Source organism: Scomber japonicus, chromosome 23 (genome assembly GCF_027409825.1).
Source record: "Scomber japonicus isolate fScoJap1 chromosome 23, fScoJap1.pri, whole genome shotgun sequence".
In the NCBI taxonomy this organism is placed as follows: Eukaryota; Metazoa; Chordata; class Actinopteri; order Scombriformes; family Scombridae; genus Scomber; species Scomber japonicus.
Genome location: NC_070600.1, coordinates 17517900 through 17662078, shown reverse-complemented (window position 1 = coordinate 17662078; position 144179 = coordinate 17517900). Strand labels below are relative to the sequence as shown.

The window sequence follows — 144179 nt, the reverse complement described above, 5'->3', positions numbered from 1 at the left end:
TCGAAAAAGTCAAAAATGGGAAGGGTGGGGGATTGTCCCAAAACTTGCTACAAGGGGCCAGAGGGGCGGGCTGAATGAAAAATGTGTAAAATCAAGCACCGTGAAGGCATTGTGTGAAAATTGTGAAGGATTTTCCAAAGCGGGCAAAAATTGAAAAAATGACAGTGCCGGTAGTGTCGAAAAAGTCAAAAATGGGAAGGGTGGGGGATTGTCCCAAAACTTGCTACAAGGGGCCAGAGGGGCGGGCTGAATGAAAAATGTGTAAAATCAAGCACCGTGAAGGCATTGTGTGAAAATTGTGAAGGATTTTCCAAAGCGGGCAAAAATTGAAAAAATGACAGTGCCGGTAGTGTCGAAAAAGTCAAAAATGGGAAGGGTGGGGGATTGTCCCAAAACTTGCTACAAGGGGCCAGAGGGGCGGGCTGAATGAAAAATGTGTAAAATCAAGCACCGTGAAGGCATTGTGTGAAAATTGTGAAGGATTTTCCAAAGCGGGCAAAAACTGAAAAAATGACAGGGCCGGTAGTGTCGAAAAAGTCAAAAATGGGAAGGGTGGGGGATTGTCCCCAAACTTGCTACAAGGGGCCAGAGGGGCGGGCTGAATGAAAAATGTGTAAAATCAAGCACCGTGAAGGCATTGTGTGAAAATTGTGAAGGATTTTCCAAAGCGGGCAAAAATTGAAAAAATGACAGTGCCGGTAGTGTCGAAAAAGTCAAAAATGGGAAGGGTGGGGGATTGTCCCAAAACTTGCTACAAGGGGCCAGAGGGGCGGGCTGAATGAAAAATGTGTAAAATCAAGTACCGTGAAGGCATTGTGTGAAAATTGTGAAGGATTTTCCAAAGCGGGCAAAAATTGAAAAAATGACAGGGCCGGCCGGTAGTGTCGAAAAAGTCAAAAATGGGAAGGGTGGGGGATTGTCCCCAAACTTGCTACAAGGGGCCAGAGGGGCGGCCTGAATGAAAAATGTGTAAAATCAAGCACCGTGAAGGCATTGTGTGAAAATTGTGAAGGATTTTCCAAAGCGGGCAAAAATTGAAAAAATGACAGTGCCGGTAGTGTCGAAAAAGTCAAAAATGGGAAGGGTGGGGGATTGTCCCAAAACTTGCTACAAGGGGCCAGAGGGGCGGGCTGAATGAAAAATGTGTAAAATCAAGCACCGTGAAGGCATTGTGTGAAAATTGTGAAGGATTTTCCAAAGCGGGCAAAAATTGAAAAAATGACAGTGCCGGTAGTGTCGAAAAAGTCAAAAATGGGAAGGGTGGGGGATTGTCCCAAAACTTGCTACAAGGGGCCAGAGGGGCGGGCTGAATGAAAAATGTGTAAAATCAAGCACCGTGAAGGCATTGTGTGAAAATTGTGAAGGATTTTCCAAAGCGGGCAAAAATTGAAAAAATGACAGTGCCGGTAGTGTCGAAAAAGTCAAAAATGGGAAGGGTGGGGGATTGTCCCAAAACTTGCTACAAGGGGCCAGAGGGGCGGGCTGAATGAAAAATGTGTAAAATCAAGCACCGTGAAGGCATTGTGTGAAAATTGTGAAGGATTTTCCAAAGCGGGCAAAAATTGAAAAAATGACAGTGCCGGTAGTGTCGAAAAAGTCAAAAATGGGAAGGGTGGGGGATTGTCCCAAAACTTGCTACAAGGGGCCAGAGGGGCGGGCTGAATGAAAAATGTGTAAAATCAAGCACCGTGAAGGCATTGTGTGAAAATTGTGAAGGATTTTCCAAAGCGGGCAAAAATTGAAAAAATGACAGTGCCGGTAGTGTCGAAAAAGTCAAAAATGGGAAGGGTGGGGGATTGTCCCAAAACTTGCTACAAGGGGCCAGAGGGGCGGGCTGAATGAAAAATGTGTAAAATCAAGCACCGTGAAGGCATTGTGTGAAAATTGTGAAGGATTTTCCAAAGCGGGCAAAAACTGAAAAAATGACAGGGCCGGTAGTGTCGAAAAAGTCAAAAATGGGAAGGGTGGGGGATTGTCCCCAAACTTGCTACAAGGGGCCAGAGGGGCGGGCTGAATGAAAAATGTGTAAAATCAAGCACCGTGAAGGCATTGTGTGAAAATTGTGAAGGATTTTCCAAAGCGGGCAAAAATTGAAAAAATGACAGTGCCGGTAGTGTCGAAAAAGTCAAAAATGGGAAGGGTGGGGGATTGTCCCAAAACTTGCTACAAGGGGCCAGAGGGGCGGGCTGAATGAAAAATGTGTAAAATCAAGTACCGTGAAGGCATTGTGTGAAAATTGTGAAGGATTTTCCAAAGCGGGCAAAAATTGAAAAAATGACAGCGCCGGTAGTGTCGAAAAAGTCAAAAATGGGAAGGGTGGGGGATTGTCCCCAAACTTGCTACAAGGGGCCAGAGGGGCGGCCTGAATGAAAAATGTGTAAAATCAAGCACCGTGAAGGCATTGTGTGAAAATTGTGAAGGATTTTCCAAAGCGGGCAAAAATTGAAAAAATGACAGTGCCGGTAGTGTCGAAAAAGTCAAAAATGGGAAGGGTGGGGGATTGTCCCAAAACTTGCTACAAGGGGCCAGAGGGGCGGGCTGAATGAAAAATGTGTAAAATCAAGCACCGTGAAGGCATTGTGTGAAAATTGTGAAGGATTTTCCAAAGCGGGCAAAAATTGAAAAAATGACAGTGCCGGTAGTGTCGAAAAAGTCAAAAATGGGAAGGGTGGGGGATTGTCCCAAAACTTGCTACAAGGGGCCAGAGGGGCGGGCTGAATGAAAAATGTGTAAAATCAAGCACCGTGAAGGCATTGTGTGAAAATTGTGAAGGATTTTCCAAAGCGGGCAAAAATTGAAAAAATGACAGTGCCGGTAGTGTCGAAAAAGTCAAAAATGGGAAGGGTGGGGGATTGTCCCAAAACTTGCTACAAGGGGCCAGAGGGGCGGGCTGAATGAAAAATGTGTAAAATCAAGCACCATGAAGGCATTGTGTGAAAATTGTGAAGGATTTTCCAAAGCGGGCAAAAACTGAAAAAATGACAGGGCCGGTAGTGTCGAAAAAGTCAAAAATGGGAAGGGTGGGGGATTGTCCCAAAACTTGCTACAAGGGGCCAGAGGGGCGGGCTGAATGAAAAATGTGTAAAATCAAGCACCGTGAAGGCATTGTGTGAAAATTGTGAAGGATTTTCCAAAGCGGGCAAAAATTGAAAAAATGACAGTGCCGGTAGTGTCGAAAAAGTCAAAAATGGGAAGGGTGGGGGATTGTCCCAAAACTTGCTACAAGGGGCCAGAGGGGCGGGCTGAATGAAAAATGTGTAAAATCAAGCACCGTGAAGGCATTGTGTGAAAATTGTGAAGGATTTTCCAAAGCGGGCAAAAATTGAAAAAATGACAGTGCCGGTAGTGTCGAAAAAGTCAAATATGGGAAGGGTGGGGGATTGTCCCAAAACTTGCTACAAGGGGCCAGAGGGGCGGCCTGAATGAAAAATGTGTAAAATCAAGCACCGTGAAGGCATTGTGTGAAAATTGTGAAGGATTTTCCAAAGCGGGCAAAAATTGAAAAAAATGACAGGGCCGGTAGTGTCGAAAAAGTCAAAAATGGGAAGGGTGGGGGATTGTCCCAAAACTTGCTACAAGGGGCCAGAGGGGCGGCCTGAATGAAAAATGTGTAAAATCAAGCACCGTGAAGGCATTGTGTGAAAATTGTGAAGGATTTTCCAAAGCGGGCAAAAATTGAAAAAAATGACAGGGCCGGTAGTGTCGAAAAAGTCAAAAATGGGAAGGGTGGGGGATTGTCCCCAAACTTGCTACAAGGGGCCAGAGGGGCGGCCTGAATGAAAAATGTGTAAAATCAAGCACCGTGAAGGCATTGTGTGAAAATTGTGAAGGATTTTCCAAAGCGGGCAAAAATTGAAAAAATGACAGTGCCGGTAGTGTCGAAAAAGTCAAAAATGGGAAGGGTGGGGGATTGTCCCAAAACTTGCTACAAGGGGCCAGAGGGGCGGGCTGAATGAAAAATGTGTAAAATCAAGCACCGTGAAGGCATTGTGTGAAAATTGTGAAGGATTTTCCAAAGCGGGCAAAAATTGAAAAAATGACAGTGCCGGTAGTGTCGAAAAAGTCAAAAATGGGAAGGGTGGGGGATTGTCCCAAAACTTGCTACAAGGGGCCAGAGGGGCGGGCTGAATGAAAAATGTGTAAAATCAAGTACCGTGAAGGCATTGTGTGAAAATTGTGAAGGATTTTCCAAAGCGGGCAAAAATTGAAAAAATGACAGCGCCGGTAGTGTCGAAAAAGTCAAAAATGGGAAGGGTGGGGGATTGTCCCAAAACTTGCTACAAGGGGCCAGAGGGGCGGGCTGAATGAAAAATGTGTAAAATCAAGCACCGTGAAGGCATTGTGTGAAAATTGTGAAGGATTTTCCAAAGCGGGCAAAAATTGAAAAAAATGACAGGGCCCGTAGTGTCGAAAAAGTCAAAAATGGGAAGGGTGGGGGATTGTCCCAAAACTTGCTACAAGGGGCCAGAGGGGCGGGCTGAATGAAAAATGTGTAAAATCAAGCACCGTGAAGGCATTGTGTGAAAATTGTGAAGGATTTTCCAAAGCGGGCAAAAATTGAAAAAATGACAGGGCCGGTAGTGTCGAAAAAGTCAAAAATGGGAAGGGTGGGGGATTGTCCCAAAACTTGCTACAAGGGGCCAGAGGGGCGGGCTGAATGAAAAATGTGTAAAATCAAGCACCGTGAAGGCATTGTGTGAAAATTGTGAAGGATTTTCCAAAGCGGGCAAAAATTGAAAAAATGACAGGGCCGGTAGTGTCGAAAAAGTCAAAAATGGGAAGGGTGGGGGATTGTCCCAAAACTTGCTACAAGGGGCCAGAGGGGCGGGCTGAATGAAAAATGTGTAAAATCAAGCACCGTGAAGGCATTGTGTGAAAATTGTGAAGGATTTTCCAAAGCGGGCAAAAATTGAAAAAATGACAGCGCCGGTAGTGTCGAAAAAGTCAAAAATGGGAAGGGTGGGGGATTGTCCCAAAACTTGCTACAAGGGGCCAGAGGGGCGGGTTAAATGAAAAATGTGTAAAATCAAGCACCGTGAAGGCATTGTGTGAAAATTGTGAAGGATTTTCCAAAGCGGGCAAAAATTGAAAAAAATGACAGTGCCGGTAGTGTCGAAAAAGTCAAAAATGGGAAGGGTGGGGGATTGTCCCAAAACTTGCTACAAGGGGCCAGAGGGGCGGGCTGAATGAAAAATGTGTAAAATCAAGCACCGTGAAGGCATTGTGTGAAAATTGTGAAGGATTTTCCAAAGCGGGCAAAAATTGAAAAAATGACAGTGCCGGTAGTGTCGAAAAAGTCAAAAATGGGAAGGGTGGGGGATTGTCCCAAAACTTGCTACAAGGGGCCAGAGGGGCGGGCTGAATGAAAAATGTGTAAAATCAAGCACCGTGAAGGCATTGTGTGAAAATTGTGAAGGATTTTCCAAAGCGGGCAAAAATTGAAAAAATGACAGCGCCGGTAGTGTCGAAAAAGTCAAAAATGGGAAGGGTGGGGGATTGTCCCAAAACTTGCTACAAGGGGCCAGAGGGGCGGGCTGAATGAAAAATGTGTAAAATCAAGCACCGTGAAGGCATTGTGTGAAAATTGTGAAGGATTTTCCAAAGCGGGCAAAAATTGAAAAAATGACAGTGCCGGTAGTGTCGAAAAAGTCAAAAATGGGAAGGGTGGGGGATTGTCCCAAAACTTGCTACAAGGGGCCAGAGGGGCGGGCTGAATGAAAAATGTGTAAAATCAAGCACCGTGAAGGCATTGTGTGAAAATTGTGAAGGATTTTCCAAAGCGGGCAAAAATTGAAAAAAATGACAGGGCCGGTAGTGTCGAAAAAGTCAAAAATGGGAAGGGTGGGGGATTGTCCCAAAACTTGCTACAAGGGGCCAGAGGGGCAGGCTGAATGAAAAATGTGTAAAATCAAGCACCGTGAAGGCATTGTGTGAAAATTGTGAAGGATTTTCCAAAGCGGGCAAAAATTGAAAAAAATGACAGGGCCGGTAGTGTCGAAAAAGCAAAAAATGGGAAGGGTGGGAGATTGTCCCAAAACTTGCTACAAGGGGCCAGAGGGGCGAGCTGAATGAACAATGTGTAAAATCAAGCACCGTGAAGGCATTGTGTGAAAATTGTGAAGGATTTTCCAAAGCGGGCAAAAATTGAAAAAAATGACAGGGCCGGTAGTGTCGAAAAAGTCAAAAATAGGGAAGGGTGGGGGATTATCCCCGAACTTGCTACAAGGGGCCAGAGGGGCGGGCTGAATGAAAAATGTGTAAAATCAAGCACCGTGAAGGCATTGTGTGAAAATTGTGAAGGATTTTCCAAAGCGGGCAAAAATTGAAAAAATGACAGGGCCGGTAGTGTCGAAAAAGTCAAAAATGGGAAGGGTGGGAGATTGTCCCAAAACTTGCTACAAGGGGCCAGAGGGGCGGGCTGAATGAAAAATGTGTAAAATCAAGCACCGTGAAGGCATTGTGTGAAAATTGTGAAGGATTTTCCAAAGCGGGCAAAAATTGAAAAAAATGACAGGGCCGGTAGTGTCGAAAAAGTCAAAAATGGGAAGGGTGGGGGATTGTCCCAAAACTTGCTACAAGGGGCCAGAGGGGCGGGCTGAATGAAAAATGTGTAAAATCAAGCACCGTGAAGGCATTGTGTGAAAATTGTGAAGGATTTTCCAAAGCGGGCAAAAATTGAAAAAATGACAGCGCCGGTAGTGTCGAAAAAGTCAAAAATGGGAAGGGTGGGGGATTGTCCCAAAACTTGCTACAAGGGGCCAGAGGGGCGGGCTGAATGAAAAATGTGTAAAATCAAGCACCGTGAAGGCATTGTGTGAAAATTGTGAAGGATTTTCCAAAGCGGGCAAAAATTGAAAAAATGACAGTGCCGGTAGTGTCGAAAAAGTCAAAAATGGGAAGGGTGGGGGATTGTCCCAAAACTTGCTACAAGGGGCCAGAGGGGCGGGCTGAATGAAAAATGTGTAAAATCAAGCACCGTGAAGGCATTGTGTGAAAATTGTGAAGGATTTTCCAAAGCGGGCAAAAATTGAAAAAAATGACAGGGCCGGTAGTGTCGAAAAAGTCAAAAATGGGAAGGGTGGGGGATTGTCCCAAAACTTGCTACAAGGGGCCAGAGGGGCAGGCTGAATGAAAAATGTGTAAAATCAAGCACCGTGAAGGCATTGTGTGAAAATTGTGAAGGATTTTCCAAAGCGGGCAAAAATTGAAAAAAATGACAGGGCCGGGTAGTGTCGAAAAAGCAAAAAATGGGAAGGGTGGGAGATTGTCCCAAAACTTGCTACAAGGGGCCAGAGGGGCGAGCTGAATGAACAATGTGTAAAATCAAGCACCGTGAAGGCATTGTGTGAAAATTGTGAAGGATTTTCCAAAGCGGGCAAAAATTGAAAAAATGACAGCGCCGGTAGTGTCGAAAAAGTCAAAAATGGGAAGGGTGGGGGATTGTCCCAAAACTTGCTACAAGGGGCCAGAGGGGCGGGCTGAATGAAAAATGTGTAAAATCAAGCACCGTGAAGGCATTGTGTGAAAATTGTGAAGGATTTTCCAAAGCGGGCAAAAATTGAAAAAATGACAGTGCCGGTAGTGTCGAAAAAGTCAAAAATGGGAAGGGTGGGGGATTGTCCCAAAACTTGCTACAAGGGGCCAGAGGGGCGGGCTGAATGAAAAATGTGTAAAATCAAGCACCGTGAAGGCATTGTGTGAAAATTGTGAAGGATTTTCCAAAGCGGGCAAAAATTGAAAAAAATGACAGGGCCGGTAGTGTCGAAAAAGTCAAAAATGGGAAGGGTGGGGGATTGTCCCAAAACTTGCTACAAGGGGCCAGAGGGGCAGGCTGAATGAAAAATGTGTAAAATCAAGCACCGTGAAGGCATTGTGTGAAAATTGTGAAGGATTTTCCAAAGCGGGCAAAAATTGAAAAAAATGACAGGGCCGGTAGTGTCGAAAAAGCAAAAAATGGGAAGGGTGGGAGATTGTCCCAAAACTTGCTACAAGGGGCCAGAGGGGCGAGCTGAATGAACAATGTGTAAAATCAAGCACCGTGAAGGCATTGTGTGAAAATTGTGAAGGATTTTCCAAAGCGGGCAAAAATTGAAAAAAATGACAGGGCCGGTAGTGTCGAAAAAGTCAAAAATAGGGAAGGGTGGGGGATTATCCCCGAACTTGCTACAAGGGGCCAGAGGGGCGGGCTGAATGAAAAATGTGTAAAATCAAGCACCGTGAAGGCATTGTGTGAAAATTGTGAAGGATTTTCCAAAGCGGGCAAAAATTGAAAAAATGACAGGGCCGGTAGTGTCGAAAAAGTCAAAAATGGGAAGGGTGGGAGATTGTCCCAAAACTTGCTACAAGGGGCCAGAGGGGCGGGCTGAATGAAAAATGTGTAAAATCAAGCACCGTGAAGGCATTGTGTGAAAATTGTGAAGGATTTTCCAAAGCGGGCAAAAATTGAAAAAAATGACAGGGCCGGTAGTGTCGAAAAAGTCAAAAATGGGAAGGGTGGGGGATTGTCCCAAAACTTGCTACAAGGGGCCAGAGGGGCGGGCTGAATGAAAAATGTGTAAAATCAAGCACCGTGAAGGCATTGTGTGAAAATTGTGAAGGATTTTCCAAAGCGGGCAAAAATTGAAAAAAATGACAGGGCCGGTAGTGTCGAAAAAGTCAAAAATGGGAAGGGTGGGAGATTGTCCCAAAACTTGCTACAAGGGGCCAGAGGGGCAGGCTGAATGAAAAATGTGTAAAATCAAGCACCGTGAAGGCATTGTGTGAAAATTGTGAAGGATTTTCCAAAGCGGGCAAAAATTGAAAAAAATGACAGGGCCGGTAGTGTCGAAAAAGTCAAAAATGGGAAGGGTGGGGGATTGTCCCCAAACTTGCTACAAGGGGCCAGAGGGGCGAGCTGAATGAAAAATGTGTAAAATCAAGCACCGTGAAGGCATTGTGTGAAAATTGTGAAGGACTTTCCAAAGCGGGCAAAAATTGAAAAAAATGACAGGGCCGGTAGTGTCGAAAAAGTCAAAAAAGGGAAGGGTGGGGGATTGTCCCAAAACTTGCTACAAGGAGCCAGAGGGGCGGGCTGAATGAAAAATGTGTAAAATCAAGCACCGTGAAGGCATTGTGTGAAAATTGTGAAGGATTTTTCAAAGCGGGCAAAAATTGAAAAAAATGACAGGGCCGGTAGTGTCGAAAAAGTAAAAAATGGGAAGGGTGGGAGATTGTCCCAAAACTTGCTACAAGGGGCCAGAGGGGCGAGCTGAATGAACAATGTGTAAAATCAAGCACCGTGAAGGCATTGTGTGAAAATTGTGAAGGATTTTCCAAAGCGGGCAAAAATTGAAAAAAATGACAGGGTCGGTAGTGTCGAAAAAGTCAAAAATGGGAAGGGTGGGGGATTGTCCCAAAACTTGCTACAAGGAGCCAGAGGGGCGGGCTGAATGAAAAATGTGTAAAATCAAGCACCGTGAAGGCATTGTGTGAAAATTGTGAAGGATTTTCCAAAGCGGGCAAAAATTGAAAAAAATGACAGGGCCGGTAGAGTCGAAAAAGTCAAAAATGGGAAGGGTGGGGGATTGTCCCCGAACTTGCTACGAGGGGCCAGAGGGGCGGGCTGAATGAAAAATGTGTAAAATCAAGCACCGTGAAGGCATTGTGTCAAAATTGTGAAGGATTTTCCAAAGCGGGCAAAAATTGAAAAAAATGACAGGGCCGGTAGTGTCGAAAAAGTCAAAAATGGGAAGGGTGGGGGATTGTCCCTAAACTTGCTACAAGGAGCCAGAGGGGCGGGCTGAATGAAAAATGTGTAAAATCAAGCACCGTGAAGGCATTGTGTGAAAATTGTGAAGGATTTTCCAAAGCGGGCAAAAATTGAAAAAAATGACAGGGCCGGTAGTGTCGAAAAAGTCAAAAATGGGAAGGGTGGGGGATTGTCCCAAAACTTGCTACAAAGGGCCAGAGGGGCGGGCTGAATGAAAAATGTGTAAAATCAAGCACCGTGAAGGCATTGTGTGAAAATTGTTAAGGATTTTCCAAAGCGGGCAAAAATTGAAAAAAATGACAGGGCCGGTAGTGTCGAAAAAGTCAAAAATGGGAGGGGTGAGGGATTGTCCCAAAACTTGCTACAAGGGGCCAGAGGGGCGGGCTGAATGAAAAATGTGTAAAATCAAGCACCGTGAAGGCATTGTGTGAAAATTGTGAAGGATTTTCCAAAGCGGGCAAAAATTGAAAAAAATGACAGGGCCGATAGTGTCGAAAAAGTCAAAAATGGGAAGGGTGGGGGATTGTCCCAAAACTTGCTACAAGGGGCCAGAGGGGCGGGCTGAATGAAAAATGTGTAAAATCAAGCACCGTGAAGGCATTGTGTCAAAATTGTGAAGGATTTTCCAAAGCGGGCAAAAATTGAAAAAAATGACAGGGCCGGTAGAGTCGAAAAAGTCAAAAATGGGAAGGGTGGGGGATTGTCCCCAAACTTGCTACAAGGGGCCAGAGGGGCGGGCTGAATGAAAAATGTGTAAAATCAAGCACCGTGAAGGCATTGTGTGAAAATTGTGAAGGATTTTCCAAAGCGGGCAAAAATTGAAAAAAATGACAGGGCCGGTAGTGTCGAAAAAGTCAAAAATAGGGAAGGGTGGGGGATTATCCCCGAACTTGCTACAAGGGGCCAGAGGGGCGGGCTGAATGAAAAATGTGTAAAATCAAGCACCGTGAAGGCATTGTGTCAAAATTGTGAAGGATTTTCCAAAGCGGGCAAAAATTGAAAAAAATGACAGGGCCGGTAGTGTCGAAAAAGTAAAAAATGGGAAGGGTGGGGGATTGTCCCAAAACTTGCTACAAGGGGCCAGAGGGGCGAGCTGAATGAACAATGTGTAAAATCAAGCACCGTGAAGGCATTGTGTGAAAATTGTGAAGGATTTTCCAAAGCGGGCAAAAATTGAAAAAAATGACAGGGCCGGTAGTGTCGAAAAAGTCAAAAATGGGAAGGGTGGGAGATTGTCCCAAAACTTGCTACAAGGGGCCAGAGGGGCGGGCTGAATGAAAAATGTGTAAAATCAAGCACCGTGAAGGCATTGTGTGAAAATTGTGAAGGATTTTCCAAAGCGGGCAAAAATTGAAAAAAATGACAGGGCCGGTAGTGTCGAAAAAGTCAAAAATGGGAAGGGTGGGGGATTGTCCCCAAACATGCTACAAGGGGCCAGAGGGGCGAGCTGAATGAAAAATGTGTAAAATCAAGCACCGTGAAGGCATTGTGTGAAAATTGTGAAGGATTTTCCAAAGCGGGCAAAAATTGAAAAAAATGACAGGGCCGGTAGTGTCGAAAAAGTCAAAAAAGGGAAGGGTGGGGGATTGTCCCCGAACTTGCTACAAGGGGCCAGAGGGGCGGGCTGAATGAAAAATGTGTAAAATCAAGCACCGTGAAGGCATTGTGTGAAAATTGTGAAGGATTTTCCAAAGCGGGCAAAAATTGAAAAAAATGACAGGGCCGGTAGTGTCGAAAAAGTCAAAAATGGGAAGGGTGGGGGATTGTCCCAAATCTTGCTACAAGGGGCCAGAGGGGCGAGCTGAATGAACAATGTGTAAAATCAAGCACCGTGAAGGCATTGTGTGAAAATTGTGAAGGATTTTCCAAAGCGGGCAAAAATTGAAAAAAGTGACAGGGCCGGTAGAGTCGAAAAAGTCAAAAATGGGAAGGGTGGGGGATTGTCCCCGAACTTGCTACAAGGGGCCAGAGGGGCGGGCTGAATGAAAAATGTGTAAAATCAAGCACCGTGAAGGCATTGTGTGAAAATTGTGAAGGATTTTCCAAAGCGGGCAAAAATTGAAAAAAATGACAGGGCCGATAGTGTCGAAAAAGTAAAAAATGGGAAGGGTGGGGGATTGTCCCAAAACTTGCTACAAGGGGCCAGAGGGGCGGGCTGAATGAAAAATGTGTAAAATCAAGCACCGTGAAGGCATTGTGTGAAAATTGTGAAGGATTTTCCAAAGCGGGCAAAAATTGAAAAAAATGACAGGGCCGGTAGTGTCGAAAAAGTCAAAAATGGGAAGGGTGGGGGATTGTCCCAAAACTTGCTACAAAGGGCCAGAGGGGCGGGCTGAATGAAAAATGTGTAAAATCAAGCACCGTGAAGGCATTGTGTGAAAATTGTTAAGGATTTTCCAAAGCGGGCAAAAATTGAAAAAAATGACAGGGCCGGTAGTGTCGAAAAAGTCAAAAATGGGAAGGGTGAGGGATTGTCCCAAAACTTGCTACAAGGGGCCAGAGGGGCGGGCTGAATGAAAAATGTGTAAAATCAAGCACCGTGAAGGCATTGTGTGAAAATTGTGAAGGATTTTCCAAAGCGGGCAAAAATTGAAAAAAATGACAGGGCCGGTAGTGTCGAAAAAGTCAAAAATGGGAAGGGTGGGAGATTGTCCCAAAACTTGCTACAAGGGGCCAGAGGGGCGGGCTGAATGAAAAATGTGTAAAATCAAGCACCGTGAAGGCATTGTGTGAAAATTGTGAAGGATTTTCCAAAGCGGGCAAAAATTGAAAAAAATGACAGGGCCGGTAGTGTCGAAAAAGTCAAAAATGGGAAGGGTGGGGGATTGTCCCAAAACTTGCTACAAAGGGCCAGAGGGGCGGGCTGAATGAAAAATGTGTAAAATCAAGCACCGTGAAGGCATTGTGTGAAAATTGTTAAGGATTTTCCAAAGCGGGCAAAAATTGAAAAAATGACAGGGCCGGTAGTGTCGAAAAAGTCAAAAATGGGAAGGGTGAGGGATTGTCCCAAAACTTGCTACAAGGGGCCAGAGGGGCGGGCTGAATGAAAAATGTGTAAAATCAAGCACCGTGAAGGCATTGTGTGAAAATTGTGAAGGATTTTCCAAAGCGGGCAAAAATTGAAAAAAATGACAGGGCCGGTAGTGTCGAAAAAGTCAAAAATGGGAAGGGTGGGAGATTGTCCCAAAACTTGCTACAAGGGGCCAGAGGGGCGGGCTGAATGAAAAATGTGTAAAATCAAGCACCGTGAAGGCATTGTGTGAAAATTGTGAAGGATTTTCCAAAGCGGGCAAAAATTGAAAAAAATGACAGGGCCGGTAGTGTCGAAAAAGTCAAAAATGGGAAGGGTGGGGGATTGTCCCCAAACTTGCTACAAGGGGCCAGAGGGGCGAGCTGAATGAAAAATGTGTAAAATCAAGCACCGTGAAGGCATTGTGTGAAAATTGTGAAGGATTTTCCAAAGCGGGCAAAAATTGAAAAAAATGACAGGGCCGGTAGTGTCGAAAAAGTCAAAAAAGGGAAGGGTGGGGGATTGTCCCAAAACTTGCTACAAGGAGCCAGAGGGGCGGGCTGAATGAAAAATGTGTAAAATCAAGCACCGTGAAGGCATTGTGTGAAAATTGTGAAGGATTTTCCAAAGCGGGCAAAAATTGAAAAAAATGACAGGGCCGGTAGTGTCGAAAAAGTCAAAAATGGGAAGGGTGGGAGATTGTCCCAAAACTTGCTACAAGGGGCCAGAGGGGCGGGCTGAATGAAAAATGTGTAAAATCAAGCACCGTGAAGGCATTGTGTGAAAATTGTGAAGGATTTTCCAAAGCGGGCAAAAATTGAAAAAAATGACAGGGCCGGTAGTGTCGAAAAAGTAAAAAATGGGAAGGGTGGGAGATTGTCCCAAAACTTGCTACAAGGGGCCAGAGGGGCGAGCTGAATGAACAATGTGTAAAATCAAGCACCGTGAAGGCATTGTGTGAAAATTGTGAAGGATTTTCCAAAGCGGGCAAAAATTGAAAAAAATGACAGGGTCGGTAGTGTCGAAAAAGTCAAAAATGGGAAGGGTGGGGGATTGTCCCAAAACTTGCTACAAGGAGCCAGAGGGGCGGGCTGAATGAAAAATGTGTAAAATCAAGCACCGTGAAGGCATTGTGTGAAAATTGTGAAGGATTTTCCAAAGCGGGCAAAAATTGAAAAAAATGACAGGGCCGGTAGTGTCGAAAAAGTCAAAAATGGGAAGGGTGGGGGATTGTCCCTAAACTTGCTACAAGGAGCCAGAGGGGCGGGCTGAATGAAAAATGTGTAAAATCAAGCACCGTGAAGGCATTGTGTGAAAATTGTGAAGGATTTTCCAAAGCGGGCAAAAATTGAAAAAAATGACAGGGCCGGTAGTGTCGAAAAAGTCAAAAATGGGAAGGGTGGGGGATTGTCCCTAAACTTGCTACAAGGAGCCAGAGGGGCGGGCTGAATGAAAAATGTGTAAAATCAAGCACCGTGAAGGCATTGTGTGAAAATTGTTAAGGATTTTCCAAAGCGGGCAAAAATTGAAAAAAATGACAGGGCCGGTAGTGTCGAAAAAGTCAAAAATGGGAGGGGTGAGGGATTGTCCCAAAACTTGCTACAAGGGGCCAGAGGGGCGGGCTGAATGAAAAATGTGTAAAATCAAGCACCGTGAAGGCATTGTGTGAAAATTGTGAAGGATTTTCCAAAGCGGGCAAAAATTGAAAAAAATGACAGGGCCGATAGTGTCGAAAAAGTAAAAAATGGGAAGGGTGGGGGATTGTCCCCAAACTTGCTACAAGGGGCCAGAGGGGCGGGCTGAATGAAAAATGTGTAAAATCAAGCACCGTGAAGGCATTGTGTGAAAATTGTGAAGGATTTTCCAAAGCGGGCAAAAATTGAAAAAAATGACAGGGCCGGTAGTGTCGAAAAAGTCAAAAAAGGGAAGGGTGGGGGATTGTCCCAAAACTTGCTACAAGGAGCCAGAGGGGCGGGCTGAATGAAAAATGTGTAAAATCAAGCACCGTGAAGGCATTGTGTGAAAATTGTGAAGGATTTTCCAAAGCGGGCAAAAATTGAAAAAAATGACAGGGCCGGTAGTGTCGAAAAAGTCAAAAATGGGAAGGGTGGGAGATTGTCCCAAAACTTGCTACAAGGGGCCAGAGGGGCGAGCTGAATGAACAATGTGTAAAATCAAGCACCGTGAAGGCATTGTGTGAAAATTGTGAAGGATTTTCCAAAGCGGGCAAAAATTGAAAAAAATGACAGGGCCGGTAGAGTCGAAAAAGTCAAAAATGGGAAGGGTGGGGGATTGTCCCCGAACTTGCTACAAGGGGCCAGAGGGGCGAGCTGAATGAAAAATGTGTAAAATCAAGCACCGTGAAGGCATTGTGTCAAAATTGTGAAGGATTTTCCAAAGCGGGCAAAAATTGAAAAAAATGACAGGGCCGGTAGTGTCGAAAAAGTCAAAAATGGGAAGGGTGGGGGATTGTCCCTAAACTTGCTACAAGGAGCCAGAGGGGCGGGCTGAATGAAAAATGTGTAAAATCAAGCACCGTGAAGGCATTGTGTGAAAATTGTGAAGGATTTTCCAAAGCGGGCAAAAATTGAAAAAAATGACAGGGCCGGTAGTGTCGAAAAAGTCAAAAATGGGAAGGGTGGGGGATTGTCCCAAAACTTGCTACAAAGGGCCAGAGGGGCGGGCTGAATGAAAAATGTGTAAAATCAAGCACCGTGAAGGCATTGTGTGAAAATTGTTAAGGATTTTCCAAAGCGGGCAAAAATTGAAAAAAATGACAGGGCCGGTAGTGTCGAAAAAGTCAAAAATGGGAGGGGTGAGGGATTGTCCCAAAACTTGCTACAAGGGGCCAGAGGGGCGGGCTGAATGAAAAATGTGTAAAATCAAGCACCGTGAAGGCATTGTGTGAAAATTGTGAAGGATTTTCCAAAGCGGGCAAAAATTGAAAAAAATGACAGGGCCGATAGTGTCGAAAAAGTCAAAAATGGGAAGGGTGGGGGATTGTCCCAAAACTTGCTACAAGGGGCCAGAGGGGCGGGCTGAATGAAAAATGTGTAAAATCAAGCACCGTGAAGGCATTGTGTGAAAATTGTGACGGATTTTCCAAAGCGGGCAAAAATTGAAAAAAATGACAGGGCCGGTAGTGTCGAAAAAGTCAAAAATGGGAAGGGTGGGAGATTGTCCCAAAACTTGCTACAAGGGGCCAGAGGGGCGGGCTGAATGAAAAATGTGTAAAATCAAGCACCGTGAAGGCATTGTGTGAAAATTGTGAAGGATTTTCCAAAGCGGGCAAAAATTGAAAAAAATGACAGGGCCGGTAGTGTCGAAAAAGTCAAAAATGGGAAGGGTGGGGGATTGTCCCAAAACTTGCTACAAGGAGCCAGAGGGGCGGGCTGAATGAAAAATGTGTAAAATCAAGCACCGTGAAGGCATTGTGTGAAAATTGTGAAGGATTTTCCAAAGCGGGCAAAAATTGAAAAAAATGACAGGGCCGGTAGTGTCGAAAAAGTCAAAAATGGGAAGGGTGGGAGATTGTCCCAAAACTTGCTACAAGGGGCCAGAGGGGCGAGCTGAATGAACAATGTGTAAAATCAAGCACCGTGAAGGCATTGTGTGAAAATTGTGAAGGATTTTCCAAAGCGGGCAAAAATTGAAAAAAATGACAGGGCCGGTAGTGTCGAAAAAGTCAAAAATGGGAAGGGTGGGGGATTGTCCCAAAACTTGCTACAAGGAGCCAGAGGGGCGGGCTGAATGAAAAATGTGTAAAATCAAGCACCGTGAAGGCATTGTGTGAAAATTGTGAAGGATTTTCCAAAGCGGGCAAAAATTGAAAAAAATGACAGGGCCGGTAGAGTCGAAAAAGTCAAAAATGGGAAGGGTGGGGGATTGTCCCAAAACTTGCTACAAGGAGCCAGAGGGGCGGGCTGAATGAAAAATGTGTAACAGTGTTTCCCACAGATCTGAAGGCAATGTGTGGTGGTAGGCCGGCGGCCGACGGGGGTGGGGGGGGGGGGGGGGGGGGGGTGTAAAAATAATAATAATAATTCCTTCGTCAATAACACACCCAACTTTATTGTATTAATATTCACACCTTCACAACACCTATTATGCTACATTTTGTAAACCGCCCACTGATTCCTTCATTAATAATTGGTCATACACAACTTTATCATATTAATCACAAATTATTCACACCCCATTCAAATGTCTTTACCTCTACAAAATACTATACTATGCTGTCCTCCTCTCCGACTCTTTCTTCAATGCCTAACGAATCTATCTCTTTCTCTCCCTGACCCTGTCTTTCTGCTTGAGCAGCACTGGTTGAAGCCTGAAAATATTGTAAACAAATTAATAACATAGCTAATTACACTGGTCCGACTGTTCAGCTCTGTTTCAGGCTGGTCCTCATTCTCAACACGTCTCTTTTTCAATCGCGGAAAATATTTTTCAATACTCATCTGGATTGAAGCAGCAAACATTCAGTGTAAGGGTAAAACAACTCCATAACAGTACTTATAACAACTTTATTTGATTCACAGCTGCTAGTGTTTTGACCTCGACAACCCAACTACATTTTACCGCAAACTTGCGACTAATTAACTTTATAAAGAAGGTGTAAGGGTCGGGTCGGGACGGGACAATATTGTATTCAAAATATAAAATATTTTATAGGACTTTTTAATGTGTGATTTTATAAAGGTGCACGTGATACCAATCTTTCTTGAATTTCACCAGCCGTCTTCTCTACACTAAGGCACAGCTTCCACGCTTCTAGGGATGATCTCGCTGATGGAGACACACGGTGTGCACGGAGGGGAGGGGCTGTGTGTGTGTGTGTGTGTGTGTAGGCTATGTGAGAGAGACGCGTGAGTGACAGAGAGACGCAAGGAGAGCAGGGAAAGGAAATGCAGCTTAACGAATACGATGCGTATTTTTTAAATAGCGTTAAAGAAATAATTAATACCGAAACGCAATATGTGGCGGCCGGTGTTTAATCTGTGGCGCACCGCCACGAATTAGTCTATGTGTGGGAAACACTGTGTAAAATCAAGCACCGTGAAGGCATTGTGTGAAAATTGTGAAGGATTTTCCAAAGCGGGCAAAAATTGAAAAAAATGACAGGGCCGGTAGAGTCGAAAAAGTCAAAAATGGGAAGGGTGGGGGATTGTCCCAAAACTTGCTACAAGGGGCCAGAGGGGCGGGCTGAATGAAAAAATGTGTAAAATCAAGCACCGTGAAGGCATTGTGTGAAAATTGTGAAGGATTTTCCAAAGTGGGCAAAAATTGAAAAAGAAAAAGATTACAAAATGTATTGATTTATGACAACCTCTTGAAACAGACATTTTGTGTCACTAATGAGCCATGTGTAACACTTTTTAAAACGTTTTTTCATGAAGAGATTAAAAATAAAAAATTATGATTAATATGAAAAAAAATGGGCAAATAGGAAATGTTGTGCTAAAATATTTTCATTATTTTAATTCGAAAGATTACCATGATTATCATTACCAAATTACCATGATAGCCACATTACCTTTCAAGATGTAATTACTCAAAGAACAAGTAATCTTCCACTTCTCAGCTTTTCCCAAACTGACTGAAAACTTTTTACTGACTGAAAAAGAGCGAAAAGTGGCGCATGCGCGACTCATATCAACTCATATCAACAACTCGGGCAGACATAAAGCGCATGCGCTGTAGACTCACATCGGGTAACAGCCGGTAACAGCACGGATAGATACAAAGCGCATGCGCTACAGACTCACATCGGGTAAGACAAAGCGCATGCTTTAGGGTCAGACTCAAATCGGGTAGGGACTCAGATCGGGTAGTGACACGTCTCCAAAGCCAATGAGGACCGACAACAATGACAACATGGCTTTGATTGACTGCTGTTCTAGCCTATGGAAATATTCGGTGAAATGAAGTTGATAACCTTTTAGCCAATAGTCTGAGGTTTCCAACGGTGTATGACACTAAGCTATCAGGTTTGACTGTCCATAAATAAACTCCAAGCGTAACCGGCGTGTGCCTTGTACGTAAAAGAGTTGAACCATGTATCATTACGCACACGGCATTTTGGTACACGGTTGGTTCTTCTTCGACTTGACATATGACTTATAGCAAAATAAACAGATAGATAGATAGATATGGCCAAACAAAAAAAATATGGTTATATGTAATATTAATAATAATAATAATAATAATAATAAGAAGAAGAATAATATGGTGTCAGCTTTCATTAGAGACCAAGATTTTGATTGAAGGCAAAGGGGTTGTGAAGTTATAGGTGTTTGACTGCGGTTATACAGCTTTGGTAACCAAGTGTCCATTTGGAGTCTCCAAAAAGGACCTGAGGAAAAGGACATACATGGACATACCTGTTGAAAAATAACTCTGAAAAATTCATCTTTTGGTCTTTTGACTCCAAATTTGGACTGCATGAAGCCAAGACCTGTGGCTGTGGCCTCATTGTGTCTATATCTCGCTGAGAGGTCCCTGAATGTCTGTACACATGTCATTGTAAAGGCAAACCTATGGGCGAGTAAACAACCCCATCATTGTAACCTCTGCCACTCTTTGTCAGTAAGTCACAGAATCACACAGACACTTTTACAAGAATCCTGAGTGTTTCCTTTCCAATGATACCAGACACATATCTGAGTCTCCAACTATGTGGGATCTGTGCTGCTCACAACTTGGGCATGTCGTTTAGGCTAACAACATAAAAAATAGGGGCATATGTTAAGTGGTTAAACAACTAATTTAAAACATTTTGATACTTGTAAATAAATTGTCTTTATAGATGTTGCCTTGGACTCTGGGAAACTGAAGTGGACATTTTTCACTCCTTTCTGAAATTTTACAGAAAACAAAATGAATTGATTAATCAAGAAAAACGACAAGAAGATTGATTGATAATGAAAATAGCTGTTATGGCATACATTACATCGTATTTTAGTCTACACTGTACTTTCCATGACTTTTTCATCTTTTGGTAAAATATTTTCCTCTTAAATATAGAATCGTACCAAGGGTTTCAGCTGTAGCCATAGACTGTAAAAAGAATGGACGTAGCACCTGTGACGTCACCCATTGGTTTGGGGGAGTGTGTTTTGTGCCTCTACTATGGGCATTAGGACTGCGCCATATTGGATTTTAGTGGGCGTGTATTTTCCATATTTGGAGGAGAGGCTGTCGCTACCCAATGTGAGTCGCTACCTTTATACAGTCTATGGTAGGGCATATTTATGTAGCATATTTCCTGTCCGAACATTTGCAGAAGTTCAGCTTGGGGGTTCAACTCACTTTCACTGAGACAGCTATGGTGCATTCATGTTTTTTTCCTTTTACATATTTGATTGCATAGATCTTTGGGGGATTTCCTTTGATGAATCATGAACCAATGATGAGTTTTCTTGCAGAACTCTGGGCTGTCAGAATGTTTGCCCAAAAAGCTAAAAACATTTCAGTTCACATTTAGAGGGGAAATTCATTTGGAAAAGGTTCATTTCACAATGTGTAACGATAGTGTGTGATGTTTCCCTCCAGATGGCCGGGGGGGGGGGGGGGGGGCGATTTTGCTCTACTGAACTTAGGCTCAGGCAATCATGGCTGTTTCCCCTTTTCATCAAACACATTATTTGTCTCGCCTGTCACTAATGCACGTTTTGGAAGCAGCAAAATGCACTTTGCTGCTCTCTAGGCAAGCATCAAGGACAAGGCATTTTCAGGCTAGCTGTGCCCTGAGTGGGTGTCACTATGGCTGCAAATGGATAGAGAGGCACAGAGAGTGTGTGTGTGCATGTGTGTGTGTGTGTAAGCAGCCTCTTACTCACCCGCAATTCATTATGAAGGAAATGTTGAAGGGTTTTGTTTGTCCTCTCACCTGTGTCTCCCTTGAATGGAGCTACATTACCTCCTACTATATTTGATTCCCTCTCATGCTTTGTTTCAGACTCCCTGCACTGACTGTGTCCTACAATGCTGGTCTTCTCTCACCTCTTTAAATTTCCATTTTTTGCTCTTGGCAGCATGTGTGATATAAGATATGACTAGAGGAGCATCTCTGAATTGTGTTGAGAAAGAGAACAGAGGTTAAACTATTCCCAGATTTGAAAATATATTTTTTATCACCTTTTTTTTCAACTTGAGTCTTCTTTTCAAAAAGTCCTCCAACTTCCACTACAAAATATGTTATTTGTAACTTCCCTCCAGGACGATACATATAACTGTTTTATAATCTGAAGCCTGTGCAGTGCCACACTTGACCCGCCTCAGCAGAAGGCCTTTGGAAACAAATTTATCCAGCAGGAGGTAATTGTGAGGATCTTCTAAATCCCTTCAACCAGTCTGAAAAAAGGCCCTGTCACGAGACAACAAGCTCATAACCAGGGCCCTAATTGTCTTCCCTAATCATTGGCTTCCACCTTAGTCCTCTTCAGGGTGACCAACACTATAAACTAACACTCTTCAATCTTCGCTGAGTGCCATCCTGCACTCGTCTTAAAGCAGAGAGGGATGTCCAATGTGGCAACAGGGTCATGCATAAAAGATGAGTCATGAATTAATGTGAAAGTGCATATGAATGAGTACAGAAGTCAATGTCTGTGAGTCTATGTGAGTGTTTGTAGCAATGGACATGAAGGAGACACACTGTACCCGCTGCCTTTTTCACTCTCTTTTTGCTTTCTTCCTTTCCTGAATCTGATGGGGATAAAAGAACAAAAGAAAATGGAAAAACATCCAGTGACTTCCTGTCTCAATCTTGCCATATTTCAAAAGGTGGATAGGTTGTGCTGCGGCACAATAAAAGGCCGGCCAAGGTTTTGTTTGTTTGACACAGCGTGAGAAAGGGCAAAAGCTCAGTTCAGCTTTTCTTGAGAAGTTTTTTTTCTTTTCTTTCAAAGGTAACTTGAGGTGAAAGTACAGACAAGGTGAAGTGGAGATGAGATACGGCTGACTCAAACAACCATCAAAAACGTTTTGCATGTACACACACGTACACACACACACACGCGCCACTGTCCTCTGTATGTGTGTGTTTGTGCAGTTGATTATGCATCTCCAGCTCCCTGAGCCACAGAGGAGGGCAGAGGATGACAGATTTCTCTCCCCTTGACTGTCAGCGCTTCCGGTCTCTGTGTGGGCTGATAACACAGGAGCTCGCTAATTAATCACCTATTGATGCATTTATCATCTGGCACAAGCGTTCATGACAGTCAAACACCCATAGCCTTCAGGATGGCATGGACACACAGTCAGCACCTTCCTGCAACGCTGACCATCCGCTAAAATAATTATATAACTCATAATAACACTATTAATAGTACATCTTTCATAGTTTATAAAGGGCTTTACAAAAAGGCTTTTGAATATAAGGCACAGGAAAAAAATGAAAATGAGGACTAAACTGTAACTACTATTATCTGAGTGTTAAAAAGTGATATGTATAAGGTGCTACAGTATATGTGGCATGAATTATTTATTAGTACTTAAAGCTGCATTAATCAATATTTTCATATTAGCAATGGATGGCTTGTATTGACCAACAGAGAGTTACATTGCCTGAGTCTGCAGTTCTCCTCAGCTGGACAAGACATATTTATATCTTTCAGCTCATTGTTTGAATTTTAGTCGACATCTTAACTGTTTTGGTTCGTGTGTTTCAGTGAAAAAGCTCTAATTAACTTAAGCTATTCACCACCTGCCTAGAGACAAGTATACTCATAGGGTTAGCGGCTATCTGCGGAGCATAGCAGAGCATTTAGCAGCTAAAGAGCCAGATATTTCCCCCAGGAGTTGATGAAGACCAAAACAGACTTAAAAGGAAATTGAATATTGGATTTACATTCATCAAGTGGCCAGAAACACGACTCCAAATGAATGCTAATGGAGCTCCTTTGAGTGTGTAAATGGCCAACTGTTTGCTAACATGCTAGCTAAATCAACTTCATGAGGTCTCAGGAGGTCACATGTGTAAATGATGTTTGGCTTTACGGAGAAATGTGTTCCCAGGTGACCTGAAAAGGTGACTTGACATATATACAATAATATACTTTACATATATACATACACATATAATGAGACATTCTGAGCGAGAGTTTGACAGTTTATTCTGTGGTAATAGCAAGGAATAATTAAATAGTTTATAGTAAATGATGGTATATTATATCTCCATGTGTGGTCATATTTCCCCAAATAAAGATGAAAAACTGGTCAATGTGGTGAAATGATTTAAATCTTATTTTTTAATGTGCAACAATCTGCTTTATAAAAGGTTGTTTCAATATACTGATTGTCATTTATGAAAAATTCCTGGAAAGCTGCACAAGGAGAAACTGAAATGATCTTACCCTGTTGGTTGAACAAAAAAGATTGTCTTGAATGTTGGATCCAAGATGAGATGGACACATGAAAAAAGACATGACCCAAAATCATACAGTATAATAATACAGTTTATACAGAAAATACGTATGAGGTATAATTCATTACATTAACACAACTCCAAGGTCATCATAGTGTTCATGTTATCTCGCTGACATTTAATAATATTCTTCATTACATCTGTGCTTTACTGCATTGCTGTGACAAGTCAAAGTGTCTGCTGATAAAAAACTGAACATGTCTTGTTCAGAAGTCACATTGCATTGCCATCATCAGGAAAAGCTGCAATTACAACAAATAAAACAAACACAATGTGAAGCCCTTTACATTTTAGACACTAATGGTCTTGAAGCTGGAGATCAAAGCTCAACACTAATATAAGAAAGTTGTGATTGTTATAAAAAAAAAGAAGTTCCTTGGCAATGTCTGGTGTCTTTTTCCATCTCTGCAGCCCTTCTGCTTCCACATTATAATTAATGTGACAAAACTAGACGATCACAGAGAGGGCTGGCTGCCTCTGTGCGCTGCTGTGTTACATTTCAACTAGTGTATCAGCAGGGTGGGTTTCAGGGGGAAATGTGCCTTAAATGCTTTCTGTTTTAACTACACATTTTCAGAGTGCTTGGAAAAGATGGCCTTCATTGTCAAAAACCCAAACAACCAAACAACATAGCATTTTAAAAAGTGTTCCTGAGTTATTTACACTGTAATTTAACAACCTTGTTAATCTGACACTGTTAGCCCAACATAAGGCTCATGTAAAAACTATTGTACATGAGCCTACAATATGATCTATGAAATATTAAGTGCAACTCCTCCACCTGCTTGGCAGCATAGAGGTAATATAACTAGAGATCGATGGCACCAATTAAAACCCTCCATGACTAAATTCTTAATGAGCTGGAGATATTAGAACATCTTAAGAAGCTGTGGGAGTCATAGTAGTTTAAAGATTAGATAAGATCATGAATGACCTTCTTTAAATCGGTAGGGGATAATACTGTTTTGATGTTTGAAGTAATTCTCAAAGTTTAGAATCGTCTGCTGGAGTCACTTGAGTGTCTAAATTCACCCTTTGCGTTTCAAGCCCCTGGGTTTATAAGTTGAAGGACATACCTCCAAGATCACTTCAAATTAAAATTTTCTCATCATCATCTAAGTTGTCATAAATGGCTGTAAAGGGAGAATTATTGCTCTGGGCCAATCTTGTTTTTCCACAGTCTTGTGACACTGTTTGATGTTCCATGGTGATTGGTTTTTGCACCCCCACACCTTCCCAACACAGCTATTGCTCATCAAATCGCTAAATCTGCACCATTTTACATATACCAATCACATGAATGCTTTTATTCCTGCCATCAGACACCCCAAGCATAATTTTCTTCTTTAATTCACCTAAATAAATATTCCTGTCATGCCTGCCGTCCATGAAAATGACTCATTTGTCATTTGAAGTATTCTATTTTCATTTCAGACTGATCTGAGCATTTACTGAAGGGAAAACAGCTGGATTAAAAAAATAAATAAATCATGTTTTATTTATTTACATTTGATGGTGTCACTAACCAAGACCTTTGGCAACAATAACAATCAGGTCAGTATTCACGTCATAGCAGCAGTCATCAGTGCTTAACAGGGTTACTCTCCTTAGGTGCTGGTTTAATGTAGAGTTGTTTTCCTTATTCCACCTTGCTTGCTTTAAAATACCAATGCTTCTCAAATGTTTCTGTGATATACCAACAAAAAAGAAAAGAAAAAGAAAAGGAAATCACACTCCATGATTTAAGTCAATAGATGCATATCAAATATAATACTAGTGAGAGGATTAAAAATACAACACTAGTGAGGGGATTACCAAACAGAAATAGTACAACATGTCATATGGAGTTAACAATATGAATGTCAAGTCAACATACTGAAACACAAATTCTTATCAAAATTGCTGTGGACTGGTCTTGATGAGATTACAGTGTTTTTTTATAGTTCCAGTGAGAGGTGCCAAAGTCAGAAGTGTCCATTTATGTTCAAATTGTAGATTTAAAGCTGCATTATCAAAATTTTTTATAGATTAGCAATATCATTTTTGGTCAGCATATCAGCCTTATTTCACGCTTGGATAAAAAGCACAAACCTGGTGAACATAGTGGAGTATGAAGCGGCTAAAAAGTCAGATATTTCCCTCAAGAGTGAACACCAAAACAGATCTGTAAGAAGACTGATTATTAGACACTGATCAGGCGGCCAGAGCCATAACTCCAAATGAATGGTAGTGTTGGACTGTGACTAGTGGATGATTGTGTCTCACATACTGACTGAAAGCAGTGAGCTACCACATTTTATTCTGACCTTCTGTGATTGGTGAGAAGAGCAAGGCTTGCTTAAAAACTTGAGAGGGTAATATCTTTGTACTCTCTGCCAGGTTATTCAATGAGCTTAGGATAACACCTCTCCACATTAAGATAGGCTTCAGAGCATATTTAAACTGAAAATACTAAGAAATACATTATATACTCTAGCTTTAATGTTTGTAATAATATGCAACAGATGTGAAGATAGTGACAATATAACACATATGTGATGTTCATAATGCACATAGGAGCTTGTGTATATGTGTGTATTATCATCTAAAACCATATTTTGAGTCTCTGTCTCTTTTCTGGCTTCTCCAGTAGAAGCTGACAGCTCATTTTAGTGAGTCATGATGCTTTAATCCACAGAGATTACTGAGAGTCATAAGGAATCACTATCAGAGCCGTAACTTGATCTGACTTCGGAGCAGTCTGGCCCAACAGGGATGGATAAATTATCTTCACTCTGGGCGCACAGAGAGGTGAATGTTAGCAAACTGACACTACTGTATTCATTTTTTTTTTCAATCTTCCACCCCGTTCACCTCTACTTTTGAAATCTCTTTGTCCCTGTGTGAAACCCATTACTGATCTTTATCCTGATCACCTGTCAGTCTTGCTGCAGGTGACAGCCGTTCACACTGAGCTCATTCTAACACTGGAAGATTTCATGAGCCTTTCTTCTCATAGCGGGGTGCCAGCAGTGAGGGAAGAGGCATTAGGTTTTAGCAACAGCCATATTTTGATTCGCTTTTACTTGCACTGAAACAATGTTATAGGCGTGCAGTCTTTCTTGTATACTTTCACTTCCATTCACATAGTGGAGCTGAGGTCACTGTTTAGGTCCTGTGGAGTCATTTAGAGGTTACAGACTTCTACCTGTAGCGGAGGATGATTATTACTCATTCCTAATAATTCAGTCTCGGGATTCAAACTGCCAAACACCAGATTACTTGGCAGAGATGGGACAGAGATGTACTGCAGTGTCTAAATTGGTTCCACAGGGCAATCCATATTGTTTAAACAAGTTGCTCCTGCATATCACAAAGTCATTACAGCCTGAGGTGGATTATATAATGAAGCGCTGCCCAGACAGCAAAGCATGTGTTGCAAGCAAGGAGCAACAAACTGGTCTGACTGTGTGGTAGTGTGAGTTTCACACAGAACTGACTTCAGCTGTGTGTGTGTGCTTGTGTGGGAGATGGAGGGTGAGCTTGTGAGCATGCTCCTCCAATGAGGAGAATGTGTGTTGTTCACACGCTCCACTGAAGCATGAAAAACAGTGTCGAAAAGCAAGCTGGCAGAGAAATCAACATAAACACTGTGTGTCAGACGAAGATTTTTACCTCTTTTTCCGTAAGATGTGACCTTGAAGGATAAGAGAAAACTCTGCAGACTAAATAAAAATCAGTTCTGTGTATTTCTTCTTCTTTTTTTGCTCTAAGATTTATGCTGCTACATTAGGGATGAGTTTAAATCAATATTGAAATATTAATAAAAGTATGTTCCTATTTCTGCTCTGGGACAGACAAGATACATTTGATAAATTTGAACATTCTGATATGATAATTAATTTATTTAGTGTTTTTTTTTTTTACAAGACCCCTTAGACAACAATGTAATCAAGTTGACAAAACATGACAAATCATAATGTCTGCTAACTCCAATCAAAATATATCAAACGTTTACATCACATAAACATACTGTTATAAATGATATAGGACACTCCTCTTAGCTTCCAGACATTTTTAAAATCATAAATACTCTCAGCATGAAGCAACTTGCCATACCAAAAAAAGATAAGACTTTCCATGTACAGCCTACTTGGCAATATTGTTGTGTGTTTAGATGTAGAGTTTAGTCTTAACTTTTAAATTCAGTTTAGTTTCTAGTTTTGTTTTTATTTTTCTAACGTATCTCATAAAAAACCCAGATCAATACATTGCCAATAAGTAACCAATACATGATTGGAAAGGATTATTGTTTTCAAATACCAGACTCCTTAGGTTACTATGCAAGCATGAATGAAACACAAAATGAAAATTCATTCTCAGTAACACCAAATCTGAAGTCCAGACACACAGCTGCCCAAGAAACATTTAGTAGCCAAATCCACTTATATATGAGCCCCTAAATGTTGAGCACTATGTGTTTAAAGGGCCTCACAGCTCTTTGATCTACACCATATCAAGTTAAAGCTGAGACGTGGTACTTTAATGTAGAGTAGTAACCATTATTTTATTTCAAATTGAATGTGATGAAACACAGAGCAAAAACATGTGCACCTGTCTGAGTAATTACTGTCAAAACATACATGTGTGAAAATCATTCATCATTATATCAGAAAATAATAAAATAATATACAATAATGATAAATACATTTCACCCAAAGCTTGGAATCAGTAATTATTGAAATATTATTACACTAAGAGTATTTTGTGAGACAAAGTAATCATACCATCATAATATGACTCCACTGAAAGTCAGTTGCATTTTAAAATTGTTATCTGCAAGCCTACTGAATTTAATCTCTTAAAGCTAAAAAAGGAAAAAAAAGAGAAAAAATTAATTCTTAAAGATTAATGACTCAAAGACTAACAAGAAAAAGTCATGGGCGCCTAGGTGATGTGTTCTCTGATGCAGCAGAAATCCCTCTTTGCAGCTTCAGTGGAGTGAAGCAGCCATGCTGCCATCTGCTGGTGGAAAAGTTAGATTCCAGACTATCAAGAAACTTGCTATGCCTTTGTAATGTGTTGCACAGTTAGATACACTCAGAGAAAAACCAATAAAGACAGTGAAGCAGATAAAAATTGCTCCAAACTGCAGCAGGGCATCTTTAGAAAAACCTCACACCATCATGTCATGGGTCAACTTCTGCTATATCAACAAAGTTTCATAGCACACACTCCACACTGTGTGCACTCAGAATTGGTCATTTACACAGCAAAGAGCCTGAAGACGCAGCTGGGTGACTGTCATATCGATTCAGAAGCTTCTCCTCACCTCTGCCAGCGATTCATGCCTTAGTTAGTTTCTCCTATTGATCTCTGTCCTCTCACAGCAGAAGCCGTGATCGACCTATCTGCCAGCTGATTGAAGATAAATTTCACAGTCATATCACCACCACAGGCTGTCTACAGCTTAATCCACTTATGCTTTCCTAATTACTGGAGTGTGTCAGAAAATAGAACACAGCATTATTTAATTCTTATGTTCTCAGAAGTACCCAGCACACTGAAACAATTAATAATATAGGCTATACACCACAAACCCCCTCCCCAGCACCACCACCACCACCACCACCACCGCCACTCCCCAGCCATAGCCTGTGGGCATCCCCGTGATGTGACTTCCAATGAGTTTCTCGGTCTAGAAAGAGCCAAGAACGATCGTTCAGAATGGGAGGCAGTTTAGATAGATATGCAACGGCAGACATGATCCCTTCTGTGGGCAAACAACAGGGTGTTGTTTCAAGGCACGATCACATCAGCGGGGAAGGAGGGAAAGGACTGAAACAAACACACCCCATGGCACAAATCGATGGCTTGTGCCGCAGCTTATCTGACATCCACACAGTGACACACAGACAGGGAGATGGACAGCAGGAAGTCTGGGACAAACTCTATTTTATACTTTCACTTATTCAATCAGTTGCTTCACTGTCTCTCACATAAATCCATTTCCCTTCTTGTAGGAGGGAGACACATGACCGCACGCCGAGATGAAAGAAACAGATGACATATTGATTTCTGAATACTGACTTAGTGATTTACTTTCGTGGGATAACACTGCTTCTCATCGCATCACAGTGCTCAGTTGGAGCCAAGCTGCTTATTTTAGACACAGGGAATCCTCCATTAAACTTTATCCAAACCATCAACTCACTGAAGGGGGTTTGGAAAACAGGAACTGAATGGAGGAAAATCAAAAACAATCTTGTACTTCAAGGGGACATCTGTTTATGTTCTCTCCCTCTCTTCCCCTAAAATTCTGAACAGCATTTCTGGCTGTGGCCTGTTTTTTTTCCTTTTCTTTTTGCTGTGATGAAATGATATTGTGGTGAATCACACACTAACAAACACTCAAAAACAGACACACAGTGACACATTGTCTGATGGATGCCAACCACGCGTGTCCTTGGTTGATATGCTGTTTCCACAGCAACACGGGGTCTTTATCGTCATCATGCGGAGAGCTGGGTTATGCCAGTGCAGGAGCTCTTTAAATAGCCATCAGTAGTCACAACAGAGCATGATTAGGCCAACCTCTACCAACTCCAAAATTGGCAGTGTCGTCACCGTCATGATAATAATCCTTATTTATAGAACTCTTTTCAAAACAATGCCACAAGGTTCTTCATACTCTAGAGAAATAAAAAAGCTTGACTGAATGGAAGACGAGAACACTGAGGCCGAGCAATGGTTAAGAAATAGAAAAATAAATAGTTGCATGCTGTGATGTTACAACAAATAGAATAATCCTGATTTATAGATAAGGACTGAACAGAAGGCAGTGGAAATACAATAGCACAGGTTTAAACACAACTAAGTTTGTTGTTGTGATGACAGATAGCACTTTTGCTCTTTTGTCTATATTAAACCAGGCTTTGTTACACAATCTGTGACTCAGGTTTAGCTCTGAAATAACAGTTAAATAATCTCTTTCAGTTGCCTCCTGATGGTAGAAGACACATGAGACCAAGAATGGAGAAAATTAAGGGTGTACATGCAGCTAGCAGCTCTGTGAGGCTGTTGCTTTGAGCTAAATGCTAATGTCAGTGTGCTAACAATAATAATTCTATCATCCCAAGCTGTGACTTCAGATAACAACTTCTTGAGTTAAATTTGGACACATTTATCAAATCCAAAGAAAGACTGTACTAGCGACCCATGCTTGAGTGGATTGTAGAATAACAATCAATTGTGAAATGGAATGCTGGCATCATTTGTGATTTGTGAGGCTGATGGAAATGTCATTAGTTTTCCAGGTGGTGCCAGATTAAGAGACAGCGGATCACTAAAGACATTAGGATTCATCTGGGCTCCAAGATTATCTATACCTAATGTCATGAAAATCCATCAAATAGTTTCGATCAATAGTAAAATGTCAACCACATGGTGGCGCTAGAGTAAAAGTTAGGGGATCAACATAAATTGGCAGGCTTTATCTTAAGGGAAGCAGCAACATTGTACAGAAATGTATGACAGTTCATTCAATTTGACTGATTTTTGCTATCCTTAGCCACCAAGCTACCATGGTGCCAAAACACACCCTCATGTGGCCTATACATAAAGACAGTTTCAGCAAAATATCCCACCAGCTTCACATTTACCAAGGAAGAGCCAAATATGCTGTACTTGTATTAGTGATTATTATGCAGTATACTACCGAAGTGTGAGTTTCTGTCCAACTAGACGGTTGGAGAGCCCACATGCTAAACCATCCAACCATGTCTTTCTTCTTTTTTTTTTCTTGCATTGCAGATGTTTGGGGGTTTATTTGTACTCATGTTGATATCTAAAAACATTCCATGAATTAAAAAACAACAAAACAACATAAAGGTATTCAAGTGAGGACACCAATGAGGTGTAATGAGTTTTACGGCACCAACAGTCAAATAACAGGACACACATCATCAACTCAGACTTATTTATACCAGCATAATTTAGAGATTTATGATTAGACATTCTTCAAAGGCCCTTCTATGTATTCAGGACCCATGACACTTCCCTATTTAGTGGTTGGTTTATCATTAGCTTGTTTTTCTCTGCTGTTTTGACCCTGTTTGGTGTTTGATTACAGATCTCCTCAGTGTGTAGTGTTGAATTTTAAATCTAGTGTATACCTTTTTTTCTGCATATAAAACATGTGAGTTGCAGGAAGACACAGTGGTTGATGAAGATGGGCTGATTAGAGAAGGGAAATAACGATACATCTGTCAATAAAATACATAAAAACAACACTAAAGAAAAAAACAACTCAATAACCAAATTAATTTCAAGTTCATGGATTTACATCAGCTTCAGTGGCTCATTCACCAGCTGATTGGCTACCAGCTGACTATTAGCAAGAGGGAAGAACTTGACAGTACAGAGAAAGTATTTTTTAGTTTTGCATGATTTATTTATGGAGGAAAAACATTATATTACAGCCCGATCTTACTTAAAGCAGACGAATATACCATAATAAATATTGGTCAAATTTAATCAGAACACTCTCTACAAATGTATACTTTAAATATGTATCAGACTAGTGTTTTAAGGTGTTTAAATAGTTTAAAACCTAACATATAGATTTCAAAATCATACAAAGGTTCCCACAAATGTGTTAGCAAATAGTTTGACTTTCCAATTTAGATAAATGTTGCCAACAAGCTATTTGTCGTGTACCTTTGTTGCATTACTTTCATCTGTTTTGTAGCTGCTTAAATGAATACATTTAATATAATTTAATTCATTTGTCTATTTTCTTAATTTCGTAATTTACTTTATCTGCACACTTATACTTTATATTTACCTACCTAAAAAAGGCTAAAATAATTTTCTACTTCCAAATGTTATACATTTTATAAAATGAATGTTACTAATACCTGAAAATACACTTTTGGTCAGTTTAAATGCATTAATATATGAATAATGTGTTTCCAAACATGTGGAGTATATGTGGTTTTCTATTTGTGGCACTGGGACACACACACACACACACACACACACACACACACACACACACACACACACACACACACACACACACACACACACACACACACACACACACACACACACACACACACACAGATATAACCCTGCATCATCACTTCCACACTGCTTAGTCACAGATGAGATTATCAGTGAGTTGTAGGTGGGGGTCTGACTCATCAATCTGAACAGTGTCAATATTAAGGCTTTGTGACATCAGCTGCATCTGCCAGCAGCTGGAAACGTAGGAAGCAACATTGGTGTAATGTGATAGGATCTAGACGCCTCTACGGTACCGCCAGGATTATGATATTACTGCTCGGGCAATTTGCAGCAATTGTGAACCACAGTGTAAGTTTATACCTCACACAGATGCAGTGTTGCAGTAGTATCTCTAGAGGGAGCTACAAGTAAGGAAGCCAGGGCTGATGGTGCTGCATGAAAGAAGGTTGTACACTATTTTGACATTTTTACATTCAAATTTGGACAGAACCAAAACAAATAAAACTCTTCTTTTAAAGTTGCCCACAAAAATGTCTCATATAATGTAACCCTAACCCTGTCTCATTATTTCTTTCTAAAACAAGCAAAAAAGTGAGATGCTTCTAATTGTTTCTGATGTCTAAAAAAACATTTCCATTGTGTCATAACAATAAGGAATTCAGTAAAAAAAAGTAATTCAAGCTTCAATCAAGTAAGTAAAATCTCTTCATGATAACAACCATTGTTAGGAAGGGAAGCCAGAGAGTTTGACTAAATGACCGGTTAAATTGGATAATATTGTACTGCTGCAGCCTGCTAATGTGCAATGACACCACATAAAGTGTATCCACTCTGACACTGTTTACTGTTGACAGTCGGCTCCTCCTCCTCCCTTTTCTCCCTGTTAAATCACAAACTACTTCAGCTCAGCCACCCTGACAGCAATTTCCGGATACAAAGATGAGGCGGGTATTTGTGTGTGTGTGTGTGTGTGTGTGTGTGTGTGTGTGTGTGTGTGTGTGTTTGTGTGTATGTCTGTGGGGTGATTGGTATGTGGACGTGCGGGAGTGCAATCACAGAGTAATAAATAATTAAAGGCGGTTTTCTGGCACAAAACATGTGGGAACTGAAATGATTTTAGAAGACACAGACAGGGAGAGAGGCTGATAATTACGGCTCCTATTGATTATGTGCTTTGCCTCAGAGAGATTTTTTTCCTTTGTAATTAGGCATTGGATTCCACTGGAAGTGCCTCTAAAAGACCATTTACAGGATTAAATATAGATGAGTGCCGGTCTGAACTCCACTCCCTGCTCCATTAACAAATATGTACATCCCTTTATGCTGCACATCATGAGCTGATGTATACAGTTAACAACATGTAGGCTATTCAGCTGAAAGCAGCTTTTGCAGGTCAGGTGATGTTCTTAGAAGATTGTCCTAGGGACATGTAAGGAAATGCAACAGCTTTTTTTCTTGATTGCAAAAAGTGTGACAAAACTATAATTTTATGCTATGATCTTATGAATAAGTAGTGATTCATTCACAGTGAGTGGAGCAGAAGGCTCCTGCCCACGGACAGGCTGAGTAAGCGGAGGCGGGGGTCCACTCAGCAGACAGCAGACTCATATATGACAGGAGCTGCATCAAAGCTGTCATGTACATCCCTGTTTGACCCTACATGGTTAATAATAGTTATGCAATTGTATTAATTAACAACTTGAATATAATAAAATGATTTTTAAAAAGTACAAAAAAGAAGAAAAAATAAATATTTGGGGGGGAAGTGGGCTGAAAGTGGGCATTTTATACACATTTAGTGTATAACATGAAAAACTACTACTACAAGTGTCTGTGACGTTTGTATAATGTGCACGCACAGCACAGAGTGATATGGAAATAACACAGTTAAGTCAGTATGTGATGCCTGTAACACTGACACACAAACAGCTCTGGTTGTCTGCATTGTCGTCAATACTACTTGACCTCCCATCAATATTGGTATTTTCTTTGGACCATTCCTTTGACTTATAACCTCTTCTCAGTATGTCAAAATAATATTAATAATACACCTACACAATATCTTAATTGAATATTAAAGCCACTCTTACACAGGTCACTTTTTGATAAAGAGTTACATTCAAAATAATTGGTTATTACTGCCACTGAGTCACCTGATCACAGGCAGCAGTTCTGAGGGTAATGAGGAACTTTGGAGGTTTGAAGGTTTCTATTGAATCACATGCTCTCTGAACAGCTCCCTGAAAACTGATCCAGTATCATTGCCTAATGAAGACCATGCAATGGGGTCGATTCAAACACAAGCAAGAATACTGGACACTGAATTGATGGAGATTGCTTCATCAACTGCTGTTTCCAAAGCCAAGAATAAAGAGATAAGATTACTCCCGAACTTCTAAAGTTGCAACAGCCTCCTCTCTTACTTTTATTAATCAGGAAAACCATCGCATAGTGTGAGATTAAAACAACTGATCATCTTTGAGTCATTCAAAATTTTCCCAGAACTATCCCAGACATGACAGCAGCACTAGCAGCTTATATTTAGACTGGTAACGTGATAATGGATTTTGTATTGAGGAAAAGTTAACACTACTGTAATACAGTATATTGGCTAGTATTGTCTGGTTAAAAAGCTCATATAATGGGTGCTGGACCATTGCTGTTCTGTTCCTCAACTGTGGCCATGTAGGAATGTTAAGAGGTTGGAAAGTGTTTAATCCCAAACATCCTCATCAAAGCCTGCCGGACTGCTCTCACTGGACTATTGTTCAGTCTGAGAAGGAAAGGAAAGGGAGAGAAAAAACACTGAATTACTTAGTCTGGCCTTGTGTTATTAAAGAGGGATTATTTGGAGACAACATTTATATCAAATAAGTGCACATATAAAGAAACAAAGCCACAGTACACACACAGGAAGCACCTGCAGTTTGTGACTGTTTTTGTCCTCAAAATGAAATGAAACAGTATGTGTCATTTGCAAAACCCTCCTCACATGTTGCATAATGTCAGCATACAGTATGTACAGTAGCATAGTGTATTGTTGAGGCCAAAAGAATTAAAACTATTTTAATAATCAGACTAAATCATAATTTGAGAAGAGCTGAAATTTTGGAGTGAATAAAACAGGATTCTGCTCTGATCTGGAACTGTTCATTGGCAGCAGGAGACTCATAGATTATGTTTTAAACTTTGAGCAGCAGCAACAGTGAATGCTCTAGCCGACTCTATCGCTACTGGCCAGACAGATGTTTTCATACTGAAACCTACTTCAGGTCAAGTGGGAAAAAGAAAAAAAGGGCACTAGCATTTTGATGCTAAAACATATGTACAAAAATGTGAATCTTTGGATTTTAATACATGTGAAGCTACACAATAACATAAAAACCTCAAAAGCTAAAAAAAGAATCTACCCACCCTTTAACTGTAGGTTGATATTGTTATACAAAGTACAATTACACATGCACATACACAATCCACGTCCCAGTATGACGTGTTTTTTCTTTTCTGTTTCGAAAGTTAGATCTTTAGAGTTAGACCTTTGTGGGAGCATAATTTTAGTCATACAACTTCCTGTTAAGCTGCTCATCCGCACTTGTTGCCACTTTTGGTTGGAACGGCTTCTGATTCTGACACAAAAAGATCATGTTCTTAATCTTGCCTACAAAGCTCTGATTCCAGTTTTTAACCCCAGAATACAAAAGATTTTTTCAGAAAAGTCAGATAAAACTGAATATTATTTCATGGAGAATTGTGTTTTCTACATTCATAGGTTTTAAATCATCTTGCGACCCTTCAGATTTATCTTGTGACCCCTTTAAAGGAGTCCAAACCCCCTAGGTTGTCTAGTATAGTATAGAAAATGAGACACACATCCACATCACAACTGATTACAGTGTGGGAAGAAATGCTTTGACAGAGACACCACACACACAGACAGCGGCAGAATCAGAGAAACGAGGCGAGGCAGAACAAATTTAAGCCCTGAAGGGAATTTAAAACTAATCACATGGATACAGAAAGGGGAATGATTGAGGACAGACAAGAATAACAAACATATTAAATGAATGGTGTGGATAAGGGTGTCCATGCCAGCTGTGAGCCAATTTTATCCCATTCAACTCACAGCACTTTCTGCTTTCTGCTCCAGCTACTGCATTGATAAAGCCTTGAAATAACATGCCTATTTCTGATAAAAAGTTGCTCCTAAAGGCCACGGACGACTGGCGTCACTGAGTGGTTTGAAATTGCCACTTGACAAAGACACAATGTTCCCCAGTGAAACACCTCAGCCCTGTCGTCGGACACCTAGAAACATCAGGAGCTATTTATAACAACTTCATCCCGTCACTATGAAGGAATATCTCTCTGTCTCCATCGCCCCCCAACCCCTCTCGCTTTTTCGCTCACTGTTGCCATGGAGCTTGGAATCAATGACATCACGGGGAAGAGTGTACGCTTGCATGTGTGTGTGTGTGTGTATGTGTGTGGAGATGAAAGCTGGAATTTGCGGACTGAATGAGCACGGCCAGCAAATATCAGGTGACGAGCAGAAGCACAGAGAGCAGGCTTCATGCTGGAGTGCGCACACAGACAGCACACTGCATAGATACACACAAAATCACCAACACACACACACACTCTGAGCATGGCATACAGACGTAAAAACACGAAGCTCATACAACCTTCCACCCGCCCACACACACATACACACACACACACACACAAACATACACAACCAATCGGTCACACACAGAAACATGAATGCATTGGAAAAAAAAAGAAAAGCTAATTGGGTTAATGATGATGACTAAACTTGCTTTTTCAAAATGGCTGCAGTGTTATGTCACAAGATAACATCCGCACACAACTTCAAAGAGAATTCAGATTGGTAATTACACAGTGGACTTAAAAAAAAAAAAAAAAAAAAAAAAAAAATTAAAGAAGGGGAAAAAATGCCTCGAAGATGATTAGTTCTTTAAGTTTTTTTTTCACTGATAAAAGAGGAAATTACACAATTTTCCTTGAATGTGTCTTAAAGGGCCAGTTCACCTAAATGACAAAAATACACTCATTTACAGTAAAGCACTGCAACTAATGGTTATTTCCATTAAGAACTAAACTGTCAATCATAGAATGAACAAAAATAGTGAAAAATGCCAATCACAGGTACCTAGAGTCCAAAGTGACATCTTCAATTTGCTTGTTATCCGACCAACAGTTCAAAACCCAAAGATATTTAATTTTAAATGATATGCAACAGAAAATCAGCAAAGTAGATCATTTTGATTTTATGTGCAGTGTTTTTGAGATATCTGTGTTGTTTTTAATGAAAGTTAATGGGATTTTGATTCTAGCGCCAAATGCATTGAGCAGCTAATTAAGAAAGCAGAAACCATGTCCTGGCACACATTTTATAAGGTTTTAACCTCTTAACGCACGCTGTTCCGTCAACGGGACGGGACGGATGTTAGGAGGTAGCCACAAGTTCTTCTGAATGTTTTAAACACCAACCCTTAAACATATATATTCATGCCGTACATCGTTGGAAAGTTTAGATTGTCCTGATTCATTCAAGACCACTCGCGACTCACATGGTTGCTCACAGTCGTAATAGTATTAGCGGTTAGCTCGGCTAGCCCCTGAGCTAAGTAAGAAAAGCTATAATGCCTACATACCTTCAAAGTCTTCCCTTTATCCACAACGATCATCTTATGACTCAGGACTTTCTGTACAGCTCGCCAAGTATCCATTCTTGTGAAATATGAAATCTGTTTCCATAAAACCGAAATACATTCCTCAATATGTCCATGTATTTAGTCCAACACGTAACGTAATAACACAAATAACAAAGCATACACGGTCCGTTTACGTCATTTCCTGACCTGCGCGTTCATCTCAGAGTACACGTGACTAGATGTTAAGCCAATCGGTGTCTGCTGTTCTAGCCTATGGAAATATTCGGTGAAATGAAGTTGATAACCTTTTAGCCAATAGTCAGAGGTTTCCAACGGTGTATGACACTAAGCTATCAGTTTGGCTGTCCATAAACAAACTCCAAGCGTAACCGGCGTGCGCCCTGTACGTAAAAGAGTTGAACCATATATCATTACGCACTCAGCATTTTGGTACACGGTTGGTTCTTCTTCGACTTGACATATGACTTATAGTAAAATAAACAGATAGATAGATAGATAGATAGATATGGCCAAACAAAAAAAAATATGGTTATATGTAATAATAATAATAATAATAATAATAATAATAATAATAATAATATGGTGTCAGCTTTCATTAGAGACCAAGATTTTGATTGTAGGCAAAGGGGTTGTGAAGTTATAGGTGTTTGATTGTGGTTATACAGCTTTGGTAACCAAGTGTCCATTTGGAGTCTCCAAAAAGGACCTGAGGAAAACACATGGACATACCTGTTGAAAAATAACTCTGAAAAATTCATCTTTTGGTCTTTTGACTCCAAATTTGGACTGCATGAAGCCAAGACCTGTGGCTGTGGCCTCATTGTGTCTATATCTCGCTGAGAGGTCCCTGAATGTCTGTACACATGTCATTGTAAAGGCAAACCTATGGGCGAGTAAACAACCCCATCATTGTAACCTCTGCCACTCTTTGTCAGTAAGTCACAGAATCACACAGACACTTTTACAAGAATCCTGAGAGTGTTTCCTTTCCAATGATACCAGACACATCTCTGAGTCTCAAACTATGTGGGATCTGTGCTGCTCACAACTTGGGCATGTCGTTTAGGCTAACAGCATAAAAAACAGGGGCGTGTGTTAAGTGGTGGAAGTATACTACATTTAAGAGAAGAAATAGTCCCAAATAACATTGTTGACAGCAGCATCTATGCATTATCTCAAGGAACTGATGAACTCTCTCCGAAAAACATCCATTGTATTGGACTAGTGGCAGACTTTCCAGAAGCTGATACTGATCAAACAAGTGGATCCTTTGTGTCTGTATTGTTCAGCTTCATAAATGATTTAGCGAAAGAAATCAAAACACTATGGCTGTTTGGTGTATAATTTACTTCTAATTTTGTGCATAGACGTGTCCACTTGAAATTATGTACATGATTATATAATGATGGATGTCTTTCTTTTGACACATGGCTGTCTTGTTATCCCACCTAGGATGGACCAAATTAAATTTTTGAGGTTAATTTTCCATTCATATACCGTGAGCTAACCTGTTGTGAGCGACAGTTGACTCTCACTGGCAGGATGCTCTAGAGTGCATGGCTAAAGGAGCAGAAAATAGAAATCACTTGGAAGATACAAGAGTTATGCGATAAAAGAGTCAACCATAAATAATCTGCTGGCATGCCGACCCCAGAGACTGTCCACACATGATGACTACTGTACTGTGAAGGATACAGTGTGTGGAAGAATGTGTGACACAGGCTGAAAGTGTGTCTAGTTTGGGTCTCACAATGTGTCCTGTCCGACATGTCTGCAGAGCTGATAAGCCTTGTCTTATCTTTGTTGCAAATTGCTGCCCCCAGAGAAAGTGTTTGAGGGGAGAGTGGACAGTAAACACAGCAATAGAGCAACACTGAAATAATGGCTCTATTGTTCCATCTATTTACACTCTCCTTCTGTTCCTCACACACACACATGCACACACACACACACACATGCACACACACACACACACACACACACACACACACACACACACACACACACACATCCCCCCTCCCTCTGTTTATTGCAGAGAGAAGCCTCAATAACCCATATTGCTTTTGCACTGCTACATTATCCCCTTGTTCAATCTGTCTTCTTGTCTCTCTATGCACCCACACTCACATACCCACACTTCGACTCCTCCAATTGGCAGCACCCATGGGAGTAACCCCTCCCCACACCTCTTCCTGTAGCTCAGCATCACCAGCCTAACGCTCTTTTCTCTCATTTGTCTCTCACTCAGAATGCTTCCATGTTTCTGCCACGTCACAATAGAAGCTCGGACAAGGGGATGCCTGGATGCTGCTGCTGCTGCACAGCATCTATGCAAATCAGCCTGTGCAAACAACCCACACATGCAAAGTATTTGTGGTGCCCAAATTGTCTAAAATGCAAACTTGAAAAGGGCATTCCTCACATCAAGAGAGAAAAGAGAATGCTTGAAGTGTAGCTTTTCCTTGAACAAGAAGAACTTTTTAAAATGAGGCTTATCCAATTGTAGCTCTGTTAGGCCTCAACCAACTCCTGCGGGAAATATTGGTCTCTTTAGCTGGTAATTGCTCCATTATCTGCACCAGCTGCTTGCAAGGTTTGTGCACATGCTGTTTGGTGCTGGGTAGGTAGATTTACTGGGTTTATCAGTGTTTTTTGGTGAAAACAGCTGCCTGGTACATCTGGAAATGATGACATTTGTGAGAATGAACCAACACAGCGACGTTCTGGGCCATAACAATAAAACAATGAGCTGATAGATGCTAAAACACTCCCAATAATGCAAGCTTCACATACATGTAATCATTTGAACCAATAAAAAGATGGATTTTAGTAGCTTCAACATAATTATACATAGTTTTATGCCACACATTACATTACTGAAGCTGTACCCATTCTCTTTTATGGTATATAATAGAAATCCCGCCTTCCAATGTTTCCTCAGTAGAGGCATTGTTAGAAAGGGAAGCCATCACTGATGATATAAGCATGTGACGTCATGGCACATTTACTATGCAAATAGTGCTAAGGTGAAACACGTCAAAGATACACATAGACCAGTGTGGAGACAGCCTTTTGAGTATGTTACATCACAGTCATTAGCAAATAGGAAAATACGATTACAGTGGTTTCTATATCAGTACAAGGAAGTCAACCGTTCCAGTGTAGTCAAATCTGTTCAGGTGTGATCAATTTCCATCCATGCACGCCACTGCATTGAGTGGTACGGCACATAAAGCAGCCTAAAAGTCCACAGAGGGATAAGAATGTGATGGAGGTGGTGTGCAGACATGACAACATTGTCTCTAATTGCCTCTGTGGGACTTCCTGTTCAGAGATAACGAGGTACCTCGATTCATAAGAAATGCATAGAGTGTGTATAATAGTACCTGGGCTTCCTGTTGACAGCAAAATCCCCATTCATACAGATATGAAGTGGCATACAGTCTAGAACCATCAAAGCATGTCTGTCTAAGATAAATATGTGGAGTTTTCATTTGAAATGCAAGACAGAGGAGGACAACTCATCTTTTAGCATATTAAGAAGAAGTCCCCTCTGGTCTTTGACAGACAAAAATTTACAGTTTGTGGTTTGTACATATTAGGAGAACATGTGATGGTAGTGTGACATTTAAAGGAAATATACAACTTATCAAGCTCTGTGCATTCATGGCTAAAATAATAAAATGTTTTGTTTTAGTATTAAAGATACATTTATATAATGATACAAGCAAAATCATATGGTTTGTAAATGGTTTTTATTAGCAAAATAAGGGAGATGAGTCTACAAAGATTCTCCGTCCGTGGAGAACATACACATACATAGACAGTTGTGGCAGTTTCTTTATATGAACAGATCCAGGACCGTGTTTGTCTTGGCAAAGTAGTACTGATCTTCAATCACAGACCAAGCTCTCTTGACCATCTTTGTTTCCATCACCTGAATGAAAGGCTTCATGGATCCTCAACCAGTGCCTCTACTCTCAAACTGTTGCTAGATAGGATCCAAGACCAGCGTCTGAACATTTCAGATCTCATTCTCATCTTTACAACCATCTCTTCCGTGATTCAGTTTTTTTCTTTTCAACACCAAAAACTTTGTGAACTCTCCTCCAAATACATTAAAATATACAGTAAAATGTGTCAACTCTGGTCTTTGTACTTTAAAACACTTGAGCGTATTATCAGCTCATCAACGAACCATTTTCCGAATGGTTGGAAAGAATTTATATTTTATACACTGTTTAAAAACCAGAACCCCAGATTTGTGGGGTAAATGTAACAATATACATCTCAGTATTGTACTGTGTGATCGGCCAGCGAGGCCATTCATTGTCATGGCAGGTGGGGGATGAAGGGGGATGGGTTAGGGGACTGTGGAGGCTACATGTTGGTCACCATGGAGACCCATGTACCTTTAGACCAGAGAGAAATCTTCCTCCTCCCGATAGCTCAGTGGTGTGCACATAGAAGATAGCAGGGACACTAACATATGAAAACAGTTTACCTCTTATGTTTAGAACAATTCAGCAGGCAACAGAACAAGCATTGGGACTACGACCGCAGTAAAAGGCATGCGAAGGCACAAGTACCAACTAACTGGACTCAAAGTTGTACCCCTTTTCCCCCTTTTGGTTGTAGGGAAGGGGAAAAAGAAGCATCATTTCCACCAACAGCAAAGTTTCCTTTTCCAGAGACAGCGGCAGAAGGAACAGCAAAAATGTGACCTCCTCCTCCTCCTCAGAAAGTAAAAAAACTAAAAGAATTAAAATAACAAAATAACAAAATAACAAAATTAAAATAAAATTAAAAAAAAAGGGTGGAAATTTGCGGTGAGGCTTTTACAATGAGACTAACATCCTACACAAATTTCGTAACGCTAGTTCAAAATGTTCCAAGACAAAAACATAAATAAAGCTGTTAAAAGTGGCATATAGTACAGCACTGGTCCGTGACTGATCCTCCCGACTCTTCTCATCTTCCCCATCAAAGATGCACAATAAGCTGGCTCCACTGCCTGAGAACGGAGACAAGGAAGAAGAGAAAAAGAAAACATGAAGGAGGCGAGGAAGGATGGGGTCGGCCTTCTATAATTTCACAAACATCTAAATGGAGCAGAAAATGTATTTAAGCCTTTGATAAAAGAAGACACTGATTTCAGTGATTCAGTGATTAAATTATTCATTTGATTATGATGGATTATGCTGCATCTTTGTGGTCAACGACAGCTGTGCTCCTCCGTAATTCTGCATGCTTATAGGCTCTAGAAACAAACCAAATAATTAAAACCCTTTGGAAAGAGAACAGCTTTAAAACCAGACTCCTACGACTTCCTCATCGACTCCCACTGGTTCCTGATGCTGCGGTGAACTCATTCAGTCATAACCTTGACATGTGCCCTCGTCCACGATGTAAAGCCCGTGCACATGTCCACCGCGTGTCAGCCAGGCGAATGATGCGGACTTCGGCTGAGCGCTGGTATTAATCAGTCAATGAAAAGATTAAGGGAGGGGGCGATGAAGAGTTCCTTACCGAGAAAAAAAGGTTTGTCGTCTTTGTCGCCATTGTCTCCTCAGAAGAGACCACAGTCTTTCAGGTTGTTCTTGATGATGACATCGGTGACAGCGTCGAAGACGAACTGCACATTCTTGGTGTCTGTGGCGCAGGTGAAGTGGGTGTAAATCTCCTTGGTGTCCTTCCTCTTATTCAGATCCTCAAACTGACACTGGATGTAGGCGGCCGCTTCCTCATACGTGTTGGAACCTGGAAAAGGAAACGAGGAAGGAGGAAGTGAAGAAGACACAACATAAAAGAAACGTGTTTAAAAGTGTGTGCTTGGAAAATGTTGTTGCCAGCATAGATTTTTATGCCTTGTTTACTAAAAACATGGTGGAGGGAATTGCTGATAAGTTTCATTGTAAGTTTTTTATGTTGTATGTCTCATCATAGGAGGGCCACCTGAGAAGCCCTTCAAGGTTTCACTAGGTCCTCTTGCACATTTCTCTTTTATTAGTTATTGTTCTCTTTTCCTAATCTCAATGGTCTGCGTGTATTATGTATTTTTTTCTTTTACGTGCAATAAATTAAAATTAAAAACACCTGCACCTTTTCTATAAAATGCTGCCAGTCTTACCTGCGTACTCTGGGTAGCAGATGGTTAGAGGACTCTTCTTGATCTTCTCCTCAAACAGGTCCTTCTTGTTGAGGAAGAGGATGATGGAGGTGTCTGTGAACCACTTGTTGTTGCAGATGCTGTCGAACAGCTTCATACTCTCATGCATTCGGTTCTGAGGGGAAAAAAGAAAAAAGGGGAAGGTGACGGCGGTCGTTGTGCTTTGCTCACTGATCCATAAACACGGACACATCTTGAACAGAACACGTCTTTTATTTCTACTTCTCTGACCCATCACGATTTCACTACACAAAAGGTCCTGCTGCTGTGTATGAAAACACAGAGCGGGTGGCTATTATCTCTCTCCGGAAGTCAGCGGATGAAGCACTCACCATCTCCTCATCCTCGGCCAGCACCAGGTCATAGTCGCTGAGGGCCACGCAGAAGATGATGGCGGTCACGCCCTCAAAGCAATGGATCCACTTCTTTCTCTCAGACCGCTGACCGCCGACATCAAACATTCTGGAGGAACACAGCAAACATGTTCTTCAGCGTGCTTACATACAATACAAGCAGTGTTTATGAAACCCAAAGGCAAAAACAAATGTCAGGAAGAAGCGCTGCTGTGTCAAATGATGACAGTAAGTGATAGAGGGGACTAGAAAGAAATTATTTGTCTGTTGTTACATAAATAAAAGATGGAAAAATAGATTGAGAAGCTGGAGCCGTTGTGCTGTATCCTATTTTTCAGCTAGAAGGCAGGAAGGAAGGTGGCTGACTTTATTGCTGCTTTCAAATGTCCAATGTGAGGCAATAAACAGAGACCAAAGTAGCAAAAACTCTGAGACAGTCAGACATGAATTATGTCTTATTTACACTTCACATGTTGAGGAACTACTACTAAACTAGGAAATCCAACTATTTTAAAACTGAAGGTACACTGGATGAAACAATTACAAAAAAATGCATGCAGCTGAGGCATATCAAAAGAAACAACCCCCATCCCCCACCCGCCCTTTTAGCTCTTATTGGTCCATTTAAAAAGGAAAATAGCCAAAGTCTGGAGAAACTTTGACTTTAAAAGGCAGACTGTTGATGAAAATACCCAACATATAACTAGTGCTCAAAAGCCTTTTCAATACATTAACATGTCAAAACATGTTAACCCTGGCTAAGCAGCTCAGTGCCCTTTCATTCTATTTACATCCAGTTCTGTGATTAGTCATTAAAACGTTATTATGACATACTGTAGCTGTTTGTCTCTGCTGTGTGATTTTAATGTTACAGAAAAAGAACTACTTTAATGTGATAACTGAATGGATAACTTAATGGACTGAATAAACAGCTGTGTGTGTTTGTGTAATCTCTAGAACATTTTTCTCTTAAAACTTCTGTTACCATGACATAATCAGGCCTACTACCCCCACTTCCTGTCTGTGTTTGCTAACCCTGTGCCACGACTTAGTCATCGCTGATGCGCACAACACCTTCGCAGATTGTGTCACAATTTACAGCTGTACATGCACAAAGGGAATTTCTATGAAGGAGAATGAGTCAGGGACAGGAAGGAAAGCTAATTAAGCCATCATGTAAAGCACCACGAAGGCATTTTAGTCTCCAGCCAGTTGTTAAAGTGAAGAAATTCTCACTTGAAGTGCAGGTCCTTGAATGTGAAGTGCGTCTCCACGATGCCTGTGGTTTTGACTCGGGTCCTCAGGACATCCTGCTGAGTTGGGATGTAAGTAGCCTGGGATATCCTGTCCAAATCGTTCAAGTAGCTGAGACGAAGGAGGGAAGGAGGGAAAACAAAAACAGCAGAGAGAAAATAAAAGGGGGGAAAATGTGTCAGATGTAGCAAGGTCATGTGTTTAAACAAGTCCCGATAAATTCCCATCAGTCATAAACCGGTTTCACATTGAAAACAAGTCATGATTTCAATGTTTTGTTGACAGCCTGTTCTGTGAAATTCAAGCACTTCTTTCATGAAATTTATAGTTACAATACAACTTAGTTCATGTCATAATGAGGTAAAATATAAAACCACATAGTTACATATTTCAGATACATTTAGATATGATGCTATGGTGTCTGTGGTTATAACTGTTGCCTCACAGCAAGCAGGGCCTGGTTTTAATCAGAGCTACAGTATGCTCTTTTCAGCAGGGAGTGTGCATTGTTTTCTGAGTGTTTGGTGCATTCTCTTTGGTTGCTCTGTTTCCCTCACAGTTCAAGGATATGCAGCTGATTGGAAATTCCTGTCTCTGTGTTAGCCCTGTAATAGACTTGCCATCTGTCCAGAGTGCTGGCCTATATTGTTCCCTAATACCTGCTGGGACAGGTTCTAGTACTCTCATGGAGAATAATAAGGGGACACAAATAATGTGTGGATGAATAAAATGTATTTATAAATGTCTAGAATAGTTAACCTGGATAACTTAGAGATGCATTTGTGACTGTAAACATTATTCTTCACATGAAAGTAGCACATTTTTTACATGTTTCTTGAATTTTTGGAAATTTTCTCACGGTTGCATAAGCATTAGTTATGAATCACCCATAGGTGTTGTTCAGTGACGTCTTTCCCACAGATCTAAATGCAGATGTCACTTGTTCCTATTGAAGCTGCAGCCAGACTGACGCTCCTGTCGCCTGTGAAGCAACAATCAACTCTCTTTCAAAGTCACTCAAATCTTTTCCTTTTGTCATCTTCATACAAAATCACAATCAACTGGGCCTGCTCAGCATTTCCACACATGCCAAAGAGCATTATTGGATGTTAATGGTTTGATTGTAGCGTGCAGTGCATTTGTGTGGAAGCATCTGCATTGGTTATGTTTCTCCACTCATTGATTCGGGGTTTTTCCTTTAATTTGTCACCCACAGGGTCAATCGCTAATATAAATAACAATCATTTGCAGCTTCGAGACAAAGGGACAGCCCAGCATAACAGGAAATTTCAAAAAGAGAGATGTGATTGCATCAGAGGAATGAAAGTGCAATTTGTAGAATAGTGCTGTCTAATCCAAAAGGACGGCAGATTAATTTGTCGGTTACATTTTTCATAGTAGTGAAGCAACACCGTCTGACTTGCACAGGTCTAGAACAAAAACCCCTGAATGTAGAAATCCATTGTTTTGGATTTCAATTCCTAAAATAAATTCTGAACAAATGCTAAAGCTGTTTAAATCTAGTGCTTATACAGGATATCACACATAAATTACGTTTTTCACACTCTCTGAATGTATTATGACCCGAGTTTATACCTCAAGGTTATGATAAATTACAAGGTAAAGAGATTAGTGACCTCTAGTTGCTGGCAGACAAACACAAATAATCTCCCTTTCATGCACACAAGCCTTTTGTTTGTCTTCCAAGGTATTAAGTGAAGAAAAAAAAAAAATACACAAGGCCTGGCAACGGTGTTTCCTATTCATGAAAAGCCCCTGGACAGCGGGATTAGAAGAACCAATTAGAAAATAGCCAACAACTGCAGCTCCCTCGGCCCACAATGTAACTGCTGATGTTCGTTCTGCAACCAGGCAAATGGCTTCACTCCCAACAAAATACAGGAGCTGCCTCGTGGTGATATCATTTGTTTCAACAGCAAAGGGCTCTTGCACAATATATACAAGATTTGAACTGGTTAGAAAAAATATTATGCAACAGGTTTAGCAACACAGGACAAAAAAATCCACCAATTTTTTTTCAGTATTTGTGTGATTTTGTTTTTTACTCTTTAAGCATGTAGCAAATGTTCAGGTGCTGAGGCGTGAGGTCGGAGATTAGTCTCTCCAGCTACCGCTCTTAAGGCTTGGTAGAAGAAAGCAAATATTGACAGTCTAAAAGTCCGGACAAATGCATGGTAGCTTTCTGCTCCCTGAACATGACTAGGACAAGTTGTATTTGGTAAGCTAGTGGCAGCAGCTCTCTGAGTATTTGCAGTGATTTCAGGTCAGCTGATGTGGAAGACTTGGTCATTTAAAGTTATTGACACAAATCGGTGTGTGTGTGTGTAGGACCATTGAGTCTTTTTTGTGGACGACTCACAGTTTAGGTGAGCCATGCAACTGTTAACTCGACTGTTTATATGTGTGTGTGTGTGTGTGTGTGTGAATCTGACTCACTATGCTGCCGAGTCGTTGAGCTGATATTCGCGGGAGCGGCTGAAGCAGGCTTGGACACCTCCGTCCTTCCACAGTCGCTTAATGACACCTGCAAGCTCTGCTGTCATGAATCCTTCCTCTGCTGAGCCTGCCAGCACAAACAGCTGCCGTGCATCATCCTGGGAGAGAAGTCAAGTTGGCTTCAATATCATAAATCAACCAAAGGCATTACACAACCTACTTTATCAACATGTGTATGCTCCCAAACTGAAGAAAAACATTTTAACTCATTTGTAGAGAACTTTAAATGACCTCTGAAATCATGACCACATTCAGAGCAAAGAGTATGCTTACAAACTATTCAACGTTGGCGCCTTCTTGTTTTCACTTCAGGTTTACACTCTAAACCAACCAAATTACATCTTTCTTTCACTCACAGCTCTTGCGGCATCGCCAAAGTCAATCTTGAGGCGCCCCATGGCTCTGATGATGGCGATGATGGACTGGATGGTGTTGCTGTAGACCACGGCCTTGTACTGCTTACATTCCTCTTCTGAGTATCCTGCCTCGTGGATGATCCTGAAAAAGAAAAGGTGGGAAAAATTTGTCAGCACTGGAGCAATTTCCCTGGACTATTACAGCAGAGACCAACCCAATGCTGTTCCTTAATGCTCCCGACCTAGATGAAAACTCATACTTTACAGAAGTAATTCGTGTCAAATTCCCCCCATTGAACAATGTCTCCTCTCCTCAACTCTTGTTCAATTTCTTCTTTTAATACTCTGACCTTAAATCCTCACTGTAAGAATACTGTCAGGGAACAACGGCCCTGATCTCATGCTTCTCATATTAGATTGCTTAAAATACAGTCATCCAGGGAAATTAATTTTTTTCTTCTTCTACAGTTTCACTCCGTGTAAATTACTCTGGATAAAAGCATCCACTGAACGTATGAAAATTTGGATAATTAGCTAGAGTTCAACATTTATTTGACCTTTACTAAAGAGATTTGATGAATAAATTGTTTTCTTCTCATTGGTGCTCCAAAATATTTTCTAAAATCTAATCAAAAGACCAAAACCAATAATGTACAAAATTGTCTCTACTGAACTACTTTCAATCCCTAACCCTACTAGAGATGTACATTTTTAAAAGTGGGTCAGAAATGTATGCTTTCATTTAAAACTAGGGACACTGCCTCGTGGTTGTATTCCTACACCAAACAGATTGAATTACAGTTTATATAAATGCCTGAGCAGACTCATATAGTATCTGTAGTGAGGTATTGGAAGGAATTTAATAAAGTAACATGCTGTCACAGAGGACTGGAGAACACAGCACTGATAGAGAGCTTCTCAAGCTCAGTATCAGCAAACCAATGAGAGCTTGTGATGGACTACCAGAGGAACGGTAGAGAGGCATCCCTGTCCTTGCTGTCATCCAGAGAGAGGACGTGAAGTAGCTAGATTCAAGTACTTTAGGGTCCAAATCAATATGTCATCATTTTATCCTTTAAGACATTTGTGTGAAGCTTTTTTCATAATTAGCGTTTGAACTCTTGAGTTATGGACAAAAACATGTTTTGCCCTTCGCCCGCCGAATTCTAATCAGTTCATCCTTGAGTCAAAGTGGATGTTTGTGCCAGATGTAATGAAATTCCATTGAGGCGTTCCTGAGATATCGGCCAGGGCTGTCACCGGTGCGGGGGCATAAAAAAGATTAAATAATTTCATGAAACTACTCGGCGCTGTACAAAATGTTACTCAAATGGGAGTAAACTGGGAATTTACTGCACTTGGACAGTGAGTCAACAACAGAGGCTATGTTCTGTGTAATGAAGATACGGGTTACCAGTGTGACAGGGGGGCTGTTTGGTGTGTCTTAATTGGTTTTGGGCTACACTAGAGTTCTATATAAGCTGTATCAGGTCCCAGCTACACATGTAATGCTTGTTATTAGGTTGACTTCGGAAAGTTATAGAAATTGTATGACAGTGAAAATTGGGGGTAGGTATGAGGACAAAGGTTTCAAATGCTGTTCAACCATTTGACAGACAGCTCTAATGAAGAATACTTGAGCCTTAACAGTTTAAAAACCAAAGTAATTCAATTTCTTATCAGTTAAGCAGAACAAATTCAGCAAATCCTCCCAACTGAGAAGCTGGAACAGCAGTATGATGAGGAAGAAAAAGACAAACGGATATTTGAAAATACTTGCACAGTCAACTCATCAGTTAATTGTTTTAGTTCTGCTTGTTAGTAGGGCTGGGACTCTTCAGAGCTATAAGGATTATTGATGCATCTTCAGACAACAATATTTTTGATTTATATACATGATTTGTTTCCTCAGTTCTTAGTCCACTGAAAAACAATATGATATGACTAGCAGATAAAAGAAATAGTCCACTGCCTTTTTTTATTTTAAAAAACAAAGTGATGGGGAGGACGGAGGAGGGGTGCTCTGCTGTGTTATTAATGTCACATCTCTAGCAGTGGAGAGCAGCCTCTTTGCTGCACCGTTAGCTGCTGGGAAAGACACCGCTGTCCATCATACTGAGCGGACGCAGGGTTTCTTAGATGTTATTTCCTTCACCTCAGAGGTGCTTTAAGCTACATTGTTTCATGCTGCTGTGTGTCTGTTTGTTACTGCTGGAGTTCGCTGCTCTGCTGCGCTAACTTGAGTCTCTGAGTGACGGCGTAGAAAGGATTTAATATACGTTCGTCTTTCAAAGATAATGATTTACTCTTGCAACCGCTGCATTTTGTGAAGATGACCCCGAGCTTGTGCGAGCCGTAGACACCACCGAGTCTTTTTTTTTTTTTTACTTGACTGCATTGTGGTGCATCTAAGAATCAATTTTTACACCCACCCCTACTCATCAGCATGATTGTTCCATTGTTAATTTGGCCTTTTTAGCAGAAAGAACAATAAAAGAATATCACTAGATTTATCCTTTCATTATTAGAAAAGGCAGAACGTCTATACAGTAATAGTCACCAGCTAACAACATTTGAATCTGTCAGCTGTATTATGAAGAACTACTATACTATAAAGTAAATCACACTTCTCTCAGCACACTGTTGTAGCAGCAGATTCATGACCTGCACATCCTTCACAAATTCATAATAGAAAAAGCAATGACATATCACAACAACTGCTTTAAAATGTAAAACTGCCATAACTGTGACATGTGTCTGTCTACTGATACATGAGTGTATTCATAAAGGCTGTTATGAAAAATGTAATTCATATGCAGCACACACAGACACAGCATGTGGATGATGTATGGGCTGTCTATTGCAATGGATGCTGTTGGGTTGTCTTCATGATCCATTATGCATGGTACCTGTGTGTGTGCTGCGATTCACAGAGCGTAATATTACCCAGAGAGACCATGGATAAAAGCATGATTGGTGTTCGACACTGTTTGTTGTGGAAAATGAATACTCTTTGAAATAAATATCTAGTGCAGTGCCGTTATGCATATCTAATGAGGAGGAAGTCATTGTTTATGTACTGGAAGAAGAAGAAGATGAAGGAAAAAAAAAGTTTGTTTTTATTGTACAGTGTGTAAAATGATTAGATGTAATAGTAGAAAAATAAACTCACTTCATCTGCTTGACAATTGTACTTTTCCCTGATTCACCAGCACCTGGAAAAGACAGAAAAATAAGTTTATTAGAGAGTGTTCATTATTTCACAAGGTTGATGTTGCCTTTAAGCAAATATTAAGTAACTATTTTGAATCTAATTGTTCAACAAAATCCCATGACCAGGAACCATGAAGAGAAACCTGATCATAACTACTTCAACCAGAATCAGAACCGTGTGTGTGTGTGTGTGTGTGTGTGTGCGTGTAACTTCAAGTCTGTGCATGACTTGTTAAAGTAAATAGGAGACTTCAAGACAAGTCAAGTCAAGCTCCAGGTAGTTCCAGCTTAGCATACTGATAAATTGGTGTTGTTAAGCTCAGTCAGATGACTGTTCTGTGGTCAAGCTTTGGTTTAGCTTAGTGTGAAGAAACCTGATACTGTATTAACCAACTGTGTGTTCAGAACTTCATCAGTAAAGACTTCATATCCGTGTGAAGGCTCATGATCTTAAAGTGGCGCTGGACTAAGTATAAAACAGATTATTATTGACAGGGCTGTGAAATGCCAAAACAACATGCTGTTACACTTCAGGATGGGAAAGACACTTGTTGCTGGAGACTAATTAGATTGACGGCGGTGTAGTTGACCGATGAAAGAATACTACGATGAAAAGAACGGGAGGGGTGGGGGGGGGGGCATAAAAGGAATCAGACTGTCAGCACGGCTTTTTGCTTTGCAGATATCTCATACGTCACAGCGCCATGGCAACTGCTTTATATCCAGGACATCTCCAGTGAAGCTAGTCACCTGAGGAGGCTTTGTGGTTGTGAGTGTATATTTGTGACATGCTGGCTTTGACCAAAAAACATGATGTATTATGCATCTGCTGCTCGTCTTCCTCGACTACACTTGGTGCTCTGATAAACACTACTTACTTGGAAGATCTGCTTTTATCAAACATATTTCCTTTACCAATGAAAGCCATCTGTTATGTCCTCATGAACCACATTCATTAAGACTCATGAACTCTAATGGGTACTACCACGAGCTACATGAGATCTACTAATGTCCACTCAATGTCCTCATATTACAGCAGTGCAGATGTGGTTATAGTGAGGTAGTTGGCCAGTTGCTCCTGACATAACGCTCCTCTGCCACTAGGGGAGATTTTACAAACCATTTGAGAGCGGCTATTCCCCATGTCAACGCCCCCAGCTTTTCTCTTAGCTTTAGAAACAGAAAAAGGGGAAGTGAAATAATATCATGAACTCTACCGCTATCTGCTACCTCGTGATACGGTCAGCAGAGGCAAGATGGTTCGCTCTTGCAAAATAAATCATCCGCCCTATCTAGTTCCACTTTCCTCGGTTGCAAAACCATAAAATATGATTCGATGCATTTTTGACACATGCCACTTGTTGTTGAGTCTGCTTCATACTGTTCTGCCTGTGTGTTATTAATAATAAATGGGACACAATATAAATAAATACTGTATATATGCATCCTAATGCAGTGTAGACAGCATCTGCCTGAATTCCTATAAACTTTGGAAACAACTGCATGCTGATAGTATACCCCTGGTACTTCACCTTCAGTATAACAGGATGAGATTCACCTGAGGACACATTATTTTAATTACGTGTCACCACTCGGGTACCGGAGCACCCCGGAGGGAGGTGAAGGTACAATGGCAGCTCCCTGTGCTCTAAGGCCAAACACTCACACGCTGTGGGACCTGTAGGCAGACACTGGCACAGTTCATTTGATTTATTTTTTATATAAAAAGGGACAATGTGCTGCAAGTTAATCAGAATTCAAATAGATGTAAGTATACCTAAAGTTAAGTTTTCATTGGCAAGTTGCACCCATTGGCCTGTGCAAAAGCCTTTTTCACAATGTCTGTCAATGTGGGATGCTATTTTAACACTAAAGCTTCCTCATAAAGGCAACTTTTAGCTAACTGCTACGTAATGTGACTTCACAGTGGTTTCTGGGTGTTTTCCACAGCTGTGTTTCCTAAAAAAAAGAAAACAAACATTTAAAAAGGGTGCGCTAAGCAGAAAATACAGACCTCACATCAAGAGCTGACTAGTCTGATCCATTGATGTTCAAGAACATAAATTGACAATGTGTTTTTCTGTTATTTATTAGCAAACATATTCTGAACCTTCTGTCAGCTTCTAAAATGTGAGAATTTGCTGTTTCTTCATCAAATATCTATCAGACGTTTTCATTCATTTTTTTGCTGATGTAAATGACAGACATCACCAGCAGCAGATTATATCAGCTGTTGCCGATTAATGTTAATCCTATAACGTCTCAAATTGAAAGTTTTGGCTGTTTGGCTCTGGTTAATCTCCTGCCTGCTGCCTGTCACTCTGTAACACTGCTGTATGAGAGCCAATCTACTGTGTGTGTTTTGTAGTTTCACAGAGTGTCCCAGTTAAACTTTAATTCATATCATATCAGCATTTTAATCAGTTCTGAATCAGGACCTTCAATATTTACACAAAGCAGCTGTTGAAGCACAGTGACCTATGGTGTAGCTGTTAATTGAATATGTCGGATACATTTCCTATATTATGCAACTCGTCTCATGTTCAGGTTGTAGGTACAGGTTGTGAACATTAATTAGACCGCCACTGCAGGCTGTAGTGTCTCTGCATAATTAGACATCTTTGAGTTGTTGAGAGTTATTGTTTCCTTTGGTTACCTGCAAGTGTAAAGCTAATGAGAGTTGATGATTTATGAGAAAGGATTCAATGGATCTGAATTTGATACTTTTATCAATTAATAAACTGCTTTTTTTCCCTTTTTTACAATTTCACCACATAAAAAGACAACATAAACTAATACCTCATCTCAGTTTTCTATGAAACTGAGACGAAATTCTCTCAAATTCATGATGACAAAGCTTCTTGTGATTTTGTGGGAACTGTAACTTAAATCACGCTGAATCAACTGACAACTACTTAAAGTGTACCATAAAAAAAACCACAGTTTGTACCAGCCAAAACAAACAGGGATGTTTGATGAATCATAGTGGGATTTTACCGTATTTGCAAAGAATGAAGAAGCGAGTACTGTTTATAGAAACAAAACTAGCGTGCATGACCGCTCTTGTAATGAGCCTGCTTACTTTATCTATTCATTCCAACGGTTCAAATTGACAAATCCCTCAAATTCGGTGTCGACGTGTTCGTGTACATGTTTGTTAAGAGTCAATGAGAAAGTGAGTTATGTGTGTATGTATGAAACTTGACTCCGGCCTCCCAATACCAATGATATCATTTGGGTGTGGCTCTTGTTAGCTTCAAGGCCTGTAGGACAGAGAACACCTCATCATTATTTTGACTATCTCTCTCCACAATCACACTCGGACACACACACACGGACAGACACACACACACACTTATACTGTTAAGGGTTTCGCAGAACCAAAGGCCTGACCTATAGCTCTTCATGCAGAGTCATATTACACACCCACAGCTTTGATACGCCTACCCTAAAACAGCTACGGACTCAAAACCACTGGAGCAGCTGTTTTCTGTTTCTAGCGGTTGAAACTATTTTAGGAAAATCCATGCTAACCCTTCCAGTGAAAATGGAGAGGTTTTTTTCCTCCCCTTTTCTTCTTCTTCTCTTCTTCCACAGAGAGCAGAGGCCAATCAACCAACTATGAACACATCTTTCCTTTTGTAGCTTCCCCATACCGATTTTTTAAAGAAAGCATAGCAGACGGGGGGAATGTTGCTATAACAATTGCAAGCATGGAAAGAAATGTGATTAAAATGGCTACCATGCCTGGACCTTCTCCATTTTATAGATTAACCAAATGTTGCTGCTAATTCTCTTGGAGAGTTAGATATATGAGTGCCAGCATGCCAACTGATCACTGAGCACTTTAAAATGCACTTCACGATGTCTGTGAGGATAGATTTGTGTGGTTCAAGAGGTTTGGGGGCAGGTTGGGCAGCCGGCTTAACGCTTTCACTTTGAGGTGGGTAGTTCAAGGACTTGAGGAGGGCTTATGAAGTTTGGCAGAATGTGCTAACCACATTAGTGACGCTACATTAGCAGCACGAGCCCAACCCCAACATCCACGCTTCACTCTCTCACTTTGCCACTATTATTCTGTTGAGTACATCTCTCTTCCTCTTTTACATTCTCTTAGTCTCCTGCAGTTTTTTTTTTTTTTTTTTTTGACTTGATGACGTATTCTTCCTCTCCCTCACTGTCCAATTCCTCTTTCCTTTTTTTTTTTTTTTTTTTTGCTTTTCTTCTCCCTCTGGGGGGGGGGGGGATTTAAGTATGAGTCACTCATGAAGGATTCCAGGAGGCTCCAAGCGGTGCTACCCACAAGAGGAAATTACCACGCTAAATCACATGGATCGATCTGACGACAAGCAGATCGATAGCTAAAAGATTGTTTCCCACACACAATGGCGCTGAATTGAACTACTCCAGTGTTTCCCATAAGCTGACAGAGGAGTGGGGGGGCGGGGGGGATGCGGGGACTGAGCCAAACTCAAGAGAGACTCAGCAGCTAGACATTTCTACTTTTTGTTTAGGAGTGACTGAGACTGACCAAAACATGATAATAGATGGTCCACCTTAAGTGAACCTAGTCAGATTAGGCTAACCTATAGTTGCTAGCTTGGTGGCTAACCTCTGCCACTTTTCCAGCAGTTGAAGAAACAACAGACGAGACTTTTCTTGGTCTTGAGAAGCTGCGGCATTAAAAGCTTTAAAAGGAGCTGTGTTACTCTTCTAAAAGTACCTTTCATGTAGATGTTCTTTAAAGAATGAAGAGAAGGAAAATTCTTGGATTTGATGCACTTGATGATATTATAAAAAGCTCATTGATACTAAAGATTGTGTGAAACTGTAGCAGTGGCACTCTCAATTCTGGATACTCTGGGGGTCTATTGATGCTTCCAGTGAAGGTATTGCAAACTATTTAACTACATTGACTGTCTGTATTTATCATGAGGGGCCCTGCCATCTCTAAAATGAATAACTCAGTCACGCTCCGCTACATCTTTGACAATGCTAGAAATATGGAAAACGTGAATGAGAAGACAAAGGCCAATGATTTATTAATAAAATCTTCCCACAGTTGCATGACAGCTATAGAAGGAGTAATTAGGCTGAGGAGATTGTAATCTTATTTTAGCGTGTAGATATGAATAGTAGGATAATTGGGTCTTGGAGATGATGGAAATAAAATGAGAGCCAAATACAGGCAAAGAGCTAAGTGTGAAATATGTTCAGTTTTTCAGGAATGAGATCACGTTTCCCTCTCTCTGCTACAGGCACCTGAGTGTACCAGCTGGCTGGTGTGGACTTCACAGTGATTCAAATGATTTCTCAAACTAATGCAAACTGAATTTTTTTTTTTTTTTTACATCAGTGCCAGTGACTCAGAGCTACCAGGTGGTCACCACATGACCCTGCTACAGGTTTGGTGTATGCATAGATATCTACACATAGTATTGTTCAGTGTGGGTCACCTACATGAGGGAAATAGACTGTTATCTTCTAGTAGCATGCAACACATTTCTACAGCCCTGTCAGCCTTTTACTATCATACCACATGCTTTGTTGACAGGGTGCATTTAGAGAAAAGTATATCTCAGAAATGCAAACCAAAAACTTAAAAACAGTGTCTTCTCAGTGACTCAACTCAAACTCCTAACTCAGGCGCCCTCCTTCAACTGCAGCACAGCTTTTTCATTTTTAATGCTACAGTCATTAGTGGTGTTCTCATCTTACCGGCCCCTCTTTTCCTTTCTCCCCCCACGCCTGTTTGTGTGTCACTTCAGGCAGTAACCTGAAGAGGCTGAGTGTGTTACCTGGCTACCACGCTGAGTGGATCAAACACAGAAAGGCAGGGAACGGTGCCAGAGCAGCCACACGTGTGAACCACACGACCTGGCACGCAACTATCACGACAGCGACCCACTGCTTTAAAAGTTGGGGCGAGGTGATTCTACCTAAAACTGATAGGTGACGTAGAGTTAGTGTCAGAGAAATTTCAGCCTACAGCAGCATAGCATAGCAGAGACTTGACCTAACTTGCTCGCTTTCAATCGGCAAGCTGCATCTGGCCTCTGAGCACCTGAGGAATGTGGTCGACCTTTAACGAGGAAATATGTGCAATACCTCCTGGAGCATAACAATGCTAATATCACACTTATATCACACCAAGAAATGTGTGTAAAGAACGTGTCCTGTTATGGTACTTTGTAATCCGATGAACAGCCAGGTAGAAACTGTGCTGTCAAAGAATAAAAAGAACACTGAAGAAATCATATTTATGTCACTTTGTTTATTGGTACACAGAAGCTGTTTGGGGATGTGCTATCCATTGGTCAGATGTTTGCTTGCTATTGGTATTGGATTCAGACTTTGTGTCCTGGTAACCCACATACCATGTGTGTGCATGTCAACATTTCCCAAAGCTAGCCACCTCAGGGGTTGATGGAAAACTTTTCACCTGCGGTCTCTATTTACAAAGATAACAGAGCTTCTCCACATGTAAGTAATGACATCAATTTTCACATGGGTGGATTTCAAATGTAAGCAATTCATCATTATTGCGCAAATAAGGACGCTAGCACATGACTAAACACATGTATTGAAAGCGAGAAATAATGCAATAATGAAGTAGAAAAGACATTAGTGGGTGTGCTGTGCCAGAGTGATCCATCCCTGTGATAGATTTTTAAAGGGATATATCAATTTACCAGAAATAATAGCCTACACTTGGTGGATTCTTTTAGGCTGTAGTTAAATACCAGAAGGATATGGTTTGGTATTCAAAGGTCAGTCAAAATTAGCAATTATTGAGAGTAATGAAAGGGTCATGAGGCAAGTATTCCAACATCAGCAAGTAATGTAATACAAGCTGCTTAGTTATTTACGGTGAATAATGGCAATTTGGTTTAAATGCCTGCTATTTTCTGCTCATGTTTCTGCGGCTTCCACCTGGAAACTAACTCAGATTGAATTCTTAACGTACTATTATTGTAATCTCCTGTTTATATTCTGTCGCCCCTTTAAAATACAACACCTCTGTACTGTACCTGTGCTGTTCGTGAACTTGAGATGAGAACAAGACAACAAGTCATATAATTACAAAATACAGGAGAGCTTTAAACCCATTCAGGAAGCTAAAAAAAATGGTAATGAACCTTTAAGCATCCTAAAATGACTGGCTTCAACAAAGTTTTCAGTCACATTCAGTTAGGCCTGGGCCCCCTAATGAGACATAGGCCTATTTTCACTGCATTGCATTGGACTAGACGAGGGGAAGTGTGCCATTGTTGAAAGGATTTAGTCAATACAAATGGTCTACAGAGGTGGCTGAATGAATCTATCTAATGTCAGCAGCAGAGGGGGAATGGAAAGAGACAAAAAAACAAACTTGTATGTAAATGTGACTAACATTAACAACATTGAAGTCAAACATAGTTAAAGACAACTTGTGGGGAGGGGAGGGGAGGGGAGGGGGGGGGTATATATTACTGACATTTAAACCAGGAAACAGACCCATTATATTTGAGCTTCTGTTATGTTGCATTCACTGACCAGCAGAGTTGACAGATGACAATTCACTGAAGCCAGCAAAAGGAAAAGGAAAAGGAAAAGGACACTCTTTCACAGTTGACTACTAAACAAAAAAGAAACTGAGTGACCACCAACACCAGTGTAGGTTTTATTATGGGCCGACCCCCACCCACACATACACATACACACCCCACCCTCCCATCTTACCGAGCAGCAGCAGCTTGACCTCCCTGGCTGCTTTCTCCCCGTCGTCCCGCAGATTCCTGTCGATCATTTTACTGCGCTCCACCGCCGCCTTGTCCTCTGTACTCAGTGTGCATCCCATCCTCGACTCTGTGTCCTTCAAGACCCAGGTACTGGTTTAAAAAAATATATACCTAAAACACCATATATATACCTGCATTAAATGGTTAAAAAAACTGCCTTCACTCCGCACACACGCCCTTTTTTTAAATGACAGGCAATCGAAAATTAGGAGGAAACGATCCGACTTTTTCAAAAAAAGAAAAAAAAGTGTGTCGTTTTCGGGTTAAATTCCTCGTTGTATCCGAGAGAAAGCTATTTAGATAGAGAAACAATTCCTTGGTGATGCCTCTCCCACCCGTTCGCCTCCATTCGTTGCGGCGACTGTTAGTATTGTAAGACTGAGGAGAGAGAGAGACAGCGAGAGAGAGAGAGAGAGAGCGAGAGAGACATGCATGAGTTTCCGCGACAAAAAACATACATCCGGGTTTACGCCTTCAGAATAAAAGCTTCATTTTTAGTGACGGGAATTCCGGGGATTTTTTTTTGCTGCAATACCGAAGAGAGACAACTGGGGAAGTATTGGCCCAAGAGAAAGAAAAGAGAGAAAAATAGCTGAGCTGATTTAGTTGTAACTGTACAGTTAATCAGAAGGAAAATAAGTGTAATTAAATTACAGTTAGTTATTAAAATCTAGATGATTAAAAAGGGGGTTACATCTGAAGTCAGACCTTTTAGATTTTGCTCAAGAGGATGTTTTTTCCTATTTCTCTTCATTTTTAACATGTTACTAAATAAATAAATTGCAATACTTTTTTATATTTTGTATATAAATCATGACGTGGGCTTATATTAAATTATATATATTATATAAACATTATAATCCAGACTTTTTTCATAAAATATCTTTATTTCATATTCCAAAATCTACATGAACTAATGAATACATTTTAAAATGAGGGATAAATATTACTTTTAAAAAAATCATCTGCCTGAACTTGCTTAATGTGCTTAATGGGTACACTTACCCTGACAGTTGAATATATTTGTAATATAGTTGTAGTTGTAATATATTTGCCATCAGCCTGTACAACACCACACCTCCCATCACCTCATCACCTCCCATCACCTATCATCACCTCTCGTCACCTCCCATCACCTCCCATCACCTATCATCACCTCTCGTCACCTCCCATCACCTCCGAGCACCTCCAAGCACCTCCCACTCCCTCTAAAAAAGACAAATGCTGTCCTTACAATTCCAGGAACATTGCACAGGTGGATACAATGTCAGTAACTTCTGTAAATTGCACATTTATATATTGCAGATGTATTTACACAGAGTGTGTTTACTGTATATCTTATTTTATTTTATTGTATTGTATCAGTTTCACCCACACGCTCATTTTTAATATCTCCTAGATAAGACGGATCAATAAATATATATCTTATCTCATCTGTCTTATCTCTATCCAGCTCTCATAATACGTCCATGGTTTAGTACCACCTGTGGCTTTATCAATCAGCCAAATATAGCAAAAGTTTGACCTATGACTGGTATGTGTGCACACATATCACTTAAATTATTCAACGTAATTAGTAAACCCTATAATTTCCAGAATACCATTATTTGACATTATGCTTGTAAATAATGTAAAAGGGCTAGTGTTAAAAATGCTAAATGAGCACACAGGACAGCTACAGTCCCTCAGAATGATAGACTGTCAGGCCTCGCCCTCACCTGCTTGTAACCTGATGGTGTTATGTCTGTCTGTTATTACAACATACACATCAACACAACACTCAGTCAGTGCATGCAGTGTGGTGAAAATATCAACATATTAGTCTGTCTTGTTTTCATTTACATAGAAAAAGAAAGAAAAAAAATCCACAAACCTACTAAAAACAAGGTACAAGGAGTATTTGACTGGTAATGCACAACATATCTACTCCATAGTCCATACCCAGGCTTGCATTAACACAATATGATGTCCTAGAGTGACCTCCTCCTCCTCCCACTTTACATGAAAAACAGTGTAAACCATAGATTTACATGACATTAATCCTGAAGTAGAGGCTCAACACATACTAGCCAACAGAAAAAAATGACATACCAGCCAATGTCTGCTCTAAAACAGAGAAAAGGTTTGGATTATACTCATACTGGTAATGCACAAAACATCTACTCAGTGCCCCTGTGGGTCTCTACTTCAGCAGCACATTAACACTTAAACACGTGTAAGTGGTTTGAAAACTAAAATCACAACAGGACAACCAAATGGTACAAGTGTGACATTTCATATGAAGGCCTGGATAAGGACATTACATAATAGGCCTACATGAATAGACACAACACATTAACAATACGGATGAATTGTTACTCTCAAGAATGAAGCTTTTGCTGGTAAAAAATAAATACATAAATAAAATAAAGACACGTTATTGTATTTTCCATAGAATATAAATCAGAGCATTTGAAGTGTGACAGTTTAATACCAAATTAGGTTTATTACTCTAAGGCCTTTATTTTGAAGGTAGACGCTCAAAACGGAAACGTCTTCTTGATAGCTGAACACATTTAATACCTGCAACCCCACAACTTTACTCACTGCCACCCAAATAATAGCTTCTATGAGTTTCACGTAATACATCATGTGACTTTGATATGCAGTGAATCTGCTAATTATTTGCCTTGTAAGTATCAATAGTTGGAGATCACTTCCAATTATCCAATAATGTGAAAGTGTGTAATGTGAAATATGAATCTATTTACAGTGTTATATATATGGGCTTCCTGTTCATTTATATCTGCTCATCTGTTTATTTACTACTACTACGTACATGATGAGCATGCCTTGTTCCCATGGGAACCAAACCTCTAACAGTGTCAGTGTTAGTCCCATACAGCGGGACAGGACCATTGTTTGTGGTTTAAATAATTTAGTCAGCTGGACAAGTCAAGTGTGTCTCTCCAGCGTCAGCAGTCAGTCTAAAGGGCCGGTGGTGGTCATGTCAGAATTTTCTTCAGAAGTCCCTGTGGCGTAAACAGTACGTCCCTAGTTTCTTTCCATGCAATTTTCATTTCAAATGTGGCTTTTTGAGAGAGTACACGCAAATTTGTGGCAGTGACCTTTCCATTCTAATCCTATGCTGGCTGGAGGTATCCCTCTTTGTCACACAGGCAATCTTCCAAGTTTGAGATAACAAGAGACAGAGAATGTATTCCCTAGGCAAAAAAGGTTATGTCATTTTATCTGCACAGAAATACCATAGACATGGAGCGCATTCAGGTTCTCACAAAAGGACAGTGTTCCCAGTTACACAAGATTAGGTCTGTTTATACTTACACATAATAAAAATATATTTTCAGGATTCTTCTTTTAACTGTACAACTCTATACATGTAAAAATAATTGTAAGGCTATGTTTTTATGCATATGATTACATAATGCAAGAAAGTACAACAATTGGAAGCTGATATGTTTTCATAACAGTTACTGTTATGCTTTATTCCCTCTTTAAACAATATGATTAAATAAACCATGTCACCCTGTCTTTTGTGTGCATGGCGATGGTCTCAGATGAATTAGAAAAACTGGTTTGTTAAGCACACATAAGAGCTTGAACCAAATAAATGGGCCTTCTCCACTGAACATGCAGTGAGTGGTGAGGAAATGGAGGGGCTGCCCCCCAGTGGTAGTATGTAACCTTACAGTGCTGCAAAGCAGTACGGTGTAGTAATGTGGTAGTGGGCTGGCAATATATTAAACCTAACATCATTGTATGATTCTGTGCAGTACAGTGGCATGGGCTTTGGAAATATTGCCATTGTAATATTATTTTATAGATGGCAAGTCATGACCACCTATCAGTCTAGTTTTGTTTTGTACACTGGCTAAATCACAAGTGGCAGTATGGTGTAACATGCAAGGTTATATTATAGCTTATAGGCAGAGGGCTAGAAAACATTTACCCAAAAAGTTGACCCAAAAACATCTGGAAATTGGTCACAAGCACTAACATCTTTTTCAAGAGTCTTAGTAAAGAGTGAGGAAAAGGACTGCAAAGAGTTTTACATCACTCAAATATTTAGACACCCAATGTTATATTGTCTCCAACTAAGTTGTAAGAACCCATGTGCAAGGAACCTATTGCTATCACAACAATGAATCAAGATAAGAAAGATACGAATGCAATAGAATTTAATATCGCTCATGAATGCAATCCACAATATCTCATGTAACATAACTGCGATGACAGATAAGCCTATTTAACTGTCTCCTGATAATGAGAATATGCTTAATCATGTTTATGTTTCTATGCTTCTGTCTCTGGTACCCCTGTGTCGTGTGCACTAAGGCACAAGAGCAGAAATTGTAGAGGAGATAAGAGATTAATAGACAGAAAAGGGCACATGCTGTGAGAAATAGAGCAGGGGAGAATATAATAACATTTCTAAGAAGTTTTTCATCATTCAGGTCATGCATGGAATATTTGGTAGTGATATCTCACATCCTCATAAAACCTCTTCAATTCTGTAAAGGGAATCCAGTTGGTTTCACTGCATTCATCATTTTAAAAAGCTAAATAAAAATAGCAATAGCGTGTGGTTAGAAATGAACTTCAATTTACACTACCTCTCTGCCAATTGCTCTTTAACCTTTACCCTCACCTCATTGTACCTGTTATCCCATGGCCATGTAGTCCTTACTGATACCTGAAGGGCTGTCTCTCACTTGAACCTTGAACCTTAATTATGTAACTTAATTTATAAGAGGTGCCTGTGTGACTGAGAGAGGTGTCTGTGCCTGTACCTGGCCTCACCTGCTCCTTTATCTCCTCTGATGGTACAGCCTGCCTTTGCTGCTGCTGCTGCCGGGACACAAACACAGAGAGGCTGCACATAACAGCACACTCCACACACACACAGAGAGACAGAAGGAGAACAGGCTGCCAGGCGGACAGACAGACATACGGTCTCAAACGGAGAGAAAAACACTCAACCATGGGCTGCTTTAACAGAAGGTGCGGGCTGATAGCCGGAGCTGTGTTTGGGGCAGTGGTAGCCATCCTGGGAGGCATCCTTATTCCGCTGGGGAACAGCATCATTGCAGGGACAGTTGAGAAGGTATGGTGCTCAGTTTCACCCTGTGTTAGAGGATAGAGAGTATGAATGTGTGCGCAGAGATCAAGGTGAACCAGGAGAAATGAGAGGCGTGCATTTTTGAAAATCTGTTCAAACTGGCAAGCAAAGATCTGTGCAGAAAGCCAAGTGTGTCTTGTTTGCATCCTTCAAACGATCATCGTCTGTGATTTTTAGCGACTTAAGAGAGACATTTAAGCAGTGAAGATCATTTTTATAACGGATCATCTACCTTTTTTTATGAATCAGTAAGGCTGCTGGCCTGCTGGCAGTCTTGATGCATTTTAAAAATAGACTGTCTGTGTGTCTGTGTGGGTTTAGGAAGCCGTCATTGAGCCCGGAACGACAGCTTATGACAACTGGGTGGCAACAGGGGGAAAGGTGTACAGGCAGTTCTGGTTCTTTGACGTGACAAACGCCCAGGAGGTTTTGCAGAATGGTGCATATCCAGTGGTGGCAGAAAGGGGACCTTATACATACCTGTAAGGATGATTTTGTTCAACTCTTTTATGTCATTTTGTTGAAATTCAAGCCTCTGAGATTTACATTTTTAAGCAATTCGTCATATTTATTTCATAATCTACTCAAATCTAATTACTACATTTTCCATTCCTTTAGGACAAGATACCTCCCCAAAGAAAACATCACATTCAGTGATAATCACACTGTGTCCTTCCTGCTGCCTTATGGAGCCATTTTTGAGCCATCTATGTCAGTTGGAACAGAGGAGGACCACATCACCACCCTCAACCTGGCTGTGGCTGTACGTGAGTGTCACCCCACTGTGTGGTGATTTCTGACTTGACACAGCTCCACACACTGTAGCTGTGCTGTTAAAATCTACCGCTTTTGCTAAGTCATGACAAGCTATGCCAGATCAAGCTGGGCTGCCTTGGTATGCTTTGGTATGACGTTATTCACCATAATGGGTCATCTCTAACCTTTTTGGCTTGTGACCCCTTGTACTGTAATAGGCAGGTTATACTGTATTTGTCAACTGTGTAATGCCTGATACAAAGAATGATTTTCCAAATTTGGCTGGGACACATTAAGACTTTTAGTGATAGGATACAATACCAATTTGAATACTTTTTCAATATTATACTTTTCATGTTTCTTTCTACAAAACCCAAACATATCAAACAGGAAAGGAAATTCTGAAATTTAGCTAGTTTGGTTAGCTGGCTAGTTTCCCTGGATGTAGCATGCAGCAACAACTGCTAATGCTAGGGTGTTATTTCTGTGTTTGGACTCAGAGTATTTAAAGTAATTAAAATCAAATTGAGGTTTATTTGGAAAGCTTAGAAGACTTGAAGACACTGCTTTCTCCAATGTAGACGTTTTGTTAGAATTAGCATTTCCTGAATATCTACATCAGAGGTAGCTAGCACAAGCAATCACAATTATGAGAATAACAACCAGGTTTGAAAATACTAGAATTTATCTTTAGTTATCCAAACTCGAGCAGCAATACTAGGACCTTGCATTAATAAAATATACTAAAATGGTAAAATTAAGATATTAAAAAATTGTCAAATTGAACAATAAGTTAAGAAGAGTATGAATCTAGCACTTCTGTTTTGATACTCTGAGTTAAACAGAACTTTGGATGGTTCTAAAAAAGATTTAAGGTTTAATACCCAGGTCTATGGTGACTGGAGATACAATAGAGCAGAGAATTGACACAAAGTGCAAAAACAACTAGGATGTCACAATGTACGGCAGTCTATGTTTATCAGTACAGTATAGATGTCTTCCCTTGAAACTTTGATAAGGCTTAAAAGATAAGTGTCAGCAAATCCAATGAGATCCTCAGTTTATTATAGGTATTATGTAGTATCATAATCATATAAGAGGATCATTTTCTTCTTTGCTTATCTCATGAGGAAACAGCAGCAGTTGTGTGCACAGCAGTTTTGCATGTGTATCTTTATGAAACGATGCCGTTACCTTTTAAAACTGACACCAACACTGATGAAGAGGTGATCATTTCCTGACTTTTTCAAATGTAAAAATTGATGATTTTTTTTGTTTGTTTTTTTCAGGGAGCCTATTCATTAGTACCAAAAATTCTGCATTTTCTCCTGGAGAAACGGATACAGGCAACCAACTCCTCCTTGTTTCACCGTCATACAATCCAGGAATTGCTGTGGGGCTACCATGACCCTCTGTTGAATGTTACTGTGGGCCTATTTTCACCTGTAAGTAAACACATGTATTATAAAATAAAACAAAATGAACAAAATCCACCCAGTGATACTTCAGTAATGGCACTATCTTATCAATTTATTAGATGAAATGTATTTTCTTCTAGTACAATGGTACCTTTGATGGTCCCTATAATGTCTACACGGGAAAGGATGACATCTCCAAAGTGTCAACGATTGACACGTGGCGGGGAGAGAAGTGAGTCTGATTATCAATAAAGTGTCTTGAGTTGAAACCTGTTCATGCAATAATCTTTTAATCAGGTTGTACAGATTTTGACAAGTGAGAATTCTGATGTTTTTGTAGTATTTAAGACTGTTAAATCAAGTTTATCTGACAAATTCAATTTTGCCCAACAGGACCTTGAATTTCTGGGGCGACGAGTACTGTAACATGATCAATGGGACAGGTGCGGCTCATTCATTATTGTGTATTATTTAAAAAACAATTTTTGTGAACCTCACCAATAAAACACTTCTGCAGCTCTGAATGCAGAGTCACCTTACTGATCATATTTCTCTTCCTCTCTTTCTCAGATGCTTCTTCCTTTGCTCCATTTGTGGACAAAAACGAGCCTCTCTATTTCTTCTCATCGGACATCTGCAGGTGATGAAGCGTTTCATTTTCTGGGAGTTATTTCATCGAATCTAGTCTGACTGTGCTTTGCTAACATTAAGTAGGCCATTAAATGTCAGTGATGGGAGATTTAACACAGAAGTGCAACCTTTTCCTCTCAGTAACCACCAGAGGTCAGAGCTTTCCAGTGCCAAAACTATAATCATGTGCTGTATTGAGAAAGTTGCAACAGTAGAGTTGCAACATAGACCCACAGATTAATGATACATGCAGGTAGTTGAGGTGAGACTCTTGATCTAATCTCTTCATCTTCAGGTCTGTGTCAGCAAGCTATAAGGCAACTATGGATCTGGAAGGGATTGAGGTGTACCGCTACACTCTCCTGCCATCCACCTTAGCCTCCCCTGATATAAACCCAGACAACATGTGCTACTGCACAGATAAAGAGGTCACTAAGAACTGTACCGTGGCTGGAGTATTGGACATCAGGACCTGTCAAGCCGGTTAGTTAATATTTGTTGTGTTCGGTTTTTTTGGGTTTTTTTTGTTAAATAGAAACTACAAGTTCAGGCACTTCTACTGTTTTATCAATCAGCTCAGCAGCTTTGTATTTTTAATCACCACTGCTGCCATTTGAACAGGAAGACCTATCTACATCTCCCTGCCCCACTTCCTCTATGGCAGCCAGTCCCTAATAGAGAACGTACGGGGCCTCAATCCCATCGAGGAGCAGCATTTCACCTTCTTCGATGTAGAACCTGTAAGTGCCCTCAAACTTTCATCTTCATGATTTTTGACTGTCTGGAACCTTAACTCTGATATTAGCCTTTTTTTGTTGTTGTATTTTTTCCACAGACAACTGGATTTACTCTAAGGTTTGCTAAGAGAATTCAAGTGAATATGATGTATGGCCCATCAAACGTTATCACGTAAGTTGAGTTTAATCTTTTTTTTTTAAATCAATTTTGTGTAGCGTACGCTTATTTGCTGTCTCTCCAAGAATTGGATGAGAAGATTGATACCACACATGGTGTTAGTGATACCGATCTTCTCATTTGACTCGCTGCAAGGATGCAAATAACCTTTTTTCCCAAAGTTTAAAACTGTTCCTTTAAGGAAGTTTTTCATGCACTGCATGACAAGTAATACGTTTTCTCTATGCAGGGTGCTTAAGAAAGTGAAGGATTATACCATATTCCCACTTGTTTGGCTGAATGAGGTAAGATAAAAAATGGAGTCATGCCATCGTCAAGAGTAAAGTCTTTTAGCTTGGGTCTTTCTAATCAGGTCTCCCTTTCTCTGTCTCCATCTTTGTAACCAGACGGCTGCACTTGATGAAGCAACAGCGGAGATGTTTAAAGAGGAGCTTATCTCCCGTATCGACCTGCTGGAAATCATACAGAAAGCACTGCTGGGCTCAGGTGTGTCCATCTTCCTGCTTTGTCTTATCCTCTACTGTGTGGTGAGGAGGAAGGATAACCAAGGCAAGATTGTGTGAATGTATCATGCAGACATGTCTGATTTGTGTGAACTGCAGAGCACAATTCAAGCTGCTATGGGACATCAAACCTTTTTATATAGACTTGCACTTTTTTGTAATTTCAGTATTATTTATAATGTCATACTTCCTTTGATGCAAGGGTGTATACTGTGATTTTGTAAACAGCTGTATTACCTTGCCGAATATTATTTCAATTGCAATTATCACTGTAACATTTGAACTCAATCAGGGATTTCTAAAGGGAGAGCAAGTGGAGACCCCTATGAACTGTGAGGTTATTAATCCTTTGAATATCCACACAGAGAGAAATTGGTTTGTTCGGCAAGCTATGAAAGAACATATAGTATTTAATGCAAATTTAAATCTTGCGCAAATGTTCATATCCTTTGCAGAACTAGTGTCTTCAAATTGAATAAAAAGCTGAAAAAGAGTTTTTCATTGGGTTTCCTATTCCTTGTATTGGATTGTTCTTAGCCATCGCCAGTGTATCAAAACTATAGTACATCCTCCTGGACCCAAAATACAGCTGAGACTGCTATGCTGCTGACACAAACCTCTGCATTGTGCAAACTGAAGCAAGACCGATTCCCTTACCTCTTTACCTTGAGTGGCCCATAAATCAAAAAGAGTAATACAAATAAAAACGGGGGATGATTATACTGTGGTTATGAATGGTACTCGGGTTTGTTTGGTGAGAAAGCAGTACTTCTGTCCAGCAGGAGGCCTTTCTTTGGTTTTATGGGTTTTAAATGACCCTCTGCAGCCCCATGGGTTTCTTTGATTTTACTGTTGAGTGTGGACCTTACATGTCACACATACAAGGAAATGTTTCACTGAGATTAAAACAGACAAAGCTTTTGACAAGCTACTTTCTGGGGATATTTGCAACTGTGAAAAAACCTGACCCCTTACAAGCTCCTATGTTTTAATAAACTCATACATTTTCTAACTTTCTTAACAGTGAGAGAAAGTTCTAATTTGTAAAATAATCCAGACTCAATGATGTCGTCTATTCAGATGAATGAAAATTAATTTTATTTTTCTTCTGCAATACTATGAGTGATCATTAGCAGCAAGGCTGAGTGGTGGCACCATATCCAACTCTTAATACATCCATGGTAAACAGGCACAGCAGTCCTTAAATGCTAATGTCAACATGCTAGCATGCTCGCAATAATAATGTTAACATTCTGATGTTCAGTAGGTGTAATGATTACCCTGACACTGTCATAGTTTAGTTTGTTAGTATGCTAAAATTTGCTAAGCACAAAGTACATACAGCTGAGGTTAATGGAAATGTCTGACATTAATGGTTTTGCTAATGTCATATCATCATTAAACAAAGTAATGGACAACTGTGTTTAATGTTAAGTTACAGGGTCACCAAAGTCGTAAGATACATTATCTAGGTACCATATGTATCTGTGCCACTCTATCAAGTAGATGTTGAGATATTGTCCAAAACAAAATAAGTATGAGCTGCTAGTGGTATGAGAGGAAAGGCCAGAGAATCACTAAAGTCAAACTCTACTAGCATGACTAAAATGTATTCTAGCAATAAATTATTTGATATTGAGATTGATCTGAACAGATTTATTCAGGCTATCATTACATTAATAAATAGAAATACATATGTTTCATAACACAGTACAGTACACTGGGCTGAAGTTGACATGATGGTGGTCACACAGTTTTATTAAACATGGAGCAGAGATCTGTAGGAGGGAAGGTACAACTAGAAAGTCTTTTCTCAAAATGAAAACAATACTGTATATCTCTGCAATTTGCAGATACAGTCAAAGTTAGTTGGTGAAATATTTTGAAATTATATACACAAAGAAACAATTTCAAAAAACATTTTCACAAAACTCAGCACAACTTTAAATAAAAAAACAATGAAACAAACAAAAAAATACTCTGTACACAAGCGACATAGAACCTCTATCTACATTAACTACAGTATGCATCTGGAAAACAAATCTATTCACATATGTCAAATTGTCTATCTCACAGACTACCTCACTAATAATTACTATTTCTGCATTAAGTATATCCATGTTGCTGTGTAGATTGTGTAGATTTGGATCCAAAGAAGGACATTGTACCTTATAATCTAGAATCCATATTTCCAAATATTACACGAACATAAATTATTTAACCGAAGGCAAAAACTAAAATGTGCGTATCTGCTTGTTGTTCAAATGTAATCCAGGAAAGGATTAAAAGACCTCTACATTATTTATGCAATTCTATAAACATGCTTCTGTGCTAGAAACAAGAGAAGTACAATACAATATGCAGCTGAATTACAGTGAGGCCCATTTTCTTACATGTGTGTCTGAGTAATAGGAATAAATACAAGAGAGATCATGTAAGATGTGTACAGCTCACACAGAATTTCATATTCTACACAGTATTTTACTATTTTTGTTTGGGTGAAATCAGCACTGGATGTTAGGTTTGGCCTTTGAAGTAATAACTTTTTATTGGGGCTGCTTGCCATCTGTGCACTGTATGGGCAGTGCTATTGTAGACAGTGCGTTCACAAATTGACTTTATATTATCCCACATGAGCACACAGAGCCTTGTACTTTTCAATGAAGAGAGTACAACTTTGTTAGTCAAAAAGTAAATATATATAAATGTGGGTAGAATCTAATAAAATACTAGTATAATGCCAAGAGAGGGCACTCACTGTCAAACATGCGTCTGTCTCCCTTTTGTCCCTTTTCAATCTCCACTATTTGTTATCTTGATCAAATTACCTCCCTATTTCTTTCAACAAAGAACAACTCCATTGTGAGCCAGTGTACGGCCGGCTCAATTTCCCCTCTAATATTTAAAATAGGATAAGATCATTGACAATAGCTGCGAGTCAAGTTGTATAATCGTAAGCAATATCAGCTGAGAGCACAGTTTATTAATGGCACTCAGAAGAGGGCCACTTCAGTTTGTGGTGTGACTGTGACAGCAAATGAATGGCTTGTTGGTGCCTGTGCATGTGTATTAGTGAAAGTCACAGCCATCTGGTCACAGTGCCTCACTCTTGCAATCTGTCGAAGAAAAGAAGATATTGCAGAATAACAGCTTTCCGCACCCACCTCCTCATTTTACTGTATATCCATAGTGGAGCTCTGCAGTTTGAGATGAGAGTTGGAAAATGAGGATGTGTAATTGCCTGGAAAGGAACAAAGGAAGATGTGTATATCAGCTGCCAGTCTCCCTGTGTCAGACCTCTGGGAGGTGATTGCGACGGTTGCGGCTCTTCCTCCGGTCAAGCAGAGGCTTCAGTTTAGCCAAATCCCCTCTGAGAGGTCCAGGTGGCTGAGGCTGCTGCGGTCTCTGCTGAAGGTTCTGGAGCGCCTTCCTCTCTTTGCAGTATTGTTGTACAGCCAGGCTCTCTGCAGGGCTGAAGGCTTCCAATAGGGCCTTAGGGTGCAACGAGCTGGCCCACGCCCATGGCGACTGCTGCTTGTCTGTCAGCACGCTCACCATGGCCTCACTTAGCACGCGCAGGCGGATCTTGGCGACGGTGCGTTTGAAGCCATTCTCTGTGGTAAGGCAGTAGTAAAGACCCTGGTCAGACAGCTGGACGGAGCGGATGAGGAGGCCGTGCTCGCTGGAAATGACGCGATCACTCAGTTTCACCTGTGGTTGGCATAATTAGTTTATGTCATAAACCCATTCACATATTGTACCAGAAATACAAACATGCTGTCAAAATCTAAATGAAGAATATAGACATATGACAAATCACATGAAAACGCTGAATAAATGAGTGGAGAAACATAATAAATGCACATGTGAGGGGTCACTGAATGGTTTGATGATTTTTTAAATATGACCTTTGCAGTCACCAGATCTCAACCTCTTTCAACATGTTATACCAGAAACCAGAGAACTTAAGTTCTTCGCTTTCACATACTACGTGACTTGAGTCATTTTTCCATGAAATGTCTCAAGAAACTTGAAAAATTTGATGCACAAATGAATGGCTGTGTACTTTATTTCCCAAAATGTGGAATAAAAGGCAACATTTCTCTTGTATATACATATGAAAAGGCAACATTTTCTGAAAACATTTTATATGTTCTTGCTAAACTATAATTATTGAAAGAAATTCAAATAAGAACTTAAGGAATTGAAGTGTTAATTTAAGTGTAATTGCTTGGTGAAAAATCAGTTCGCTGAAAGGGGTTGAAATAGTTGAAACCAAAAAGTGTAAGTGGTAGCTAAAGTGTAAGAAATTTGTACCAGTTCAATAAATTAATTTTGTTGTATAGACCAAAATGTCTGAATGTCTTAATATGCAAATAGTGTGAATTTGTATTCTTTTTTTTTTCTCGAATTTTGCAAAGTAGGAATGAAAATACGTATATGTGTAAAATGTGTAAATATGGATTTGATGCATATTCATTCAGACCATACAGTCTCAGTAGTTTAAAATAACTGATGCTAAACACCCTCAATGCATTTGGGTTTGGAAAAGATTTCAAATATTACACACTAAAAAGTGTCTTTATTCTCTTTTTTATTCTCAAGGGGAAATGGATATAATGACCATTATTCTAAAAATACAGCAATCAAAGCTAGACTCATAAAAGATGTGTCTTTATCATGCAGGCGCTATTTTTTATAATCTGACACAGCCCTTCAAAGTGCTCTTATCATTTTATGGTTGTCAAATATTTGTGAAGTGTTTCCCTGCTGACAATCCAGGACATAAGTCAAGTTCTTCATCCTGTTTGATATGTATCAGTGCTCATTATGACACTTCAATGCCTCACAGTGTCATTCCTCAGGCGATACAAGGCCAGATCAAATGTGTGAGTGCATTTGATTCTATGAGATGTTTAATATTTGATGTAATGTTTAACCCAACATTGCAGCAACCCCCTATGGATCATTAAATCTGTTATATCTCAAGGGTCCTTTTCTCCACATTAGGTTAGGTGTCATATATTACAACTAAAGCTGCCTGTGATGTTGAATTTTGACCTCTTTAGTTCTCAAACTGACCTCTTTTCTTCTGTCATTGTCCCTTTGTATAAGCCAACGGATAGAGGCCTGGGGAGACTTGGGCAGACACTCCAGGAAGGTGGTGTTGTTTTTCACGCCAAACTGCGTCATCTCCACTGCGTTCCTGTAGGCTATCAGATACACCAATACACACACACACGTAAACGCACACACACACAGACACACACAGAGTCAATGGAGGTACATCAGACTTGCTGAAACAAACCTCACAGATGGATGCAAATCTCTCTAAAGTCCTAACAGTGGGACTGAAATGTTGACACAAAGCTTAGTCCAACACCTGCAGCACAACCAAACTCCACCCAGATTTCATCAGTTTCTACAGACAAGCAAAACAATCTTCGATGCATCAGACCACCTCAGTTTTGTCTCATTTACCGTGTTGTTTTTGTTGCAGCTAAATGGTTCATCACACAGCTGGATGTATGACAGGCCTGTCCCTAATTAGTGGGAATAGCCATATGGTTAGTTCCCCAAGCTCATGTTAATTTAGAGATGTAAACTCTTCATGGATATGGACCACACTGGGGTGAAAATCCTCTTCACTGATTAAACTGCCGTGTGCCAGTGGACTGAGTGAATTTTGGTGAGGAATGCAGTACCTGGACTCACAAACAGGACCAAACACCCCTGAACAGGTGCATGAACAAATAGACTGACACACAAACTCAAGTAGAGCTACAATCTCAACCTCTTGCCATCAAAAATATGTTTATTTTTCCAGTCATAGTGAATTTCTGTCTGTTTAAATGTGAATCTGTTGTGGCAGTATATGACAATGTCCTGCAATTGTCCTTTTACAAATAATACATATCTTATTTGACATGCTAACGCCTTACATTTGGTATGGTTAAAACGTTAGCAAACGGTTTCAAACATAGCATCATTTGGAGTTGTGTTTCTGTTTGACAGATGTATCGCCATTCTTGTTTTAGCTCTGTTTTGGTATCCACCCCCCTTAGAAAGATATCTGACTTTTCAGCAACTAGCCATTTGGTGCTGGACAGATAGGCTACACTGGATTTCTTGGAGCTATACCCTAACCCTAACCCTAAACCTGAAAAAAACTGTCTGCTGCTGTGGGGCTGTTGATTGCATAATTTGTGGGCCATAAATCCAACACAACAAGCTACAACAGACCCAAAAAGCTGTGGAGAGCTGAGAGGAAATGCAAAGTGGTGAAACATTTTGTGTGTTTGTCATTGTGGTTCACTTTTCATGTTATACATAGTTATTTAGTTGATAAATGCAGCTTTAATCACCTTTGAGATTGAATCCTCTGCATTGAGTGAGTGGATTTCCATGTATAATGTCCTGCCTCCTGCTCCTCCTAAAAGGAAAAGAATGACTGATAGTTACGGACACACTCTTGCAAAATGCAGAATTAAATACACAATCATAACAACCTCCCTCCTCATACGTTCTTCTGATAACTTAAATATGGAGGGAGTAGTTCCGTGCCAAAACAATGACGAAAGTCTGACTGTGTTATTCCATCAGTGATGCGCACTCATGTAGAACAGCTTGAGGAAAAGAGCATGTAAACAGCTGACACATTTCAGACACTTTTCCTGGAGGAAAACAAGGTCTGCACTTTTTGTAAAACTAAAGTTAACCCAAGTTTGTCTGGAATGTCAAAAGAAGGCAGCTGGTCCTTAAAGACACCAGAGAAGTATTGGTTTAGAAGCGAGGTGTCGCTCATACTTCGTCTGTGTTATGTCTAGACAGATACGGGAAACAACAAAAGCAGAATTAGTGGCGACTTACATTGAAGTGTGCACTGAAGGACTCCAGTCATGTGATCTTTTTGCCCTCACAAACTGTGGCTAATGCATCTTAATTACATTTTTGGCCACATTCATCAACATATGCAACATTTAAAGATCATTTGTTGTATAAGTGATTAATACAACTTTGGAAGCCCAGAACTTCTATAGATTTTCATGGCAAATCTACAGAAAAACTACAAAAATGTGCACCATGCAAATGTTTATTTAACGATTCTCAAAGTTTTGACCAGCTGTCCCCATGAATAGGCTCTGTAATCAACGCCTGTCACCACTTATTAACACTGCACATTTTTGCTTTAGGGCTTAGAAGTGCTTGCAGAACCATTAACAGACTCCCAAAAGAAAATTCCATAGTAGACGCTAAATACATCTGAGCATGAAATTGAAATACACTGAATAATACTGGCTAAACAGTATTCACAGTATACAGTATTAGTATGAACCCTAAAACTCTAAACCTTTGCATACCTTTTGCCGGTAGGATAGAAGCGGGAGCAGCTCAGTCCATCCCAGGCACAATAGGGGTCTCTGGCGAGGCAGCAGTCAGCACAAGCCGAGCCGTAAGCGTGACAACGGTGCAGGGAGACCTGCGAGACCCCGAACTCAGAGCTGACGTACAGCTGTTGCTGCAAAATAAACAGTTCAAATGTCAGCCGCCCTGTTTGTCTTAATAAGTGGCCAGCTGACAGGAAAATGAGGCAGAACCCCGAAACAATTATGGCTTATTATTTCCTTGCCTTTGGGAGGCTTATTATACACAGTAGATTTCTGTTTTGTGTCTTTCATAGTAGCCATGGACAATGAATAACATATTAAAACAATAAAACTGTACTAAATAGGTATGGAAAAAACAAAGTTAAGAGACATACTTACTTTTTTTGAGGATATTCTCACGTTTGTAACAGGAGCTTGGTTCTAGAAAACAGTACATGCAAGCAGTTAGTTCAGAGCTTTTAGACATAACAGTTATCTCTACCAACATTTTAAAAGAATAGTTTTGTGAAATCCACTTATTCACTTTCAAGATTGATCCCAAATTGATCCCACGCTCAAAATTGTACACTAAATACAAAGTGTACAAGGACTAGAAACAGCTAGTTAAAGGTGACAACATTCTCCTACCAGCATCTCTAAAAGTCACTAATAAAAACATTATATCTCTGTTAATGAATCCATACAAAACAAGTCTAAATATAACATGTAGTTTTTACAGATTTTAGCTTTGGATTCAATCTTTTGATCAAACTCTTGGCAAGAGGGTTTCCCAAAATGTGTATACTTGCAAATAAAATACCCTTTTTGATTAAAAATAGTCATGGCAGATGAGGTGCATGTATTTCTTTGGGGGAGTGCTACACTTCAGGCCTTTGCACCTGATCACAGGTAATCACATTTTTAGTGATTTAGGACACATCAGCAGGTTGAGATAAAACAGTGTGTTCAAAGGTTCAGCACAGGGCAACAACTAGACTCTTTCAGTATGTTAGCATGTTTCCTATCACTCTGTGTTGACTACACTACAGATCATCCATCAACTGTTTGCCACTCTGTCTTTGTCTGTCTGCCTCTGGCCTTTGTGCTGTGGCCAAGTGCACCCTCCTCCTCCCTGACTTTGATTACGGTAAAGAAAAGGGATGAAAGTGAAAAAAGGGGGGTGGGAAGACGGACAGCAGACCTTAAACACTTCCAGCTCCTCCAAAATCAGATCTTCATGCAGGGACTGATTGGTTGGCAGCACAATCACCTTCTGTATTGTACCTTTGTCTGGGGGCAGAAAAGAGACATGTCAAGTTGTAACAAGACATTTAACAACTATGTGAAACAGATATGGCTACACACACTCGACAAAGACTGCCCAGAGATGTATGCCGTCAGTGAAAAAAAAACAAAACTGAAAGTCCATTACCAATGTTTGCTTTTGAAACAAGCATGATAGTAATGACCAGTTTCTACAGCGAAATCAGCAATGGCAGTAGTGGGAATAGAAGCTCTTAAGCCTGCACAAGGGAGGACAAAAGGCCATGAAAAGGGCAAAATGCAACACTACCACCATCAATAAAGCTGTCTTGTCCTGGGAGTTGGAGCAACAAAGTGGGAAGACGGAGTTACAGTAACAGCTCCTGGAAATGCCTGATAAGAGTGTCTCCCTCATCCTTGAGACAAAGCACTGTCTCAAGCCGCAGCTACAGCTACGGTTAGACAGCACTGGCTTCTCTTCAAGAATTCAGGCAGGAGAAACAGAACAGAGAGAGGCTGCCTGATAAGCACATGCAGCTGTGAGAGAGGGGCTGCTCACTGAATGCAAACACGTGCACAAGTGGGACAAGCACAAGCACGAATGCACACACAATAATGTGAGGACATATATCATTGTGTTAAGAGTATAGGCAGATCCAGATATAGGTATATTCTACACGTGTGTAATGTAGGGCAAGTATTATCAATTCGTGACACCAGCAGATTATTTTACCTGATTAAACAACATCAGACCATAAAAGCTCAAAGTTCTCTTTTCAAGGACTTGTCCTTCTATCTTTGACCGATATATGGTATAATTTATGCTGCGTTATGTCCCGTTGTCTGTATTTTTAAATCAGCTGCAAAACCCACACTGTAATATCCCCACTGTTATCTGTTTATCTGATAACCAGCTGTGGGAATGGGACTCTAGTTAACAATCATATACTTGCAAAACATGAAAACTCATAAAATATACAGTATCAGTTATTGGTTTTGCATGTTACTGTAAATGACTGAGCATAAATGAGTTTGTAAATGACATGGCTTAAAATTGACACGCCTTTTTACAGGATTATGGTGACTATGGTAGCATCACAGCCTGATAGGACTGCTAATGCCCTGGTGCCATGACGCAGGTTGTAATTCATTCATTTTTCGAATTGGATATTGGAATAGCATTTTCCAGCGCAGCTGTTTTTTAATTTTGTGCAAGGAAATATATGTTTAAATACAGTATAGATCATTTCCTTAGTATGAAGATAGTCACCTGATAATGACTTGATTTGAAATAAATTCTTGAAACATCTGTATCTTTTGGAATCAATGTGGACATTTCTGTGTGTGTCTGGTGTGATTTTAACACATACAGTAAAGCACAGTTTGTGAAATGCACTATACAAATATTTTATAAAGCAAACAGGCATAGAGAAACCTATTTGTGCTCTCCTATGAATATTCATACCTGTGCCTAGGAAGAGCACCTGGTAGTTGCCGTCTGCAGCCATGACCTGGTCCACAGCCACCGATGTATATTTGTAGTCTGCGTTGGTACGAACCACAAGAGGTCTCCTCCCCACTGGGTATATGGGGTTAAACATGACCGGATGGTTCCGTACGAAGGTCACCACATCATCTGGGAACTCTTTGGTTGTCTGTATGTCAGGTGTGAAGGCTCCACCGGGGCACTGGAGAAACATAGGTGAAAGTGTGTGAAGAACACATTCTTATTATTAAAGGTTATGAATCGTTTTTGCCATCCTGAATTTTAGACCTACACTGTTGTCTGCTAATAATGAATCTGAATGTATTAAAGTTAAATGAGTCCCACAAAGGTCAGTTTACATTAGTTTGTGCCGTTTCTATTCTATTTGCAGATGAAATGTTTAATATTTACTGATTGTGTTGTAAATATACTGTAATGGTATAATGAGTCTTCTCCACTCTGTCAGGGATAAAACTTCCATATTCAATTTCTTTGTGTAAATGAAAGGTTTTGTTTTGCAGTAATGAATACTTTATTTTAGAATTAAAACAGATTATTTACTGAAAATCTACACTGGTGTATTTTTCATCATGTGGAGTTTAACTAGAATCTTTTTTGAAACCACTTCAATTTTTAAAAATATTTTTCAGTGTAAGCTGATTGCCACTGATTGTGTATGAATGTTCTTTCATTTTGTGAGGTTGTCATTTTTTAATAGCAAAATATTGTTAAAACATTGATGTTATTTATTCACTTTTTTAGAAAGCAGAAGGCAATAAAAGATTTTCCTTCTCCCTACTCCTTAGTATTGAAATGTGTAAGGAGTCAGGGTTAAGATATATATTTTATATGAATTTTGCTTTGGAATCATGCACTGAAATAACTAATGAATGAATTATTGTATGACCTAAATGTTAACTCACAGTTCCAGGCCTTGGATAAGGGATGCGCCCCTGAAACGCCACCCACTGAAAGTTTGGCCCGTCTCTGTGAGCGAAGGGTCCGTTGAAGACGGTGAGGATGTCGGCCATGTTGTACACACACACTGCTGACCCTTTAAACACGGAGCTGAGGAAATGAGATGCATACCTTCAATGAAATATAACAGTGGGAACCTGTAACTCACATCCCTGAGACCCACCCTGCTAAAATATTCTGCAGTTGTTTATTGAGATCGCTGTTTCTAAGGATGTGCGAGTCATACAGTCTGGGTGGAACCGCTGCCACACTCCAGTGGGGACAGCTCACCTATTGCCCCCTAAATGATCTGATGTGGTTTGGCCCAGCCATTTAAAACCACACTGCCGCAACACATAAAAGAGCTTTGTTGAAAAGAGGAACAGAAGGATACTGTGCAAAGTGGAGACGGAGGAAGGAACCCAGTGTGGAGATGGGAATAACACTGAGCTTAGAGACCTTATGGATCTCACTGTTTAGTTTGACTGTATTCTTTGAGCTAGGATATATTACTGTAGCCATTTTATGATCCTCAAGTAACAAATGGATGGAGGGCCTGTGGCAGTGTCAACCTAGGTTAACCAAATGGACTCAATTAGAGATCAGAACAGATAGATCAAATGACTGTTCCTTTAAACCTTCAAATTTGCCACGCAATCCAGCCAGCAATGACTCTCTGCTGACTGAGAGTGGTTTAATCAGTTTATTCTTCAGTGAGGTTTTCTTCTTACCATGAATGTTCACATAGTGATAAGCTTTTCTTTCCTTCTTTTGTTATGTCAAAGATACTGATGTTTAAATTATGTTTATTATCATTTTTTATTTGTAAAAATCAAATTAGATTATCTGAGATGTTATAAAATAGGACAATTATAATAGCTTTCTATGAACATTATAATAACATATATCATACAACTTAACAGTTAGAAGGACTGCAAAGTCACATATGTAATAGTAAGGTATACAGTGAGTATCTGCTGCCTGTAATAACAATATATCGTTTGGGTTATAGGATAAAATGGAAGAAAAAAGATAACACACTCTTACTGTCTTTCTCTGAAAACTCTAAAACAGGCCTCAGGTTGCATCTGTCTGACACATGCAGTAATAAGATTCACTTTGCACTCACACATACTGCTGTTTACTCTGTCAATGCATATCATGTAATGCATAGTTTACATCATGGTATGCTCCAAAAGTATCTCTTCCAAAGAGAGAAAAATGATGCACTTTGCTTGAAATCATAAGGCAAGAACATCAAAATGAAGGCCATATGTTGAGGCCAACAGGATGCTGCAACTGACAGTTCATCACCTGAATAAGCTGTTCTGCAACATGACACATGACATCTCTATGTAACGGGCCCTTTCACAGACACGTCCCCTCCCGCTGATATCCAGTCAGTGATTAACATAACCATTGAGGCCTGCAGGAATGTTACAGTTGGCTTCATCGTCTCTGGTCTTACCTTGTGGATGTGAAGACTCCAAACACCAACAAGCCCTTGGGATGATCGGATTCCAGCAAAAACACACTTTCTGTAAGGGGAAACACATATGTGCATACATAGATAAATGTATATAGCACAGCGATAGGTGTGTTAACCGTCAACAAATCCCCTATGTTTTTTATCATCTTATCCTCACAGGAACGATTGCCAACAAAGTGATGAAAGTATGAATTAATAAATGTACATGTTGACAGATGGAGTGGTCTGATGACCTGGATGGAAAAGCAGGTCTAGAGCTGATGTTTGTAGTTTTCAAAGCTGAGGCTAAGAAAGGTCTGGAATAATATGTTCATAAAGGAATACAGTGTTACTAAAAGCAACAGAAAACTGTTATTAAAATTGATCAAGGTTTACAGTCCTAATCCAGGCTAAACAAAGCAAGTTCCACAGATTGTTTGTGGAGAAAGCAATCCCAAGAAACCATGGAACAAAAAGAGCAAGCTGTCGGGAATTAGGATGGATGGATGGATTTTGGCCACATATTTTTTAAATTATGACATTTGCTTTAAATCATGGGCTGTGAAAATAAAATCAAGCTTGAAAGTCACGGACCAAATAGAAGAAACATAAAACAAGACAAAAAGCAAAAACACCACAATAATAACAGAGTGTATGAATTAAAGTATGTGTGTCCTCTGTCTGACTCACCCAGTTCATCAAAGTGTGTCTCGGTGCCGTCTTCCTCCAGAACTGAACACACCATCCGGGCCTTTAGGAAGGTGGTCCACTTGTTCACCAGACTCCGCTGTCCTCCGATGTCACTCTGCAGACAAGAGCTGCTCATAGAAACTCGAAACCTCAAAAAGTACTGTATTGATTTTATTAGGCAAAAATAAGTGCACTTACTGGACACACTCTGGCCACCATAGTGTGGATATTTTTAGTGTTTCCACTGTTATCCGTTAGCCTTTCACGGAAGAAAAAGTATAATTTGGCATCATTGGGATCTGTTCCATCTGGTATCAAGTGGGCATCGATAAAGATAGGCTCTGAATGAAAGAAACAATTATTTTTCAATATACATCTACAAATACATACATAGATTTAAAAAAAACATCATTTGTGTTAACTGATAAATAAACTGTGCATTTATTCTAAATCTTCATACAATGTGTTCCTGCTCACCACTAAGCCACTTGGAGTTGTGCTGGTCAGTCCGCACTGCATTTCTCTTGGTCAGGCTCCTGAAGATGGCAGCATCTGTCCCCATGAAGTCAATGTACATGCCTGAGAACAGTTCCTGGTCTAGAGGAGCAGAGGAACACACACAACACAAAAGATTTTATAAACTCTGAAAAACAGGCAGTGGAAACAATGGATATACTGATACATCTTCACAAGGTCAGATGAATAGAGCCATATTTTATTCCATGACTGATAATTGTTCTATACATAAAAAAGACCACATATGTTTACAGAATTAATAGCAGGCTTATAGTCTGTGTGTGTCCTGATGTGGAAATGCTTTTATCTTTCCTTTAGTCTCACTTCATCATCCCATCAGTTCTAGACCATGTGTTTTGCAGAATGTGCGGTAAATTGGGAGAGGATTAGGGTTACGTGGCCCGCATCCAAGCTGACTTGCTAAGGAGTGAGTGTCGACAGCACTCTGATGGCCACAGAGGGCATAATAGATGAGGACGGGGAGATGCAGCACAGATTTTATTGAGCCCAGACATCGCCTCTCACTGTCCTCTCGAGTGGGAAAAAAGCATGGAGTGCTGCGTCATTGCTTCAACAGTATTAACTTTGACCTCCACTCTATTTCCTCTCTACACCTTTAAGTTATTCCACCCTTCTCTCTGAACCCCTCCTGGGCATCTCTGAAGGCACTCAGTAGCTGGCAAAGCTGCTGCTGACATGGCTATGCTCAGGTGTCAGAAAGCAGAGCTGAGGGTGCAATGTGTCGCCTAAAGCCGTGAAGACAGCAACCCAACACCCCTCAACCAATCAGAGATCAAAGGGAGAGTGCAGCATGACCTGAAGGCTCTGCTGGTGTGTGTTTTATGTGTGTGTTTTATGTGTATTAAAGTCACACTCAAATTAGAACTCTCAATTATTATGTAAGACAATTAAACTGTAATGATGCAGTGATGTGTTCATTTACAGATGTACTGTATATGACAGTGATGCAACTGCCTACCTTAGAAAAAAAGACACCCATATAGTGGTGTGTAACTTTAGCAATGCCTGTCCTTTTGTAACATTAAACATTACGACATATCTTGCTGTTCAGTTTGTATTTCACTTGGAAAATGAAAGCTAGCGTGTTAGGTTACCTAGCTCATCTTTTAGTCCACCAATGGATCCAGTTGGAAAGTGAAAGCTTTGTAATCTAGCTTGCTAATGTCAGCACTGATTCCCATTAAAATCTTACTTTTCATTCATGTTTTTTTAATGCCTGCTGAGTCCTTGGCAGCTCCTGCAGTGTTGTGTTTGTCCCCCGTTACAGAAGAGTCTCACTAGAGTTAACTGTCTTCGTCCATTGGAATTGAACTAATATAAATACCTATTTTAGTCCCTGGTCACACATGTACTGGATCAATCAAATTACAGACTTAACAACAATTCACAACACCTGGCGAATACCAATGTTGGGATGCTTTCATAACAGGAAGTCAAAACAAACACCAAAGATGTAGCATGTATACTGATTTCTTTGCAAAAATGAATTTCAGTTCAGTTTTTATTTATGCAGGTTTTTTAAGAGGCTGATATCAGGTCAGAGGATTTAGGAGGTACCTACTGAGCATGACAGAAACAGTATTCACTTGAGGGTTGAAGGAGCACCTCCCTTTTCCAGATTCGGACCTCGAGTCAATGTGAAATACTTGCTCCTGTCATAGAGAAAAAAGGCAGTCAGAGATTTTAAAGACATTTTTATATTACATGCCATAATAAAAATGCACATATGAGTGTACCAAATGTCCCCCCACAAGGTTGCCTTGCTCAGGTTTCTGTCGATTCTGGTTTTAAGGAAGCACAGAAATGGTCCTAGTCTGGTCTACCTTAACTGGCCCATGCGGGACAGTAAAAAGAACATTCCATTTGGGAGGAGAGGAGGAATTTCCCTGCTAATGTGTTGGATAGCCATCTTTCCATCTCAGGTGCAGAGACTGCCAAGTTTCAACCCCCTCCTTGTGGCGGACTGGACGCTCCAAGCGCCTTTTACAGCAACCTGGGTAAATTATAGTCTCCTGTCCCATCCTATTTAGGTCTGGCACATGGTGGTGATGCTGCTTTCCTCAATGGGGATGCAAGTGACATTTGCCAAAAAGTGTTTTTCCAGGAAACTGTCTGCTCATCTCTGTCTGTGAGGAGGACTGCCTCCATCTGGTAGGTGGCTCAACACTGCAAAATATATCCACCTTAACAAATTGATGTTGCACTGCATCTTGAATGTTTGCCCTTCACTGAGCAGAAATATGCAGGGTTTAATACTAAAAGGTTGTTGCCAGGTTCACCTGCTGAAGATGGAAAGTTCTGCTCTTACCTGAAATCTCAGTTTAAGACAAGTATCCACAAGTGTGACTTCGTAACATAACTAATTTGGGAGCCAACCACAGTTGAACATATGCAACTTACACAAGTGTGATGTGGGAACACATATATCAGATACATTTTTATTCAAAGCAGAGCATTTTTATATGTGTCTGGAGGGGATTTTTAAAATAAAATTTTTCTTTGAACAAGTGACAAATGTTTGCATTGAAAAATGTTTCTGGGCAAGTTCATCACATCCTATAAAGATTTAAAGACTGAATAAAAGAGTAATTCACTTGCTGAGATAGACATTTATTGCTGTGTAGAATTGCTTCTATAGAGCGCTGCTGAAATGTATGACACCAAAACACCAACACCAAAACACGACTGTCTGTTGCAGTCATCCTATTGAGTTTTATAACAACATAATAATCTGGGCCATGTTCACAGGGCAAAGGTCTACACTGTGAGCTCGCCGTCAACTTCCCTCTAAATCAGCTTGTTATACTTAACAGACCTCTTGTTTCGAGGCACTGACATGTTTGAGCTCAGAAGTTGCAAACAGAGCAGTCTGCCTTTCAAACAAAAACCCAAATGACAAAAGGCACCGCAGTGTGGAGAGAGCATGGTTGTACGCTCTCTATTTCTCTTTCTCTGTCTATTAGTGTTTGGCAGCGGTCGGCAGTCTGTGGCTAAATGTTGTTCACTTACTGAGCACTTTTCTCCTGGAGGGATTCCCCCGCTCTCACTTCCAGAGCTTTGTGGCCGGAGATGAGAGCAGAAAACATCCCTTCATCCTTGACCTTTTATCCTAAGCATCTCCTCTAATGTGGCATCAAAGTGAATACCATTGTTTTTATAATGTTATGGGGTCTCTAACAACTTTTTACCATATGGTTGCACTTATATATTATTAGTAGACCAGTAAAAGAATTTGATATTATTAGAAAGTATCTTTATTTGCTGCTGCATATGATGTTCATTTCAGGGGAAGATAAACTGTGAGTAGATTATAGCAGTTTCTTTTGCACTGGTTGTCATGGAGTTTATATATTCCCCGATCTGAGTTATGTCTGATTTACATGATGTATTCCCTCCAGCAGAAAGTGGTGTAAAGAGATTATATTTCACATTATTGCAACTATCAGTTAAAGCTTATTTAAAAGAAATATATATTCCTCACTTGCACCCCCTGAAGCTTTTTTATGATTACTTAACCTGTCACACATTAAATGAGTTGTGTTTACTTGCTCTGGGTGGCAGTATTCCCACTAGTTTGATTTTATTGAGCTCATGGGTGACATCCACAGGCAATGCTAACACTGTTTTTAAGGGAGTAAAAACGAACTGCCCCCAGTGAGTAATAAACAACAAAGTTGATTTAACCAGGTTTGTTTTTGAAACACCCACAAAGGAACAACTGCATATCCATCATTTGCTCACTTTGTTTTTGAGCTTTACAAAACCACCTTTACATTCTATGGAAACAATGAAAGTTCTCTTAAATGACTCAAAGCATCATTTCAATTTTCACATTTCTTTTTCTTATTCTAATATAATTCTCTCTGTCCTCAAAGGTTGGTGGTCTTTATTAAAATTAGATGCAATGCTGTAAGTCCAGGCCTATATTGTTCTATTCCTTATATTTCCATGTTGTAAATATATTCATAAAAAAGTGAGATGAAAAGTACTTGTAGTGTAGGATTAAGAAGGTCCTATTTTCTCACATTTGGGTGGTGTTGTATCATTCAGTAGCCAGCAGTAAATGGAAAATGGGCTAGTACTCTTCTAGTCTACCAACCACTCAAAGTGGTTTACAATACATGCCAATATTCACCCATTCACACAGACTCACACCAATTGGGAGAAATTTGGAGTTCGGTATTTTGCCCAACAACACTTTAACATGCAGACTGAAGGAGCCAGGGATTGAACCACAGGTTTTCTACCTCTTTAGCCACAGCCACTGTATAGTATTCTCAAGTATTTCATGCACAATCAGACTGGATAATCTTCTCAATGCTTATAAAGCAATTGTAACCATTGTGGTGCTCATCAGGGCCCCCGCCTAAAAAAAAAAACAGTTTATACCCTCAACAGTTTGTTTCTTTAGTGAAGTGAATCTGTCATCGTGTGCCCACCTCTGGTCTGCGGCCCCTGTTGATGTACACACAGACGGGACTGTACGCTCCACTGCCACACATGAACAGATGAGTTCTGTTATAAGGCTGCACCACGCGGATGAAGTTCCCACAGCCATGCTGAGAAATACAGATAAACAAAGAGAGACACATTAGAAGTTCAACAGCATAAAAAATGTGATACAGACACATTATAATGAAATGTGTTATAACTAAGTCCTTAAAAATTATGAATATTGTATCATTTTCATTTAATCTTCAGTCATAAAGTAGCAATAAATTTGTTTTATACTTTTTAAAATATGAAGCAAAGAATAGCAGTTGGCAACAATGTCCCAATACATTTTTCTGCTGCCATTATAGCTCATTAAAAAAAATCACAAGTGTCACAATTTTTATTTTATTAATGGATCAAGCTATGACACAATGGCCTAAAACAGACGTGAACTGAGCCTATTTCCTGGTTTACAGCCAGGGTAAATACCAAATCCAGAACCTGTTTATCTCTCCTGAAGTATCTTATTCCATGTGAGTGAGTAATTCAAACTTATCTCACTTGTTATGACGGTTATACAATCATATGCTGCACAATCAAATGATCCCAGAGCTCACAGGTTTGGTATTAAGGCCAGTGGAAAAAATGCGTCAGTGGTATATGTGATATATCTAGATATGACCGATTACTGATCTCTCTCAATCTCTGCTTCCACTTATCAAACCCGGCAGCACCAGGAGCGCTGGACTTTGTGGGTAATTAAGCCTGAGCTTGCCGAAGAAAGAGAGAACTGAACAGTGGAAGGAAAGAAGTGAGGAGGAGAAGAACACGTATCCAGGGAGCAGTCAGGAACTTGGCTATGGCTGCAGGAATGGCAGCTGCTGCAGCTCACGGTCGGTGCACACCCATCTCTGTTATTTAATCCCCCCCCCTCGCTCTTTCTCTCTGTCTGTCTTGTTTTCTCCTCACTTTTATCACCCATGTAACTGCTCGCACCCTCCTTCAACCCTCACACGCCCACATATGTGGCTGTATCTAGTTTTATTTTCCTCTCGTGCTTCCTATCTGTACACACGCACCCTTCAGGACTGTGCCAGATATACAGCATCCAGCCTCGCAGCCTCAAGTTCAAGTGGCGATCAGACTGAGCTTAAAGTAGAGGCTTTTGAGGGAGAAGCAAACAGACTGTATCAACCTGGTTGGTCTATATTTCTCCTTCAGTGCCAACCCTCTGGTGCTAACAATGTGTGGTCGCTCTCTGGAGCCCCTTTTGACCACAGATTCTATCGGAGAAGAGGAACTTAATATATACAAATGGGGAGGGTAACCATAACAGAGGTATAGTGACTCTGATTCAAATGAGAGAGAGAAAGAAAATGAAATATACTGCGGTGAAAAGGAAACAGAGAAAAAACAGAGATGGAAAAAATGACTGAGAAGATGGGAAAATATAGTAAGACAGAAAGAGAAACTTGTCCTTTTTCTTTTAGAAAAGAAACTGGCAGAGCTGAAAGGAAGAAAAGGGATGTCAGGAGGGAGAAAGTGCCATTGAGTGGCTCCACACAGAGATGGTTCACCCAAATATTTGTGGGAGCCTGTCTACTGCAGGCAGGCTGTGACTCAGAGCAGCACAAATCACTCAGTGACTGGAAACAGCTTCTTCCCTAGTACTGCAAGAGCATGTTGTACAAAAGCCTGGCTCTCCACCCCAGCTGCTGTCAAGGGCTGGATTGAAAAGGTGGTTTAAAAAGCACCTTAAGAAGTTTTCTCCTTTAAAAATTAAATAGTCTCTTTCTATTTTTCCTATATAACGCACTGCAGTGTTTGTAGGAAGCTGATTCTGTGCTTGTACTTATTTCAGAACAACCCAATTAGAGGAAAACAGAGGCAGAGGATTCTTCCCGGGTCTTGCTGTTTGTCTTCATTAAATCTTGTTGCCTGCTAACAAGTGCTGCTCAGAATGAGGCCGTGTTATGAAATATTTGCGTCAATGAGCTGCGTCCCATTTGCAAGCTTTGATTCTGGTTTGTTTTTCTACTGCACTCCGTGGCCCTCCTCCCACGCTTCACTCTCTTCCTGACAAGCTGTGCAAGATGCCAGGAGGACTTTGGGCCACTTGACGACCCTGTAGACATCTGCTTGCCTGTTACACATGTGGTTGGACCTGACACAAGCTCACAGATGGGAGAGGGAATCCCAGGAGGCAACAGTTCTGCTGTAAGACCTTGGAGGGAAAGATTTGGGAACTGCTGACAGAACCTGAAGTCTAGATCTAGTACAAGGACTTTACTATTTTGGTTTTCTCACAAATGTGTTTGTTAATTTACTGTCATTCCATTTAGCTACTGCATAATCACAATATTAGTTACTATTCTGGGGCTCCAACAGTATCAGGATAACATGAACTTTTAAGATAGGTAGATATATGCTGTGTGTTAGCTGGTTATGGGTTAGGGTTAGGGTTAGGGGTTAGGGTTAGGGTGATAACTGCTTATGGGAGGCCTCAAACCTGAACTGATCCTCACAAAAATGCTCAAATACCAGTTTTCATTTTTCATTATTGTTGTTACAGCTGCATATAAACAGATTTCAGAGCTTTTATGACTGACTTTGACGGTTTTTGTGCTTCTGCCACTGTTTATGTTATTTTAATAGAAGCACAATTTAAAAAAAAAGTTACACAGCAATATAAACCTAAAATTGTGCAAACTATGGTACTTGATATTTATATATCTACTAATTATTACCGGTACTCTTACTTATTGGTTGAACTATAAAAGGTTTCAAGAGCTTGAGTGTAAGGGTTTTGAAGGTTGTTCTTACCGTAGGGTCTTTGCCTGCCATTTGGCATTCCTCTATTTTGCTGGTAGACGCAGGCCAAAACAACTGGTGGTAAAAAAAAACAAAAAAAAACAAACAAGAGCAAGAGCAAAATTAGTGACACATGGGGAAATGAGTCCAGTAACACCAGTAACAGATTGAGGGAGATATAACCTGAATATGGACATGCTGAGATTGGACCATGTCCTGTTTACACAGACAGAATACACAGGGAAAAATTTGTGAAAAACGAACAAAGCAAATACTCTAAAAATCTATATTTCAATAGAAGTTTCAGTGTCAATGATAACAGCTAGTCTGTGGAAAATGTGTGTGTTTTCAAACCCCAGAGAGGTGCTTAAAGGTCTAGCTCAATGAATATATCAAGCAATTTACTCAGAAAAAATGGATGCGGCGCATCATTCCCTGGGGGAACCTAAATGCTTTCCCATCTGTTTATGCACTTCCTGCCTGTCAATTACACTGAAGATAACTCCTTCACTGCATACAGAATCAGTTATCAGAGAGCTCGAGCATTTTTATGGCCCTTTTGAATAACCCTGAAATTATTCTGATCATGGCAAATGTACTGTAATTTGCATGCCATTGCAGAGATGATAATGATACCACGGCAGCAATTTCATTATATGCCTCATGCACTGTTATATTTAACACCTTTATTGTCTCCTTTGTGGCGGCTAGCAGAAAGAGATGCCAGTTTAAAACAAAAAGTTACAGACCCTAATAAGCATCTGCTGACCTTAAGTGTACCATGGGTGATGTTGTTGATGTCCATGGAGAGGACATGGTCTTTGCAGCCCACATACATCCTGTCCTGGTCCTCATCCATGTGCAGGATCCTGTAGTCCATAGCCTTGTCTGACAGACTGTAGTGTTCAAAGGATTGGGAGGCCTGCAGGTCTGAGAGACAATCAGAAAGAAGGACAAAATCAGTATTTATTTCTATTAGACACAAACAAACTTCTTTTTCATGAGATCAGAGAAATTCGGTCCTACAGTACAGTACAGTACAAAACTGAACTCAAAAGGAAACAACCACATGCAAGCCCACACTAATCTGATCAAAACAAGACATCTCCAAATTATGTCATATGCATGTGTCAGATCTCAAAAGAAGAAATCTCATGAGAGGTAGCACAGTAGATTACATGCAACAATGAAAATCTGCTCATTTAAGTTCAGATGTCACCTTTAATCCCTCTTCAGTATTAAAACACACACACACAGCAGGGCTTTATAGACAACTTAAGTCATGTCTGAGACAAAGCTGAGCAGTTTCAAAAATGAATCAAGACTGATTACTCATTTGTACTCGACTCTGTGGGGGTTGAGTCTGAGTCAAGAGCAAGTCCAGATGGGGTTTGAGACCGAGTCAAGCTGGAGACCAAAGAAACAAAACAGCGACCAGTCAGTATTCTTCTTACTGTTGTTCAAATTCAGTGAACTTTGATAAAACTTTGATTAATCAGTTCAGTGCTTTGGATTTAGAAAAGCTTGAAATAGGAAACAAGTAGCAATGAAGTCTATCAAATCAAATATAATCTATGCCAATTCGACTGAGTTCCTATTTCATCAGAAAATGGACACATTTACAAAAATATAATTTCATTCTAACTTAAAATAATAGAAAAAAACATCCCAGAGAGCAGACCAGAGTCCGCTTTGTAGTATATGTGGCAATTTTAGACCTTTTAGATCAAGAACATATTTTCTCTGTGACTTTCTCATTGCTCATACATGGATTTTAGATTTTAGGGTTCTTAAAATGATGCAAATTTGCTACTTCTTTGTAAGATGAAATCAGACTACTCAACATTAGAATAAATGGCCCCTGATATTGATCTTGCACTGATTTTTGGCTAAAAAAAAACTCAACTCATTTCCTGTTTCAATTAACTTTTATCCAGTCAATCAAAGAGAAGCTGTGACTGAAGCAAACATGCTGGAGAAGATACAGTAAACCAGATGAAAAAGTCTTCTTGCAGATTCTCTTCTTCTCATTAAAAGCTCACATTGTTCGCACACACGAAGTAAACATTCTCAGACAGTTATTTTCAGCTTATTTGCTCCAGAGATAAAGAACCCTCAACCATACCATCAAAGGCCTACACTGTCGAAGCCAAACTCATGCATATTTATCATTTTTCCAATCAGCACTGAGAGCAGGAGGTGGGGTAGGGGGGGCAATGTAGATCTACACCCCTTGTTTCCTCCCCTCCATTGACCCTCTCTGAGCTCTCTTTGTACTCCGTCCTCTAATCAACAAACAGGTTGCCTGTGCTTTTACTTCAATGCCTTGGGGTAAAGTCACATTTTCATTATTGTGTGCAATACGCTTTTGAGGCTGGGGTCTTTTATCTTGAAGGAAAGTGGCTTTTCCGTGCCACCACTCACTCTGATCACAGGCTGTTGTTTGGCACACTCACCAAGTTAAGCCTGGAGTGTTTAACTTTAAATAAAGACAAGTTAACCACTTCAGTCGCAGGCAAGTTTCCCAGGACTCTTCACTGTCTACATCCACTGAGTTTAGGTAAATGTCCTTATATGGTTAATGTCTTGAGCACTGTATCATTCAAGGCGAGAGCATCATCTGGAGACTAATGAAGAACATGAACACAAATATGACTCTGCTTTTACCTGACTTGCCAGAAAGCAAATTAAAAGTAAAGGTGTCCTGTCAAGCAGATGTATGTTCAGTAAAAATAAACCACATCAGCCCCACGCTTCAAAGCCAAGGAGATAGCATCACAGATAGCATCGCACTGAGCTTAGTGCCGAGGCAATATTATCCTAACTTTGAGAAGGCTAAAAATGTTACACGCATTACTCTGCCAGAGTGTGAGCCACCAAGGGTGAAAGACTCACTAACAGCTAATTAAAAACACGCAGGGCTCCAAATTCTGCCAACAAAAATCAATTTTATACATCTTTCCAAAACACATGCTTGGAGGAGATTCAGGAAAACTTTTTAGACCAATACACAGTCTGTGCCTCATTTTTACTCCTTGAGGTAAACCTTCATTTAAATGCTTTCTAGCTGGAGCAGGAAAGGTGGTCGCTTGTTATTAAAGATACAGCTGTTTACATTGATGGTCTGAGCTGGAGTTTTAGTTTTTACAATCGTACATTAAAGCCGACACAGGCAAAAAATAATCAGTTCAGAATCAGTGAACCACAATGTTTTAGTTATGTATAGCCTGAAGTCATATGAAAAAGTCTGGAGGTGATAAAGCTGTTATGCTTTCTATAATAATTACAAAATAAGAAGCCAAAATATTAAGATTTGACTTTGAAGTTCTGACTCCTCCTATACCAAACTAGGGGCTGCTAGATGCTATAGGAGGTTTAATGGGCACAGTGTAATGATCTCTGTAATGTCAATAGCTATTTAAAGGATGGTAAAGTTTTATGTCTTTATAATTAAATATAAATTCACTGCAAATTAATTCATCTTCAAATGTTAAATGAACCATTGCCAATGAAGGCTGTAGCCGCTGATGAGCAACACCAGTCTTTAGTGATTCAAATCTCTCAGTTTCAAACAGAGTGGATAGTGGTTAATGAACTAATTCATCTTTTTTTTAATGGCCAACGTTTCTTTTCACCATTTCAATTTGTTTGTTGATTTCAGCTCTTAAAAATCAAGGTTCACTGGCTTTTACCACCCCCCCCCCTACTGTTAATTGCCTTCAGCATCGTCTTTTCAGCTCTAACCTCTGACAGCATCCCTCCGGAACAATTCACAAGGGGATCAAATTGTCCAGAGGGTGTGGCGTGGGGTGAAATAACTGTTTAATATTATGGTTAACTTTGTATTGTTTTCCCAGTAGGGGGAAACAGGAGACTTTTATGTTCCCTTATGAGGGTGGAAGGCCAGTTAAGCCCAGTGCTGTGATGGGAAGTAACAGGGGTGTGTCACATAAATCCAGCTTATTCACTGCCGAAACCTTCTGGATCCAACATACCATTGGATCCAGTATCTTCCTGGTGGATTCCTTTCAGTCTCATACAAACATGTGTAATGCCTGCACTGCTTCGGCATTGTAGACCAACATCAAAAGTTCACATTGCCAGATGGTGCACCTGCTCTGTCAAAGAGAGGCTGGGGGGTGGGGTACACTCAACAATCGTCATTCAATATATCCATTGGAAGCATTTACAGAGTCAATGCCAGGTCATAACCTTCAGATCTTTGTAGACTGAGGTTTCTACTAGTGTCAGATCCAAATTCCTTCCCTCAGTGGCAAAGGTTTTTTTGGCAGGGACTTTAAAAGTTTTCAGTAATTTCAGTAATCTAATCTAAATTAGATGTCAATCTATAAAAACACACAACAAAAATTTGGGTTTTTTTTCTTTTTGTTTTCATCTGTTTGCTGAAGTAATCCTCTGGAGCAAATGTGGTTCGTTAGTCATGATTTTATGTGCATTCCTCATTGTTGAGATCACATAACTCCTTGTGAGGGAGGAGTGTCAAAAGTGTTTGTGAACATCATTACTCAGGCATCGCTAAGCAGCTTGTTGTCGATGGTGTGGTTTTGGGATGCAGATTGATGCATTTTGCGGATGCTGGGTAGAATAACAAGCATTACAACAATAAGCCTTGTGCTCTGTGCCAAAACGTTCTAGGGATGATGTGTCTTGATAGCACAACTGGGATAATGTGAGGTAATCTCTCTTGTGAAATGTCTTATTCTGTTGTTTTGCCTTGCTTGGAGCAGTGCTGTCCTCTCTGCAGGTGGATGGAAGCAGAAAGAAAAGAGAGGAAGTAGGGTTTGAGCTTTGACAGTTGGTGGGTTTTCTATTATGGATGTGGGCAGGTGGACTTTACACCTCCCTGTGGACCTCACAGCAGTCCCCAGTGTCCTGCCTTTGACTTTGAGCTTTGACCCATGGTTAGCCCATGGCTTAGACATCCAGCTCACAGTGATCCAATCTACCCTGATCCATGCGATGGACAGTGGGGTTAGTGGAAAGGGCAAGGTGGTGACTGAAGAGTGGAGACTTTTTCTCCCTTTGATGTGGTTTATTTGTGAGAAGTGGTCAAGCGAAAGCAGCACAAAAGCCTTTTGTTGGGCTGAGAAATGACAGCAGTGCTCATTCAATATTAAACAGCAGGTTGCTTTCTTTGCTGGAGGACATATTGTATCAGCAGAAAACATTCCTCTCATATTGGAGGAATGGCTATATTGCAAAATAGTGTAAAAGAGCAAGTAGATAAATGATCTTACTGTATTGGCAGAAAAAGATCAATCAGTTGATCTACAGAAAATCAACTCCGAAAATTAATTAATTTAAATAAAGCAAAAATGCAGATCACAGTGTTCAGCTTGTCAGCTGTGAAGATTTGCTGTTTTCTTGCTTTTATATCATTGTAAATCACATAATCTGGACGGCTGATTAATCAAAAACAAATGCGACTGGCAAGCTCACAATATTAGGACATTTTATGTATTAAACAATAGATTAAAAATCTATTTACAAAACACACAGACTTTTTAAAACTACCATTTAATATGGGAATAAATAGAAACACCACCTTGCAGTTGTATGCTGTCAGTTCAGGTTCATAATGTTTGTAGGAAAGACTTTGAAGGAATTTAATAAAATGTATTAAATGTATATTCCTTGTATTCCTTCACATATTTGACCAATAATGCTGTTTCTGATAAAACACAAAGTTGACAGACAGACAATCCTTTAGATGTGGATGCATTCAGTCATTGCGTTGAATAATGACTAGAGGAGTGGTTTTGTAGAACATTACAATGTCAAAGTGAAGTTGACCTTTGACTTTTTGAATATAAAATGTCATTACTTCATTTTATTTTGATGCCTTTTAAAACTATATATCAGCAGCACAACAACAAATCTAAAGACCTTCCGATATGTTACGTTCATTATTATTTTGTGTCAATACATCCTTGATTTAGAAACTGTATTCCTTTAACTGCAAACTGAAAGAGAATTGATTGTGCATGGACAGAAGCTCAGGGTTAATATATCAGAGGGATAGCAAGCTACCGAGTTCCACAATGTAAAAAAGAACACCCTTTTTCATGTAATTGTGGTGAAAAGCTAAGTAGAAATGTGGACAACAATAATGGATCTGTCATTGGTTTGTCTGGCAACAACTAACGTGCAGTAGTGATTGCACTGCTCATTTAGCTGCTTCTCAGATGAGAGACAGCAATTGCTTTCATTTCCATCTGTTGTTAGTATATAGCCAGGAAAAGAAAGACAGCAACCACAAGGAAGCTATACCCTTAGGTTGTCAATCCATTCTCTGACAGACAGCCTTGGCTTTGAATGATCAAATAACCAAGTTTCGTAGCAATGCTTCAAAACAACGCTTCCATGGTTCTGGTTTGGGATGTCAAAACAAGGAGCGGTTTGTTGTAATGCAGCATTGTAAAAAAAAAAAAAAAAAAAAAAATTGAGATTCACAGTGGCTGGAAAATATGTGGGATCTTTTTGAGAGAGGCAACTGTACTTTTGGACAGCCCGTGACTGAGGTTTTAGGAGCTGATGCCAAAAGACTGAGCTGGCGTTACTTGAACAGCCTTGGGGCTTCTTCTTCCAGTTTGGTGGGAGATAGCAAGAGGTGGCAGAACACATGGCATCATGAAGGGAAATGGGGCAGGAGGAAAGAGGTTAACACTGAAAAACACAGCTGTGTGGAGTGCATGTATCCCCTACTGTTTACCAGACGAGGGACTCACCTCATGAAAATCCATCTGCAAGAGTTCAGAGACTTCTCCGTTTACATGAAAAGGTTATAAAATCAGCATGGTGCAACAATATGGGATTATTTTGTCAGAAAATTAGCTTAGCCGTTGCACAGCAGGAATAAACAGCTTTAACCCAATGGACTAAGTGTCTGAAGTGTTGGGTTTTTGATTAACACCAGTATGTGAACACAAGCCAAAAGGTCCCTGCACCTAATTAACACTTCAGGGGTGGACAGTGGGCCAATTACAAACCAGCTTTAGTGTCTCCCATGTAAATCAACCCTCATCAATTGGCTCTCTACCTGAAAGGCCAGCATGAATAAATTAACTCCATGCTTATGAGGCTCGCTTGCCATTCAGTTTAAGGAGCAACCTGTTATGTGGTTGTCAGGGGTAGCCGGTGGGAGGACCCCAATCACCCGTCTTGATAAATATTGAAGCAGGGACTTATACCGCCTTCTTGCAATTCATCTCTCCTCAGAGGATGGAGTGGGTTTCACCACAGAGGCCTGACTTCAAACCCTGTGCCAAATGCCATCGCTCTTTGTCCGGACAATGCTAAGAGCTCTTTGGGTTGAGTTCTGGATGACTGCACTTACCTAACACAGTGCTGGCCCGCTTACACATACTGCACCAGTAAAAGATTTTATCCTGGCAACTGACAGGCCCCTCTGAAGATAAAAAATGGCTGTTGCCCGAACGGGATGGCTGTCCATTCTCCTTGGGGACTCAGCCCAATGCTATACAGTAATGATTGGTGACATATACATATCGCAGAGGGGAAATTAAGGTGTCGTTCAAGTGCAATGAGACCACCCAGGATGACTTACGCAGGCTGACAGAGTCGTCCGATTGTCTGTCCAAAACACATACCCCACATTCCCAGGCAGGCAGCACTGCGCACTCAAAGTGCAAACAGCATGTACAAACTTACTGTACTGCAACAGGAGCCAGTGTTGGCTCAGTGAGGGAAAACCTCATATCTACTGCGTCTCATTAATACTCTGATTGTTGTCTGTCACCAATTATCTATATCCAGACTGTAGTAATGGGAATCATATGGCTGCACAGAATGCCTGAGCTCTTATGTATGTCTTCTCTCACATTGGCTTCCCAAGGCAGACGCCATGTCTAAATATGACATGCGAGCCCGGAGTATATTTTCTCCTTTGGCTATGTGTGTGTGTGTGCGTGTGTTTGTGTAGAGTGATGTTATCCAGCACCAATGTCAACTGCCGGTTTCATTGCATGACTGACCTGCTAAGGTGTTGGCTTATATTCCCTGTAGGAGATGAAATTTGAGATGACAACCTGTCCATCATGTCAACCCGCCAGCCAGCTAGTTTGCGTTCCCAACGCCCCAATTAGCACCTGGCTTCCCTTTCACATGTAACCCTCCCTTACACAGAACCAACCGGTACCCCCTGCCTCTCCGCCCCTTTGCCATGACCTCTCACCTGCCCACACCAGGAGCCTCTAGTTACCGCTCACCTTCTACAGCCAGTAAATCTCTGCAATTTTACTGTCAGGGAGCCTCTCGTGGAGACTCCCAGGTCCAGAGGGGGGCTTGCAGGAGATATGGGTCAGAGGACTTTCAGAGTTGATGTATTTACTAGTCATGGAGGGCAGCTAAAGGAAAAAGGAAAAAGAAATAAACCAGGTGGGACTCCTTTCCTCTGCCATCTTCAAGGCTGACACTGTGTCATGTTTAAAAAAGTTATATTTCCTCAGTGGTTTGATGTCACAGAGGTCGACAAGTTTTTTCTGTGGTGGTGAGAAAATGTAAAGACTCATTTTGAGGGCAACAGTGACTAATGCACCTGTTGAATGTTTTCCAGTTCCAGAAAAAGATTGTTTACATACTCTTTGTGATCCAAGTGCTCAAATAAATTCCTTTCAAGTTGTGAAATACTTTAAATAATGGAAAAAGGAATCTGCCTTAATCCACAGATAGTGGATGCCCTTTTCCCCTCTCTAAAGCTTAGCGCTGCTCAGCCAACAGCAAGCTGTAATATGAATGATTTCATTGAATGATTTAATAACCTGTGCTTACATAATTGCATCACACAATGGAAAAAGGAATACAAACAAACTTGAATTTATAGTTTCAAGTCATTGATTTGTGATAATGCCAACCTCCAGCCCAAAGATTTCCCAGTTGACCTTGGCCATCCTTGAAGAGATGCTGTCTTTGTTTATATGCCATCGATTACTTTTCAACACTTTGTGCAGGAGGAATAATAAAACATTGAACAGGCTAGCAATGTCAGACTCATGAATGGCAAAACACAGAGTGGCAGGCAGAGAAGGGCAGCTGACAGAGGAGCTGTCAAACATCTCACACACTGTCAGCCCCAAGGCGGTGCAAGCTGGAGCTCCCCACACTCCTTAACCCTCCTGCAGAAAATGTCAATGCTGCAACTGAGGCAATTAGATGGACATCTTGGGACATGAGTCTGTGGAAAATGCATATACAGAGAGAGAAACAGCTTTCCCAGTAGTCAGACAAAGAAAACACACATGCATGGTTAACCTATAGCTATTTGTAGCATGTCTGTATGCCCTTGCTGACAGCTTTGACAGGCCTGTGATTTGCCCTGCCAGGAATTCCCTATAATCACAGACAGAGTATCACTGATTTGACTTCACAGGCTTGATTATGTTTACCACCGAAAAAAGGAGATGCTAATGTTCAGGTCTAATGTAAAGCAGAGGCTGATGAAAGAGCTGTCCTGTGTTATAAAAGAATTAACCAGAAGGCAAAGACATACACATCCAGGTCTGCTTCTCACTACTTGTCTTGACCCTTTGAACTTTCGTTGACCCCAAAAGACTACATTATGTTTTCATGTCTAGCATCTATGTCAATGTATTTTTCTTCTTTTCACAAGCCATATAAAGACACATCCATTCTTTACCCTAATATTGGATTTAAATTTGGGGCACTACCTTACAGGAGATTAATGTAATATTGGCTAACTTGGCTAATACCCTTTTGAAGGAAAGAAAACACAGTGAATAGTTTTCAGATTGTCTTAAAATAGTCCCGGTGGTCTTGTGCTTCAGGTATTTTAAGTATCCGTTGAGGAAAATAGCTTGTGGACGTTTCACAACTTTATGGAGCTTGTGACGCTGAAGAAAACCAGATTCTTAAAACCCACATACTTTTAATAGTGATTCAGCAGAAAGGTTTGCCACCGAAATGCAATCAAGTGAAGGAATGCACATACAGGCACTTACTGCACCAACAATTCCCTTTTTCAGAACTGCTCCCTCCTCGCACACTCACTCCTGCAATCCCTCACCACCGAGTAAACATCTTTAACAGCCCGACATCCACCTACAGTGTATGAACAGTATCATTGCTGCATGAATAATGGGGGGTGAGTGGAGGTAGTAATGAGGCATGATAAAAGTAAGGAGTAATCTGTGGAGGCGGAGGGATCTGGTGTATCCGCTCTCTGATGCCTAGTTCCTGATCTCCATGCCTGGTTCTGTTCAGGCTGCGAATGAAGCCCATGTGGCTCATACCAGTCTGAGGCAGCGCTCATTAAACCACAAACATCATCTTAATCAATCCCTCCTATGTCTCAGCCAGGCTCCCAGCCAAACATGTGTGTGCAAAATCTACATCATCCACACGAAAGCTTGTGCAGGCCGGCTCACTTTCAAATAAACACGTCTCACGGCTTGACTTATATACTGTATATATTTCTAAGTTAATACTGTATTGAATGCTGGAAGCTTGCCAGATCAGGGTGAGACCACTGATGAGGTTAAATGATCCTGATCATAAACACAGACCCACTGCCCCAACTGGAGGGATAAAGGCTGAATTTTGATCCCACCATTCATGGAATGGCATTTTGGCAACAGCAAAGCCACCCTCTGATACAGTAGCAGGGGCAGAATATTGAATGTGCTGTTGTACTCAATTTACATCATATGATAGCAGTACGAGGATTATTTTAATGTCTGCAGCACGTAATATGGTAATATTAATACACACAAGAACTAATTTTGTACTTGCAGTCGTTTGTCAGAGAGGGTATTACACAAATTGAAACTTACCGGCTTTCTTAGTTATTCGACCAACCTCGAAAGCTGTGTGACAATGTTTAAAATTAACAGCAGCTGTGTGATAATCTTGCCTGTTATCTTAACTCATCATAGGTATTCACAAGTTACTATCAGAGTTATTTGGCTAGAGCTTTCCCTGTTGCTTCCCTTGTGGGTTGGGTACCATTTGACAATTTTAGATAACAGCGTTGATACCAAAACAGCAATTTAAACATATTTTCAATACCTCAGGTTGATGAGTACAAAAGTTTAGTGAAGAAAGCCAAACATTCTGACATGTTGTCTGTGCACTCTTTGTGATCCAGGTGATTATGCATTTGATCAAAACACTGAATGCCAACATATTCAATCCTATGGTCACATTTTAGATCGTACCAAAAAAGGCATTAGGTTTGATACCCAGCCCTAGAGAAATACTGTTTATGTGTTCCAGAGGCCTGTTTGTTGAAAGTCATTTGCAAGCACTGTTTAAACACACATCACAAATGGTGGCAAAGACCCATCTCACAAATGTCACTTGCAAACTGCATATAAATGTCTGAGTCCTACATTCTTGTCACATCTTCATGCATGGGTGGTAAGTGTGGGGTTCTGTTTGATTATTCAAATGTGTCAAAATCAATAGAAGAGGACATAATCTCTTGTTGTAAATTGCATCCTGCATGTTGCAACGGGAAACGGGATGCCGGCATTAAAAAATAGTCTTAAAAATGACAAGCCTGTTAAAGACAGCACGCAAGGTCACACATCTGGCACTTTCAAACGTCTCTCTCTCTCTCAGTTTAAACACAACGCCTTGTTTTCTACTTCCACAAGTATTTGATACAGATGATGTGATGTGTGGATATGGATTGATTGGTTCTGGGATTTCATTTAATGTAGGAAAACTGTAAACTTTGCTTCCCATTTTCTGTAAATTGTGAGGTGATAAGACCAAATAAACTATGACAATAGTATCACTGTAGATTTTCAAGGAGTGTTTTAACATGTGTGTATAATTGATTAGTTGCAGTTGTGACATTTCTATGCACAATTGCTTAACTTTTTCTTTCAGATCTGTAAAATATACAGCAAATCTTTCAGGCATGCCACAAAACAGGCCAAGATAAATGTTGAGAGAACAGGCTATATATAAAGCAAATGTAAAGGAGTAATTATATTTTATCACACTGGGTATACCTAAATAGTTTTGCTGTAAAGAAAGGGGAGGGGTTGTGTTTATTATCTGAGTCACAGCAGAGAAAGGCACCGCTTGAGAGTTTATTATTTGGGTGAGCTGCATTTTTCACTGTTTATTATGCAGTTTTAATTGTGGTCTGGCTTTGTTCACCTCGAGAACACAAGCGTAAGCAGAGTGAGAGAGAGAGGAATGTCAGAGACAGCAACTTCTCTGCAGGACGTGAGGCTATACGCCGGGAGTCCTGTGAACCTGCCTTACCCCTGGATAGGATTTCAACAGTGACACGAGCAGGAAAAAGGGGGGAGGATATTCCAGTGTCTGGATCTATGTACCACTCCAGCGTCTCATTTATTGGTTTATTTTCTTGGTTTAGTTAGTTCCAGCCTATAATAATTAACAGATCCTCACATCTGGGAGCAGAAGGATCCAGCCTCCAGGAATGACCTTTTGGCCACCCAGCAGGTGTCAAACCACCTGCACCTTCTCTCCCTCTCAGGATACTGCTCTTCCAGTCTTCATCCACGTCTCTTCATTCATCTTTCTGGCTGCTTTGGATGAAGCCCAAACTCCCTGAATTTTTCCCTCGGTGAGGACTTCCAGTGTTTATGGGAGAAATGAGCCTCCTTGGGCCAAAGAGTCTCCCTACATCTGGTGCTAACCCATGCGAACCCTGTCCTGCTTTTAAGAGGGAGTTATGACCCTATCCCTCCACAATTTAAAATGATTTCTCAAACAGACACCAAGGTGGATCTACTCATGGCTCCCTGATGTCTCAGGTCAGGTGCTATATTTGGCCATAAAAACAATAGCTAGGGAATGTAAATCCACACCTGAAGTTGGCATTTTAGCTTGAATAAACATCCTTCTTTTTCAACTTTTCCTCTGCTGCTCTTTCCTCATAAATTTACCTAAATGTATCCTGTTACCCTTAAGAATTAAGTACAGAGTCTGTTGAAGAATTAGTGCACTTTAGATAAGAAAGTCAAGCTCTCTATTTATGGTCCTCCCTGCGGTTAAACACTACTACGGTGACTGACACAAATCAAATCTAATCCACACTCAGTCAGGCAATCGGGCACGCTAGGATTATAGAGATTGGCTCATTTTCAGGATGGCCACCTCTGACCTTTTAAGCTGGCTATTTGGAAACACGGAGGAGAGAGGAGTGAGGGAGTAATATGACTTGAGTGGTCAAAACTAAAGACAGGCATGGTGTGCAGGTTTTTCCCTGCTTTTAGTCATAAATTTTGGTATTTTTCAATCTGCCTTTCATATTAAGAAGAGAATGCAGAGGAGAAACAGACTGGATATTTGGAATAAAAACAGTCATCAGACAAACTTGAAAGCATGAGTGGGGAAACAAAGACAGAGGAGGAAAAAGTGAGACCAAATGTGGAACATGAATACAGGAGGTAAATGTGGTAACTTTAGTCACAGTTACAAAGAAAAAGAAAGCAAACTATGCCTCACACTGAAAGTGTTTTCCAACTCTCTGAGCAAAGAAACTTTATTGACGGACAGCCTCAGCTGCTACGTGCTGCCTAATCCGCAGCAAGAGGTAGTGAAAGGTGATCAAACGTCTCCTTCAGCCACTGCACACTATCCAGCCACTGAGAAAAGGTTACTGCACCACTCGCTGCGCAAGGGCATGAGTGATCGGCCAGCTCATCCTCACCGACTCACGCAAGCATGCACGTACGCATGCACAAACACACACACACACACACACACACACACAAATTCTCCACCCACACACAGCACGTTCTCATTTCAGAGAGCATTAAAAATTCATAAAATAATCTATGTCAAAGAAATTAAATAAAACAGGAGTATCAAAACCAGAGGCAGCAACAATACCCACAGGCCTCCACTATGGAGTGGTGTGATTAAAATTTAACTAGGAACAGATTCAGGGTAGTTCTGACAAGCAATGCCACCTCCTGCAGAGGTTTGACTCCTTGCTGACACACAGCAGGATAATGGATGGACAAGGACTGGATCTTCAGGGCCTGAGGTGTGTGATTATGTACGTTGTTGGAAATGTTTCTACCAAAGAAAGATTATTCTGACCAAACAACCAAACAAACAAACGGCCTGGTTGCATGAGATCTGAAAAGTCTAGGTAAGCCTCCTCCATAATGACGCAACCAGGCTTGCCTTGATTACCAACCATTTGTTGAGCATTAACGCAGTAAACACATGGCATTACTGCAACCTAATTTCATCTGCAAGGAAACTAAGACAAAGGCCAAGTCAATGGTTTATATGCATATCTTTCTTCTTACCTTCGAAGGGTAGGAAGACTCTTGGCAGGGGCTGAGGGAGGCTGAAGACCCCAGTGGAGAGGAAAGAGAGTGCCAGGAGGGAGAGCGCCATAGCTGACACCAGAGGTGGCCTGGCCAACCCCTCTGGTCTGCCCATGACTGCGCTGCTCAGGAACCACGTCCAGTCACTGCTGCCTGTTGTGGGTATTTGGAAAGAAAAGCAGGGATTTAGAGTGTATTTATCAGTGCAATATGACTACAAAACAAAATCCTCCATGTCTTGGGTTCACAGTGTTTTGTCAAACCATAAGAGCTGTCACTCTCAAAGCAAACAAGAAACTGCTTCAGTCATTATTAGACATTTAGGTTACATATGCTAAAATATAGTGATTCAGACATTTTTAGCCACGTGGGGGCAGCAGAGCAAGCTGTGAACGCAACATTACTAACATATTATGACATTATAAAGTTGATATGGTGAATGTAGCAAACAAACATAGAGTACATTAGCATTAATTTGGAGCCATGTTTCCATCCACTATTTAATCCCCCGTTAGCTCTGTTTTTGGCTACATTGACTACTGAGGGAAATATCTGGCTCATAAGCTACTAAATGCTCTACTATGATCACTACTTCGCTGCTAACTGTGTCTGCAGTTTAGTGCTGAGCAGGTGGTCATTACAGCTGAGATAGACATCTTTCACCTTATACAAAATCATTTGGCCCATTATTGAAATGAAATCTTTAAATGTGTTTAAATAAATATATATAAAACACTTTCACCTTAAAGCCACTATGTGTAAGATTTAAAAATGTCTAACTTTGTTTACCCCCAGTGGTGGTATCAAAAAGGAAACACCGACAGCAGTAAACACTGTAACATAAATGTGGTAAAAATGACAAATACTATAAACAAAACTGATTTTTTTTTTCTACAAACATGCGATCAGAATTTATAATCTAAAAGATGCTATAAATAAATTAAAGGTAGAATATGTAGAATGAGCAGAACAACGCCATCTAATGTCTCGAGATCGTAGTCGCAACAACCAAAAAGTAATTCCAGCAGTCGGGTTGCCAGGTCCGGTGCCGGATATTATTTTAGCTCTAACTCTGTAAATATACCACTTTATCCACATGTCTAACCTTTTTAGGCGAGATCCACAATGTGACGCTAATTTGTCCAAATAACATCTGCTTAAAGTTTTGTTCCGGCGAATTCGGAGCCACTCAAGTTAGCCGTAGAGAGTAACGCACTTCCGGTCATTTTCACAATATAAAACACCCGTTGCCTTTTATTATTAAGAAACCCATAACGATAGAGTTGGTGCTTTTATTTTGAAAACAGGAAGCGAACATACCCTCGCTGTAACTGACTTGAAACCACCGAGGTACATTACATTGTAACGCCAGTGGGAGTAGCAGCAATGTCTCTGCATGTACTGCCTAATCCTAAACACCGATTGGCTTGTGTGTGGTGTCGTCAGAAGCAGGAGAGGCTCACGGTCGTAAACATCTAGTCACGTGTACTCTGAGATGGACGCGCAGGTCAGGAAATGACGTAAACGGACCGTATATGGTTTCTTATTTGTGTTATTACATTACGTGTTGGACTAAATACATGGACATATTGAGGAAAATATTCCGGTTTTATGGAAACGGATTTCATATTTCACAAGAATGGATACTTGGCGAGCTGTACAGAAAGTCCTGTGTCATAAGATGATCGTTGTGGATAAAGGGAAGACTTTGAAGGTATGTAGGCGTTATAGCTTTTCTCACTTAGCTGAGTGGCTAGCCGAGCTAATCGCTAATACTATTACGGCTGTGAGCAACCATATAAGTCGTGAGTGGTCTTGAATGAATCAGAACAATCTAAGCTTTCCAACAATGTACGGCATGAATATATATGTTTAAGGGTTGGTGTTTAAACATTCAGAAGAGCATGTGGCTACCTCCTAACATCCGTCCTGTCCCGTGAACGGAACAGCGTGCGTTAAGAGGTTAATGATCAAATATCAAAATCCGAATAGCGTCAGAAAGTCAACCCACTCTCCACATTTCCATTGCTACCGTTTTGATACTTCATGGTACACAAACAAATAGCATCTCATATGAAAGCTAAGACCCTGGCGAGTTCAACAGTACCACTATTATTGCGCTTAAAACTCAGTGAACCAGCAGCCAAACAATACAAAGGTCAATAACCACTTATTTACAGCTACTAACAGATATTCTGTTTTACCTTCGAAGTTTTGTGATGAAAAGTTGTACTTGAGAGCAAAAAACGCTGGTTTTAGTAAGTCCAACACGGCTCTGCTTGTTTACAACTCCATTTCACCCAGTGCCAGCCTACAGTAGCTGCACCGGAACAACAGACAACCCTGGCAACCCGCAATTCCGGCCGCTAATTGGCTGGTACAATGTACACAGAACGTGTCAGAACGTCATTGTCGAACCCATCAAAAAAATTTAAAAATATTAATTCAGACTAAATATTTTTTTTTATGGAAAAGCAATACTTTCATTCTGTACCCCTCAAAACGCCCCGTGGCTGTATTATTATTTTTTTTAAATATAGCTTTTAATAAATATTCTACATATTCAACCTTTAATAAAACATATTTTTGAAATTCTATACATAGTGGTTATAACGTATTAAGCTCAGCTGAGGTGTAGCAGTGCTGGGTAGGTCAAGTCAGGTCAATTAATATTTAAAGCACCAAATCACAGCAGTGATTATCTCAGGGCACTTTTCATATCGAGCAGATCTAGTCCGTCCTCTTTAATTTACCCAACATTCCCCCCATGAGCAAGCACTAAGAGAAAGCAGCAATGAAAACCTCCCCTTTAATGGGAAGAAACCTTGAGCAGAACAGGGCTCTGGGTTGAGTAGGTAATTTAATATGTTAACTTGTAGATCATTACATACATTTTTTATTCATTTGATAGAGCTTGTGCTAATATTTGCTCAAATTAAATCATACAATTACCTTAACTTTTACTACCTTAAAGCAGTAAAAGAAATACAACAGCAAACAACACTGACTAACAGTCTTTAGTCCAGTCAGTCTGACAGGTCCAGAAATACTGACCTAAAGTGAAGTGTTGCACAAGCTACAGTGAGTAAAAACACAGATGAGAGGACTTGTCAGTTAAATCCCATCACTTACTATATCTTTGCAGATGCACCTCTCTTAAATATGGATGAGTTAAATCTGCACAAAAGAGCCGGTGAAATGCTTCCCTCGTCCTCCTCCTGTTCCTTTTCTGTTAACAGAGCAGTTCAATTATTGATAGAGGCAGGTACTGTACTGCCTGTGGGGCGCAAACTCCTGCAATGCAAAACTCCACTGCTGGAGAAAGACTTGGCTGTTTTTACCTGGCAAACTGGCTCTTAGACTATCAGTGATGTACAAAACCCACATTGCTCTTGATGTACAAATGACCCTTTTAAATGCAAAAAATAAAACACTTCTTTTACAAGACGGTGAATCTTTGCTCTCATGGTGTATACATGGGCAATAAAAAATTGATGGCATAGAGATAAGAGAGCTGCATGATTGCTATAAAATTTTCAGTTTGGTGTGTAGTGTACAAATAGGTTGAGATATGGGTGTGTGTGGTGGAATGAATCATGTTTTACTGTTCAGGTGCAGAAAGACAACATATGGAAGAAGAATGAGACCTATTTGACTGCGCTTGAGATAAGTAAAACAGCATGGTGCCTTTCTACACAGCCCCCGCCGTTGGCCTTTAGCCGCTCTGCTGCTGCATCATCCACACCCTCCCTCCATCAGAGACTCCTTCAGCTGGGGCTTCTCCCCTCCAAGTGGACTCCAAATGGCTCTGACCCTGTCCTGAGGCTTAGCCCTTGTCCTGGTCTGGACTCTGTTCAGCCAAATAACAAAGAACAGGTGGTGTCTAGCCATGCAAATGTGTTCTGAGATATCTGGCTTGAGCAAATTACAGTTCTGTTGCAAGTTTTTCAAGTATCTGAATGCTGACCTGTCAGCATTTTGAGCAATTTGTTTTTCAAAGCCGTGTCAAGAGCTGAGACCAAGACCTTTCAATGCAGACGTCCAATAATTAAATATTCAACGTGTGTGGCCACCTCCAGTCACTGTCTTTTTTTTCTGACTGTTGCAGGATTTTACCAGGCCAACACTTGAGACTTGAGTGTTTTTTCCTTCAAATCTCACGTCTCTGGGGTGTAAAGTTTCAAGTAAGCCAAGTCCAAAAGCTGTCAAGTCTAACTCAAGTGTGACATGCTCATTTTTGTGACTTCAGTCTAAATCGAGAGCAAGTCTCAAGTCTCCACTATTTCTTTGGTAGAAAGTTCAGTGAAGCATATATTACAATCCAGAGCAGCATTGTATCTGAAAAATGCTGTCATCACCTTGAACTAAATGTCATTAGTACTGACAGAAATCTGAGAGTCTGAGTGCCAAAAAGCTCTCTGGATGGCTAGATATCACGAGAGGAAAGTGGAAAAAATGTTTTTCTTGTAATTTGGGTGAAATGGCCCTTTAAATTGTCTACCTACCCCTCCCTTCACACTTTGAAAGAGGGCTCTGGCCTGGAAATGTCGGTCTTACAGCTGCTTAAGTCATTGCCAGGGGAGTTAGACTCCTTCTGTGCGTCCTATACCATCTCAGCAGGTCAGGCTTAGACACTTCCTTTGCTTCACAAAAGCTGCTGTTTCTGTGATGATCACCACACCAAGGACACAAATGAGCTCACTACCAAACTTCCCTCGCACTTGTGGGAGCAACGTAACGCTCGCCTGGTTTAATGGGTCTCCCATTAAACAAAGGTGCATTACTGTTTGTTGCCAAATACAAAGCAAATTGATTTTGTTGTGCTCTTCAAAGTCCAGAAATTCCAGGAAGTTTGCCAGGAATGACTGCGATGGCAATTAAATGTCTCCACAAAGGAGGTCAGCCTGAGTGAGTTATATTTCCAGTGGGGTGTAATAATAATTGAGTGTATTGTGCATTCCTTGGCTGACAGCCTAATGAATTTCTATCTCACTATTTCAGAGGCACTGCTAACTAATATTGATAAAAGTATGAAACTGAGTCTGTGATTGTTTGTCTCCCATCTGCTCCTGCTAATCTTTTAAACATATTAACATAATATAGCCACAACAAATTGAGGGAGGAGGTCTTCCCATCTGGATTTAGGTTGGACAGATTTGATTATTTTGTATTTTTGCCTAATTCTACATTGAATAGAGAAGTAAAACTGAAATGGTAAACAAGTTGCTCACTCCGTCCTATCCTGCTTCTAAGCGGACGGTGTGTTCATACCACACCCTGTCATTCAGTTTGTCAGCCTCTCTGTTACAGCCACACATTCCCGCACAAATAGGCACACACTCACACACATGACTAGCAGGCGCAGCTCAGAACAGCAAAGTATGTATTTCAAGTATTTAAAGTAAAGACTTACTTGTTAAATAACATAAGAATCTTGTGAATGCAGCATTCAAACCCGGCAATTCTGGTCAATCCTCTTCACAGTATTATATAAGGGCTTTATATAGTAATACAAAAAGCCTGGTTAAGACTTTAACCAAAAGAAAAACCTTTTTAGAGCACTAAAGTTATACAGAAATATTTACCTGGTTAAAAAACCATTCTAACAATTTCATTTTCTATTTTATTGGCTTCTGAATAACGCAACAACTGCAACAAAGTCATGACTCATATCCTGGAAATTCATACGCATTTAATCTAGAAAAATACACTCACAGCAAGTGAGGTGAATAAAGCATGTCTGGGTAGTCTGATGTAATACTACAACAAGGTTTACATGGAGCAGTAGTTGAAAATATAATATCTAAGATTTGGCAGAGTCTACATCAGTCAGATTGAGTTTACTTCAAAATATTCTAGCCAGTTCTCACTGGTGGGACACTGCACCTGTTAGCCTCCTTACTACCACCTCCTCTCTGCATCCACTATGTGATCTGCCCCACTACAGTGCAGCGCAGTACAGCCAAGCACAGGACAACACAGCAGGTAGACTTCTGTACCTATACAGACAGGATCAGGACCAGTCCTTGGTCCAGAGCTCACCTTTCAGGAGTTTCCTCCAGTGCTGGTCCCAATTGAATGAGCTGGGTACCTAACCAGACCTTTGTTGTATTTATCCACTTCCAGAACACCTTGTTTCCAGTCTCCCCCAGTGACACCACAGAGGAAAAAATGCTGCTATTCCATTTAAGTGCTCACAGAGCAGGCTTGACTGAGCGAGAGCACTGGAGAGAGGAGAGGAGAGGAGAGAAGGAGGAGAGCGAAAAGACAGAGAAGGCTGGTGTCCTATTACCCACTCTCCACTGAAGTCCCCCTCCTCCTTCTCCTCCTCCTCTCCTCCCCTCCTCCCTTCCACAATCGTCCTCCCTCCCTCTGTTAACTAGACAGCAAACAGATCACTTTAACATGTTCAGCTCAAAACATCACTGAGGTGGAGAGAGAGGGTGAAGCCAGAAAGGTCAGACACATTCAGGACCGACTCTGCTTTTAATCTGTAGAGGATCAAATGGCCATTCCAAAGGTATTAAATCTCCCTTCCATGATATGAATGAAATCAGACGTTTTATATTCATTTCTATTTGAATTAGCATCATCAGGTTTTCCACAGTGAATCATCGTGTAAGTATTTTTGCTGGAACCACTTTACCAATCACCAAGTATATCAAACTATCCAAAGAAAGAAAATATTGCTTAAATATAGAATTTCATACTGAAAAATTGTAAAACAAACAAACAAAAAAGGACTATGAATCTACATGCCACTGGCTTTGTGAGGCCACAACATTGTGCTGATATTTAGTAGGTATAATGTTTAGCAGGTTCACTGTCTTGATTTAGTGTGTTAGCATGCTAATATTTGCCAAAAATTACAGCTGATGGGAATGTCATTAGTCTTGCCGTTATTTCGTCATGAATACTGTTAGTTAAAAGTTTGACCAGATGAAAATGTCAGGAATTACCAAAAAATATTACAATTCATCCTGAGGGGACATCAAGTCAAGTCAAGCTTTATTTGTATAACACATTTAAAACAACCACAGTTGACCAAAGTGCAGAACTAGTTTAAAATACCAAATACCAAAATAAATAAATAAATATCTAAATAATCTACCAGTATTATCAGATACTTGCCGAGACATTTTGCTTGAAATCACAACTTCATGGTGGAGCTTGAAGAAAAATCAATCACCAAATTCAGAAGGATACATAATCTGGATGTCATTGAAGTGAGTACATTTTTTAAGCCAAATTATTTAATAGAAGTTGAGATATATCACTGGATAAATAAAAACTTTGACCTGCAGTAAAAAAACTAACAATCTGCTGGGGATCATGAATCTCTGTACAAAATTGAATTCCAATCCATCCAATAGTTGTCAAGATATTTCAGTCTGGACCTAAGAGGTGGACTCACCAACTGACCGACATTGTCGTCTTTGAGAACCACAATACTACAGGGTGCCTAAAAACAGCTGAGCTGTTCATTTTTTACTTTGCTGATTCATTCTGTCTACAACTATACTGTATGGTCAGATCTCTTCCTCTGAGTAGTCTTGCCACAGAAGTGATGGATTTCATGATCAGGACAGAAAGTTAGGTGAAGTAATAATGTAGAACATGCTTCATCCAGTGTGGTCAACCATGAAAAAAGATGTGGATTTCCTTTTGGTGAGAAAGGCACGCTCCGTTTCAAACCCAAAGCACGCAAGCTAGAGTAGAAGATATCATGTTCAGGCCATGTTCAGTCTACACTTACAGTTTTGCACAGTGGGGTAAGCGTGGTCAGCATACAGAGAGCTAAGAACCATGCCAAACCTGCATCGACATAAACACATATTTTCCAATACAGATAATTGCTTCTCTGGTTTCAGCACAAGCCGAGTTGGGGGTCATGTCTGGCTATATAAATGTTGCAGTATGTATCACCGTGTGTTAGCCACAAGCCTTTGATTCAACTCTACTTCCATGCTAAGCTCCACAGAGAGAAATTATGCTCTGTTTGCATTTTCATGAATGGATGCATTTGTGTTACTCCTGAGCTGTCATATGTCACTTAACTGCTGGTATGAGCCAGGATGTGAAGGATTGTACACTAAAGCGTTTTGGCTTCAAGGTAAAAATTAAGGTTTATTCCTAAAATCACAGATCAGGAAAGGAAAGGAAAGGAAAGGAAAGGAAAGGAAAGGAAAGGAAGGGAGAAGTGTGTGAGCTAGGTATTTAATAAAAGCGTCTGACAGAAAGAAAAAGTAAAATGTGGAAGGGGGGGAGAAGATTGCTGGTGGCTGCTGAGACAGGAGGAAATAATTACCCCTCTCCTTGACAATGGAGCTTGATTTATGCCTCTCCAATTAAAGTGTCAGGATGGCCCACTAGGGTGATGCAGCTTTTTCATTGGGCCATGAAGGCAAGATTGCATTCTTCTGATTGGTGGTGAGGAGGAAGAATGGAAAGTGGTGAGTGAAGGCAAAAGAAAGATGAGGCGCATCCTTTTTACTATTCCCACGATGGAGCCTCAGCAGTAAATTAACTTAATGAGACTGATGAGCCAAAGTGAGTGTAACCAAGTGACAAAAACCAGACAGGTGTAGTGTCTGACATCAAACATGATTACAGGGGAAATGAGAGGAGATTGTTGAGTTTCTTTGTAAGTAGAAAGTGATGATAAATCTATAATGAAATATCTGGTAAACATGTTTGGTCTCAGGTCAAAAATACAGTCTGGTCACGCAACATCTCGTAATCTCTTGCCCATACACACGGTCCACCTTTAAACAACCCGTTCCTTGTTAGCATTGCAGATGTTATGCACTTGTCACACTGCCGTTTAATCCGCGGGGCAAGGTCAGAAGGAGAGCACATGTATGGACTGTGTAAGCTATTATCTAGTCACAGGGCCAACGGAAACATACTAATGTGCTGTCACTGCTGCTGAAATGTTTTAGTTTGGGTCACATTTCTTTTATGATTTTGCTTTTCTTTCCCGGGCAGACAGTCTGTGAGAAACATGATCAATCAACCACAGGAAATCCATTTATTTCCGATGAAGCTGAAAAACCAGGAAAGCTGACAAGTTTGTTTGCCAAAAAAAAGTTGAATGAGGAGAGTTTTCATCAGTGGTTTTTGCGTGTTTCTTTGCTTTCCAATATTTGATTTTCCTCTTAGTAAACACTAAATTGGAGAGAAACGGATCTCAGGCGTGTGAAGCTTTGGGCTACAACTGACAATTATTTTCATTAATCTGCTGCCTGTGGTGCTGATTTATAGAATAATTGTTTAGTCTATGAAATGTCAGAAAATAGTGAAAAACGGCTCTTATTCAGTATAAGAATATTACATTGCTGCAGTCCACCATGTAGATTCAACTACTTGCACGGACTACAGCCATTAGACCAATCAAACAAGTTACTGTAGATGGGATGAGTTTAATAGATTGACCAGGACTCTTATGTTTCTTTAAAGGTTATCTTGTAATGAAATGTAATCCATAACATCCAAACATTACGATTACAAACAGCAAGATAGATTATGGTAATGATTTTTGAAATATCAAACCCCTATGTCATTTTTGAGCTTGGTGCATGAGTGAAACACCAACTGATTGATTTTTGTGCCACATGCATTTCTCTGAAATATTTCCCAGGCATTTTCTCCATTAGGGCAGCTGCTTTCATCATACATATGTTCTTTCTATCTGTGCAGCTGGCGCTTACTTGTGGCTGACACTTTTATAAACCCGTGAAAGTGAGGAAAAACAAAAGGCAAAGATGTGAATAATGGGATCACTAATTAGCTGCCAGGCACCAAAGGGCAGATCTGATAAATGCTAAACAGGCACAGGCAGTGTCCTTCACTTTCAACAGCTCACTTTGGGAGATTAATCGAAAGGTTTAGCCATCTCTGCAAAAATGGGGTAAGGAATTCTGCCAGAGTCACGCTCAGTGTCAAAACAGCTTGAGAGAAATCTCCCTGCGCCACTTTCTCAGTGTCTGAAGTCGTCAGCTTGAATCCATACATTACTGTACAAGTACAGCACTGTACGGAGTCTGGAGTACGGAGTGACTAGGGCTGAAAAATGAGATGGAATGTGACTTTCTCTGTGAGAGGGTCATTTCCATAACAGAAAGGCTTCAGCTTTGCATGATCTCATGCTGCAGATGAAACAGAGGGTTCAATACAGAATGGCAAAGAGAGGAGAGAAAGGGAAAGGTGAAAGAGGAGAGGGGAGACAAGTAAGTTAACTTCACAAAGTGGCTCATTTATTCACCTACAAACTGTGTTTCCAATTAATCTTAACTTCCATATCTAAAGCTAAAAAACAACCAGAATCTTGTCTCTGTTGGGTATAAATCTAAAACCCAGATGAGGAGGATGTAAGCCAGCTTTTCTGAGAGGCATGAAGCCCCAATAATAACAGCAGCAGCCCACAAATTTGGTAATAGTGCTCTGTTTTATACAAGGCGCAAAACCATGGTAGTTTATACTATAAGAAAATCTCGAAAACAAAATGAAAGTTCCCTCAGCCCAAAGGCAGAACAGGCAAAACATTCATAACAGCAGCTTTAAATACCTCATGGCAATTAAAGACTTCCTATTCAAATACAGTTACTCATGGGGATGGAAAGTAAAACAAAATCCCCCAAAACAGAAAACCACACTTGGATGAAAACATCATCATTTAATATGAAGCTTAATCAACTAAACCTGAACTAAATCTATTATAGTACATGACATCATCAAAAGCCAGATGTCAAAGTAAGGACGTCTTCTTTCATATATTTATAGATGTTGGAAACACGACACTCGTGGTCTGAAATGGGATGCAAACAGTGATGTCCTGCAGCAAAGTCCACCATGTTTGGAGGTGGCAGGTTTGGTGGATAGGAAATGGTTTATGCCCCAAAATATCAGTCAAACATCATTTTCTGACAATTTCAAGGTTCACATGCAGACATGGATTTTCATTCCTGTTGTTAAAGATCTCATACATGCGTCTTTAAATGTGTATAATGCTGTGACGTCCTTACAAGGTATTTTAGATTGGAGAAGCGCAAGTATGGTATTTGGAGTTTTGATTTCTTTTAGACATTTTTCAATATAAAAAGAGAAAATAAAAAAGCAATGTTCTTTGAAACATATTTCAACATATTTTCTAATGTAACACAGTTTAATAAGGCTCATAAACTTGCAAGGCAATGACAACTGGTTATGTAGTAATGATGAGATGATTTCTTCCTTGTACTGTTTTGACAGGGAAATCAAATGCCACAGTTAAAAAATTGCTGACGTGGAGCCCATCTGTCCCTGTTTTACTTGACATGCTATACTGGTTTCTCAATTTTCTTGTGTGTCTCCTCTGCCATCACTGCACATCATTTCCTGCCTGCCACACTTCCACCTCAGTGGGTGGGGGAAATAATAAATCAAATTAAAAGTTCTCTACTCGAGGCATTAACTTCCACAGGGGAACTAATGGAATCTGGTTATGATTTATCCAACTTCCTGCTTCTTGTATAGCTGCAGTACAGCATCGTATACTGAGCGCCACAGTGAGGGCTTTTCTACCCTGAGACTTAATAGATTTTTAATAAAGAGCACCTTTCACTTCCACAAGTTTATTAGTCTGTCTAATAAACTTAATTCACTTACAAGTTAAACAGCAACTTTTACAGTAGTTGCGGTTTTTAACAGAGGCAGCTACACAAACCTCAAATTGCATATGATGTTTTCTGGTTTCTAAGCAAGATTCCAGATATCAAAGCATCTGTATCAGGATGCAGCAGTGTCCTGATATATGCATTTCAATGCTGTAAATCAGATGTATCTGTCTTAAGGGATAAGAAAGATCATTTCCAAAACATTACATCCAACCTCTTGAATTTTGTTTTAGGTTTCCCCTAAAGCAGCTTCCAAGTTAGGGAGAAGCACTTTCCCCACATTCTATTGCAATGACACTGTGCATCTATTTGTTCCAAGGCTTGGTTGAGGCGAGATCATGCCATTATGAAGTGAAAGTATTTAAAATCCAATCATTTCAGCACAGAATTATTGGTACTTGGTAGTTTGGAAGCTTGATTTTCTATTTTTCCACACTTTGTCAGAAAGATTGATCAAGAATATACACATTTACATTAGAAATATAAGGATCATGAGACCCTGATATTAATTTTGTTCAGTGTAAACTACTATGGGATGCTGCTCTTTTGAACACCTGTTTTCATGGGGTAGCATGAATTTAAGCTAGCAGCTGTTTGTCAAAGTGAATTTTCAGAAGGCTGGACAACATGTAAATGAATAACAGAAAAAAATGAAACAGTGTAATGAAGAGACTGATGATGGCTGTGTGGATATTTGGCTCATAGTCTGGATGAGGCTGATCACTTCGGGATTATACACAATGAGATAACCGGCCCCAGAGACACTTTAGTTTGGAACGAGTCGTTGGATTCGGGCAAGTGACAGCTGCTGGGAGGAGAGTCCTGGAAGCAGATACTTCAATAATGGAGTTGTTGGAGTGGCGAGATGTTGTAATAATGATGCTTGAGAGAGCTGTTGGCCACAAACCTGGACTGCTCAACTGGGGATGCTTCACTGGTAGGCACTGTTGGCGGTGGCAGTGCAAAAGTAGCGGCCAGAGAAATATCAGATGTTCGGTAGCTACTGAGCCAGTCTCTAATGTGAAGAGCGGGTCTGAAGATGAGGCCTGTCATATGAGCTTGAGACAAGAGCTTGGGAATTGGGTACAGAGGGAAGTATGAAGAAGAAATCAACATTGTTTACCCATTGAAAGCTGTGTGAAAAATTACTTCGTCACTACATGGCATGCAGGCAAGCAGAGATAATGACGTAGTACTCTGGAGAGGCTCGCTACTGCAAGGTAATCTTTGGGGACAGATGTGGGGGCTGGTAGATATCATAAACAATGCAAGTCTGTGGAAGGTAAGGGCATATTAAAAGCATTTCAAGGCAGTCTGATTGAAGGATTGCATGGACTGAGTGGTATGGTGAAGAGGGTGTCATGAAGGTGAGGATAATATAAGCCAGAGTAAAACTAGAAGAGTTTGATGTAGAAGAGAGCAGTACATTTTGGTCTATGACAGACAGTGATAGCCTTTTTTCTAGAGCAGGAAGGTCAAGTCAGGGAAGAAATTACTAGAACTGTGAGAAAAGATGGATGTAGAGCGGTGTAATATCATGCACTGGCTTTCAACAGCACCATATTTTCCATCTGGAGTACAAATAAGGAGTGCAAGTGTTATCTTTCATGCTCTGGAAATACACCCTACTACCTTGGACCAAACCGAACACTAATTTACTGGGAACACTGAGCGGTGCACACTTGGTCTAACATTACATAAGTCTATAAATCTTATTAGTGAAACAATAATTTCCAAAATGACCACCAACAAACGTATTAGAGGGCCTGAATTTATAGGTAATATATTTTAGAAGCAATTTCTGCTATAGCAGTTAAACAGCAATCAATTACTCAAATGCTCTGACAATAAAAAGAAAAGAAAATCCAGTATCTGTGGCTGGTGCAGGCCTGTAATAAATCTGTGAATTTTACTTGGCTCAAATGAAATGTTACCTGCGTATCTGCACATGCTCAGTCTATGAATTCACTGCACATGACACAAAAAGTTTGGAGGCCAGGTGAGCGGTGGGATACCAATGGATAGCAAATCATGGGACTGCATGAATTGCAGAAGGAGAGAAGAAATTTAAAGCAGAATGAAAAACAACATTCGATCATCAGACTATTGCCTGTAAAGCAGGGGAGACTGAACAGCTGAACTACCTATACACCAGCTTTAACAATTGACAACATATTGACTGAAACAGATAATGACTTCGTGTTTATAGAGATAAGTTGAGGCTTTTAAAATGGAAGTCAATTGGAACCAGTGATTTTTTTGAGCCAGCATCTACACTGGCTTCAGTCTCAAACTGTATCTTCCACGATAATAAAAGACTGCTATTCACAGAGTAAACACACTCTTCAGCAGATACTATCAGCTAAATCCGTTATTTTAATGATGAGCATGCCTCAGACACAAAGACAGTCTTGAAGATTGAGCGGTATGCAATGGTACATTATGCCACACACAAGATACTTCCACCCATCCTGTTACATTCAGCTGCACCATCACGGAGGCAAATCCATTTTGGCTTGTCAGCTACAGCTCATTAACTTGCTGTGCCAGTTCCCATCTCGTTACTGCGCCTTCTGCTGTATTTTATTGAATTTCATCCCTCATTTCCCTGAATTGTCACTGTCCATGTTTTTTTTTTACAGAACAGCTGTACTAAATTCCTTTGTCAAAAAAAACCTAAACAATAAAACTCAAAACAATGACAATAATTTAATTTCTTGTGTCATTTATCATTCCCCAGAATGATAAAAACAGATGTAAAACATGTCCACTCAGTGTCTTGAACTCAGGCACCCTCTGCCTGGATAAGGAAAGCAACAAATAGAGATGTATTATCATAAACTTATGAAAGAAGAAATATTCCTGCCAGCTACATCTTTATTTTACATTACCTCATGTTAGGAACATGTTGATTTAACCTCTGGTTAAACTCTCAGATCACCAGTGTGGCTGATTTGGCTGGTGAATCAAAACACTGATAAGATCCACAGTGATTACTTTGACAGCAAACACCATTGGTGATTGATACTGATGAGATACAACATACCAACTGGAACAAATCCTCAAAAGAACAGGAAAAAGTCTGTTGCAACAAGAACATTCCTCCCTAGCCCAATTCATCATAATTCTCAAGACTTAATCAGCTAGTTTAGGATGGAGACAGAGATAAAAGTTTCCCTGAGGGGCGAATGATATTAGTTTTATCTTCTTGATCTGAAATCCTGCATTTTGACTGTCACTGCAGATCACCGCTGTGACTTCAAATGTTCATGCACAGGAATTTCAATCAGGCGGAGGAAGGATTCTCCATGGGGCTTTTCTTCTCAATCGGCTCAAAGCAACAAGGTCACTCAATAGTTGCCATTGTGTTTAATGCGGTTAATGGCAAGTCGCAATATATATTCTGTGGGCGTTCCCAGCTCTAAGCAGATAATGTCAATGTTAATTCTGAAGGGTCTTGATTGCCCGAATGAGCCTTCAGTAAAGGTCAGGGATCACCTGTCTATCACTGTCATGATGTCAATCAGATGTTGACCTCTGTGACCGACTTGAGAAATGGAGAAGATACAGATTTTCTGCTGTCACCACAGCTTCTTCCACAAGTCAAAACAGAGTGAAGAATAAATAGGTTCCCAATTTTTCAATTTCATCTTTAAACAATGGTTAGGTCCACCTTATTAACATTGAAACAGGTTTGGATGTTTTTTGATGTCCTCTCTTGGAGCAAAATATATTTAAAAATGTATCTGAAGATAATAACATGGACATCTTCCATAGTTGCAGTGTTTGTAGTGGAAAATTCCTCTTTTTGTTTCGGTGTTTTCCAGAGTAACAAAAAGAGGGAATTTGGCTCTAAATGACAACTTTGAAAGATATTGCCTTCGTTTGACTAAGTAGGATGGCCAAAGCTTCATATTAGCTTCAAATGAATGAAATGAGGGCTGTGGATTTGTCCCACATGACCACTGAAATTGCATTAGAAAAGGATCTTCTATAACGGTCAGTATGACCAGGAGGAATCGTTACAGCAAAAAAAAAGAAGTAATTGTTCATTTTGGCACCTGACTGTTGTTTTTAAGACAGACTTGACAAATTGCGATCTTATCCTTTAATGGTGTCAGTGGTTTTAATCAAGATCACTATGAGGGTATATGGAAGTCTGGCATTACAGAAAGTCAAACAAAAAGTAACGTGTCAAAGTGTTTAAGCTAAAGGGAGATGGCGTCATCCATCTTAGACGATGTAAACACCTGAACCTCCCTAAAGGCTCCTTTTCACGATCAGTTTAAACACCGGTGGACAGCTAAATGGGACTCTTCGCAACAATCGTGGCATTGTTTGAAGTGTGAAGATGAATGGATACTGCATCAACTGGCAAAACATAGCCTCTAGATGTGGTGGCATCTCTCAAGTGTTCCAGCTATCTCTGAAAGTATCTAAGCAGGCTTATTTGGGGTTTTTCAAAGTTTAAAGGTGACTACTTGTCTGCCTCAGAGTGGCTAAAATTCAAAGGACATACACCCTCATTAGGCTGAGAGCCAGGTTCTCTCAACTGGCTCAACCGCCATCAATTTATACACATCAGCAGATCGTTCAGATTCACGGAAGCCACAGCCCCCACACGCTACCTGCATTATGAACAGATGTGCCAGGAGCCAGACCCCCTGATCCAGCGATGCGTGGCGAATGGCTGAATTTCACCAAAGGTCAAAGGTCAAGTCGTATCCCTTACCCGACCCTGGCATTAGACACAGATGCATGATGTCAGTTCCCATGTGTTGGACTGGAAGCTGACTGCAAAGCCTTTGACACACCTAAGACTTCCCTACGGAGCTGCAATCCCGGTAACCACTCACCATGAACCGTGAACATTCAGTTTCCAGATACCCACCTCAAATTATGCGGTCCCGGAGGAGCTGCATGCTTTCTTCTATTCACCTTCACCCGCCATTTCTCTCCACCAACCAGCCCCAAGACACCCACCAAAGCTGTTCACCTGTGGAAGGAGGCCCAAAGTACAAAAGGAGGTTCAAATTATGTCTCAACCTGTAGGTCATGGTCTCTGTATGTCCTGGTCTTGTAAACTCCTGGTGCACAGCAGCTCCTTTTAAAAATTATTTATTGAACACATTCACGTTCTCTCCACTTTGCGAATATGGTCCTCAAAAAAGGCACTGCTGCACAAGATCAAAATTTGACCTCCTTCAATAGTTAAATTAAATAACTAATTCAGCAAATGCTGGTATTTTGTGTTACAGCAGATGGTAGATCATACTGTATTCAGCAGATGTTGAATTTAACAATGTTATCTGGATCATTACTGGATAGAACCTGATTTCATGCAGCTGTTTTCACACTGGAGGCACTCTGAGGCTTCACTCTAAACCACAATGTATTGCCAAAGATGCTGTCTTTCCAAAAATATTGTGGCTTATTTTCCATTTTAGTATAACATTATGGTTTTGCCTTTTCTCTACAATGGTCACAACTGTATTCACCATTCCATTTGTAGACCTCAGAAATACAGTTTTGAAAATGTGTTTGTCTGTTTCCAGGTTGAAAAACATACATAACTCCAGGTCAATGTAACATTCTGCACTTTCAGCTAATGCAGTGTCTGTAGAGTGTTTATGCAAGCTCACTGTTTAAAACATCATCCATCAAGATGAGTAACAACAGGGCCATTTGTGGCTCTTTAAAATGAATTAAAGCTAATCGAATTTGAGTATGGCGATGACAGAATGCTTTCAGATGTTGATTTATCTTGTGATTGGTCATGCTCGTCAGTCGACCCCTGACCTCAGGAAGCATATAAAACAGCAGGAAGTTTACACAAGCTCTAATTTAAAAGTGATGGGTGACACCGGGCCAATATACCCTCCCTGTTCCTGCTATCAAGACAGTCCACTTTAATCTAATAAATGGGCCTTTGTTTCACGTGAATTTATGCATCATGTAAGTGTGATGTAATACTGCGTAGACATCTATTCTGAGTCTGTATATTTATGGAGAGAGGTCAGTAGATAAAGTCATATGTTGTATGTAAGACACTATTTATCATGAGAATCCATCAAAAATGTATTGTACATCACAAGATACTTCATACTACTTCATGTTTGGGACTTTGTTCATTTAGTTTCTGTTTGGGTTGACATTCTTTAAATCTATTGACCTGTTGGATAGCTGTTCCTTGTATCAAAGTGTCAAAAGTGTTAGGATGGAAAGCTATTTTATTTTAACTGTCAGACACTAGCAGCATGACTCTATAAGGCAATGTCGTTCAGGTAGTTGGTCCACCACTTTGGTCCAGCCTGAAATATTTCAACAACTGTCTGAGGGATTGCGGTGAACTTTTGTACAGACATTCATTTTACCCTTAGGATATGCTGTAAACATTTTGGTGACTTTTCATCTAGCCGAATCATCTGGTCAAAATTTTATGTTTACAATACTTTGGTTTATGACCAAATACCTGTGGAATGTATGACATTTATATAGAGCCTCAGCTGTCCTTTATATTTGGCATGCTAGCATGCTAATATTTGTTTTTAGCAACTGAGTTGCTATGGTAAAGTGATAATATGTCATTGTTGTGTTTTTAGCTTGTTCTTCTGCCTACAAGTGATTAAAAATAGCTACTATTTCTTGTTCTAATGGAGTTGAGTTTGATAAAGCAACATAAACTACAGGCTGTGGCAATTACTTTCAATGTAGTTATTCAGGTGGTTGACATGCTTTACTAACATGGTTCATTGCTCCAGTAACCATAATTTATGCTTGCCAACATTTCAATCTGGAGGTCCCTAAACAACAGGCCAATCAAACCTTGAGTGACATAGAGATTGGGGCTCAGACAGTTTAATCAATGTGCTCAGGGTTAGTAGTAAGATGGTGTCATCTGAAAAACTGCTACCTTTAATTATTGTTACTGCTAGGCTTTCTGGAACTAGGCAGTGCTTTTAAATAAAAATCTTGAGTTTAAAAGGGAAGTTGAAACAGTGCCAAGTCTAGTGTCTATTCTATCAGTTAAAAATAAAATATCATAAATAAATGATATTAAGTTTTCCTAAAGGTATTTACTGGAGGTTTCAAAAAGTCTCATGCTGTCTTTCAGGGAAATAGAAGATCTAAAAATAAAGACCTACATCATTGCCCCTGCCAAAGTGATACTGTAGTGAGAGGATAATGCAACATTTTAGAGTACAACCGTGAAATCAGATTTTCCACTTTTCTTATCAGTTTTTATTTGAATCACTCACACTGCTGAAGGTAATACCTTTTAAGCTTGAAACTGGAATCGCATGGACAGCAGATTATATTGTAGAAGGAGGATAATGTAGCTATGACTTCATTCTCTCATGAGGGAACTGCTGCTCTGTCCAAGGTCAGTCCTGCTTCATCACAAGGAAGAGGTTCATTATGTCAAAAAATCAGGTCATCACAAAGATTATACACAGTATGTGAACAGCAAGAAATAAGGTATAATTTGGAATTTGTAGGTTATTCAATAACAGACTTCAGCAAAATCACCTATCACCCCTCAATTTTCAATTTTCAGCACCAATAGTTGCTTGCCAGTGAAAGATAAATCATTCAAGTATAGGAATATCACTTAAGGGTCCCCAGTTTGACCAGCCGCTCCCTTTCTCTAAATCACTTTGAGTTGTTTGCTGTTTGGCCTGCCTCAAAAGAATTCAATTACAATGAGGTTTGCAATCTGTCACTCCTAATTTTCTTGATTACTTCTGCAGGGTGACCCCCTACAGACTTCTAAACATTCATGCGGGATGACTTCAGGTCCAGATCAATAATCAAATCCCAGTACACATCTATAGGCCAACAGAACTGCCCCTCCATCCCCCCTTGGGGCCTCCCAGACTTAAAGTAAGCAAGAGGCCATATAAAGCAACAATGTTTAATTAGTCCAACCCTGTGAGTGCCATGGGATCGTCTCAACCCCAAATAGATGAATAGCACTAATTAGCTGAGTGAATGTCAGGAATACTCACAGGTATTTCCAGTCAAGGCTCTAATTGATTAGAGGGCTGTGGGCTGGACATTGTTTTTTTCCAGATTGGCTTTATCTACCACATGTTGGTCCATCCATACAAGAGAGAAGCAATCACTTTGCTGTATCTCCACATTCAGGACCTCATGACAGCCACAGGGATAATATAGTATTATTACATGTCAGTCACCAAAATTACATGAAGCAGATATGTGAGGTGAATACAGAGTAGAGCTAAAGTGATTACATGAGGAACTAGTAATTCGACTGCTAAAAGTGCTTGATTCTTGTCATCATTGTGTTACTGTGCAGAGAACAAGTGCATGGACAGTGTGAGTTGAAAGTGGATTAAATCAAATAAAAAAGAGGAGAAGAGGTTGTCTAGTTTCATGACATACGCATTTTTGTTATTGTCATTAAAAAATGCCTGGCTTTAATTTACCCGAGTCAGTCAACCACAAGCTCATTTGTGGGAGAACAATAAAACCAACAGCAGCCTCATAGCTTATTGATATTTGCCAAGAACACAAACACAAACTGAACAGTGCCAAGACATTGACTAATGAGATGCATATTTTGTCACTATAGTCCGATGCTGCAGAAAGCAGGACGGGAAGCAGTCTGCTGCGTTTGAAGCTGATGCTGGCAGTAGCAGCAAGGAGTGCAGCACAAAGATTATTATTCCTTTGCAAAGCTGCCCTGCGGCAATATTTTAGGACGGGTCACAGGTGAGTTTGCTCAAAGCTTGAGGCTTATACCACCCACAGTGGTTAAACATGTTGAATATATGCTGCAGCCAGGTATTGTGTGAGCAGTTTTTCCTTTGCTCCATATTATTAGCTTTAATAATGACTCAGCATATCTCAGGATTCATGAAGTGACACATTTAAATTATATAATATTGACTCACTAAAACTGATTATTTGTGGCAATCACTTTTCTTTTTATTAGTCCAGGTCATCCACATTTAATCTACATACAGTTGTAGCAGTATTGACTATTTTGTAATGATTGCATATTTCTGCATAGCATTGCTCCTGGCACAGAGCAGCCATGAATAATATTTATGGCTCACAGTACTAGAATGTAAATGAAGTACATTTTTATGAGGTCAATGCTGAAAACAAACCATCAAATTTAATGTTAATTATTCAGTTAGCTAACATAAGCAGTTCTGGTTTTGTTGTTTGTGCTAGATGATATGCAAAGTATTGCTGGCAAATGAAACACACATGAGAGGCAAACGTTGTATTTCATATGCTCTGGACTCTGCAAACCTGCTGTGTGACTGTGGGCAGCCCAGGCACCATAATCAGACAAGGATTTCCTCTGTAAAGTTGGCCGGATTTGGTTAGAGGGCAGAGGACAAAACTGCCATCATATAAGCTGTTTTTTCTGAAAGGAATGCCCACAAGCCATACATACCTCACCTAATTAAACATCACTCAAGGATTCTTATGGGAGAAAAGATTCTGCCTGTTCATTCACCATGACACTGAGGTGTGAATCTGAGTTGACCCGAATTTGGACCTATGGAAAAAAAACACGTACATTCACTCACACGTGTCAGAGCGACTGAGTGTCTGTCTGCAGGGTGCATTGAGTGGAGCTTTGTGGCAGGAGACATCAGCCCAACTTCCAAACTGAAAGCATCTGCAAAGCCACTCTGTGACTACACCCACATCTGTTTGTTCAAATTGGACTGTTTCTAAAACACAACTGGAGGCCAATGAATCTTTGCTGTCTTTGTTTTCTATCATTTTGTTCCTCGTAAACATGTTTCCTCTCTGCGGTGGAAAACAAAGCTTTTTCTAAGAGATGTGGTGGTGTAGGGAGTGGTAGCACAAACACATCTTGTGCTGGAAGGTCAGAATCAGGACAACACAGTTTATTATACTTCAAAAGTGTATACATATGATATACAAATCAGATAGTGTGGAGAAATGAGAGTGTAAGCAAAGTGTGAGTTAACTGCTGATATATGACTCCCAAGAGCCCTTTACACTTCTTCACAGTCAGTTTGACACTGAACACATAATGGAGCCGGCAGGCAGCCTCTTGTCCATGCGCGCGCACAAATGCACGCAAGCACACACACGCACACAGACATACACAAATACCCGGAATTTCACGGTTTGCTCAGTGAGAAACAAACATGGCTATTCCCCATTCTGACGCTTCATTTCCTGAGCGTGTTTATGCTAAAACACAACGTCCATTAAAACCAACTAAGATGGTCACTTTTAAAACAAAGCCGGCAGCCACTGATCCCCTGAGTCACTTAAAGATTAATTCTTCTCCAAACAGGGAAATGATCCAGACAGCCAACTTATGTGGAGATGAATTAATTTACAGTCAAGTGTTTGAGCCTTGTCCACCTGCTGTTGCTGTATCACTTACCATTGATCATGGAGTTCAACGGAAGCAGGGCCGAGTATCAACAAACACTCATTTTCTAAAACCTAAGAGGAAATCAAATGTTTCACTGTGTTTACATGATGTATTACTACTCACGATTCCGCCTCTCGTGCCTTGACTTTTTACTCATTACTCAAACTTAACATGCAGGATCTGGTTCCACGGAGTCCCGCCAGGGTCTATCTTTGGCCCACACTCAGTTCAGACATCGCTGTGAGGATAAGTTTGGAAATTCGCAGAGCTATATTAGGAGGAATTCTGGCGGTAGCTTTTCGGCAGTCCACAAGCCTGCATATCAGAGCGCTATGAAACTTTATATGAGAGTTTATATCAAAAACATGCCCGCTGTTGTGGGTATGCGGCGCAAACATGCAGGGATCGTGTTACCAAGAGTAAAGAAAAAAAGCCTTAGTGGTTGTGATGCAGTCTTTGGTTTTTCAATTGGTGGTTGGGGTCAAAGAAAGCTTTGAACTGAAGGGATTTGGGATCTCACACTCTTCTCCCCTCTGCCCCAACATTTCATCATCTGGCCATGGATTTGAGGCTGAAAAGAGACATTTGACTGAATCAGCAGACCCTCATTAGAGGAGCAGTCTGAGACACCGCAAGCTGAAGCACATCAAAATCAGAATATTATCTTCGTGTTTTTTTTCTGTGTAAATTGCCACTGTTAATCTTTTATGCCTTCAGTAAATGACAAGGCAAGGAGCCGTGTGGAGAACATGAGATGGAAAATGCCATTTGTCATGGCTACCATCCTCAGCAACACCGACGACTTAAAATGTGAATTTACTGCTCTCTGGCCCTCTGCCAAGAGAATACAATGCTGCTCCAAGTAGGAAAGACAGGACTCTTCTGCATATGTACTATATTGAATAATGCTGTAGTCTAAATTAAAGCAGTATTAATATATTATTTTGGCACTTAGGAGCAGTAGAAGAAGTTGTAAACAATGTTGACATATTATTTCACATTATAAAGTTGTAGAAAACGTGTTAGCAAACATTTGCCTTATTACACATTAGACACCAGTGGTTACTGAGCAACAATAGTATTTAACTGGAGTCATGTGTCAGACCACTTGAAGAATTTAAGTCCAATATTTACTATCTTGTTAGCTCTGCTTTGGTCTTCCACAACTCTTTAGCTGCTGAATGCTCCAGTATGTTCCTGAGATAGTCACTATCTGTTGCTGATAACATACAGTGGATTAAGCTCATCTACAATGGCTGGAAGATCAAAGGTGTTTTTCCCTCCTGCACTGCCTTTTCCGATTGACTTGTACTCTGGTTCTTTCTCCCCCTTGGCTCGATTTCTTTGGGCAGATCTGTGGACTGGACAGTAATTGTACTCAGGTGTGGTCCCAAACAAAAAGAGATAGTTTATTTGTGATGGGAACATGATCCGACCTTGATTCGACTCACCTACTAGGTATATTTCGCATGTTTGAGCTAAACAGCTCCTGTAGCCAGATGTGTTTTGCATGCTGGTATGTGATGAGCTTAATTACCATTTGCTAGCGACTAGCTACAGAGTGAATCACAGCCTGACCTGGAATAGTGCAACAAAATATTTAGCATTTTTGATACTTAATGGAGCTTCTTCAGAGCTTTGTTGGAACCTTTTTTTCCATTTTTGCTCCCACCCGAGACATACCTGACCAATGAGTCAAGCTTGTAGCTATGCATTTTAGTTAGCTTGGATGTGTCCCTGTGTGAAAAGAAGCCAAGCCAGGGGGAAGAATGACCTAGTTTACCACCTAATTTACTGATTCGGATCTAAACAACCCAACTCTAGGTTTGAAACCGCCTTAAGATAAGTTCCATCCCTCAAATAAGAAACATTTTAAGAGAGTCTGTGAGGTAAGACACCAATTTCATCTCACCAAGATATCTCCAGGCAGCAGCAATAGCAATCATTCATATGCTGTCATTATCAGGCTTTCTTGGGTTGTCCGAGCCTTCCATCTGAGACCACTCCACCTGTGCTTGGACTTTGCCAAGCCAAATCCGTGTTGAGAAACAACATACTACAATTCCCATGTGAATCTCACACCTCTAAATAACAATGTCTGATAAGAATTTCAGAGGCTAAAAGAGTTATCCTCTGTCCCATGGACCTAATAACTTTCTCCCATTCCCTTATCAAAATGTCTGTGATGCCTAACAAATGCATTTGGTGGGAACAGTATCGCAGAACTGTGACGGTTGTGGTAGCTGTGTTGCCTTCACTTTTAGGATGTAAACAAAAATAGATGATATCAAATAATGTTGAGTCCTGAATACACATGTATCAGGACAAACATTACCCACAAAACACTGTATCTTTTGTTTTATGTATGCTTTGTGATATCCCCTGATGGTATCCCAGCTGTTGTGAATGTTTTTTGTGAAATATTGTGATGAATTGTGGAAGCCAGAGAGAGGAGGAGGCTGTTTTGAGCAGGCTGCCTGGTCTCTCTCACACTGTGTAATTGGCTCTCCGACACAGCAAGGTATCCCACTCCCTGACTAACACTTCCCACCTCTGTCATTCCATTCATCTATCCATCCATCCATCCATCCATCCATCTCACCCCTCTTCAGTTTCACCCGCTGGCACCATCCTCTTTTAGGCTCAGCTACTATTATACACGCTGCATTAGCTGCATTAGAATGACCATGACCTGCTTCCATCCTCCATCCATCAGTGGTGGTTTCAACTGACGGATGCTATAATGCAAAATCTTTAGAAGTTGTACAGTCATAACCTTGAAATTGTACATTTTCAGGTTCAGATTCCAGACAATGCAGGGTGTTGTCAGTTAATCTGGTATTAGCAATGCAATAAAACTGCAAAATCACCCAAGACTGCCACTGACTGACAGGCACATGTTGATCACCTCCACTGTAGGTGCTGGAGCAGCTTAAGCATCACCTCTCAATATGCAGCCTCACATCTGGAGTTTTTGAGTCACAGCCTTCATTCAGTGTTTTATTCCTGGTTGGAATGACAGCAATGTGACTGATTTAAAAAAACAACCACATGAACATGTTGTGAAAAAGGATCTCCAAAGAAAGGAATCTGCCTTGCATGGGCTGTTCATGATTTGCCAGAGAAATGTTTTTTAATGGTGTGGCCTGAGTGTTCAATACCTGACATCAAGATCCTGAATTATTTTCACATAATATCCGGGGAGACACACGCTAAGTAACACTGTGAGTCATCTGACTTGAAAACAAAGAGAAGAAAAGCCTTTCAGGTTGTCGTGCAGTCATTTATTAAAAACATGTATAGGTACTGAGTTGTTTTAATTTGGTACAGAAAAGCACATTGTGTGTATATGTGACACACAAATGTTTCATTGGTCCCTCTCTGCCAGCACAGTGAGATTTGAAGCATGGAAATATGTCTGACAGCTGTGGAGAGAGCATATGCTGGTGATAAGCTTGAGTTAAAACAACTGGGTGTTCAGCTGGAGGTGATTGCTAAATATTTCTCCTCGTAAAGGCACATTCCAGTTTTGACAAGATTCAGCTCCAATTAAGCAACATCAAACTAAAAAAAACAACACACACACACACACACACACAGTGCGAAAAAAAGCAAAAAAGGAAATTCTAATTAGAAATGTCACATTGTTGCTTTTCATCTGTGTGGTCTAAACTTTTGTCAGCATAGAAAAGTATATTATAATCCAATGGTTCTTCAAGGAGTTTTACAGTGTACATATAGGCATAACATGAACTGAGGACGGAGAGCAGGAGAAAAATACTGACGCATGTTGTGCTGGCTGGCTCAGATGTCTCGTGTGGACCCATTATTCCTAACATAACTTGCACAAATCAATAAAAAAAACCATGAGTGAATCATGAGTGAAATCCAAGAGCGATGTTTGGAAATGCTGCCACCTAGTGAGCACAGCCAGCTCATAATGGATGATATTTACTTTGAGATAAAAGTGCATATAAACCAAACAGCATATATGATCAGGACATTACAGAGCAGATTTTCAAAAGTTTTTACATGTAATTTGGTTATATATGTAAATACTTTGAATGCACTTATCTACAATGTAAAATGTCTGCTTTTGGAACATCTATAGTTTCATATTGATAAACCTTCAATTACTTTTAATGCATAATATCTTTTACAACCAATGTATATAGACTACAGCACACCTCCAATTATATCCACCTATTTTTATCTTTTAGTTTAGGTTCTCTCAATAATGTTATAGGAATATTACACATAAGGACTTTATTATAGGAGCTTATGACTACAGAGTTTAAAGGCATGAAGCTTCACATGAAGACACCCTAAAATCGCAGCTCTGTCTGCAGCCACTTGGTGATGCTCTCTCAACATGCATTATGCTGCTGAGGCTTCTATATGACATTGAGGGGAAATGCACAACACAGAAAATATTACAGACTAATTTTTCATGAACTGCACTGATCAAGTCAATATCCCGGGTTTTTATTTCTTATTAAATTTACAAAACAATCACAGAGGAGTAGAAGCAGATCAAATAGAGAATCTTTTTTTTTAAACTTTGAGACAATTAAGATGTGGATTGTGCAAACAAGGATGCAACACAATATCAGGAAAATGTCTCCACTTACGTGACTCAGCATGTAATTGACTGATATTTTGCTTAAGCCAATATTGCCCAATATCACAAGTAATCTCTAATTATTGACTTTGCAAATATGCAGAGCTTTCAAATAAAGGTAAGTAGCAACTCAGCTTATAAAGACATTATGTGAAAGAAAAAAGATGAATACTCACAAAGCAATAAACAAGCAAGTTAGAAAATCCAGTTTTATACACACTTCAATTTCTTTATTATAAGACTTTTGAGATATTTCTTGTGCTTCATATAACAAATGAAAACACATAAAGATGTTTCAAGTGTGGGAATGTTTAATACAACTCATTGGTTTCAGGCTTGATCCTGCTTTCTTCAATATCCTATCTTCTTTACACTGTCAAACCAGTCCAGAAACATCCCAAAACACATCATCATCATCATTAAATCAGTATGGGGACTGAAGGCTGATCCTCTATCTTGGAAGTAAATTCCACAGTCCTGCACCTCTTCATCAATCAGTCCTCCAGAGTCAGTGCCAGTAGCTCAGTCATCGGGTGAATACTTAAAGACAAACTGCAGAAATTCCTGAAATGAAATGCAGGAAGATGGGAATATGCAGCTCTGGTGGAAGGAAATGACAATCATCAGGAGATCAGTATTTCCAAGTCTGGATGTAAAAGCTTGAACTGTACCAAAAAGTAAAGCGTTAGTAATGAAAAGTCAATTGAGTCAAGGAGGGAAAACAACACAAACCACATATGCACTTTTTGTCCATTCCATCCATGAAAGCTTATTACAGCATGTACCTGCTTCACAAAACAAGTGGGGAAAGGGGGAGCTTTGAAGCCAACATCTATCAAACATTTTTACAGTTTGTTCAAATGAGTAATCAGGGCTATTTATGTACACGGACTCTTAAGTAGAAATCTGTGCTTTTCATTCAAAGGGCTTTTACCGGCAAATCAAAGGAGCTGAGCAATCTTTTCTAGACAGAGCCAAGTGACTAACGCCATCTAAAGTACGTCCAAATATGTACACAGTCTGCACAGGTGGATGGACGTAACTATGCATGGAGCCCTCAACATAAAGTACAACTGATTGTTTGTATATATTTGTTTTTAAAAAAAGCACCCACAAGCCCATAAAGACAGCAACGTGGATGTTTATTAGCACACATTGGGACATGTTTGAAGCCATTGTGCAAATACATGGCTCAGATGATTTGTTGGCTTTATTAAATCTTTACATAATGAACAAATTAGCAGGATCAACCTTGCAGCATTAAAATCAGATGACAGATGAAAAACATAACTGCATATTTGGGAGTTGAGAGCAGTGATACAATTATTAATAAAGCAATTAAATCAAATGGTAATGTGATATTATTTTTAATAGTTTCTGGCTGGTAGAATTTCCAGGAAAGGAATGTATATCTCAAAATGATTAATAGAAGAATGATAATATTTATGTAGATAATGTCAGATTATGTAATATTATTCTAGTCTCATCAAGAAAAGATTCTTGATATTGCTCGGTAACCTGGGTGTTCTGTCATAATCGTGCAGTATTTGGACATGAATAATAATATTCAGGCTGAATCTAGCATGCCATAAAATGATTTGCGTTTGTTGGTTTTCAGTATTATATTCAGTATTTTCAGTAAAGTGCATTCATTCCTTGAGTGTCAAAGCTCACTCTTGACTTAAAAAACAGTATTTGCAATGAAACCTTATCTGAAGTTTACTCACTAGGTTTTTCCAGAGCTTGTGGTTCAGTAAGTGGATTCAACAACCCACAAGTTGCTATTGAAAGCACTTGAAAAAATTGGTGAAACTTAAATCAGTATTCTATGACAATAACAGTATAAACTGTATGCAATATAATTACTGTATAATTACTGTATATGCAATTAGTATGTTGAATATGTATGAAATCAAGATACAGCTTCAAGAACTGCAGTGTAACACACTGTTGTGTAAAATGTGCCTCAGTGGCCTGTTTTGCCAAATCTGCAACATTCATGCAGTGATTTGCAACATGACATAATTTCCTTTCCAGTTCATTTTGAGATGTTGCACTCATGTGACCTATGCATATACATGCATGCGAGAGCCCGGTAGAACCAGATCACTTTTTTTGTTTTTTAAAGCACTGGTGTCTATGAGTAATGAAAAAACAAGAACATGTCACCACAATAATGCCAGTACATTTTTGATATCTTCAAATTTTCCCTCAAGACGGTCCAAGGTCCTTTTGGAGGGCTCTGAACAGCTGGATTAAAGCATCAATCCACACTTCCCTCTGGTGCTGGTTGCTGATTTGAGACAGTGTCTGAGTGGTGTACACCAGGGTCAACAAAGTCCTCTCAAAGTCCTGCCGGCTCAGAGGCTGCCGGCGCCGGGCAAGCTCGGCAGTCAAACGGCGGATGTCAGAGAGCTTCTTGGGCAGAACGTCCTCACAGATGACCTCAAGTTTCTTCACGCTCCTCATGGAGGCCATTTCCTCATCTGGGATCAACATGGTGTAATCCTTGCCTTGGATCTGCATACCAGCCAGCAGGATCTGAGATAGATATCCATAAGAAAATGAGACTGCTCATCTAAACTATATAACTAACTTACCAAATCCCACATACTAAACCCATCCAGAAAATAATTTACTTTTACTTTCGTTTACTATTTAAACAAAACTATTTACCCAGTTGTGAAGTGAACTGAAGACACCACAAGATAGACATGCTCCCGTCTACAGTGTCAGAAAAAACTTTGAGTAAACACATTCTTCACATTTCTGCTAATGATTAGCAGGACAGCAGCAGTACACAATGTTTTCAGTGTATTTCTTTTTAAATCAGGAGCTTTCAACAGTTGAAGACAGATCACAAATGCAAAGTGGAAATGTCCTCTGTAAATTCACAACATAGTTTAACCGGTTTCTAGTTAAAAACCCACTCTGAGCCCATAAGGCCTAAACTGACCTCAAAAAGCAGGTTGACATCCTCCAATGAATTCTGGAAGGAAGGGTCGATCAGCGAATATGTCCCTCGTTTTATCCTATACGCTGATGGATACAGAGCTAGAACACATGAGAAGGTGAAATTGGATTAGACAATCTCCCTCGTATCATGCACCACATTATCCAGCGTGGCATGCATGTGGGTGGGCCTGAGGTTGAGTCAACATAGATACATTACTGCTCAAATATTATGCAGGGTGGATAGAATCTGGCTCCAGCTGTGCACAGGGTAATTGGCGTTCCACCCGAGCTATGGAGGCTGTATATTTACAAGTGGCAGTGGCCGGTGCATCCAGAGGTTTGATATCCATGCTCACAGAGGGGCAGGTGTTGCTGACCTCAATTGGTTCGTTTTCAGAGTGTCTGTCCATATGTGTAGCAGGGTAATCTGAGGTATCCAGATATGGCTGAAATGAAACTTCTCATCGCTATGATAAAATACCATGAAATTCATATTTTCCTGGAGGCGATAACCAGAGGCAATTGCACATGCTGACACACCTCTTAACCAGGGGCAGAAGGTAACTTAGTACATTTACTCAAATACTGTGCTTGAGTACAATTTTGAGGTAGTGGCACTTCACTATAATATCATTCTGCTGTACTGTGAACACAATATCAATAATACTTTTGAAAACTGCATTATTTATATTCATGATTAGTAGACAGCAGTCTAGGAGCAGAGTATAGCATCCACAACATGTGTGTGCATTCATGTTCAACATGAACATATGGGATAACAGGGACTAGTGACCAAAAACTCAACAGCATACCTTAATTATAAAAACTGCTCTTCATAAACACACACTCGACTCAACACCTGTCACATTTGTTTTCTATAATTCTTACTTTAAAGATGTTGTCACTTTTTCCTTTAAATGATTGGACCCTTTTTTACACCGCCATATCCTTATAATGTAGTGGCACAAAACTCTATAATATATTGAAATTATTTTCTTCTATATAACTGAGCCTATTTGAAAAACAAATACTTAAATAAGTGTTTTTTTTTCTTTAAGCATTTATCTATCCAAAGAGGCATTGTTTAGTTTCACTGGCTCAAAATGCAAACAGAAGATAAGGGCTATATTCTTCAATTCTTTAATGAAATCCTAAGGACATGACTGTGTTCCAGCGATGATTTATGAGTTTGCTTGACCTGACAACACTGCATTTGCATTCTCATTTTTCTGTATAACATCTCTGTGTGATGGTGAGCAGAGATTCCTGATGGTAATGGAAAGTCTTGGGAAGGTCAGTTCCCACCAAGGCTGGAATAAAAAGTTAAGAGTAAGAAGGGTCATACAAGGATGCACATTTTTCACTTCCACACTGTTTACTATATGTCTGCTTTTGCTGCCCAAACTTATAGTCTGTTCATATTATGACTCCCTCCTTTGTTTGAGACTCCAAGAGCAATTTGGATACACTGCTCCAGGAGAACTGAAAGTTGATTGGAGCTGAAAGGGGATTCACAGCATAATGAAGTGAGGTAAAACTTCCTTTGAGCTTCTCCAGACATTTCACTATATTTTTCCAGTGCATTCAGTGCTTGGCTCAGTGTGTAAGCCAACACATACATCACATACACACAGATCTTAATGAGGTATACAGTATAAACACTGGGCCTCATATGAATTCGAATCAAATCCTCCTACCCTGCAGCGGCATCTATGGCGTACTGCTTCGCCAATTCTTCAGCATTCTGCAGTAATGATCAGCCCTGCTGCCCACAGCCTCGCCAGTCAGATACATTTAGCTTTATGGCATTTGTGAGGCCAGCCAAAGCCACATGCACTGGCTGATCTCCCCATGTACCTGCTTCCTGCCTGGGTGACTGCCAGTCTCTGCTCCGGCTTGGCTTTCACATTCCAGCCTCCATTCAAAATGTAAAGGAAATCTGTTACTCTCCGTTCCAGCGTTTGACCAATAAATCCAATGAATTTGGCACATTAGTGTCTTCCTCAACATATTATCTCCATTTCACCTCTCCAACATCACCCATCCAAACAGGGTCTTTCAGACATACTGGCAATACTCCAAGAGTGCTTCATCCCATTTTCTATTTTTATTTATTCATGGGAAATGCACTTATTTGCTTTCTCGCTTATTTGTAATGAAACGCTGTCATGACAGAGATGTTGCCAGGCAGCGGGAACTCCAGCAAGTCACTGCTCCTGGCCAAAAGAGCCAGGCTAGCTGTTTCCAGTATTTATGCTAAGCTAGACTAACTGTCTCCTGGATCTAGCTTCTTATTTACCACACTGACGTGACAGTGGTATCAATCTTACTTATCTAACTCTTGGCGTGACATACACTTAGTTCCCAATATGTCAAACAATTTTCTTTCATCCTCCTGCATGATTAACAAAAATGCTGTTTCAAAATCTTCACCACAATTCCAGGAATTTAATCCTGGTACTGCCCAAATTCCAATGAACACTACTGAGGACATGTCCTTAGATCCAAATATGATGTGCAGCTGTGAGCGTGTCTCATCACTGACTGAGTGACTCCGGATCAGCAGGAGAGGAATAAAAAACCTTCGCATACACATATTAGATACTTTAGAGACACTACAGCTTCAGTGCATTGTCAGTGTAAATTAAACAAGACACAGAGGAGATAGAGCACTTTAGAACAAGGTTATGTTGTTGAAGGACATAAAAGTTTATAGCAATGATGGCTTGGAGACCAACCTGATGCTAATTTAAATTTAGAATTAATAATCTGTTTTACAGTTGCATATAAGTTGTCTTCTGCTCTCTATCATTGGTTGCTGTACAACAATAGCTCTTGGGCAGTAAAGTGTGTGTTTTATGTTAGCAGCAGCAAGAACAGCAGTTTGTAATAAAAATGTTATTGCTGGTTAATGCTCACATGGTCGGAGCAGTACTGCTGTAGACACAGAAACAGACCATGTGTCTTGTTACAATTATAAAGCTACAAACAAAAATGCACTGCATGGCAACACTAAATTTAATTTTGCACATTTTGTAAAATTTGGCATAGTAAAACAAGTAGAAGATTGAAATGCATGATTCAGAGGCAAAAAGGTAAGATAAAAGCAACATGAGAGTTCAGCAACATGCAGGCAGTTATAGGACAGGCAACCCGAACAGGAAGGGGTCAGGCAGGCAGAGAAAACATCCAAAATGACAGGCAAAGGGTAATAACTAGAGAGGTGGGCAGTCAGGCAAGCCACAACAAGAAGGCTGGACCACTATGGGTGGTTGCACAATCTGGCAGGGACTGAGGTAAAGATATACACACTGAGGAGCTGATGAGAGACTTGGGAACAGGTGTGCAGGTGGGTGTAGAGGTCAGGTGATGATAAGAGGTAGAAAAGGCTGAGGGCCACTGCGGAGCAAAGAGTGAGTAGCAGGCTTTGGAATGAAAGCAGATTTTAAGGAGCCATGTGGCGTCTTCTTGTATAAACATGTTTACATATGAATATTAAAATAATCTGCATAACTTTTTTTTGTGAGTTAATGCTTACACCCATGTTTACTAGCATCTCTATCTTTGTTTGTGCATTGCTGCTTTTGTTAGTGCATTATAGTCACCTGTAGATCAGTGGAGTAGTGTCAAACCATCGGTGTGTTTTGCATGATGCATATAAAATAACAACTCATAAAAACTCCTCCATAGTGCTACCAGAGGTCAGAAACTCCACAGGAAACCTTTCAGGCCTGGTCACAACATCATTTAAACTGTGAAATGTAATCATTCCAATGAAATTGCTGCAATTAGTGGATTCACCCATGGGGACAAATGAATCCACTTAATTTTAGGATTTTTTCACATCGAGTTTGGTAATATATTTGACCCACAAATTTGTAAGCCGTCTTTGACAGTGCTGACCTTTGTGAGACCACAGAGCCGCAAAGTCTAAAATGAAGGAAGCTATTAGCTCATTAGCTGTGTTGCACCATCCACTTTTATCTAACCTTTTTTCTTAGACATACTGCTTAACAGAGGAATAAACTGCTTGAACTTATTTAGTTCATCTTCCCCAATGCTTTATAGAATGAAATTGTGTAAGTAAAATAAATGGAGCGCTTGAAGAGCTAGTGTGACAAAATATGCTTGTAATATGTCCCCCATGATTACATAATGTAGAGAGAGACTGAGCTAGAAACAACTAATATTCAGACAGCCGCCAGTTGTACATTTTTTGCTTTCAAAATGGATGTGCTACTGAGGTTATTGCCATATACAGTACTGAGGTATTGAAATATGAGTTAAAACACTATGCTCTACTATGTGGTGTTCTAGTGTGAAATGAAATCTCCATCAAATGTTCCTGCTCTTTATTCCCAACAGTGGAGTTAATGATGAGATGTTTAAGAACATTTTTATAAAATAATGCAGGAAAACAAACAAACCTGAGGTGATTTATATATTTCAGCTTATTTGTCTCATAATTTGGGTGAATATTTAATGTAGATGTCTTTCCTTCCAGCATTGCAGCTTTTCCTGCTGCTTGTTCAAAGCCCATTCAATCCCTCATGCTTCCCCTCCCTCCTCCAAACAATCAGTGTTTGGATGGGCAGGCTTCCCCCAATGTCATTATGCACAGGCAGGGAACTTGTAATCGCCCGCTAACTGCTTGCAAGGAGATGAGGGAACAACAAAGATCCATTAATTAGCAGGGCTAAATGGTACTCCTGGCTGGAGGGATGTCTTGATGAGAGTGAGAGGGGGGAAAACAAAAACAAAACAAAATGGACGCCTGGATCCCCTCGGCTTATGGTTACAGGGAGTGAAAAGGACATGAGAGAATAAAATCTCCGCCACAGCAGCTCATCCTCTGCTTAGCATTTCAATGAACCTCCAAATAATTGTTCAGATCTAAACAGAAATATTCTAGCAAATGATATACAAAATCTCCCTTTTACAATATAAACACAGGTTACACCATCAATTCTCCCACTGTGAGCCAAATGTGTGAGGAGCTTAAGCTACAATAAAGACTCTTTGTATTGCATGGGAAGATTTGGCATTGTGGGTATGATACTGGGGATGCTTGTAATAACTGGACAAACTGGGATTTTTCTTCACAATGAGCCTGGGAGGAAAGGTTTAGCTAACTGCTCCATACATTGTTGGGGTTGTTCATTTGGACATAAAAGTTTAAAGAATTTATTACCAAACTGCTGATTTTTTAAGCATTGAGAGGTATCTGGATTATTTGTATGAGAGGTGTTCATTCTCAAAATCACCGACTGAGTACAAGCATCTCAAAACCGAATGTGTAATGACATTTTAGCCTCTGGGGGTAACGGCCAGCGTTTTGGGGGTTTCGGTGTAGCAAGCAGATGTATGAAGCAGGCTTCCTCTTTCATGTGCCTGTCATAGTTTATGATCCAGTTAGCTACTTGAGAATGTCTAGATGACAGTTCGGCTAACCTCTATAAACAGATATATATATTCAGATACATTAAAAAAAGAAGCTAAATCCTCATCAGACAATAGCCAAAGATGTGTTCTGCTGTTTACCTGCATACAAACTAAAGCCCACTTAAATGTGATTGGTCACAGCCACACAGACTGCATGAAAACCAGAGCATTTCATGAGAAATCTCCGTTCAATTAAAACAAATCTGCTATTTTAGGGACCTCAGTTACAAACAGTGATATTTTATCAAAAGTCTGATGGCAATATCTTTAAACTCAGTGACGTTTCATGCTTTAGACCAAAACAATTAAAGCTGCACTGATAAATATTTCTCTATGCTATTAATACTGGGTCAAATTCCCAGTACCAAACAGCCCACTGTTTACTGGCCTGTAAACATCATGGAGTATTTAGCAACTAAAGACATATTGTCCCCAGGATTTGGTGGACACCAAAATAGATTTTATTATTTATTCAGCATGTAGATAGAAATATGAGTGCTAATGAATGCCAGTGTTGCTCCATGTCTGCTGGATGTATAATTAGGCAGCTGTTTGCTAGAAATATGCTAGCACATTTGTTATATGGTGTGTTTACAGCTTGTGCAATGGCCTCCAAGTGGTAAAAAAACAAACATTTAATACAGCTTTAAGAAACATGAATCTATAAATGCAACAATTTGACTCCAGGCAGAGGAAAAAAGGCTGAACTGTTTACTTAATTGATCATGCGATAAACATCCAAATTAACTGACGATTTTAGACCTTCTTAGATCTCTTAAAAATGTTTTGTTGCCACAGTTTTTCTAAAATTATACCAGTTGCCCTCCCTTTCTCAAAGGAGGTTTTTAGCATCATATGACTTTTTCTAAGATGTCAAGCAATGTGAGTGTTGAGAAAGGCATTTCCTTTTAGTGAGTGGATCCAGTAACAACAGCACAGTCATTTTTCGCTGGAAATAAGCAGTTCATGTCCTTTATGTCATAATGTTCTCAAAGATAACACATTCTTTTACAGACATGGATTAAGACTGAGCCACTATTACTGTTTATCTACTGTTGTACTTCCATCTTCTTATAGGTTTGTAGATTAAACTTGTAATTTGTGTATAATGAATAATTTGTACATGCAAATAATAAAAGTAGTGACATTTCTTTGTGGCCTATAAGAGATGATGGAGACAGCCTCACTAAAACACCAAAGCAGTAAGTCCACCTACCTTTTCTGTAGTGCTGAGTGGCTGCCAGGTAGATGGACAGGTAAACAACGATGATTGGAGCCCACCACTGTGGCATGTTGATTTTCTCACACAGATCTACCCACACAGTTCACTCTGTCTATCACAAGATATGCAATCACACTCATACACAACCATCAAAACGGTGGATGTAAATTTACCGCTTGTCGAGTTGCGGCATTCCTCATGCAATAGTGTCATGTGCAGGACCACTGTTCTATCTGTCCCCTCCTCCTTCCATCCTCTCTCCCTGTTTTTTCTTTTTTTCTCTCTCTCTGTGTGTGTTTTCTTTTCTCAGGCCAGGCAGTCTGGGCCAGCATCTGGAAATAATCAGGATTCCATTGGCTGGACTTCTTTCGTCAGCTAACTGCTCGACTGGCTGGTTGGTTCATTTACTGAGTGACTCTCCAACTGACTGGATAACTAGGTGACAAAACAACTAGTCAAGCATGATGGTATCCCATGAGCCAGACAAAACTGGAGAAAAGTGCTCTAGTCTGAACAAACATCCTTATCAGCTTAAAGGATGATCCAATTTCTTTATTTTCTCTTGTAGCTTTAACCATCTTTTCCTTTTCCATTAAACCATCAGATAATATTGGATTGATTGCAATGATTTGGGAACACACAGCATCACTACTCCAACAGAGTCCAACAGTTCCTCTGTTCCCAGTCCTCAGTTCCTGTGCTGCAGCAGTCCAGTACTCCAGGCACCAGACACTGGTCCTGTACTCCGGGTCTGATCGACCTCCAGAGTCACTCCGCCCATCTGTCCTGGCATCTGATCGACCTCCCAAGCGGTTCCACCCATCTGTCCTGGTGTCTGGTCAACCTCTGGTGCCGCTTACATCGCAGGTCTGGTCGTCCTCCTGCCCATCCTCCAGAGTTGCTCTGCACATCTGTCTTCCTCCTACCCATCCTCCAGGGCTAGTCCGCCTGGTCAGGGTGACCAGGCGGACTAGCCAGAGTGACTCTGCCCATCTGCCCTGTCTTCCATTCATGGTTTCCAGCCTTTGCTTCCTGGATTCTTCAGTTCCTGTTTCCTGCTTTTGGATCCACCTGCTCCATTCCTTCTAATAGAGTAGAAAACTTTAGTAGGCCAATTAACATTATGGAGGATCCGGTCTGTGTAAAATAATTCAGATTACATCCAGCAACTGCACTTAATTGTCAATGAGAGTCAACACCATAATGATCACACAACCTGAAAGAGTGAAACTTATTTTCTTTCTTATAATCCCTTTCCACGGTTTCCTGCTCACTTTATTCATTGTTTTCTTAATATCATGTATTATCTTGTTATTACCCCATAGCACAAGCTGATGCTTTTGTGAGCCTTTTCCCATGTGAGGTTGGGCACAATTACATTGCACGATTTGCTGTAGAGGTGAAGAATCCAAGGAGTGATCTTTAATCAGTACTGAAGTAATGGAAAATTTAGCTGGCCAATGTGCCCATCTGTTGCCTGTTGAGGTTAAGTTTGCCATAAGTTGTATGTTGAGTACATCCTGTGAGTAAATGAAAAGTGACTCCAAAAGGTTGATGGTTGACAGAAAATGTATTCAAAAGTTACGACAAAGCTTCAGCAGTCTGAGCTTGCTAAATCAAGTAGATAGCCTCCAAAAAGAATTTGAATACAATTTCAGGCTGAATACAAGTTCAGGCTGTATTTGTTTGCTAGTTTCATTTCATACTAAAAAAGCAGAACCTTTGAAAGATATCGTAATAAACTAAAAATGTCCATTAATGCACTCCGTTAAATCACTAAAAGTTAAAATCACAGCTCTCTCCCTCTTACATAAACCTTGCATTTTATATATTTGACCATCGTCCTTGCTATACTCTTCAACGTGACCCTAATTAAGTGAAATTCTGCATTGCAAGGAACAAAGCCCAGATTTTAAAAGGCGCATTTGATTGCAGGTAGCGTGCACAAAACAGACAGCGATGTAACCCAGACAGAGACAAACAGCTACGTGTCAGAAGTCGACATCAACAACCACTTAGAGCATCTTGATTCAAAGATGTCAAGACTCTCTTTCTGTCTATATGCACTCTTCTCCACAGCCTCTTCTGTTCTTTGTTGTCACACAATATGAGGTCTCCATTCTGGTGCCAAAGCATATAATAGACTGTGTAGGTGCTATAATAGTGGAGGTGCTCTGGATTCTGATGGATTCCTTTCTTGCTTTAGCCTCTGAGGCTGCATTCAGCAAATACAAAAAAAAGATGATCTTGAGTGCAATGTATTTAAAAGTGCCCAATCGGTAGATTAGACAGCAACAATTAATTATTCAAATGGTGGCTGGTGATATCAAACCTAAATGTTTATTCTAACAATGTAACACTGATAAGAGCCTCTATTCCTTATCAATGCTATGCTGTTAGAATAGACAATGAGGTCTGATATCTGTGTGCTTTCTGAATGGTAAACCACTGAAGTTTTTTCAGCCAAATCTTCCCGGCTGACAAAAGCATCAGCATCAGCAGTTTGAGTCACAGAGTGCAATCATAAACAGCAGCACAAGATGAGTGCTGCTCCCATTTCCATTTCAGAGGTGATAAAAATATCAAGTGGACATGTGGGAGTCATAATGCCATTTATCTAGATACTTTAAGATTGATTTAATGTCTCTGCATGTAAAAAAGGAGAATTTCAACAAAACACAACTGCTTGATGAGAAGAAATAAAATATAATCTTGTTAATCTAGTGACATTCAAAGGTTTGATTAATTTGCAAAGCACTCGAGGATTTTAATTTATGATATTTTACTCTGCAGCTGCCATATGTTTGATTGAACACGTCCTTGCGGCAGATGGGCACCAAAAGGTGTAATGCCCTTCTGTTTTTTTTTCAGCTTGTGAAACAAAAAACAAATTTACATGGGCGAGGAGGCCGGAGGAACGCCTCAGTGGACAAGCTGTAATTATTGTCTGCATGTGATTCACATGATTAACGCATAAGGCGAAGGCAGATGGTAAAAACTAAAGGAAAAAACAATCCTTTCTGCAGCTCATGTCTTATGCGTTTGCCAGCAGGTGCAGAGATTCAACAACTGTACTGCAAGAAAAATGCCACTGACCCCTGAATGTGTGGGGTTATAAACACACACCCAGATGCACTTTAATCTTTTTCCATTATGACCATGAGGGGGCAGTGTTACAGCACACATCCTGAGAGATACACAACTGCCAAAGTTATCTAAGATCCTACCATGATTGCTTGCCAATTCTTTGGTGACGCTGCATGAATTCAGAAATAATTGAATTCTATTTAGATAAGGTCTGACAATATGAATGCAGCCACTTAACAAAGATCAAAGGGGTGTTTGGGTTCAAACCAGGTGGAGACCCTCGAGACATCCTTTAGTTTAATTGCTTCTGTGCTGTAAATCACTGGAATGCCTCAAATATGCAAATTGATATTAGGCCACTGTACAACTGAACTTTCAAGAGGCTTGCTTAATAGTCAAATTGCTGAGACAAAAAAAAGTCTGCAGCTGCAGTTTTATCTTGCAATGCTATGAGTCAGGATAATAGGTAAACACCTGACCTGATTGCACAAATATAGAAAATGCTGATATTTGTAATGCTGTAGTTTTGTGCTTCTTTCCAGCCAAGGGATTGTTACTCATGGGGAATGTTAGGAGATAAAAACGT

At 40.3% G+C, this 144179-nt stretch overlaps 4 protein-coding genes across 4 annotated transcripts; 1 reads left to right on the top strand and 3 right to left on the bottom strand.

Annotated features, from left to right (window-relative positions):
- Positions 1-41630: 41630 nt before the first annotated feature.
- On the bottom strand, positions 41631-59891 carry gnai1 (guanine nucleotide binding protein (G protein), alpha inhibiting activity polypeptide 1). The gene is made up of 9 exons (XM_053344094.1): positions 59477-59891; positions 51714-51756; positions 48542-48683; positions 48126-48283; positions 45651-45779; positions 44394-44523; positions 44023-44176; positions 43422-43652; positions 41631-42906 (listed from the first exon to the last, which is right to left on the bottom strand). The coding sequence occupies exons 1-8, from the start codon at positions 59592-59594 to the stop codon at positions 43462-43464; spliced, it is 1065 nt and encodes a 354-aa protein (XP_053200069.1). The 5' UTR covers positions 59595-59891; the 3' UTR covers positions 41631-42906; positions 43422-43461.
- A 4625-nt stretch (positions 59892-64516) lies between these two features.
- cd36 (CD36 molecule (thrombospondin receptor)) lies at positions 64517-69271 on the top strand. The gene is made up of 12 exons (XM_053313874.1): positions 64517-64639; positions 64976-65136; positions 65273-65417; positions 66700-66855; positions 66969-67060; positions 67222-67271; positions 67399-67468; positions 67754-67941; positions 68080-68198; positions 68294-68367; positions 68603-68657; positions 68760-69271. Exons 1-12 carry the CDS (start codon positions 64517-64519, stop codon positions 68934-68936), a joined length of 1410 nt encoding a protein of 469 aa, XP_053169849.1. The 3' UTR covers positions 68937-69271.
- Positions 69272-71426: 2155 nt separating this feature from the next.
- Positions 71427-110265, bottom strand: sema3c (sema domain, immunoglobulin domain (Ig), short basic domain, secreted, (semaphorin) 3C). The gene is made up of 18 exons (XM_053314228.1): positions 110213-110265; positions 104193-104362; positions 90659-90819; positions 89902-89964; positions 87084-87203; positions 84206-84296; positions 82585-82704; positions 82306-82448; positions 82108-82222; positions 81418-81487; positions 79916-80060; positions 78972-79194; positions 77445-77533; positions 76643-76684; positions 76238-76395; positions 75242-75309; positions 73959-74089; positions 71427-72587 (listed from the first exon to the last, which is right to left on the bottom strand). Exons 2-18 carry the CDS (start codon positions 104326-104328, stop codon positions 72168-72170), a joined length of 2295 nt encoding a protein of 764 aa, XP_053170203.1. The 5' UTR covers positions 104329-104362; positions 110213-110265; the 3' UTR covers positions 71427-72167.
- A 22833-nt stretch (positions 110266-133098) lies between these two features.
- On the bottom strand, positions 133099-140634 carry LOC128353368 (protein FAM180A). The gene is made up of 3 exons (XM_053314057.1): positions 140501-140634; positions 133844-133941; positions 133099-133428 (listed from the first exon to the last, which is right to left on the bottom strand). Exons 1-3 carry the CDS (start codon positions 140574-140576, stop codon positions 133099-133101), a joined length of 504 nt encoding a protein of 167 aa, XP_053170032.1. The 5' UTR covers positions 140577-140634.
- Between the last annotated feature and the right edge of the window lie 3545 nt (positions 140635-144179).

What these genes read in the sequence shown, in the direction of transcription:
- gnai1 (XM_053344094.1), bottom strand. Translation starts at nt 59,594, where the DNA reads ATGGGATGCACACTGAGTACAGAGGACAAGGCGGCGGTGGAGCGCAGT. An exon ending in GGTCAAGCTGCTGCTGCTCG is followed by an intron (nt 51,757 to 59,476) that starts GTAAGATGGGAG and finishes TGTCTTTTCCAG; the next exon opens with GTGCTGGTGAATCAGGGAAA. An exon ending in TGGCCGAGGATGAGGAGATG is followed by an intron (nt 44,177 to 44,393) that starts GTGAGTGCTTCA and finishes TTTTCCCCTCAG; the next exon opens with AACCGAATGCATGAGAGTAT.
- cd36 (XM_053313874.1), top strand. Translation starts at nt 64,517, where the DNA reads ATGGGCTGCTTTAACAGAAGGTGCGGGCTGATAGCCGGAGCTGTGTTT. An exon ending in CCCTCAACCTGGCTGTGGCT is followed by an intron (nt 65,418 to 66,699) that starts GTACGTGAGTGT and finishes TGTTTTTTTCAG; the next exon opens with GGAGCCTATTCATTAGTACC. An exon ending in CATCAGGACCTGTCAAGCCG is followed by an intron (nt 67,942 to 68,079) that starts GTTAGTTAATAT and finishes CCATTTGAACAG; the next exon opens with GAAGACCTATCTACATCTCC.
- sema3c (XM_053314228.1), bottom strand. Translation starts at nt 104,328, where the DNA reads ATGGGCAGACCAGAGGGGTTGGCCAGGCCACCTCTGGTGTCAGCTATG. An exon ending in TACTGTTTCTGTCATGCTCA is followed by an intron (nt 82,705 to 84,205) that starts GTAGGTACCTCC and finishes CTGCTCCTCTAG; the next exon opens with ACCAGGAACTGTTCTCAGGC. An exon ending in AGGAGCTGGAAGTGTTTAAG is followed by an intron (nt 76,685 to 77,444) that starts GTCTGCTGTCCG and finishes ACTGTTTTCTAG; the next exon opens with AACCAAGCTCCTGTTACAAA.
- LOC128353368 (XM_053314057.1), bottom strand. Translation starts at nt 140,576, where the DNA reads ATGCCACAGTGGTGGGCTCCAATCATCGTTGTTTACCTGTCCATCTAC. An exon ending in CACTCAGCACTACAGAAAAG is followed by an intron (nt 133,942 to 140,500) that starts GTAGGTGGACTT and finishes CATGTGTTCTAG; the next exon opens with CTCTGTATCCATCAGCGTAT. An exon ending in ATGTCAACCTGCTTTTTGAG is followed by an intron (nt 133,429 to 133,843) that starts GTCAGTTTAGGC and finishes TATCTATCTCAG; the next exon opens with ATCCTGCTGGCTGGTATGCA.